The 102,313-nt window shown below is 53.8% G+C and overlaps 5 protein-coding genes across 5 annotated transcripts; 3 read left to right on the top strand and 2 right to left on the bottom strand.

The window, feature by feature from the left end:
* Positions 1–2,966: 2,966 nt before the first annotated feature.
* Positions 2,967–10,133, top strand: CA6 (carbonic anhydrase 6). Its single transcript, XM_030964050.1, has 8 exons — positions 2,967–3,082; positions 5,746–5,894; positions 6,223–6,318; positions 6,781–6,847; positions 7,304–7,461; positions 8,380–8,503; positions 8,907–9,005; positions 9,520–10,133. The coding sequence occupies exons 1-8, from the start codon at positions 3,061–3,063 to the stop codon at positions 10,131–10,133; spliced, it is 1,329 nt and encodes a 442-aa protein (XP_030819910.1). The 5' UTR covers positions 2,967–3,060.
* Positions 10,134–11,088: 955 nt separating this feature from the next.
* LOC115912325 (solute carrier family 2, facilitated glucose transporter member 5-like) lies at positions 11,089–21,156 on the bottom strand. The gene is made up of 12 exons (XM_030963824.1): positions 21,124–21,156; positions 17,744–17,842; positions 17,204–17,364; positions 16,589–16,713; positions 14,672–14,824; positions 14,466–14,591; positions 13,821–14,008; positions 13,321–13,431; positions 12,945–13,046; positions 12,500–12,575; positions 12,089–12,216; positions 11,089–11,464 (listed from the first exon to the last, which is right to left on the bottom strand). The coding sequence occupies exons 1-12, from the start codon at positions 21,154–21,156 to the stop codon at positions 11,237–11,239; spliced, it is 1,530 nt and encodes a 509-aa protein (XP_030819684.1). The 3' UTR covers positions 11,089–11,236.
* Positions 21,157–23,041: 1,885 nt separating this feature from the next.
* Positions 23,042–33,598, bottom strand: GPR157 (G protein-coupled receptor 157). The gene is made up of 5 exons (XM_030963879.1): positions 33,057–33,598; positions 27,260–27,473; positions 25,857–26,051; positions 25,012–25,280; positions 23,042–23,301 (listed from the first exon to the last, which is right to left on the bottom strand). Exons 1-4 carry the CDS (start codon positions 33,431–33,433, stop codon positions 25,047–25,049), a joined length of 1,020 nt encoding a protein of 339 aa, XP_030819739.1. The 5' UTR covers positions 33,434–33,598; the 3' UTR covers positions 23,042–23,301; positions 25,012–25,046.
* A 26,423-nt stretch (positions 33,599–60,021) lies between these two features.
* H6PD (hexose-6-phosphate dehydrogenase/glucose 1-dehydrogenase) lies at positions 60,022–69,184 on the top strand. Its single transcript, XM_030963782.1, is given in 7 exon segments — positions 60,022–60,109; positions 60,550–60,699; positions 61,867–61,968; positions 61,970–62,494; positions 63,586–63,703; positions 65,174–65,443; positions 66,113–69,184. Coding segments are annotated over 5 exon segments (2,373 nt in total). The 5' UTR covers positions 60,022–60,109; positions 60,550–60,699; the 3' UTR covers positions 67,471–69,184.
* Positions 69,185–73,692: 4,508 nt separating this feature from the next.
* SPSB1 (splA/ryanodine receptor domain and SOCS box containing 1) lies at positions 73,693–97,648 on the top strand. The gene is made up of 3 exons (XM_030963794.1): positions 73,693–73,796; positions 91,905–92,719; positions 96,169–97,648. The coding sequence occupies exons 2-3, from the start codon at positions 92,026–92,028 to the stop codon at positions 96,294–96,296; spliced, it is 822 nt and encodes a 273-aa protein (XP_030819654.1). The 5' UTR covers positions 73,693–73,796; positions 91,905–92,025; the 3' UTR covers positions 96,297–97,648.
* The last annotated feature ends 4,665 nt before the right edge of the window (positions 97,649–102,313 follow it).

The raw sequence follows: 102,313 nt of genomic DNA, 5'->3' as shown, positions 1-102,313 counted from the left end.
CTGAGCTGCTGTGTGGAATCCTGAAGTGCAAAGAGGTATAAACCTCCAAAATATCACCCTCAGCTAATTTCAAAGCCTATTTACACAACTGGATACACAAGGATTAAGAAGTGCATTGCAGGGCAGGTTTGCTTGGTTTGGTCCTTACACAGTTCAGTGCAACCGTCAGAATAAATGACTTCTTCAGAGGAGAGAGGGAAAAAACACATTTGGTTAATCAGCTCAATATTACAGCAGTTCCCAAAGATTACATATGCACTGCACAAACCAGCAACCCAGGAAAGGCCTTTTTACATTAACAATTCATTTGCAAAGAATAAGATTTTGAGTGAAATACCTGTATCTTCTTCAGCACAGAAACCTGAGTTCCCATGGCACCTGTAGCTCACCTGTGCCTCTTACTGGTGAATTGGTGTTATTATTCATAGAATCACAGAATGAGCAAGACTGCCTGTGCTGCAGAATCCTGGGGCCTGTCCTGCCCAAACTGCCACCCAAACTGCCCCAAACTGCCACCCAAACTGCCCCAAACTGCCACCCAAACTGCCTCAAACTGCCACCCAAACTGCCTCAAACTGCCACTCAAACTGCCCCAAACTGCCACACCAGGTCTTGCCTCTGTGCAGCTCAGCCTGACCCTCACCCCCAGACTCACCTCAGTTGCTGCCACCTTGCTGAGTGGCTGAAAATCACCTTGTTCCTGAAAATAATTGCCAATTTTATCACAAGTGGCAGGGACACTGGGAACAGTGCTGAGATTTCACTGATCTGAGTTTTCTTGCCTCGTGTTTAATATTGCTGCCTGTCACCTAAAACCAACAGCCCAGCTATGCTGCTTTTGTTGGAATCTCTAGTTCTTTTCCATAGAAGGTAAAAATTCTGCTCCTGGGGAGATTTCTGCTCCCCTTTAGTTTTGAAACCACAAGTTTAGGAGCTGGGGGCCACGGCTGGGAAGAAAGGGCTGCCAGCAGCGTGTCATTCCTGAGGGAGGAGGAGGATTTTCCAAGGGAATGGCATTTGCCTGGTGACAGGATACAAAAAGGCAGGGAGAGAATCCATGGTCTGTTCCCTCTTCTGCCAAATGACTTTTACTGGACCATACACAAGTATTTGCTTGGGACACATTTTTAAGGAAATCAAGTGTCTCAAGAGACAGAGAAGTCCACAAGAGCATTTAGACACCTGACACCTGCTAGTTTTTGTTTGAATTCCTGCATGTTTTTTGAAAAGCCATCAGGGTTGCAGTCTCCTGCACCTTTCAGCTCTCAGTAGTTTTTGAGAGCTCTGAATTTTACAAAGGTTTCAAATCTCTCCCATTCAAAACTAGATTTCCAGTGATGAGGGAAGGTGTTGAAAGCAAAATGCTTCGAATGCTAAGGCTCAGGGCTGTGGAGTGCTTTAAAACCCAGTCTCTAATTTTCAGAGGAGCCAAGTGTCTGCAGTTTTGATTTCTAGCAGGATTGTGAATGCTCTGCACTTTTGAAATCCAGGGAATGCCTTGTGCCTTGGTCCTTGCTCTGTAAAGGGGAGCAGCTCTGAGGTCTGGGCTGGCTGTTTCTGCTTACAAAGCTCTGTTGTACCCATACTTGCAACGAGAAGCTTTTCAACCCATTCATCAGCAAAGAATGGACAGGAAAAGCTGTGCAGGGGTCAGACAGACCCGGGGCCATCAGCTCTGGCCATCGGGGGACCTGTCCCCTCTGTGGGGACAGCTCAGCCAAAGGCCAGCAGAGCTGACTGGCCAAACCCATTGTCCTGCTGGGGGGTGAGGAGAAGGGCAGGAGGGCTGCTGGAAAGGCCAGGCCTGGAGAAACCCAGCATTTGGGGTTTCTGAGGGGTTTTTAACCAGTCCTTCCCTCGGCTGTGCTGCAGGTACAACACAGACATGCTGATGGCAGTGCTCCTGCTCCCCCTGCTCCTGGTGCCCCTCGGCCACTGCCACGAGGTGTCCTGGACGTACAAAGGTAAAAACGGGGCTGCTCTGGGGTTGCTGCTGCTCAACAGGCTCCCTTCCATTCCCTTCCCTTCCTGGCTGTCCCTTAGTGAGAGATCACAGAGCAGCTAATTTATTCCACTTCAGTGATGCCTCCGTGTCTTGAAAGTGATTCTCCTCAATGTCACCTCTTTTTACTCCTTTGTGTGGTTAGGACACATTGTCAGGGTTGGCAGCACAACGAGGGTCAAACAATGGGGGAAATCTTTAGAATGTGTTGGAAGAAAAGCTGCCCTTTGGATGATCCTGCAAGGAAAAGCTTTAAATACTGCCTGCTTCTTATTTTATTGTCATATTCCAGGCAGTACAGAACACTAAGAAGTACTTATTTAGTTATTTATAATTTTTTTTGGTGAAATTTTATCTAAATTACATTTGTGTCAGGGGTTTGTTTGCAGAGCTCACTGAAGTAAGTGGTAATCCTTTTATGATCTTCAGTGGGCTAAGGTAAAACAAAGGATATTGTTGAAGAGTTGCAATATTGCAATTGCTCTCTCCCTAGTTAAAAATAGCTAATTGCTGTCAGTTCCTGATCCCAAGCTGAGCCTTCCTGCCTATTGCCCTGATCCTGTTCACTCGCACTGGTTAAGAAGCCAATTCCACGCCTCTGGCAGCTGGGACCCATTTAAATCCCCATTTCCATGTGAACACCCTCGTCCTTTGGTGGAGCTTCAGCGTCCGGCAACCACCGAGCCTCTGCTGCAATGCAGGTTTCTTACTTTGCAGCACAGCTGTCCTGCAGACACAGTAATGTGCATTTTCACTCTGGGGAAGGCAAAGCAACCTGTTATGGCTGCAGCTCCTGGCGTTGCAATAATTAGACTGGCACTTCCTGCTGGCAATGAGGAGAGTGCTCTGGCTGCTGAGTGACAGCACATCCCTGTCACCTGCCTTCCTCCCCCGCAGGAGAAGGAGAGCTGGATGAGGAGCACTGGGCACAGCACTTCCCAGACTGTGCTGGCAAGCAGCAGTCCCCCATTGACATCCAGAGGAGGAAGGTGAGGTACAACCCCCTGCTGCAGCTGGAGCTCGGTGGCTACGATGAGCCCTTGCAGGGGCAGCTCAGGATGACCAACAATGGCCACTCTGGTAAGGCTGGGGCACCGCAGGAACAGATCTTTTGTTTCAGCTTGGAAATGCATTCCCAGACAATGCCCTTGTTTTGAACTCACCTTACTTTGCCATCTCACTTCATTCTGCTCCCTTGGGTTTGCTGTTTTCCTCAGTCAGGCAGGAAAGTTCTCCAGAAATACATAAATAAATCAGGCAAATAAAAGGCAGTTAGGTTTCTTCAAGGTATTTTCTCTGTTGGACATGAAAAGGGAATAAAATGCAGCTGAAGAATTGCAGATTGATCCTCTTCTTTAATGTGCTGCAAGACAACAGGAGTGTAGCAGTGAGTGGGCACACTGACTCCTCTGCTTTCAGAAAAATGCATCTTTTGGCCTGTGCATGAATCAGAAGTGACAGGAATGGAACCTCTGCATCCCAGGTTTGGTTGGATGTAGGTCACCCTAAAGACAAGACAGAGGAGGATCCCTCCCTCACCAGAGGATTGGTATTTTGGGGCTCAGGAAAGGAAACTGAAGCACAGCACATGTTAAAAAGCCGGCCTTTGGCTACACAGTTTCAGGGCAATGCTTATAATTTAGGAGATCCCAGATCCCCCTGCTGCAATCTGTAATTCATTGCCTAAATAATTCATCAGCTGGTGCTGTTGGGATAACGCCTTTGGACTACAGAAGAGCAATGAGAGAATTTTCTAATGGCTGCAAGGGAGAGAGGATGAGTGCTTTGGGAAGGTGATGGGAACATAAAGCTGTCAGCTCCTGAGTCCTGCACAGTGGCTCTTTCTTCCTGCCTGCAACAAAGAGAGAAACCCGGGGTGAGGGCAGGCAGGGGAGTGCTGAGGGACAAAGTGCCAGCAGAGGAAGACTGCTGTGATTGTGTCCCTGAAAACTGAAACTCCTTTTGTGTGGCCCCCACCAACTCAGCGTTCAGCCCGGAGCTCTCTGTCAGCACTACTGCCCTGCCTGCCTAGACATTAATTCTTGCAGGTTTAGCTTTTTTGACTGCATGTGTGTATTTGTCCATTCTTTTGTTAACTTCCCAACAATGCTTTTCTGATGCGGGGCAGTTTCCTAAAGCACAAAGACAAACGACTGTGCTATTCACAGCTCCTGTGAGTCAGGCTGGGCTTTTCTACTGGCTTCAGTGAGATGGGGCAGGGCAGCAGAATCTCTCAGGGAAAGCACTCAGCAGATCTGAAAGGGACAGGAGAGGGATTTACAGCAGGACTCTCCTTACAGGCTCTCAGAACCAAACCCCACATGTCTCACGCAGGAAACCAGGTTCATTTTTTCTCTAGGTGTGCTAGCACCAGGCTGAATCCCACCTGAAAATGCCTGTTTGCTGTGGTGTGAGTGCTCACACAGAGAGCCTGGGCTTAACAAAGCCTTTTGCATTTGCACTTCCTTTTTGTTTTAAAGAGGGTTGGTCCTCCAGATGGACGAGCAAAATTGAAATGTCCTCCATGTGTGCATCCTCCTCCAGGAGCAGATTTAACTGGGGACTGCAGAGTGCCCCGTTACCTCAGCCTCCAGGGGCCAGAGCTGGGCAGGCAGGGATGGCCAGAGGCCAAGGTGCAGAGCAGCAGCGCTGGGGAAGGCTCAGCTGCACTCACCCAGCTCAGCCCAGCTGATTCTCCACCGCCTGGCAGAGCCAGGGCAGAGCAGCAGCAGGCACACTCCCCACTCACACTCCAGGTGGGAGAAAAGCAGAAGCAAACCAGGCTGCTCCCTACCTTGTGCTTGCAGCAAATATTTGCCTGGAATATCTTAGAGGAGCCTTAATCTTGTTACAAACTCACAGCACAATTCCCTGGCTGTGTTTTGTAGAAAGTAGAAACCCTGGTGAGGTACTTGAAGTAAATAACCCTCGTTATGGAAGGCAGTCAGCAGGGAACTTATGAAAAAGGTAGATTATGTTATCCCTCCCACTCTAGAGCCTTTGGGATATTAAAAGGAAACATGCTTTCGTCTTGTCTGTCTATAAACAGTTCACAAACAAAAGAAACTCCCAGAAACCCAAACTATGACTAATTAATAATATGTAGTGCTGCATTTTGCAAGGATAGTTGCTAGTTTTTATAACATGCTGGGGGCTTTCATTTAGATGAGGCAATTCTCCACTTCCACTCCTAGATATATTAACATAATCTATGATTTCTGGCAGGGAATTAGCAGGAAGACAAAGGGTTTGTGACTTCTCCTTGGCAAAGAGAAGAAAAGAGGTTTGTCTCCACAAATCCTTCAGCAATGACACAGCCTTTTCAAACCTGCAGGGCGTTCCCAGAATGGCTGGGCCTCGCTGGGAATAGTGATAACAGATGAGGCCACTGGCTGCGTGGATTCCTATTCCCCTTTTCTGCCTTGGAAAGGAAGTGGTTAACAGACCTGTGCCAGATGTGCTGAGCTGGGTGAGCTGAGCATTGAAGCTTTCATTAGTGCCTGCTGCCAATGCCAGAGCTCTCAGGGGGAGAAGGGGTCTGCAGGCACAGCTGGGGATGCCCAGTCCTGCTTGTGCCTGCACCAGCCTGAGCCCAGGAAAGGTTTTAAGCACACAAAGTTTTAAATTTCACTGTTTTCCCTCCCACACCGGGGTGGTGACTGTGCCCGCTCCTTCCAGGAGGTGCCACCACAGGGATGGGCAAGGCTGCACCCCCTGCTGCCTCCAACCCTGTCCTTTTTCAGTTCAGATCGACTTACCACCCACCATGAACATCTCCAGAGGGCTCCCAGGTGTGTACACAGCTGTCCAGATGCACCTGCACTGGGGAGGGCTGGACCTGGAGAGCAGCGGCTCGGAGCACACCATCGATGGCATGCGCTACTTCGCCGAGGTTCGTGGGGCTCAGGGCTCTGGGGCTCACTGGGAAAGGGGGGCTGCACCCCACAGGGCCTGCAGGGAGGCCAGGGGGAAGCAGGGCAATGCCAGGGCTGAGTCTGATGGTGCTGGCACAGAAAATTCTGAGAAAAGCCATGGCAAGAGCACTCGTGTCCTTCAGAGGTGTTCCCCCACAGTCACCACAAACCTGTTAAATCTTTTGGCCTGCTGTGAGGCACAAACAGCACGAACTGGGGTGGTGGCTGTCCCTTCAGTGTGTCCCTCTAAACAGGCAGGAACCACTCATCACTTCTTGCTGAATGACCCCATCTCTCTCCTGGCAGCTGCACATTGTCCACTACAACTCTGCTAACTACTCCAGCTTTGAAGAAGCCAAGGACAAGCCCCAGGGGCTGGCTGTGCTGGCCTTCCTGTACACGGTAGGTGTGACCCAGGCTGGGCCAGGGGGCACTGGCTGGGCTAAAACCTCCCTGAGACACCAGGTTTGTACAGCTGTCCCAGGACATGGGGTCTGGCACCTCGTTAGGGGCTGTGCTGCTTCCCCTGGGCCATCTGGGCTTCACACAACACCAGCCAACACCCCTTGGGAGCTCCAGAAAACTGCCCCATTAGTAGTATTTTATATATATATATGTATAAGAATATCAGGTGGGGTTTCCCTGCTGTGCCTCCAAGCCTTGCTCTGCTTTGCCAATGGGAACACTTGGATTTTATAGTAAAAAAGAATCCTGTTCACTGTTCTGCCCAAGCTGTACAAAGCTGACCATCGCCCAGCCCATCAGGAGACGTGTGGTTTGTTCTCTTTGTCTCCCCCCAAGTGCTCAGCAGTGAGGAGGACAGGCAGGTCACACCTTTTGATCAAGTGTCTGTGCTGTGTTTAGGATGGGCACTTTGAGAACACCTACTACAGTGAATTCATTTCCAAACTGGCAAGGATCAGGTTTGCAGGTAAGACCTGGGAGTGCCTTCCTCTGTCCCTGATATGCTCCCAGCCTGTGTGTACACTCTGCCTCTGGGAACTGACCTTTTCCTGCTGCTGTGCTGGCAGAGCATCCTCAGCCCTGCACAGCTCCAGCCCAGGGCTCTGGGGAGGGTGCTCAGGGCAGCAGTAAATGCACTCCTGGAGGTCTGTGCAGCACCAAAAATCAGCTTCCTGCAGCCTGCACAGCCCCTGATGCCTCCTGGAGCACCCCAGGCACTGGCAGAGCACTGAGAGCAGCTGCCCAGCACCCCCAGGACCCAGACATGTCTGACTGACAAAGCACAGACCCAGAAAGGGCCTCTCATGCCTCTCCATCTCCTCCCGGTTCCACCAAAGGCCTGAGGGGCCAGAGGGGTTTGCCAGCCCCAGCTCCAAGAGCACTTCCCCACTAACTGCTGATACCATCTCTGCTTCCTTTGGAGGTCACTCCACAAGTCTCAGCTCCCTGGACATCCAAGCCATGCTGCCAGAAAACCTCTCCCACTTCTACAGGTACCAGGGCTCCCTGACCACCCCCCCGTGCTCCGAGAGCGTCATCTGGACCATCTTCCACTCCCCCATTGTCCTGTCCCACACTCAGGTCAGTGCTGCCTCTCACCAGCTCCTCTTCCCCCTGAACGTTCCCTTTCTGCCCTCCAGGGAACAGAGAGCTCTTAGGGCGCCTCTCCTACAGAGATTTGGGGTGGATTCCTGCAGTTACAGGTGCCTGTCATTCTGCACGGCAGCAGGGCCAGGCTGTGTAGCAGTCACCAAGGCCTGGTGACTGATAACAAAACTCTGCTCAGCAAAGCTCAGCCACCCTGGAGCACTATAAAAAAGGAAGAGACCCATGAGATTAACAAGGCAAAAACTACTGCAAGAGAGTCCCCCTGAAAAAAAAACAAGCCCCCCAAAAAAGAGCCATTTATAACATTAAAATAATTACAGAATAATTGGCAGATTTTAGAAGGTATTTCAGGGTTTTTCAGTGTCTAGACTCACACTGAAAGTAATGCTTTAAAGTTAATAAATAATAAAGAAGCATCAGAAACATTTTCTTCCAGGAGAAGAAAAAGATAAAACTGAGACCACAGTAGTGGGGGATCACAGTGTGCTCTCTTTGAAAAAGAAATACTCTTTTTGGCAGGGGAAGGCTGGAGGGCACTTGTGAGAAAAGTACAGAATAGCAGCAAAATCTCCATCCATGCTATCCTCAGGCAGGAGCTCAGAAGTCCCCCAGCCCTTATCATGAATTGGCTGATAAGGGCCCTCAGTCCTGTTCCTTCCCCAGCTGCTGCTCAGCAAGAGACCCTGAGAATTCTTGTGTGATCCCCAGTGCAATCCCCAGCTGCAGGGTGTGCACTGCAGGTCTGGGCACAGCTGCTGTCCCCGTGCCCTGTATGATGTCCCCATGCCACTGTGCCCTGTGTTTGTCCCTGTTCCAATGTGATGTCCCCATGCCACTGTGCCCTGTGTGATGTCCCCATGCCACCGTGCCCTGTCCCTGTCCCCATGGCAGGTGCAGCTCCTGGAGAACACGCTGCTCGACTGGCACAACCGCAGCCTGCGCAACGATTACCGGCACGCGCAGCCGCTGTGGGGCCGCGTGGTGGAGGCCTCCTTCCGAGCCCAGCAGGGCCAGGGTAGGGCCAGGGGACACCTGGGGACACCTGGGGACACACTGGGGGAGGGTGTGGCACTGCCAGTCCCCGTGGTTGGACAGGCTGGAATCCCCTGTCTGGGAGGGCAGTGTCCCTGCTCCGGTGGAGGTGTCCCTGTGCCTCCCCGCTGGCACCCCTGGTTCAAGGTGTGTGCCAGCCCTGCCCTTTGAGTGTCACACCTCCAGGGCAGCTGGTGCTGCCTGGCACCACGTCAGGACCCTCAGCTCAGGTGTGTCTGGTGCATGGAGTGTGTGGGAACAGCTCTGGCTGGGCAGCCACACCGAGGAGAGGAGCTGCAGTTTGACACACAGCTTTTGCTCCAGCTAGAAAATGCAGCTTGTGCACATGCCAGCCCTCTGTAAGTTCAGCTCTCTGATTGCTCCAGCACAGTGTGATCCAGAGGAATTCACCCTCAGGCTGGACCAAATCCAGATGCAGCTCCAGGACATGAAGAGAGAGTTGCTGAATGGACTGAGCCACACAGGTAAGAAACACAGGTTGAGTCCAGCTCACCTTGTGAGGATGGAGAGCCCTGCTGAGCTTGGTGGCCCAAACCATTGACAGGTTTGCTACTGGCACACACAGGTAGAATTCTGTGCCATATCTGGGCCTGCTGATGGAAATCCTTCACCATCATCATGGCCAGCCCTAAGCCAGCTACTCCCAGAGCAGATGGAGCTCTCTCCTGCCCCATGGGAGCACATTTTTACAAACAGTAAAAAAGCTCAGCTCAGTTCCCCCAGGATAAATAACCCTCACCTCTATTTTATACAACATGAGAAAGGAGGAGGAAGGAGGGAAAACCATGATTTGCCCAAATATTTGTGTGGGGGAGCTCAGCTCAGCTTTTCATCATTCCAAAGCCCTTCCCTGCTGGCACAACACACAGCATAACTGGGAACTCAGACTGCACAGCCCTACCAGCTCTGTGGGTGCTGTCCTCCAGAATCTGGGCTGCTTTACAGGAAATGTAACTGCTGGCTTTTGGGTTATTTCAGATACGAAACCCAGCACCTTTCCAGCTTTCTACTTCCCTGTGGAAAACATTGAGAGCTTTGTGGAGGTGCACCCCCTCCGTGCCATGTCCCTGCAGGCCTTCACACTGTGCTTCTGGAGCCGAGCCCAGCCCCTGGGCAGCCAGACCATCCTGTCCTACTCCACTGGGGAGAGCGAGCACGAGCTGGAGGTGACCGTGGGCACGGAGCTGGGGCTCTGGCTAGGAGGGCACTTCCTCAGCTTCCCCCTGCAGCACGGGGCCCAGGGCTGGCTGCACCACTGCGTGACGTGGGCGTCCCCGGAGGGAACGGCCACGCTCTGGCTCAACGGGGCAGCTGGCAAAGCCAGGAGCATCCAGAAGGGCTATGTGAGCCGGGCTGGGGGCACACTGCTCCTTGGCAAGGCCAGGGACACTCTGCTGGGCACGTTCTCCAACGGCTTTGCAGGCTGGATGAGCCAGGTGAACCTGTGGAGCAGAGTGCTCAGTGGCACCGAGGTTCGGGCGCTGGCGCTGTGCAAAGCGGGGCAGCCCACGGGGGATGTCATAGCCTGGGGACAAACGCCCATGGCCCTCCTCGGGGGGGTCCTTCTGCAGCCTGACACCAGCTGCCAGTGAGCACAGCCCTGGCTGGCTCAAGGCATCCAGACAGTGCCAACTGTTGGTTGGGAAAACAGAAAAACTGAGGTGGTTTGCTTGTTTCTCCCCCTGCTTTGTAGGCTCACTGTGCATCTCCTGGTGCTCCAGGGTGTCTTTCCAAGAGACCAAAACCTCCATCTGTGAGATAAAAGCAATGAACTGCAGAATCTGGCACAGTCCAGCACCCTGGGTTGTTAAATCTCTCCAGGGTGTTGATTTAGATCCCCATACACAGATTTTTTTTTCATGCCAAAGAGCTGCTCTCTGGTCAAAGGAGCTGCTTTCTCAAATAAAATTTCTCTCCCATCCCTCAGCCAGTCTCAGTTTTTCACCATCCTCCCTGCTTGTCTCTCCTCCCGTTTGTCAGCACCAACTCACCACCCCTTCCCTTGCAGTCGTGTCCCACAGGAGAGCAGATGTGGAGCTGTGGCAGGGCAGGTCCTAGGACAGCTCCTGTGCACTCCCTGTGCCTTGGCCTGTGGCACAACTTTGCCTTCTTTTCTGTAGTGGATGCAGAGACAGAGCATAGAAACAGCTCCTTTTCCAACACTCATGTATCACAAACTCGAGCACAGGTATATTGTATATATAAACTGATTTGCTAAGGTTAAAGTAAATCATGTGAAGGATTCTCCATCTACTACACAAGATCCATGCCAAGCTGCTCAACAATTCTGCTTTTGTCAAAACAGAGGGCAGCACACTGACATACCAAATGGAATTTAATTTCCCCTTGCTGGACACTCAAACACACAAGTGACAGTTCCTCAGAGGAGTTTAGGGCACTCCTTGCATACAACTGCCCCACGCCCAGCCCAAGGGCTGGCTTGTGTCCCCTGGATGTGTCCCCAAGACACCAGGGACACTCATCAGCTCCTTGGTCACAGACTGAGCTGGCTGAGGACATTTCCTTTGCCTTGGAACAAGAGGAGGACTTGGCAGCATTAGGTTTGCAGTTGGATTTGATGTCGAAAGTCTTTTCCAGCCTTAACAGTTCTGTGATTGTCAGATCAGCATCAAAGGAGGAATCCCTGGATTTGTTTTCCTGCTGAACAGATCCTGTCAGGCCAAACACAGCTGGGTCACATCTCACTGCTGGAGAGCCATTTCTTCTCTTCCTGCCTGCTCAGGGGGTAGGAATCTTTAAGCTCTTTGCTTTCCTGAACCTCCACTTTGTTCCTCTTGGCCATGATCCTGTTGATTTCCATGAAGGTTTTATTCTTGGTCTCAGGAACAATGAAGAAGATGTAGAGCACGGTGGCGACGCAGATGGCACAGAAGATGAGGAAGCTGTAGGGCCCCAGGCCAGCCTAGGGCAGTGACAGGAGAGAGCAGGGGTCAGGGGACATTCCAGCTGGGAACACCCGCTCTGGCCCTGCTGCACCTGCCCTGCCTGTGGAAATGCTGCCACAGTGAGGTGCTCGTGTTTTAACCTGAACGACTCAAAGCTGGGGAGGTTTTAGATTCTGTCTTCTCAAACCAGCACCAGGGGTTCATTGGAACCTTCTGGGAAAGGAGGCTGAGAGTCTGCTCTGTAGCTCAAACAAAACTCAGCAGCTGCCTCTGCCCAGGGTAGAGTCAGGGACTGCAGCAGTTTGTGGTCACTGCTGCTGGGGGCAGTTTAACCAGGCACTGAGACTGCAGAACCTAAAACTGTCCCCTCAAGGCACATCCTGCAGTGGAAAATGGGGAATTTGCCATCTTTTCCAAACTCCTGAGCTCAGGATGAGACCTAGCAATCAAACTGCTTTCTTTTAAAGCCTGTGCAACAGGCAGGTGTGATGAGAAAATGCTGAGAAACATCCATCTCCTGCCCGTAACACACGCCACACACGGGTTTTGGGAACCAACAAATGCATTCACACTCCCCAAAGCCTCTCTGCAAGAACACAGGGGTGAAGAGGCCCAAGTCCTGCCCTGTGGTGGGTTCTTACCTCCATGTAGAGGAAGAGCAGCCCCACGGTGAAGTTGCTCAGCCAGTGCACAGAGCCCCCCACCATGAACGCCGCGGGTCGGGACGACTGCAGGAACATCTCCGTGATCATCACAGCAGGAATGGGACCTGCAGGGCAGCTGCAGCTGAGGGAACCCCTGAGGCAGCCCCCTCACCCTGAATTCCTCATTAGACTGCTCATTTCAGTGGCAGGCAGTGGTTTCAACTATCAGCACATCAAACAAGGATTCAATTTAAAGGAAAAAACGGGGCAATTAAATGACTTGCACAGGGCATGGCCACACAGAGATGAAATTCAGCCTCCCTGGATGAGCTCCACAAAGGTTTTGGTTGGAAATTGAAGACAACACGTGGCTTTCCCCAGCTCCTGGGGGAGGCTGTGGGCACTTACTGGGTCCGATGGCGTGTCCAATGATGTAGGCAATGACGCAGACTATGCTGAGGTAGGACATCCAGGAGACAGTGCTCTGTGAGGGTTGAAGCCAGGTTAGGGCGTCTGAGCATCACCTGCACACTCAGGGCGCTGCTCACAGTGAGATCTGAGGGCATTCCAGGGCAGTGTCACCCTTCAGTGCCACAATGAGGCACAGAAGGCACAGCCTGGCTCTGACCCGTGCTGCCACAGGGATCTGGTGCAGCAGGAACTGGGAACAGCCTGGGGGAGCACCCAGGCAAGCAGCACCACAGCTTTTCTTTAAGGCAGACATGCAAGCACAGAGACTTTCATGCTGTCCCCTCCTCCCAGGGTGTGGAAGCATCCTCAAAATATTCCAATGGCCTGTTCCCTGGACAGTCCAGAAATCATGGGAGGGACCAGCTGAGCCATTCATACACACCTGGAGGTTGAGGGCCAGAGTTAGCACTGCACAGGAGGCAGAGCACAGCACGAAGCCAGCCAGGAGAAGGATCCTCCTCCCCAGGGATTCCACGATGAAAACCTGGAAGAGACAGGAGAGGGGAGAGGGGCAGACACCAGGGGCTCAGCAATTGCTGCAGAAGTTTCTGTCCAAGGGACACCACAGGGCATCTGTCGTGGAAAACACCTCCCAGAGTGTGCAAATAACACTCTAGTGGAATGTTTTTGGGATGAGATGATCTCCAAGGTCCCTTCCAACCCAAACCATTGTGTGACTGCAGGATTCCACGAGCACAACCTAATTTAAACGGGGAGGGGAGAGTGGGCAAGTTCAGAGAGCCCCAGCACAAACTTACAGCCAGCAGAGTCATGACCACATTGATGGCACCTATTGACACAGTGACATACTGGATGCTGCTGCTGTGCACCCCTGCTGACTCAAAGATCCTGTCTGCATAGTAGAAAACCTGCAGCAGAACCACAGCACAGTTACTGCATGGCCCACGGGGATCCCCCCTGGGCCGCTTTAAATCCTGGCACTGGTGCACAGAAACCCCAGGATGGAATCTGTCCATCTCTGGAGGTGCTGGCTGGGATCTGGGCACAAGCACTTTGCTTTAGAAACACCCCAGTGATCATTAACAGGGCACTGACCCTGCACCTTATCCTGGATTTGGAACTGGCCAGGGCTGACCCAGCTCTGTGTGACACTGGGCATGTCCTGGGTGAAGGGGCACTCCCAGGCCCTGTGCCAGCACTGCCCCCAGACCCCTCGGAGGTTCCAGCCCCTGTTTGTGCCCCCAGGCCCTGTTTGTGCCCCCAGGCCCTGTTTGTGCCCCCAGGCTGCCCCACTCACCCCGTTGACCCCCGAGAGCTGCTGCCCTGCCATCATGACGATGATGGAGATGAGCTGCCACCTGAGGCCCCTGAAGGTGAACAGGCTGAGCACAGAGAACTGCCCCTCCTCCTTCTCGGAGCGGTCCTCCTGGTACATCTCCTGTATCTCCTCATCCACATCCTGCTGGCCCCTCAGCCTCTGCAGAGCTGGTGGGGAGAGCACAGGGAGCTGGGAGCCACAGGATGGCAGAGCTGTCCTGCTGCAGAGCAGGACGGAGCAGGGTGTGGCCCTGGGCAGCCCTGCTGGGCACCTGGGCATCCCCACACCCAGGAAAGGAGCAGTGTCCTGAGAGTTCCACCCCCAGCAGCACACCAGTGGAGAATTTCCCACCCTCGTGCTGCTGCCACCCTGTCCCACAGCCAGAGCCTCTCCCAGCTCCCTTTTCCCATCTTTGTGGTGCTGCCAGCCCATCCCACAGCCAGCCCCATCCCCTCCCAGCTCCCTTTTCCCATCTTTGTGGTGCTGCCAGCCCATCCCACGGCCAGCCCCATCCCCTCCCAGCTCCCTTTTCCCATCTTTGTGGTGCTGCCAGCCCATCCCACGGCCAGCCCCATCCCCTCCCAGCCCCCTGCCACGGCAGGAGGGGGCAGGATGGGGCTGTACCTCTCCGTGCCTGCTCCTCGGTGCCCTTTTGGATGAGCAGGTACCTGGGGCTCTCGGGGAAGAAGGGCAGTGTCAGGAGCTGGATCAGGGACGGGATCCCAGTGAGCCCCAGCAGCACAGGCCACCCTGCAGCAAGGGCAGAGCACATCAGCTGAGGGAAATCCTCCCCCTGGGGAGCCTGGAGAGGCTCTGGGCCACAGCTTTACCTTGAGCATTGCCAAGGATGCGGTGGAGCCCGAGGATCTGAGCTGCAAGGATGCCAATGGTGATGAAGAGCTGTGGCACCACCCCCACAGCTCCTCTCAGGTTTTTGGGGGACATTTCTCCAAGGAACATGGGAACCACATTGGAAGCCAGCCCTAGAAGTTAAGAGAACAGTGTCAGACATGCAGCTCAGCCTTCAGCAAGCTGCTGATTGCCCACGGGCAGCAAAAGAGATTCCTGACGAGCCACAGAAACTTCCCACCCAAACCCTTCTGCTTTGAGTGTCTGGGTTATCAGCTCTGGGCAGCAAAGCACTTGTGGAGTCTGCCAGGATTGGCAGGAGCCTGCCTTGCCTGCAGAGCCAGCAGATGATTTGGGGGTGTCTTGGTTTGAGTGTTCAGTGTTCATCCTCCTGAATGCAGCTTCTCCCAGCAGGCTCTGCCAGGAACAGCACAAGACTCACAAAATAAAACCGTGCTGCTCCAGGTTTGGAAACTAACTCCAAATACAAGAGAGGAACCTTTTGCTTCCTCTAAACCAAGAAGAGAAATCAGTACCCAAACACGCTGATGTGAAAGTGGAAGGAAATGACTTTGTGCTGGCTTTTAGAACTTCCCTGCTTGGTGAGGCTGTGCTGAGAGCTTTGCTGGCCTGTGATGTCTTGCAGGTGGCTTGCTGGAATGGGTATTTATGCTCTAATAAGGGCACATGGGACTCAGGTTATTTTTAGGAACATTCTAGGGCTGCCCACAGTGACCCCAGCGAGCTGCCAGCTCCTGGGCTGTCAATCCTGGCAGCTCCCAAGCTCCTGGAATCAAATGACCACGGGGAACTCTTATCTGACCCGTCTAGAGCCCCTGGGCTTCAGGAGCCAAAGGTGATCAGGCTGATATTTGAAAGCTGAAAGGCCTAAAAGGCACAGAAAGCAGAGCCACCAGTGCCAGAGGGTGCCAGCCCTGGGATCCTCCCAGAGCCTCCCCAGGCACAGCAGCCCCAGTTCAGGCCAGGCCAGCCTGAGAGGGACGAGCCAGGGCAGCCAGGCTGGCTTTGCTTTGGTTATAAATAACTGCAGAGAGGGATCACATTTAACAAGACCCTTAGCATTTATCCCAAGCTCCAGTGCTGAGGGCAGCTGCCAGGTTTAAGGGAGTCAAAAGCCAAGGTAAAACCATTGGATTAAAAAAAAATGGAAAACAAGAAACTGGCTCAGGAAAGCGATTGATCTGCCCATGCAGCAATTACAATTGGCCAGCTAAGGCAGGAAATTTGTTTTTACAAGCTAGCCCAGCTCATTAACAAACCATGGAGTGTGCCAGTCTCACCAGCCCAAAGCCAATTAATTCAGCCTAAATGCTCTTAGGACCCTTATAGCCCTGGCTGTGCTCAGGGTACCCAGCGTGGTTCTGTTCTGTTCCTGCAGCTCCAACACAGCCACTCCCAGCAGGAACACACAGATACCCTTGGCTTCCCCCTCTCTCTGCAGGAAATCCAGTGGCTCTGAGCCCTTTGCTCTCCCTTTTAACATTTCTGCTGCAGGAAGAACAGTCAGTTCCAGGACTGGATTATTGGATCTGGCAATGCTTTTGATGGATTTTTCTGGTTCTGTTAAAAAGGAAAGAAGTAGACTATCTGCTTCAAGTTGTCTGGGAAAACAGGTTACCCTCAGCAGGTTTGGAGCTGCAGTGCCCAGCAGATGTTTATTGCTGCATTTACAGACACACATCTCCTCCCTGCAGCTCAAATTCCAGTCCCAGGGCCATTATCTCCCAAAGATCTTTAGTCCTTCTGCACCAGGCTAAAGCACAGCCTTGTCGTGCAGATTCCAAAGTGTGATACCTGTGAGAGCATCTGCTGGGAGAATAAAACACCTTTACACAGCCAAGGAAATATTTATTGCTCTCTCTTTACCATCCACTTACCAGCAAATATTCCCATGAGAACACGGGAAAGGATGATTACTTCAAAGGTTTTTGCCAGCTCTGAGGTTCCCATAAGGATGGCAGCAGCGATGGAGAAGAGGTTATTTATCAGCAAAGTGCCCTTTCTGCAAAGGAACAGCAGAAGAGAAGATTCAGCTGGGCATTGCTAAGTTACAGAAAGATCCCCTCTGTCCGAAACTCAAATTAATCATCAGGCCAAACACTGGTCAAGGAGGAAATGGCAATTGCCACATGTTTCCTGAAGGCAATGAAGGCTTCCAGAAAGGAATGAAGTTTCTCAGGAAGCCTGAGCAGCAGAGGCTGGGCCTGATCTGACACTCAGGACTTTCTTTGCCCACTGGCTCCGTGCCCAGCCCACAGCCCTGGCCACACCAGAACCCCATAAATCCCTGGTTCTGGCCACACCAGAACCCCATAAATCCCTTCCCACTGGGGGGGCAGCCCTTGTGGCTGAGCCCAGCTGCTCTCCCTCACCCCACCCGCCTCAGCCCCAAGGTGTGGGGGAATTTCAGGCAGCTGAAGGGCTGGGCAAGGTGGAGTCCCCAGGAGCTCAATGTTGTCTGCTCCCAAAGGAGGGCAGGGCCTCTCACCTACCTGCCACAGTTATTGACCATGGGCCACACCAGGAGCGACCCAAAGAGGCCTCCCAGAGGGAACATGGACACAGTGAGAGACCAGAGCAGTGTCTGGAAGCCTCTGTCCATGGGCACCCCTGTCCTGTCCAGGTAGGTCCTGTTGTAGAAGTCCTGCATGTACTGCAAGGAAGCACAAAGCAGATTTGGCACAGCGGTACAATCCCTGTGCTGTAAGGGTTAGATAACAGCAGCTCAGAGCCATAAAGCTCTGCCATAAAACAACTGTCCTGAGAAAAATGGGATGGCTGAGCTGGGAAATGAAAGCAAGGGAGGGATGGAGAAGCCTGGGGAGGAGGAGGATGGAAGAGCCTGGGGAGGAGGAGGATGGAGGAGCCTGGGATGAAGGAAGATGAAAAGCCTGTGTTCCTGCAGGCTGTGCCTGGTTCCCAGAGCTGTGTCCCAGGCACAGAGAGAGGACAAGCCCCCACAAACCCCCACAAATAATGAATTTAATTTGCATAACCCCAGCCCTGCCTGGCTCTGCCCTCACCCCACTCACCGGGGCAGGAGAGTTGATCACAGACACGTTGTAGCCGTACTGGAAGGAAGAGCCAAAGGCAGAAATCAGAGCCACCAGGGCCAGGGGAAGTGTCATTTTCTGCCGAGGGAGAGAAAAACCATCAACACCATCCTGGAAGTGGGTCTGGCTCTTAGGCATTGATAACATTCAGTAAAAACAAAGAAATACATAAAGTCTTGCTTTCTGTGTTTTTGCCTTCATTTTGCTGCATCTAAAAGCCCAATGTGTTGTTTCCATTACAACTCATTTTGTTCTGCTTGATATGCCCACAGTCATTAGAGTAATTCACTCTGCTTTGCTGGTATTGATGAATCATTTCGATGATTAATTTTTTTCCAAGTTACCATTCTTAAAACACCACCCTGCAGGGGAAAAGGTTGATGCAATTATTCCTTTCCAATGTGCAAATTGGGCAGTGCAATAACACAGGATATTGGCACAGGAAAGCTTTAAAAAGAAGTGATTTTTGCATTAAGTGGCTAAATCCCTTTCCTGTTCATTTTTTCTTCCTCTGCATTTGGGGATAGAGCTATTTATGGATGTGATTGCCACTGAAGCCAATTAGAACTTATCCAGGCAACCCCCAGGGCTTGGCTGAGGGGTGCAGGAGCTGCACTTTGCACTGGGACAGAGGAGGGCAATTGCCATCTGTCACCCTGGTTTTTTAAGATTTTCTAAGCCTTCTGATGTTGACGTTCTTGTAGCGAACTTTCTCACACACTTCCTGTAAATAACTCATTGTTTTTTCATTCCTTTATGGAGGAGGAGAGAGCTGATGGACTGTTGGCTTGACCAGTGTCATTGGAGAGGTGGCACTGTCACCCTCCAATCCGCTGTCACTTTTGGAAAACTACAAATGTTGGAGTCAGAAAATAAACTGCCCTTTTTTCCTCACCTTGAGAACAGCGGTGTGAGCCTGTGTTCTTTCGTGCCCTATAGTGACAGCCATCTGCAGCAGGATCAGCACCCCGTTGTGGGCACACGTTCCCCAGGCTCACAAACAACCAGAACAATTCGCTTTTCCCAACAGTTTAGCTGCAGTTCAGCCCTCGGGCTGTGTTGACAGAGCTGGGTTGTTGGGGTTTTGTTTGGCTGGGTTTTATAGCTCGCTAATGCATCTCACTGCTGCTACATCAATAAAGCCATTTTTCATTTTAATCTCGCTTGCTGCCACCCTCACCAGCCTTAATGGCCTTAATGTCTGCGAGGTTTTCTTGTCCCAGCACTCAGCTCAGGTCCCACACGAGGGCTCTGTCACTTCCCTAATTGAACATTTGTCCAAACAGCTGCTGCTGCTTCTTTCTATTCCTCAGCATCCCTGGCAGCTCAGCTGAGGGACCTGCAGAGTTTAAGGTGTTGCAGGAGATCAAAATCCAAGTCTGTCTCAGCCCGAGGACTGGCAAGGAGGCTCAGGCTTCCAGGTCCATTTTCTGGGAGGAGGCTGCTGACATTCTCTCATTGGTGAAGAGAAGCAGCTGCCTTGCTCTCATTAACCAAATCCCAGGAGCTCACAAGAGCCACTGGTGTAAATTATTGACATCCAGCACTTGCAAGAAAACCTCTGGCATTCCCCAGCAGTGCTTTGTGCAAGGCTCCTCTTTGTGAAAGGCAGCCCCGTCCAGAAGCATCTGCAGCCTAAAGCTGATTGGAAAATAGGAAAGAAAACTCACACACAAGGGGAAAGTCCCACAAAAGGGGAAAGTGACACAGAAGGGAAAAGTCCCACAGGAGTTACAGGGTGGGAGAGCTGCAGACAATCGCTCAGTGCAACACTGCAGACAGACACAAACTGGGCTCAAGAACAGAAACATCTCAGCCCAAAATCATGGTCTTTCCTCTCTTTACAGGTCCCCCCAGGTGCCCAGGGCTTGTCCTGAGTCCCTGAAGGAAGGCAGGCAGCATACTCACCCCCCTGGCACCCGGGGCGCCCTCGGAGCTGTCCTGCTTCCCTTTCATGCTGCTGTGAGGATCACAGATGCTGAGCACAGCTTCTCCCGGCAGCCACGGGGCGCACAGGACTGCCCTGCACAGAGAAACCCCTCCTGTGACTCTCCCAAACACTTCCAAACACCGCCAGGCTCTGTCAGCCAGGGTAAGGCTGTGATTGATCATCCCCCTCCCCTGCCCGACTCTCACAGCTGCAATTCCATTTGCTCCCAGCTCTGTTACCAGTGACAGATGTTCTTCCACCAGATGCTGTCTCAAACAGAGTTGCTGCCCAGTGAGAGGGGCACGGGCTCATCTCTCCAGGGAGAAGGGGCAGACTTTCCCCAAAGCTGGTAAAATGAGCCAATTTCCCCCTATATCTGGACATATGGACAAGGAGAGCCCATGGAGCTGCAGCTCCTGGGCAGCTGGGCTGGTACAGCCAGGGGTGCTGCCCAGCAATTGTGACATCAGGGAGCACAGGGGCAGCCCGGGCAGCACAGGGGGCCTGTCCTGAGCCACAGCACTGCAGCTGAACCCCACCAACCCCCCTGCAGACAAACTGCACAGATCTGCCCCAAAACGCTGCTCCTTGTCCTACCGTGCAGGCCCAGCTGGCTCAGGCAGCGCTGCAGCCCCCAGGGCTCATCCTCCCAGAGCTGCGCCTGTGGGCGCCTCCTCCGAAGCCCGGGAGCTCCTTTCCCTCTCCGAGCGGGAGCTGCACCACGTGCTGCTGGCTCTGCTCCGTTGTGGGCTGGCTTTAGAGCCCAGGAGCTGGTTAATCATCCACTACAACTCCAGGGTTTATCAGAGAAACGCAAAGTTCACAGGCATCCCCGGCAGCAGGATAAACCAGAACAACACGTGCTGTTTCACTGGTCTGTCTGTTTTCATTGGCCAGCTCAGGAAAAGGCATCGCTTGAGCAACACGTCCGTGCCACGTGCCCTGCCCAGCTCCTGGCTGGCTGCGGCACCTCCTGCTCCGCGTGGCAGCAGCATGCCCCAAGCAGGGAGAGGAGCTGAGCGAGGAGGAGTTCGGTCCCCAGACTGCCGCAGACATCCTTTTTATGACAAATCTTTTCTTTAGGATTTTCCCTTCTGAGAAGCTGAGGCCTCAGAAACAGAATGCAAACATTGATTATCTGCTGCTGTGGGATGCAACAGGTGGATCTGTGATTGGTCTCCTGTGGATGTTTGGATCTGGTGACCACTCACGGCAGAGCTGGCTCTCCCTCTCTGTCGGAGCCAGCTGCCTTTGTTAGCATCCTTTTCTATTCTTAGCTTAGCCTTCTGAGGAAACCTTTCCTTCTATTTCTTTTTAGTATAGTTACAATGTAATATATATATCATAAAATAATAAATCAAGCCTTCTGAACATGGAGTCAACATTCTCGTCTCTCCCCTCACCTGAAAACCCCAGTGACCACTGTCACACCAGACTCGCTGGCTTTTCTCTTTTGCTGCATTTCTTTTCAGCGAAGAGCCTGAAGATGCTGTTCCCAGGTGTCCTGATCGGGATCAGGCTCCTGTGTGCCAGCCCACAGCTCACTCAGCAGCCCCTGCTGTCCTCACCTTTACAGATCTTCAGCCAAGAGGGAAAATTCTGCCCCACAGTTGGGGAAACTGCAAAGAGGGCAAATTTCCAGTCCTCCAAAGGCAGTACCACCCTCTGGGAGCTCTTGGCAGCTGCTCTGACACTCAGTAAATACAGGGAAGGAGAATTCTCTATCATGGTCTTTAAACTCTGTTCCTGAACTTGAAGCAATAATCTTGAAACATGCAGGAATCAAAGAGATCACATATGTTTGTCATCAGAACCCCTTCACCAGAGTAAATATTTCCTTATGGCAGCAGAACAGTTGGAATATTTTCTGAACACAGCAGGAGTGTGGCAGGAACATCTCTATGGTTGTAATTGGCACGGGGATGATCCTGGAGGAGGTTGGTGACGGGAGACAGGACAGTAAATCAACTTCTTGGATTTTCAAAGCAGCTGCAGGGCTGTGACATCTCCAGCAGCTGGGATCCTGTTGGACTTGGCAAAGGACAGGGCCAGGAACCAGCAAAGAGCTGATTTTACAGGCATTTACAAGCACGTTTTCCATCTCAGCTGCAGCACATCCCAAGGTTTTACATCTGCTCTCCACCCCAGAGCCTCTGTGCCTGGACATGTTCACTGCATGACTGCCCTGCCCTCACCCAGCCCTGGTGTGCAGGGATTTATTTACCCTCACCAATGATTTATTTACCCTCACCTAATGATGTGTGCTCAAGGCTGGGTCCTATGAAACCCTGATATCTTTTGGGGGAAAAAATGATTAAGAGGGCAAACTGAGTTTGCAGGACAGTAAATGTGCTGGAGCAGGTGAGTGGTGAGCTCTGAGTGCGATGTTTGAGCAGCAGCTGGCAGCCAGCCCTGCTGCAGGGGGCTCATTGCAATGCCCACCCTGAGGAGACATCCCACAGAATCCATCCACCAGTGACACCTCCTCACCTGCGTTTTGGGAAGGAATTGCATGCTCAGGCAAGGCTAATTCAATATTCTGGGCCCCTGAGCTGCAACAGGACTTTAGGAGAAACGAGGATTCCAGAAATTAATGATCTGCCTGAAAACAAGTCACGCACAGACCCTGCTTTATCAGCTGTCCAAATGGCTTCCAATCCAGCAGGGAGAGGGAGATTTGATGCCCAGCAAGAGGAAAGGGCTGGATCCAGGAGGGCTCTGCAGGGAACAGCAGCAGAGCTGGGCTCTGGAACCAGAACCAGAGCAGATCCCATTTGTGCCGCACAAATGCAACGCTGGGCAGTGTCCTGGTAAAGAAACTGACCTTTATTTTGCAAAACTCGGAGAAAATACTTAAAAAACACAAGCAAAGAGCTGCGAATGAGGTAAAACATTATCTCCAAATGGCACACAGAGCCCCAGCCCCTGCCCAGTGTGATCCAGCAGTCCCAAGGCACAGACAAAGCCCAGGAGCTGTGAGCTCTGAGCCAGGCATTGCCCTGCTGCGGGCAGGGGCTGTCCCTGCTGGGGCCTGGGGCACATCCCCAATCCCTGGGGGAGCTGCAGGGCTCTGATTCCCTCAGGAGAGCCCCAGAAACCCCAATGGTGACAGCCCCTAAACCAGGGAGGAGGGATCAGCATCCCACAAACCCCAATGGTGACAGCCCCTGAACCAGGGAGGAGGGATCAGCATCCCACAAACCCCAATGGTGACAGCCCCAAACACCAGGGAGGAGGGATCAGCATGCAGCAGCACCACGAAATAATCATTGTCCTGTCCCAGTCCAAGAGAAGAGCAGAGCCAGGCTGGGGGCTCCCACCACCACTGAGAGCCGTGCCCAGCACAGTCCTGCAGCAGCTCCTGCAGCCTCCTGGCCCGGGCTCTGTTCACCTCAGAACTCACCACATCGGCCTGGGCAGGCAGAAAACAACAGACCCCAAGCGAGGGTTCAGCTTCCCAGTGGGAAGGAGGGGAGACAAACGGGAGTGCAGCGTGCTCCAGAGGATCCTGACACAGCCGAGCAGCTCCGGGACCTGTCCAGGGCTCAGCCTCTCCAGCGCCGCTTTCCCCGGGCTGCAGCTCCCTCTGTGGGGCTGTCACAGCGCCCTGCAGGGACAGTCACTGCAGGGACAGGGACAGAGCAGGGACAGTCACTGCAGGGACAGGGACAGGGACAGAGCAGGGACAGTCACTGCAGGGCTGTGCCAGCACCCCAAACCTGCAGGGACAGTGACAAAACAGTGACAGTCACTGCCACCTCCCTGCACCTGCACAGAACAATGACAGAGCAGTGACAGTCACTGCAGGGCGGTGCCACCACCCCAAACCTGCACAGAACAGTGACAGTCACACCCCTGAGCTGGAAATGTGACCCTGGCCCATTCCTCCCAAAGCATTTCTCAGAGCTCTGCAATGGGAAAAGGCAAACTGAGGACATGGAATCTGTTTTGATTCTTTTTGGTGTTGGTTTTTCCTGCTGTTTTGTTTTCCCCTAAGCCAAGCTGGTGACAATTCTTTCTCTTTTCAGGGTTGGCTCCAAAAAAATGGAACACAGCACGATACTAAGTCTCATAAAATTTAAACATTTCTATCCTACCTTTCTGCAAGAAGTTTAACACATCTCCTCTTTGCAAGCCTTGTGGGACTCACAAGAGGCTGAGCTATCAAGGTTGCGATTTAGCCTTCAGAAGTTTTTAAAAGCCTTTTGAAAGGAGGAAAAAAACAACTCTTGGAGTCATCTATGGCACAGATGAGATGCTTCCATCTGCCTTTCAGAGGCTCCAGGGGGGCTGAGGAGCAGAAACAGGCTCAGGGGTGTTTGCACAGCCTGTGCCCACCAGGGTTTAAATACACTGATATAATTATGGAGTGAATGCCAAGGCTTCAGGGGAGAGCAGGAGTCCCCTCTGCCCTGGTGGGGAGAACTGGGGGCACCAAACACCTGATCTGGTGGGATCTGTGTGCACGTGGCATCTCCCATTAAAAACAGCCACCAGCTCCTCCTCAGCTCTGCCTGGTGCCCCGTTCCTGTGGGCCAGACAGCCCTGCAGCTCAGCTCCTCCTTCCATCCTCCTTCCGCAGAGCCGGGCAGCAGCTCAGCGGGAAGGGAGCAGAGCAGCTCTGTAAATGGGAGCGTGGTGGGGCTGCAGAGTCAGACAGGGAACCCCAGGGCAGCAGCAGAACCCCCTGGGACTGCCCCCTGTCCCCGTGCCTGCTCCCAACCCCTCCCATGGAGCACGGGCAGGGCGGGAGGAAAGGCTCACTGGAATTGCCATGAGAGAAGGAAAGGCTCACTGGAATTGCCATGAGAGAAGGAAAGGCTCACACTGGAATTACCATGAGAGAAGGAAAGGCTCACTGGAATTGCCATGAGAGAAGGAAAGGCTCGCTGGAATTGCCATGAGAGAAGGAAAGGCTCACTGGAATTGCCATGAGAGAAGGAAAGGCTCACACTGGAATTACCATGAGAGAAGGAAAGGCTCACTGGAATTGCCATGAGAGAAGGAAAGGCTCACTGGAATTGTGGAGAAGAAGGCTCACACTGGTTACCTGGAGAGGCTCACTGAATTGCATGAGAGAAGAAAGGCTCACTGGAATTGCCATGAGAGAAGGAAAGGCTCACTGATTGATGAGAGAAGGAAAGGTCACCTGGATTGATGGAGAAAACACTGGTGATGAGAGAGTGAATGGGGAGAGAGAGTTGAGGGTAAGGATTGATGAGAGAAAAGTGATGAGAAACTGGGAGAGGAGGCGTATGGAGGGGGAAAGGCTCACTGGAATTGCCATGAGATGAAGAAAGGCTCACACTGGAATTACCATGAGAGGAGGAATCAGCAGCAGCCAGGGCCAGCTCAGGTGCTGGGCAGCAGCGGCTTCGTCTGCCCGGGCACATCCAGGTCCTTGTCCTTGTCCCCGTCCCTGTGGGTCTGGGGGTGCTGCCAGGAGCCGGGGGGGCCCTGGCCAGGCCAGGGCAGCTCTGCAGAGGGGCTGCAGCAGAGCAGGGCCAGCAGGCGGGCCCGCACTGCCCGGGTGCACAGCACGAACAGGATGCAGTTGGCTCCTCCTTGGAACGTGTTCCCGATCCCCTGCAAGGGCAGCACAGCAATCACCAGGGCAGGAGCACAGCAATCACCAGGGCTGCTCCCAGGGCACCCCAGAGAACAGCTCACACCGTGCCACAGCAGCTGCAGGGCCACAGCCACCGCCTCTGAGGACAAGCAATTCAGAGAAATGAGGGTTTTTCCCAAAAAGCACCCAAAAGCAGAGCACAGGCTGTTGTGTGCTGGCACTGGTGCAGGGCAGGCTTTGAGGACAAGCAATTCAGAAAAATGAGGAGTTTTTTCCCAAAAAGCACCCAAGAGCAGACCAGGGGCTGTTGAGTGCTGGCACTGGTGTAGGGCAGGAGCAGGCTGAGCCCTGCTGGAGGACAGACATCCAACATCCCCCTGTCCATCCCTGCCAGTGCAGCTTTCCTCTGCAGCCACTAGATGCTGCTGGAGCAGCTCCTGCTGCATTTCTGCCTCTGCTGCAGCCCGGGCATCACCTGGGGGCAGCAGCTGCTCCTGCAACACTCGGTGCCACCAGGAGAAGCCACGCCGGGAGCTCCCACTCTGCCCTGCCCCAGCCGGGTGCCCAGGGGCGCGTTCCCAGCAAACACTCACGTGCAGCACGACCAGGACGGGGTTCTGCACGGCAGGGGAGTCACACAGGGTCAGCACGAAGCGCACCGTGCTCCAGATGCGGAGGAAGATGAAGATGAGGGGGATGAGGATCAGCTTCTTGTCCGCCACGCTGGCGCGGGGCTGCAGGGCAGGGGCTGCGGGCAGGATGGGGCGGTACTCGGAGAGGGCAGCGTGCTGCAGGGATAGCGACAGGACAGGGGACAGGACAGGGGCTGAGCAGGAGCCTGCAGACGTGGCACAGCCCCAGGGCCCCTGCCCAGAGCCAAGGAACCGCTCAGGAGGGGAGCAGGGCTGCAGTGAAGAGCAGCAGCCACTCTCTGCCTTTGGGGACAGTGACATTGCTGCTGCAGGCAAGCAGTGACAGCTCCCTGTGCTGCTCTGATCGCGAGCTGAGAACGGGGCCAGCTGCCCCAGCACTGTCCCCAGCACTGTCCCCAGCCCTCCCCAGCACTGTCCCCAGCACTGTCCCCAGCACTGTCCCCAGCCCTCCCCAGCAGTCCTGGCAGAGGCAGGAGCCCGCTCAGGTTTCCAGCAGGTCACGCTGCTGTCTCTGCCCAGGCTGGGACACCGTGTCCTGCCTGCTGCACGCCAGGTGATGCTGACAGGCACCAGCAAACCCTCCCCAGCTCTGCTTCCCTTCCCTGCACACTCGGAGCTGCTGAAAATCACCTTGTTCTCCCAAATCATCTGCGGGATCCTGCCCTAACCAGCGCTGGGTTCATCCCCACCACCAGCACAGCTGCACCACAAGCAGAGGCAGAATTTCCAGAAGCACATCTACCCACACATGGGGCTTTTCCCCCTAACCCAGCTCAGAGAGAACAGGAATCTCTGGGTGCAGCTCCTCCTGCCACTCTCATCTGGATTTGTCTGTAATGCAAATGCTGCCCTAGATGCCCGGATTCTGTGTTCTCAAGGAACAGAACAACTGAACTCTGAATTCCAAGCCCTGCCAGGACAGGGAGTCTCCTGTGTGGAGCCCAGAGCCATCCAGTGCCTGGGCTCCCAAATGCAGCTTTGAGCTGCAGAACAAAATAACATTCACAAACACAAACCGTCACTGGAGACACTAAAAGGACTGAGGCTTGAGAATCCCAATCTTGGTACAAGTGGAACTGCAGAAAACTGATTAAAGCTGAATTTGTCCTTCACATTCTGTTTCAATTCTTACTGTAGCATTTCCCTCATGAGCATCCCACACCCCCTGCTCGTTTTCAAAGGGCTTTTGCACTCTTAGCTTGTGCTAAGTCTCTGTGTGATGGTGCTGCCAGATCAGGGCACTGCTGCTCCAGGGACATTTCAGTGCTGTGAACCCCTCCTGCCTGGACAAGGAGCAAGAAATGCAGATTGTGGGGGGACAGAACCACCCAGCAGATACTCACAGCTCTGTTAATGTGCTTCCTGATGAGGAGGTAGAGCACTGGCAGGGTGACATAGGCCAGGATCTCCCAGAGCTTTCCTGCCAGCAGCATCCACAGCAGCCGATCCTCAGCGTCCAGGTTGACCCAGCACCAGCCCACGGAGACGTTGGAGGCGTCGTAGCCAATCTTCCTGAGAGCCACAGCAGCCACCGTGATGGCCAGGGGGACACCCCAGCTGGGGGCACACAGAGCAGGGGGCTGAGCCAGGGACATCCCCGGCTGAGCCCCCACAGCTCAGGAAAGGGCGCCAGAGGCAGGGACTGTCACAGACGTGTTTTATGAAAAACCCTTTCCTTAGGATTCTTTCACCTGAGAAGCCTCAGGAACAAAATGCAAACATTGATTATCTGCTGCTGTGGAATGCAACAGGTGCATCTGTGATTGGCCTCATGTGGTTGTTTCTAACTAATGGCCCATCACAGCCCAGCTGGCTCGGACTCTCCGTCCAAGCCACAAACCTTTGCTATCATTCTTTCTTTTTCTATTCTTAGCCAGCCTTCTGATGAAATCCTTTCTTCTATTCTTTTAGTATAGTTTTAATATAATATATACAATAAAATAATAACTCAGCCTTCTGAAACATGGAGTCAGATCCTCATCTCTTCCCTCATCCTCAGACCCCTGTGAACACACAGGGACTGTCCCCCAGACACAGGGAGCTGGGGGGATTGCACAGGGCCAGGGCCACTGTAAAATGTGATTTTCCTGCAGGACCCAGCCAGCTGATCCCGAGCTTTTCAGAGCACAAGCAGCCAAGTCCCACCTTCCTATTCCAAAGTGAAATTCTGCACTCAAAGAAATCCACAGCTTCATTCTGTCAGTGGTGTGTTTTCTTGCTTTGCTTTTAAGTGGAGATGTAGTCAGTATTTTGGGAGCAAAAATATGATTTCTGAAGGACAAAGAGGCAGGGAAAAGTACTGGGAGTAACAGCAAAAAGCTAAGAAAGCAAAGAGGAGCCACATCCTCAAAACTTGGAGCTGTGACTTTGGCTTCTCACTTGATGGCAGAGGCAAATACAGGGAAGCATTTAGAAGAAAAATAACTGAGGTGAAACACTTGAATGAAGTCACTCAGCAGCTTGGGCTGCCCACAAGAAACCATGAGGAAGAACAGAGGAATCCCAGCAGCCCAAACAGAAATTCCACCACAGGAGTGCCCTGCATCCAGCTGAGTGTGTCACCTGCCGCCCCAGGGCCACCCCAGCTCAGGGTGCTTCCAGCACTGCCTCCTCTCTCCCAGGTGCACAGAAAACAGACCCATGACTGCCTTCCTCTGGTACAGCCCTCCTCTGACAGCCTGGAGCAGCTGCAGGGAGCATGGAGAGGATCTTGCCCCCAAAAGTCAGACTCCAGACCAGGTAGGCAAAGAGCAGCTGCCTAGACCAGATTATCTGAAACTCCACAGCCCAACTGTAGCACCAGAGATAATCCCATGATATTAGATTTCAAAAATACCCCATTTCCTACTCTTAAATAATGTCTGGATTCACCTACTGACAAAATAAACAAATATAAATATAAGGCTGTAAAAACCTTCAGAGTCAACTGTGCAGCCCGTGTGGAACATTTTGTCTCAGGGCTCAGCTCAGAACAGGCAGTGCTATTCCAAGCCAGGGCTGTTATTTAAGGACAGTGGTGCTGCAGGAAGCCCTCCCCACTCTGTTATCAGAGCAGACTTCTAAAAACATCCCAAACGTCACCACCACCACCATGAAAGTTTCCACACAGCTCAGGAGCCCTTTTGGTGAAACTGGGAATTTCTCAGAAAACAACTGCAAATGCGAAGACATTCCACTCTCAGCACTGCTGCAAGGACTGGGCACTAAGGTAAAGAATTCAAGAGAAATGGCACTTCCTAAAAGAAACCATGTAAAGGCACAAAGGCTGCAAGAAAAAGGAAGTGAATGGAGAAACTAATTTTACACGATTTTACAAACAATGATCTCAACAGTGAGCTGAAACTGCAAAAGAATGATGATAAAACCAGGTGAAATGATGGTGTGTGGATATAGGGCAGGACAGTGTAAGCACAGACACAGAGAGGCCACAGGAGGAAACAACTCACCACTGAGAAAGGGACTTAAAAACCTTCAGGAGATAACTGGGGAAAGGAAGAACAAAACTGCTGCATTAACAGGAGTTAATCTTCACTGGAATAGCACGCTGGGATCAGATGGACATTTACCACTGACACCTGGCAAAAGGATTACCAACAGAGGGAGATCAGAGAGGACCTAGGAAGGAACCAGACACTTCTGTGAAGTTCAGCTCCATTTCAGCAGCTGGAAAGGAGAACTGAGACTGGAGATTCAGTTGTTCTCAGGAGCTCCAAAGTGACATTTTTGGGAGGGCTGCCAAATGTCAGAGCTTTCACTGAACTAGGAGTGGAGGAACTGAATCAGGACAAATCATCACCCAAGGTGCGTGCGAGCACTGAAATAAAAGGGATCCCAGATAACAGAGAGCAGAAATACCCCCCTAAATCCCAAAGAGCAATTCTGTAGCTGGGCTTCTCCACAGCACACCTGGATGCAAGCAGAGTGGGAGAGAAGGGAAGGTGACTCCTCCTTCCTGTACAAAGGCTGGAAATCCAACCTGCAAGGCAGACACAGCAGTAGTTATTCCTCCAGCACAGCTCCTGGTGATCTATGGATAAAAAAATCCTCCAACCCAGCAATCTTTGCACAGCCACACCAAAGCAAGGCAAGGTGAGGACCCTTCAGCTCCAGCAGTGTTCAGCTGGACTTGCCCTGGGTTTCTGGGGTCACATTGCCCAATAAGCACATTTTGATTTATGCTGCACAGCTTTTCCCCCCTGGGGGCTCTCACAAGCAGGTGATTTGCTGTCACCTGCCTGCACAGGTTAGCCAAGGAGCCATCCTGCCTGCAGGCAGCTCCTTCTGGGCACAGGAATTTGCAAGGAGAGAAAAATCCTGGGCATCCCAGGCAGGTCCGGGAAGGAGCTCTGAGCACACTTTGCAACCAGAACTCCAAATCTGCCCCAATCCAATCCTGCAGAAGGCAGCCCAGGAAAGAGTGAGATGAACAGTGCAGTAGGGCATGACAGGACCCCAGGCACCCCATGGACATGAGTAGATGCATGGTTATCAATGTGTATTATATATATATAACATATATTTTAATACATAACATGAGTAGATATGCATAGTTATAAATGTGTATTTATATATATATAACACATATATTTTAATATATAAGATGAATAGATATGCATGGTTATAAATGTGTATTTATATATAACACATATATTTTAATATATAACATTAATAGATATGCATGGTTATAAATATGTATTTATATATATAACACATATATTTTAATATATAACATTAATAGATATGCATTATATATAGAATAGATACATTTATAGATAGTTATAAATGTGTATATATATAAAAAACATATTTTAATATATAACATGAATATATATGCATGGTTATAAATGTGTATATATATATGTATTGCATATATTTTAATATATAACTATGCATATTATATAGATTTTTTCAAAGTAAGTGTATTTATGGTTAAAATGATTGGCACAGCCTGATCATTAAATGAAAACCCTTCAAAATATTGTCAGCAATTGGCAGCAAAAGCCAAGCAGGAAACAACCCCAGGGTGGGCTCTGCCTGGTCCATTCCTTACCCCAAGTCTGGATCACCTTCTCTCACAACAAAGGTGATGTTTTCCAGCAGGTGATGCCTGACCCTGGGAAATTCAGCAGCAGTGAGGCAGCCTGGCCATTGGCACGGCCAGAACTCACATTCTGCAGCTACCTAAGGGTTTCCAAAGCTGGCTGCAGGCTCGTTTTCAAAGCTCATCTGAGCTCAACAGGTTCAGAACCAAAGCAGAGGCTGCAGCTCTGCAGCCTGGAATTGGTGGATGTGCTCCCACAGGAATCCCTGTGGCACAAACCTGCCTGACGGGTCTGAGCCACTGTGACATCCTGATTTCCCTCAGGAAAATTCCAGGTTCTGACTTCCAACATGCATTTAGTCAGCTCCATCACCAAGCATTGTGCCCAGAATTTAATTTCTCGGGTGACTACAAAAGTGCAGGGAAGGAAAGCAGGGTGATGTGTCACGAGGGGATGGGCAGAGAACACGTCCTCACTGGTTCTCTCTGGCTTTTCAGACACATCATAAAGCAGAAACACCTTTAAACACTGGCTCTGCACAGAACAGGAGGGGTTTACAAAGCAGAACCTGATCACAGGTGCTCAACAGCCTTTAAATAGAGCAGATGGTGCTGATCAATAGCGAGGACTGAAGATGGCATTTCATTTTCATTGTAAAGAACTGAAAATAAACTGAACAAATCCCCCCAGAGCATCTCTCCCTCTGTGCAGGGGTAGAGCAATGTCCCTGCCAGGATTTTTACAGTTTTCAGGGAGTGCACAGACTGCAGCCAGCGCTGTTCCAGTGCCTCTGTTCCTCTCCACACTTGGTAGCTGACAAGGCTGAGGAGCATTAAACCAGATGGAGAAACTGAAGCACAGACAAAAGCCACACAAGCAATTAGCAGACAGGAAAATTACAACTAGGCCAGATTTGCCTGAGCTCTTTGATGTGCCTGACGGAGCCAGGATGCCCAGGAAGGAGCCAGACTTGGGTTTTACATCCATTAAGCAACACGTGGCCCTTCAGCAGCACCCTGTCCTCACCACAGCTCTCCGAGTGCAACTCTCCTTTGCTGGAGATGGGATAACAGAAATCCTCCTGCAGTGCGCCTTGCCCAGCGCCAGCAGCAGCCTGGGGTGCCCAGGGCCCTGTGGAGACCCTCACCCAGCCCCTCACCCAGCAGCAATCCCAGGACTGAAGTTCCTCCCTGGCTCACACTCAGCCTCAAAGCCTCTCTGCCCATCCTCACCTGGACTCGGCTCTGCTGTGACCATCTGCCAAACGATGCTGTTTGAAACTAAAAGGTGTCAAATATTTGACTAAGAAACCAAAGAAAATTCTCTACTTGTCCTGAGGGCTTTTTTTTTTCTTTTTTTTCCCCTTTTTAAGCAGATCACTGCTCTTATAATTTATTGCAGAAGCTTGGCAGCACGGGGGACTGAAGGATCACTGTTTTGCTCAGCGTGGACGTAGCACATGATTCCACAAGCTCCAATTGCATAATGAAAGCTTTTACTAAACATGATGTGGAAAATCAGTGCCCTAAATAGCAGAAACTGAGACATAAAGCTACACTGTGGACTGGTTTGTCTTGCTTTCAATCAAACATGCCAAAACAACCTTCAGAGCGCTTCCCTAGCAGTTTCATCACTTGTGAGGAACATTTTCCTGTGAGTATGGGATTACAGCAACCTGCCTGGGCAGAGGGGGAGGATCCACACACCAGGCTGACAGGGGGAAGCTGGGGACCTGTGGAAACAGATCCCAAACAGGGAAGCTTAGGCAGCAGCTGGCAGGTATCACAGACACAGGGTTTGTTAGATGATTTCTACAACATCAGAGCAGACTGCAGGGAAAGCAAAGCCAGGATTTCCAGTCATTAGAACTTGCCAGAGATTTTTCTAAGCGACCGTGAACAAAAAAACTCCAGCTTTTCCACGTCTCAAACTGTTCACTTGGGAAGGGAAAGCAGGGTCGGTTAGTTAAAATGCACCAAAATCCCTGTTCAAAAGGAATCTGAGGGGAAGAGGAGGAGAGGGAAAGTGCAGAGACTCAAGGGACACCCAGCGCAGGGTGGGGGTGCCTGGGGGTCCCAGCACAGCACACAACACCCACCTGACGGCGTGGAAGCCCCAGAGCAAGCCCTGGCCCGCGGGGGAGCCCCTGACGATGCTCAGGTACAGGTAGAGGGCGATGGCCATGGTCCAGAAGAAGGAGCTGGTGTTGGCGAAGGTGGACAGGGCTCCCTGCAGGACGCAGTCCCACGAGGTGCCCTGGAAGTCCCTTAGCACGCCGTAGAAGTAGGAGAGGGCGGAGAGCAGGTCGGCCAGGCTCAGGTGCAGCAGCAGCTGCCGCGGGCGCGTCCGCAGCTCCGGCCAGAGCGCCTGGGAGCAGAGCAGCAGCGCCGAGCCCGCGCAGGACAGCGCGCACGACAGCAGCACCGGCACCCGCTCCGCCAACAGCACCGGCGTGGGCGGCAGCGGGGACGGCATGGCGGGGACAGCGCGGGGACACAGCGGGGACAGCGGAGGGACAGCGGAGAGGAGCGAGCGGACAGCGGGATGGAGCGAGAGCACCGCGAAGGGAGCAAGGGGACAGCGGGATGGAGCGAAGGGACAGCGTGGGACAGAGGAGACGAGCGAGGGGACAGCGTGGGACAGCGGAGAGGACGCGAAAGCGAGGGGACAGCGGGACGGAGCGAGGGCACCGCGAAGGGAGCGAGGGGACAGCGGGATGGAGGGAGGGGACAGCGGGGGCTCAGCGCGATGCAGCCCCGCGGGTCGGGCGCGCTCTGCCGGAGTGTCCGGTCCGGTCCGGCCGGCCGCAGCGCTGTGTCCGCGGTGACCGGAGCCGGCACCGGCCGGGAAGGCAGCGCGGCAGCCGCAGGAGAGCCTCGGGGCCCGGCCCGCCCCCGCCGTCATGTGAGACCGGCCCGGCCCCTCGGTGCCGAGGGAATCCCCGCCGGGACCGGCACAAGGAGCGGCAGCGGGACGGGGACATGGATCGGGACAAGGACCGGGACCGGAACAACGACGGAGACGGGGATCGGGACAAGGACCGGGAGCCGCTCCCGCCGGGGCGCACGGAGCGCACCCACCGCGGCCCCGCAGCACAGAAAATCCTTTTTTTTTTCCTTTTTTTCTTTCAATCAAAACTCCCGCCCCGGCGCGGAGCAGCGCGGCCGCAGGGAGCGCAAGGAACAAAGCCTTGGGCTGCTGCTGTCCCCGTCCTTTGCTACGGCCACCTCCTGCCCAAGGACAGCGCGCAGCTCTCCTCCTGCTGAGCCAGAGCCACCGGGATTTATTCACCGATTTATACACAAACTGCTGCCTTTGGAAACGAGATCTTATTCCAACGTACCTTAATTACCACTCGGTTAAACTTCAGTCAAGCAGCCTTTGCTCTTTTAGGAATTTATTTCGGAGCGTGATGCCCTCTGCATGTTCTTTATAGAAAAAGGAAGCTGCATTTGCCCTGCACACAATCTGACACCAACAGCTTTTTTAACTTCATCACTATTGCAGGCTTTCTTTGGCTACCATCTGACCCCTCAAAAAAACCCCACAAAGCCTTGTCAGGGCTGCATTCCCAGTTGTTGCTCTCACACATTCTTGGCTTCCTCCTTGTTCCCTGGTTTCCCTTTTCCCCACTTTTATAGCACAAGCCCAACCTACCACAGACATCCCAACAAACCACATCAGCAAACACCCTGCTGGTGAGTGCTGCTTTTATTTTGGGTGATGGATGAGGCTCCACTACACAGCTTAATTAAGTCTTGCCAGATAGAGAAGATAAATCCAGAACTTGCATTTCCACTGACTTGTGGCTGTGATTCAGATATTCTAAAATATTCTTTAAAAATTGCTTGTCGGGTCATCATAAGCTGTTGAAGTAAAACCCAGAGAAATGGATCTTTGCCTTAACAATCAGAAATAGGACAGACAGGGGATTTTCAGCTGGATCTCTCCCTGTTCTCTACAATAGGAGTATGGGGAGTTTGCACACAGAAGTCACCACTCAGCAGCAGGCCATACTCAGAGTTTGTGCTTCAAAACTGACGAGAAAAGACAAAGAATTCTTACTAAAGGTCCCCATCACCTCCCATTTCCTCAGCACCTCCACATTCAGCATCTCTGTGGCACTCCTGGCACCTGATGCTGTCCCCTCCTTCCTCTCTGCAGGGCAGGCGAGCAGCTGCCTCTGCCTGAGCAGATCCTCCTGTTAATTCCTCCTCCAGCCCCGAGAAACTGCAGCTGCCCAGGGAACAGGAATATCTGGGAAGTGCCCAAAGCCACATCTCAGTTCAAAGGCAGCATTGTCTACAGCTCAGGAACAAAAGTCTAGGGAAGTGGTTTGTCACACAGCAATGCACACAATGAAAATTCTCCTTTCAGAATTTCACCTTCGTTTGCTTTTTACAGCATAGGGAGAAGAAGCAACATGGTTTTTGGTGAAAAGACACAGAAAATCTTTTTTAATGACTGGAATTCACCCCACCAACTACTAAAAAAAGAGCTTTCTGACACACAGGCTGCACTCTGCATCTCATAAAGCACTGGGTGAGCTGTAACTACATAAATTTACCTCCTCTGTGAGGCAGAATGTACTGATATAACCTTTTAATTTATTTTTTTAACAAGTTTTTACTTTGCCTTTGCAGCTGGGTAGGAAGCTGGGCGGAGGCAGAGTTCTCCATTAACTGGGAACCTGGTCACATGCCTTGGGGCTTTTAAGTGAAAATTAGGAGCTGAGAGCCCACAGCACCTCTGCATATCACAGACAGAGCCTTCACAGGGCCTGCTGCTCCCCTGGATCTGGTGCCACACCAGTGAGACACTTTTATCAGAGATGGAGACACTCCATGGGAGAGGCACACGGGCAGAAGTTCTGCTCTGGCTCTGTTTTACTGCCCTGAAATGCTCAAAGCCCAGCTCAGGGCTGGCCAGGGAGGAGAGCCTGGGCTTCCCCGGAGCCTTCAGCACAGAGGGAGGAACAAACAAACACCCTCTGCTCCCAGGGCAGCATCCCCAGCGTCCCCAGGCAGCCCAGCCCCAGCAGAGGTCACTGCTGGCCCATCACCAGCCCAGTTCCATTGAACCCGTGGAAAAAAGGTTAAAAAGCAGCTGAGCCCTGCAACAACCAGAACCCTCCCATGCCTGAGTTCTCGAACACCACCCAGCTGATCCCAACCAAGGGAGCCAGAGCAATTCCTTCTCACACTGCCCAGCTCCTCAGGGCTCGGCCTGGAAACAGCTCAGACACACAGGTCCCACCCTTCTCAGAGGAATCCAGAGTGAAATGCATCCTGCAAACCCTCCCTGGCACAGGGAATTTGCTATCAATCCATTTCTATAATTCCATCAATCCATTTCCCACTGACGCTCAGCACAGCCCGGCTGTGCCCACGCAGGGTTTGGGTGAGACCCAGCCTGGGGGGGAACAAACCTGAAACAGAGACCTGACCCTGGAATTGGAACAATTCAGGAAAAAAAACAGCCAAGAGTTTTACCAGCACCTGGGCTCTTCATCTGCAGGAGAATGGGAGCATTTTCCTAAGTCAGCAGCTGATGCTCGGTCACTCATGGGCTGGAAGGAAAGCCAGGGCAGCGTGTTCAGAGGAGGCTCCTGAGACAGGAGAAACCCTCATGCTTGTCCCTTTGTGGCTTTTTCCAGCATGTGACAAAAATAAATCTACATTTCTTGCACTCCTGGCACAGATTAAGGACCTAATCCTTGACTCGATTAACCCCTTCTCTTCCATTTTGGATAGACACTAATTCTGACAGGTTTGGATACAGCACAGCTGAGAGACACCCAGGGCTGCTCAGAAATTCCAGAATGATCACTCAGAACCCTCAGGACCGTCTCCAGACGCCTTTCTCCAAGGAGATTCAGAAGACTGAAGTAAAAAAACCCCAAGGAAACACATTCCCTGTGTGTGTCCTTAGAAAAAGGAGCAGCAAGGCAGGCAGGCAGTCAAAGGGGAGCAGACATCCCATCCACCCTGAATTCCAGCAGCTCCCACTCTCCTCCAGGAGAGTCACACACCAAAACCTGGGGGCAGTGCCACCCAGGGCACCCTCATGCCATCACAGTAACTGAAAATGAGGGAACTAAAGCTCGTTTTAGTTTATTCCACGTCCTCTGGATACACTAATTGAAAAAAAAAATGAATTAAAGCTACTTTAATGCATTCCCAGTCCTCTGGAAATGCCCTTTAACCAGGCCTGGAACACAAGAGGCAGCTCCTGGAGTCACAAACCTTGAGCTGCTGGCAGGCTCAGGGTGGGGATGGAGGAGCAAACACGACCCTGGAAAAAGCTGCTGGGTCAGGACTGAGTCATTCCCATCCCCAGAGAGACCCCAAACCAGAGAGTTTGTACCCCACACACAGCCCCCCCCCAAAGCACTCCCCCAGCAAGCCCAGGGCCTTCCCTTCCAGCAAGCAGAGATGCTCAGTCATCCCAAACAATTCCACGAGCATCACAAAGTGTCTCAGGCTGCAGAGGTGGCACAAGAATTGCAGCCAGCGGCCCTCAGAAGAAAATCCACCAGCAATGAGATTTTTTTTAATTTTTTTTGCAGGCAGAATGTAATTAGTGACACTGCTGGAACCCAGCCAGCAGCAATCAATGGATTAAAGGATGCTCCAAGTGTTGTGATAGTTACTAATTTCAAATTTAAATTAGGGGGATTAATATGGGATATTCCTTCACGCCGCGGCTGTGTGGAGAAAAATGAAGATATTAATATTGTGCATTCCATAATGAAACTGAGCATGCCACCAACAAACATCAAAAGTGACATTTAGGACCTGACCATGAGACCCTCCAGCATGGAGGGAGGGGTGGCACTTTGGGAGGGGGCACTGCAAAGGGCATTCACACAGAATGCAAAGAGGCTGCCCCTGCACTGATCTTTGTGCCATTTTCACTGATATTTCTCTAATATTCTCATTATCTATAACAGCCAAGGTATGGACTGCACCTCTTCTATTCAGTAGCTAGAAAATAGGCCAAATGTTAGGAATTTCGGGGTGTAGCTTTTAGTGCCAATCCAACCCCCCGTTGGCACACCTGGCTGCCCGCAGGTGTGGTTTGAGCACAGGTGAGACAGAAAAGCTGAGAATGAGAGCCAAAAGCTGGAGAAAGGTCATGATGCACCACTCCAGGCGTTCCATGCAAGGGATTTGGGAGAGAAAAAGGGCAGGGCAGCACAGGGGCAGCTCTGCACAGGGAAAGGTGCAGAAAAGCAGCAAAAGGAGAGCTCTGCTGCAGGGAAAGGTGCAGAAAAGCAGCAAAAGGAGAGCTCTGCACAGGGAAAGGTGCAGCAGAGCCCTCCAGAGGCACTGGGGAAGGACAAAGAAAGAACAAAACTTGCAGTTCATCTTCTCCTGCTCCTCCTCTCCTCTGGGAGGCAGTGGCATCCCGTGGCACTCCTGCCATCAGCTGCAGCTCCTGCCCAAGCCCAACAATGTGCAGCACTTCTAGGGCAGTATACTTGCTGATTGCTTCCTTGACTATTGCTCACAACAACCAGCTAAGACACTGCCAAAGAAACACTCACAGCTGGCACCAGGGAGCTGGGGCAGGTGGGTGAATCCTCCTGTCTTCTCACTCACACCGGGCCAGGGGCTGGGGACAAACACAGAGTCAGGGGAGCAGCTGCAGCAGCACTGAAGGAAAAGCTTTCAAGGGAGAAGAAACTCATAAATCAACAGTTGTCCTGCCCCTTAGCCCCAGCCCTTGGTTAGGGCCTCTAAAAATCACCAATATTAACAAGATAAACACAGCTGGCTTGTCTGTAATCTGTATTTGTCTCAAGAGCTCCCAAGTCTCCCACACCACCGTTCAGGCGAGACACTGGAACAATGAAGTATTTCCAAATGCTGAATAGCTCAAGATACAAACCTGTTTAAAGTGTTGGCGCGCTCCCTGTACTGCACAGGGGGCACGGGCTGGGCAGAAAGAGAATTCACTGGGACACCAAGGAGAGAGGCACCAACGCTCACCTGTCCAGGGACTCTGCTGTCACACACTGCAGCAGCCTGGGCTGCACAAGCTCTGGGGTGATCCAGCATTCCTCAGCTCCTGGAAACACAGGACCGTGTGAGAAGAGAGCCTGCAGGACAAAGGAGCTGTCTCCCCTCTCCCCAGAGGCTCAGGAGCAGTGAGGGATTGCCCAAGGGCCTCTTGTGCAACACCTGAGAGCAAAGGTGCTGCTCAGGAGCAGCCCCTGGCACACCTCACCTCCACAGCCTCCATCCCCCTCCCAGTGCACCCAGTTTCAAATTCCAAAGGCTCCAGGATCTGCTCTGTGTGCAGACAGCAAGGCAGAGGGAGCTGAGGCTCTGGGCTCTCGTTTGCTCTCAGTGAAATTCAATTTCCTCTGCCCATCCAACCCCCCAGAGACACCCACCAGGCACTGCCAGGGCTCCATCCCCAGGAGGCTGCACCAGGTAACCAAAAATCACTTCTTGGCTGGGACCCTTTCACCCTGAGGAGGAAAGCAAACAATTCTCAAAGATCAGGACCTGACAAGAGCCCCCACCTGCCTGTCCTGCCCCACTCTGAGGGAGCTTCTTGGTTAAACAGTGACCTCGCCATCCCTCCAGCATTTCCCATCAGGACCAGCACAACCCTGACTATCTCAAAGGCAATTAACAGGTCAGGGACAAGCACAGCCATAGGAGAGCAAAACAGCCTGGCACAGAAGAGGAAGATCCTGCTTCATCCCTCATCCTCCTCGGGGGACAGACAGGGCTGCAGAATTGCTGCTTTGGGAACTGTAAAACTTTCCTTTGAGCCACTAAAAACCACTAAAAATGACAGGGCAAGGGAAAGATGTTTTGGGGAATATCTTTGCAGCAAGAAAATGACCCTGCTTTTAAATTTTTCAAACCATTTTAGCTCCCCTCTGCTGCTTGCTACCTATAAGAATCGCTGGTGCTTAAGGAAAATAGAAAAATAAATTCACAAGCACAGTTCAAAGAGGTGCCACTCAAAGTTTACAATTTGCTGAATTTTCCATTTAAGGGCTCCATTTGCCCCAAAATGCCAATTTTCTCCTTAGAGAAAAGAGAACACATGACCTGTTTCACCTCCCACTGACTGTTGGGGTGCTTTACCTGGAGAGAGCCCCCCAGCCTGCAGAAATCACAGCAACTGCCCCATGTGGGGGGAAGGTGGCTGGAAGATCCTGCTAAACCTCACTGTGGGGGTGACAAAGCAGCAGGAAAAAGCTGTTTGGTGGATCAGGTAACAGTGAATTAGCCCAGGAAGAAATTGTCACCATAAAACAACAAGCTGAGGGGTGTGGGAGGCGGAAAATCTCTCCTGTTACAGAAATTCTGCATTCCAAGAAAGGTAAAAGGTCCTGTCAGGTAAGACCTGCAGCAATCCCTTTGTCAGCACAGCAATATGTGATACCACAAGCTCATTTAATCAAGCCCATTTGTTTCAGCCCATTCCCAGCACTGTGCCTTCCTCCTGCTGTCACAAGGGGAGTTTACTCTGACTTTACTCTCAGGTTAGTGCTCTATTATCCCACCCTCTCCTGCAATATCCCACCAAATCGTCCAGCAAATGGCTCTGGGCTGTGACTCCTGGCAATGCTCATTGAGCCCTGCTATTGTGGCATTTTTCCCATTGCTTCCTTCTCCTCCAAGCTCCCCACAGCCTCCCAACTCCCCAGATACGAGACACCAGCTTAACACCTTAACCAAGCACAGATCTCCCCCCAAGAGATGCACAGACGCTCCCCGGAGAGGACAGAGGTTTACCAGGGCCCTGCAGGGCAGTGCCAGGAGCTGCTCCAGCTCCCTCGGCTCCGTGGGCAGGCCCAGGTGAGCGCACCTGGCTCCAGGTGGTGCCAGGCTCCTGCTGCAGGCTGCGCCGGGGCAGGCAGAGCAGCAGAGGCTCCGGGAGCTGCCGGCACCTGAACTCCGGGGCAGTCCCACCCTCTGCTGGGGCTGTGGCTCCTCCCAGCCCTGCCACCACTCCCAGGCTGGAAATAAATGGGGCAACACCTGGGGAAATGGGGCAACACCTTTGCCCTGAGCCACAGGTGCTGAGAACAGAAACCCCACGCTCTGCTTTCCACCTTCTAGGAAATTCTGTTCTTCCCCTGGCAGTAACAACGAGTAACAGGGCTCTCCTCACTTTTTTCCACCCTCTTCTCTCCCGAGTGAGATCAGAGGTGTCCAGCAGACACATCCTAAGCTCTGGCTGCAGGGCTCTGAAAGCAGCCCTGTCCCACAGGAGCACCTTTGTGCCACCCAGAATGTGTTTCACACCTTGGTCCACGGGCTTAGTGCATGATCCCTTCCCTCTACACCACTCCCTCCCTGGATCTCAGCCAGCTCAGATGAAACACACTGAGCCCAAAGGCTCCAGCAGGAGCCAAAATGTTCTGCCAGAGCAGCTCTGTGCTCCCTTGCCAGGCACCACACACACCAGTGCTGCCCACACTGCCCTGGAGAGGGTCTTTGAGGTGCTCTCAGCTCCACCAGCAGCTGAGCAGAGCTGTGAATTGCCAGAGCTGTTAATTGTGGCGCAGACAGCACCACCCTGCAGCGCTGGGCTGCGAGCAGAGCCCAGCCCGGCCTGGCTGCAGGGATGCTCCTGCAAGCAAAGCTGCCCCTGCTCCTGCCAGCCCGGCTCTGCAGAGCCAGGACAGCCTGAGGACAGCAGGCTGAGGCATTCTGCTGACTCAGGAGCTCACACAGCCTGGGCAGAGTCCAGGTTGCTGCAGCCAGGGAGAGCTGTGACTCATTAACCCAGCGCTGCGCACTTAGGCTGGGCTCAGCAGCCAGGGCAGGCTGGGCTCAGCAGCCAGGCTGGGCTCTCAGCATCCCACCCCTGCTCCAGCTTGTCAGCCCAAACAGGAATCTGGGGCTTATACCCGAGGTGGGCCTGGAAAAACAAGTTTATCCAAGTCAGGATGTTCCTGCCCCGGCCCCCAGATCCTCTGCTGGGACACAGGATGCTGCAGGCTCACCCACAGCAGAGATTTTACTGCCACAGCATCTCTGTTACCTTGTTAGACTCAGCCTCCCCATTCATCAGGGCTCTGAGGGATCTCTGGAGAACCCCTGGACATGCCTCTCTCCTTTCTTCCAAGGCCAGACCCACCTGATTTTACCTTTGTTACCCTCAGGTGCTCCCACACCTTCCCCCCAGCCCGACCCTGGCTGCACCTCCCTAACAGAAAGGATCTGGGAGGTGCATTTATCACCCCCGGGAGATGCATTTATCACCCCTGGGAGGTGCATTTACAGCTCCCCAGGAGTGCACTGCAACACTGCAGACAAGGAGAGAGTCCTGCACCTCAGCTGCTTCCCCTGTGGAGGTGCAGCAGCAGCAGCAGCCTTGCATCACCAGGGGGAACATCCGCAGGAACTTTTTAAACTCTAATTCCTCAATTTTTAAACTCTAATTCCTCTTACCAAAGCCTCCTCTGGTCCACTGGGTGCAGGATTCTTTTTTCAGAGGGAAGGCTGCTCCAGGCAGGCTGGGCATAGGTTGAATGCCTGGTCACTTCTCCCACAATGTATTCAAATGAAAACAAAAAGAAATATATAAACCTGAAAGCTGAATTAGATCCCCACTCTTGTATAAGCCCCTTCAGCTGAGTCTCTCTTTGGAAACAAAACAATGGCTCATGTGTTGTTAACTTCTCTCCGTTTGCATTAAGAAGTGATCTGTACCAGTTCCTAGAAGATTACTGGTGGTAATCTTTACCCTCAAAACACAAGGGAACACAGACCTGCCTACAAAGCTGACTGCTTTTGGGAACTCCAAAATACCCTGGCATATACACAGCTAATAAATTATCAAACTGACTGTGCAGATGAGAGGCAGGCTGCTTACAAATGAATGCATTTTATATCAGATATAAAGCACGGGTGGGCCTGTTGTCAGAATAAAGGCAAAGCAGAGCTTTCCTGCCCCAGGTGAGCACTGGAGCTGTGTTATTTGTAATTTCCAGCACAAAGGGAACTGGAGGCACCACACTGAGCCAGGTAGCAGCGCTGGGGACAGGCTGGACAGGACAGCTTGTGCCAAGTGTGGCAGGGGAGGGGACAGCAGCCAGCTCCTCTGGGAGAAGGAAACACCCAGGTTTATGTTCCCCCTGTAAACACCTGACATGACAATGCATCACGGAGAGCCCAATTCCACACCAATCCGGGGGCCTGGGCTCACCCTGCTCCTGGGGATCCCTCCCTGCTCCCAGGTCTGCAGCCTCCAGCCTGTGCAGCTCCACACACTCCGTGTGAGCACCCTGCTGCTCTTTGGGTGCTGCTGCTTCCTGGGGTCCCCAAAAACCAGACCAGCATCCCCAAAACCGGACCAGCATCCCCAAAACCAGACCAGCATCCCCAAATCTGGATCAGCATCCCCAAATCCGGACCAGAATCCCCAAAACCAGACCAGCATCCCCAAAACCAGCGTGCAACCGCTTTCTGGGATCCCCCAAATCCAGACTAGCATCCCCAAAACCAGAACAGCATCCCCAAATCCGGACCAGCATCCCCAAATCCAGACCAGCATCCCCAAATCCAGATCAGCGTCCCCAAACCCAGACCAGCATCCCCAAATCCGGACCAGCATCCCCAAATCTGGACCAGCATCCCCAAATCTGGACCAGCATCCCCAAACCCAGACCGGCATCCCCCAAACCGGACCAGCATCCCCAAAACCAGAACAGTATCCCCAAACCCGGACCAGCATCCCCCAAATCCGGACCAGCATCCCCAAATCCAGCCTGCATTTCTGCACGAGGGGATTGAAGGAAAAGGGCGGCAGAAGAGGAAGGGGAGAGAAAGGAGAAGGAAACTTTCCTTACCCCGACACGACAGACTAGCAGGGGCTCGGACCTTGCCTGGGCTCGGGGCACGTACCTCGGGGCAGGCACCGGGGCTCGGCTCCTCGGCCGCGGCTGTCCCGGGGCTCGGGGCGGCCGCACGCACGGAGCCAGAGGCGGGCTCAGGCCCGGACAAGCCCGGACAAGCCCCGGGGAAGGCTCTTCCTGAGCCCTGCCCGGCCGGAGGCAGCGCCAGCCCCGCGGGGATTGCGGGGATTGCGGGGACACGGGCACGGACACGGACACGGGCACGGGCACGGACACGGGCACGGACACGACGAACGGACGACACGACACGACACGCGAATGGGTACACACGACAACACGGACACGGACACGGACACGGACACGGGCACGGACACGGACACGGGCACGGGCACGGGCACGGACACGGACACGGACACGGACACGGACACGGAGCAGCTCCGGCCACAGCACGGGATTCCTGTCACTGAACAGGATTGATTCCTGCCCCAGCTCCGGGGCCAGCGGAGCTCAGACACCCTGAAGTGCCACACATGGTGCCAGGGCTGAATCCAGTGTTCCACTGAGGAAGACCACATGAGCAGGAGGAATGCAGGAGTCCTGGCAAAGGGATGTCACCCTCAAGTTTGCAATCTGCTCAGAGGCTCCAGGAGCTGGGAAAGGGAGCTGGGATCTGGGATCCATCCATCCATCCATCCATCCATCCATCCATCCATGAATCATCCATCCATCCATCCATCCATCCATCCATCCATCCATCCATCCATCCATCCTGCAGCAGAACACCCTGGGTGCAGGACCCAGGGCTGGAGCAGCCACCCCAAACTCACCCCACAGGCTCTGGAGGATTTCCTCTGCCAGGCCATGAAGCCCCTCTCCCAAAAGGCTCCCCCTCTCCCCAGCACTGGCTGTTAGAAGTGCAGGCTGTGGAGGGAGGTGAAGGCACCTGCTTCACTCTCCAGAGTGATCCACCCCACTGGAGCCTGAGCCCGGCACTGCCTCCCCTGCAGCTGCTCCTGCTGCTCTGCTGACAGCAGAGAGGGGACAGGGGCCGGCCACTGGGGACATTTACAGCTGAGCTGGAGCAGCAGCACAGGAGAACTCCTCAAGCTGCTCCAGGAACACGAGTTGTCAGGATTCTGCTGACTGGAAACCTCAGGTGCAGGTGCAGCCCTGCTCAGCTGCCCTGCAGATCCCTCTGGCACCTCTGCTGCAGCCATGCACGGCTGCACACACACCTTGTAGAGGCAAATCACGCATGATGAGATGGCACAGAGTGTCTGCAGCTGCACAGGTGTGAACAGAGCAGAGTGGCAGGATCAGGGAGCCCCAGGATCCCTGCAAAAGCTTTCCCAGAGCACTGCAGGTAGAGCAGCCTGTGGACATTTCCCCTTCTGCAGGAGCAGCAAACAGAAGGGTGAGCACAAGGACCTGAACCAGCTCATGCACAGAGCCAGGGATGATGTTCCAGGCATGAGTGTGCTCCCAGTGAAACATCAGGCTGCTCACACTCCTGTGGGTGCCCTCCTCCCTCTGGTGCTCTGGTCCTGCTCAGACATGTACCACTTGCAAGAGGAGGGGCTTTATTCCTCAGGAAGGCTCAGCTGGCAGGTGCAGGTCCATCTCAACACTTGGCACATCTTGCTGCTGCCCTGTTAGAAAGGCTTGGAGCACTGAGGGGCTGACACTGAATTCCACTGGGCTGCAAAAGCCCAAAGCAGAGAGACTTAAACAGATTTTCTGCTTCTTTTGTGCAATGGAAAAACCTGTTCCTGTAGTCTCAGGGGGGAAATGCTGCTGGGGGCATGGCAGCCACATTAGTCCTGTAGCAAACAGGGCTGCTGCTGATGTCCTGCTGGGCTGTGTCCCTCCTCTGCAGGGCCACAGTGTCACACTCAGCCACAGGTCACAGTGTCACACTCAGCCACAGGTCACAGTGTCACACTCAGCCACAGGAGCAGGGCCTGCCTGGCACGGGGATTCTGCCAATTAGCTGATGGGAAAAATGGAGAGCAGCAAGCTGGAGACCCAGTTTCAGATCAAAAAGAGGCAAAAGGAGAAAAGAGAGACTTTTGGGCTAAGGTCACAAGAGCAAGGAGTCACAAGAAGCTGAAGTCATTCCGTTTGCTCCCTCGGGCTGAGTTAGGGCCAGCTGCAGTTCATCAAGTTCACCCATCTGCACTCCCACCACTTTCTGAGCATTTCCACCAGCCTGGACTCGTTTCCCCCAGAAAAGCAGGGTCTTCATTATCCTCCTGCACAATGGGGATAAAGGGAAGATCCTTCCCAATTCACTCATCCCACTAATCAGTCCAGAGGCACAGACCAAGGCTCAGCGTTTGCTCTGCCCGGGATCCAGCAGGGACTGAACTAAGAACAGCACCTGAGCTGAAGGGCAGAGCTTGCAGGTGGGATTAGCTGGTGCAGTTACAGGGAGCAATTCCCTGCTGCTCACAAGTTTGACTGTCCAGCAGCCAGAGAAGTCAATCTTTACCTGGGCAGGTGCTCTGTGGTTTGTTTGGTTGTTCCAGTGACACCAAGGCTGGAGGAACTCAGGGCTGCAGGTTGGTGAGCTGCTGCTTCCCTCTGCTGGGAGCCAGGCAGAGGGGACCCCTTGTCCTGGCAGTGACATCTCCTGGCCTCCTCCAAGCTGGAGAGACATCCCCCAGCCCTGCAGGCACCCAGGGGGTGACAGGGGGCCAGGTGGGACAGTCCCTTCAGTGGTACCTGGGGGAAGCTCTGGCTGAGAGTTGGAACCAAAGGGTCTCTGGTGCATCAGTTTAAGCAAATGGAGCTTTTTGCTGTCAGCTCCAACAGGGAATCAGTTGGGGGCCATTCCAAGGGAAGAGCTCCAGCCCCCAGGAGATGAATGCAAGAACCAGCCCTGATCTCAGCCTTGCCCTGCAGGACAGGCAGGGTGCCCTGCCCACGCTGCAGCACCGAGCCGAGGATCCCCTGCACTGCATCAGCAGCAGGCTTCTCCTTCTCCTCAGCCTCCTTCCCCCATCCCTGCTGCTCCACGGGGTGCTGCATTGTCCCTTGTGTCCCCAAGGCTGGAGCAGCCTGCCCGAGGCCACTGCAGAGCAGAGCTGCAGTGGTGGCTCCTCAGCCAGGCTCCTGCACCTCCTGGAGCTGCTCCTGGGCCTGGCAGCTCCTGGATGGCTCCCCTGGGGACACCCCAGCACGGCCCTGTCCCTGCTGCACCTGAAGGACATGCAGGGGAAGGACACTGCCTCCACCCACGGGCACGGGCAATGGCCTTGGCCAGCTCCATCCCTAAATGGCTGCAGGGAGGCAGCCCGGGCCAGCCTTGGCTGCCACAGCCCTGCAGCAGCAGCAGCAGCAGCAGCATCTCTGCGTCCTGGGCGTGCATGGTCCCCCTCCCTCCCCTGCAATGTCCTTTCTGCTGAGGAGGCTTCACACGGGGCTCTGCTGCAGTGCATCGCAGAGCGGGTGTTGTGCCAGCAAACCACGGAGTGTTCCGCTCTGGCCCGTCCCGGGCACCGAGCTGGTGCTCGGTAACCGGACACTGATGCTCGGTAACCGGACACCGGGTCCCGAGGCAGGGCCGGGCAGCACCGAGCCCCCGAGGAGGAGCAGCTCCGGTTTGCCCCAGCCCGCTCGGAGCTCCAGGAGCAGCCTGGGCTCTGCTCCTGTGCCACCTCCCTGTGCCACCTCCCTGTGCCACCTCCCTGTGCCACCCTCCCTGTGCCACCTCCCTGTGCCACCTCCCTGTGCCACCCTCCCTGTGCCACTCTGGCACTGCCACCCTTCCCAAAATGCTAAAACTCACTCTAAAATTCACTATGGCAGCCAGGAAAGGATCCCTGCTTTCCAGACCAGAGACTGGCATTGGAGGAAGGAATCAGCTGAAATATGGCCTTTCATCAGGCACAGCGCAGTGCACTGAGTCTGCACTCAGGATGCTCAGAACCTGGCTGGGGGTGTGCCAGCCTCCCTGTGCCAGCCTCCCTGTGCACCCTCCCTGTGCCACCCTCCCTGTGCCAGCCTCCCTGTGCACCCCTGTGCACCCTGCCACCCCTCCCTGTGCCACCCTCCCTGTGCCACCCTGGCGCTGCCACCCTCCCTGTGCCACCCTCCCTGTGCCACCCTCCCTGTGCCACCCTGGCACTGCCACCCTCCCTGTGCCACCCTCCCTGTGCCACCCTGGCACTGCCCCTCTGCCCCGAGCATCCCCAGGACACCCCAGGACATCTCCTGGTGCCCAGCCCCAGGTGTGGCTCCTCACACACCTCCAGTCCAGGCTGCTCCCCAGCCTCCTGTGCCCACTTTCTCCTGCCCTGACATTTCCTTGAGGCCCCTGCTGGCCTCGAGCAGCTCAGGGGTGCTCCTGGGTGTCAAACACCCCTGCAGGGCACACAGGGCAGTCACCTGCTCGGTGTGGCTCTGCATTGGCACAGGGAGTGCTGCCAGGAGCCGTGCGCTCACTGCCGAGGGAAGGCACACCCGGGTGTCCCCTGGGACATGGGGCTGTGGGGAACATTCCAGGGCCTGGGAGCTCCAGACACAGCTCCTGAGCTCAGCCACAGCCTCCTCCCTGCCCTGCCCAGTCACCTTCAGAGTGGACAGTGGCTCTCCCATCACTTCCCATCTTTAATCAAATGGTGCCAACCAGCCAGGCCTGCCTGAAGGACACGACTGGCAAAGGGCTCATGAGTGGTGCTCAGTCACAATCCACCAAAAATCTCACCAACAGCTCAAGGTCAACAGACAGTCCAAGGCCATTTCCATGCTTTTCTTGAATAAGCTCTTGTCTGTGTTGTCTGTGACTTTTCTAGGGCAGGGACCTTATTTTGTTTCCACAGGAATTCAACACAATTTCTGCTGCTAACCCAAGTGAAAGGCATCTTCGACAAGCACATCCCTCCCTGAATTTTGTTCCGTCAGACAAGAGCAGAGGACTTCCAATTCACCCCAAGAAAGCTCTGAAAACGTGGTGAGTTTGCCCTCTGTTTACAAATGTGCAAAGTTATTTGCTGCAGAATATTGACGCAAATGAAAACTCTTTGAGATTTGCCAAGTTGTAGCTGTCCCTCCCTCAGCAGCAGGGACTGTCCCTCCTCCAAAGCTCAGTTGTCTGGGCAGCAGGGAGAGGCACGAGGGCAGCCGGATGGATGGCAGCCCCACTGCAGCTCAGCTCCCCGGCATAATTAGAAATTCTGAAGGATGAGCTGGAAAAAACTACATCCTAAGGACATTTACACCCAGGCACAGAGGTGGGAGAAGGAAACATTAGGATTCCCAGCACATGGGAATTCTTGTGTTCACGTGTCAGACGGGGATGGGCAGAAAGCAATTTCCAGCAGCTGGGGAGGGTTTTTAATACCTTGGTGCATCACAGCATTGAGCCAAGGAGCTGCCAGCCCCTGCACTCCTGATCACCCCAGTTCTGCAGGGAAAAGCCAGCTGGAAGAACCTGCAGAGGTTTTGCAAGAACCAGCCCCTCTCCTTGCCCCAGCCTGAGGGTTCCAGGTCTGCAGGAAAGTGAGCTTTCCATTGAAAAGGAAGGAAAAGAGCATCTTCCCAATCCCTCCCAGGAGCAGGCATCGCCAGGGACCCTGCACCGGGGTCCAGCAGCAATTCTGAAATCCCACTGTGCAGAGCAGACCCTTCCTCACAGCACTCCCGTGTTTCTCACTCCTGATAACAGCAGAGCTCCTGGAAGAAAGAAACTTGGAGCACGTGGGTTTGCTGCAGTGCTGCTCAATACCCACAGAGTCTGTCGTAAATTAAGGGAGGGAATAAGGAGCAAAACGAGCCTGGAAAGGAGCTCCATCCCTGCAGCCCAGCTCAGAGCCTGCTGCTGCCCTGCCCTGCCTGAGCAGCACCACAGAGCTCACACAAATACCCAGATATTTTGTGGCTCTCTGCCCTTTGCAGTGGGGACAGGACCCGTGACCTTCTCCAAAAATACATGCTGCCACTTGCCCCAGTCCTCCAGAAACATTTCTGTACCAGCCCCTGGAAACAGAGCTCAAAAGTCAAGTAGCAACAAGCAAAGCACAATTTAAGTCCCACTCCTTAAACATGTGGTGAAGCAGAGCTGTCTGAGGCTCGGGCAGCAGCGCTGCTGTAACCAGAGGGTTTCAGATGGCATCTGTCTGTGCAAGCTCATCAGCACCAGGAATAAACTCCTCACATTTCATAAAGCTACTACTTTCTCAGGACACTCTCATTAAAGGGAAAGACTCCAGCAGGAGCAAATACCCCAGGCAGCCCAAAATGCTAAAACTCACTCTAAAATTCACTATGGCAGCCAGGAAAGGATCCCTGCTCTCCAGACCAGTCTGGCATTGGAGGAAGGAATCAGCTGAAATATGGCCTTTCATCAGGCACAGCACAGTGAGGTGTCAGAGGCGCTGAGTCTGCACTCAGGAGGCTCAGAACCTGGCTGGGGTTGGGCTCACACTGCCTGGATCTCTCTGGGAGGTGTCAGAGGCACTCAGGATGCTCAGAACCTGGCTGGGATCTATCTGGGAGTTGTCAGAGGCACTGGATCTCCACTCAGGATGCTCAGAACCTGACTGGGGATGTTCTCACACTGCCTGGATCTCTCTGGGAGGTGTCAGAGGCACTCAGGATGCTCAGAACCTGGCTGGGATCTATCTGGGAGTTGTCAGAGGCACTGGATCTCCACTCAGGATGCTCAGAACCTGACTGGGGATGTTCTCACACTGCCTGGATCTCTCTGGGAGGTGTCAGAGGCACTCAGGATGCTCAGAACCTGGCTGGGATCTATCTGGGAGTTGTCAGAGGCACTGGTCTCCACTCAGGATGCTCAGAACCTGACTGGGGATGTTCTCACACTGCCTGGATCTCTCTGGGAGGTGTCAGAGGCACTCAGGATGCTCAGAACCTGGCTGGGGATGTGCTCACACTGCCTGGATCTCTCTGGGCTGCTGCAGGCATAGCACAGGAGTTTCAGGTGGCACTGGAGGGGCTGTGAATTCCTGCTAAGATTTAATTTTAGTGCTGAGGGCGCCTTCCCAGGCGTGCAAAGCAAGAGCTGCTGGAGCACCAGAGGCTGTAAGAGGAGAAATGGCAGGAAGTGAACCCTCCCTCCCTTTGCACTCTGGTGTTATTTTGTCTTTTGGGACCCTCCCTGCCACGGCTCAGCACTGGAGGGGTCTGTGCCATGAATTCCCTCCAGCAGCAGGGCACCAGTTACACATCACCCTGTAACAGGCCAGAGACACTTCAACACAGGGGCTTCCAGCTGAAGCCCTCAGCTCTCTGATTTGTCTCAGTCTCACCCTCTACAATAATTCTTATTTTCCCTCTGCTGGACAGCCATCACCAGGTTTGTGGGGAGACACGAGAGGCTGTGTGCCCACTTCTGGAGAGCAGAGCCCGGGGAATCAGCAGCTTGTCCCTCTCGTACCACCTCTGGGGAGTCTGCTCTGTTCAGCTCTACAGCAGTTGTGTGTTTCTTCCCTAAGGCAGAGACTGATATTTCTTTATGCTGAGAACCTTTCCACACACCCAGATGTAGGAGCACCCTGGTGTTCATTGCCCCTCGGTGATTTACAAACCAAGCCTGCTCTTAGCTCAGTTACTTTTCCTTTGCTCCTGTTCTAACAATTAGAGAGTTCTCCATGAACGCCACAAACTAATGCATAAGTACTGTACAAATGAGTTTGAGCCTCCTTGCTCGTTGAGATGATGATGTAAGGATCAGAAGTAACAGGGTGTGAGTGTGCTGCATGAAGTCTGCATTAAATCACACAAAATTCTGGGGTTTGGCCTTACAACTGACTCCCCTTGTGCCTCCATGACTGGGGGCCAGAGACATCTCTGTGGGAGGATCTGAAAGTTTTGGGGAATGTAAAGGAGCAGCTGAGGGTGCCCAGGGCTTGTCTCTGCCATCAGCTGGCACTGTGACCTTGAGAGATCACACTCCAGTGCCAGCTCCTCTGTGCTGGGGACAGCACTCACCTTTCCTACAGATCCCAGGGAATTTTCTCAGTCCTTGTGCAAGCACAGGACAAAAGCCCACCCCAATTACAGATCTAATCAGGGTAAACATGCACTGCTACTCTCAAACAGAGTGGCAGACTCCAGTAATTGCCTCAGCCTCAGCGGGGACCAGAACACCCTTGCTGGTGTCAGGAGACATCACTGGAACAGGGAAGTCAAATATTTGGTCATTTCAGATGCTGCTAATGTCATCAGCATCAGCTGCAGGCTGCAGCGAGGCTCTGGCTCGGGGTGTGCTGTGAGCACTGACTGCTGAGCAGCCTCCCCCAGACACGGAATATCAAACCCAGATCTGCAGGGAGTTCAGCACAGCTGACTTCACTGCTATTGCAACAGAATTGATAATTGCTCAAACTGCATTTTTTCCCCCTTGCCCCATACAGTTCCCAAGACTCTGGAATTGCTAAGAAGCTACATTTCAATTAATAGATATTTTTACACTAGGAAAATGCAAGTTGCTAGCAGATATTTATGTCAAAGTGAATTTTTTTTTTTTACTTTATAGTTAAAATTAACCAGCCAGTCCTTGCGCCATTAATAAATCAGACTGCACATGCCTCCAGAAAATGCAAGTGAAACTTCTGCAGTAGGAGGCTGTGCTGACACATCCCCATGCAAATTCAACTTGGGACGACTGTAGGAAGGCAGCAGCGCCCGGAGGTCATGAGCCGCTGTTCTGGGATTCACCAGCGCACTTCCCGAGCTCGGCTCAGCAGGTACAAGGACACGCGATTTTGGGAGGAGGCTGCTGGAGCTCAGCTCCCAGCGTGGACATTTCCAGACACATTTTAAAGCCGCGGCTCGGAAATGCGGGAGGAAAGGGAAGGAACCATTCGGGGCTGCAAAGCGCCGAGTGCGGGAGGAGGCTCGGGAGGGGAAGGGAATCCCTGGCCGAGGATGCTGCTCTGCGGATGCCCCGGAGGAGCAGCGCCCGGGCACCTCCGCACCCTTAAAGCGGCAGCGCCGCATTCCCCCGGGGACACGGGGACAGCAGGGACACGGGGGGCAGCGGGGACATGGGGACAGCAGGGACACGGGGGACAGCAGGGACACGGGGGCGGCGGGGACACGGGAGCAGTGCCACTCGGGGGCAGTGCCACTCGGGGGGCAGCGGGGACACGGGGGCAGTGCCACTCGGGGGCAGTGCCACTCGGGGGGCAGCGGGGACACGGGGGCAGTGCCACTCGGGGGCAGTGCGGGAAGTTGCCGTGCCCGGGTGCTGCAGCAGCGGCAGCGCGGTCCCGCTGCGCTCCCGCAAAGCTCCGCAGCCGGCGCGGGGCTCGGACTGCAGCACAACTGCACCAGCAGCAGCCGGGAAAATCCACCTGCCTGCCAGCCGGCAGGCACAAACACAGCTCCTCGCTAGTCCTTCTGCCGGCTTCGCTTCTGATGCGTGGCTTTTTTTTTTTTTTTCCATAATTATTTTTTATTTGGTTTTGTCGGCTTGCTTTAAAAAAAGCAGAATGGAAAAAAAAAAAAAAACTCCGCTGATTCAGCTTCCCTCATACCGGTCCCAAGGAGAATTTAAAAGGCAGAAAGGAAACGAACTGAATGAAGTTTAATTAGCAAGCACACAGCAGAAGTTGCACTTTTTAAGCTTTTATCAATCATAAGAGACAGCCCTGCAGGAGGAAGGACCGCAGCCTCTTTAAAATACCTCCCCTCCTAAAAGAGCATGCAAAGAGCTTCCATTAAACCGGGCTCGGAAAGCTCCTCTCCCTCCCAAGCAGTCTCTTCTTACCCCAGATCCGCTCGGAGGAGCTCTGCGTTGCCGGGGATGCAGCGCCGTGTGGAGCAGCAAAAGTTGCGGAGCTCCTGCGGGAGGAGGCAGGAGCTGGCAGGAGCCGTGTCAGACGGGCTGCTGCTGGCACTGGAGTGATGCCGGGAGAGCCCGGAGCTGCTCACACAGCCCAGGAGGAAAAACGGGGGAGGGGGAGTTAAAAAGTCTTAAATCCCTGACACTGCAAGAAGCCTGATCCTATAGGATTGGGTCTGGAACGCGGCTCCTGTGCAGCCGGATTTCCCTGCGAGGTGGGGACTCAGCCCTTCCATCACTGCCGGCTTTTCTCACCTGGCCACGCTGCTATTCCAAGAGCAAAACCAAAAAGCAATCCAGACATCTGCAGAAGCCTCTGAAGTGCGCCCTGCTCCCCCCTGAGCTGGTGTCAATGTGGGGAGCAGGCTGGAGGAGTCAGCAGTGTTCTCTGGCGTGAGATGCAGGGATGCGTTCTTTAACTGTGCCAGGGAGGACAGGGGGTGACAGAATGAACAGGGGAAATCTCGTCCTCCACAGCATTGCTAAGAGGTCTCAGCCACATCAAGAATTCAGACAGAAGCTGCAAGTATAAATAATAAATTTGAAAAAAATAAAACAAACACCCCAAACACACATCCCCCAAGCATTTGACATTTCTTTCCCTGATACACAGAACAGTGCAACACCTCATCGAAAGACCTGTCACTAACTTCAGCTAAACTACCTTGTTTTAAACCAGCTCAGGCCTAGAAAAGCTTTCTGCCCTGTGTAATTTAATTCTGCCCCTTACTGATTTGACAAAATGCACAGTTCATCCCCAGCTATGCAGCCAACGATGCTGTGCAGCCCCTGCATTCCGTGGGGGATTCAGCCCATTTCCATGGCAGAGCACAGAGACAACAGGCACCAGCCCATTCTCAGATCCATGGAAATGTCCAGAGAAGACACTTGACTTTACATCCTGGAATTACCAAGCACAGGGATTCCTGATTCTCCTGTTCTGGTCTTCTGTGGGACTGAGGCAGGGGAAACCACTTTAAGTCAAGGTTATTGAAGGACATTTCCAGGGGCACAGAGCATTTGAAATATTTGGGCGAGAGCTCTGCAACGTGCTGGCTCTGGAACCAACAGATGCAAAGGGATAATTTTGAAACACATTAGTTTTTCACCTACACACTGCAATGCATCTCAGCAGAACACCGAGTGTACCTCAGGGTCAATCTCAATTCATTACTGCCTTTTGCTACCCCCCTTGAAAGCTTTCAGATCAAGTTTTCAGATCTGCTGATTATCTGCATCTGAGAGAGTCCTGGCGCTGCCCTGGAGCCTTTTTCTCCCCTTTCACTGTCATTGCTTTTCCATTTGGAGATTAATTTTTTGAGTGGACCACCTGCACCCCTCAGCTGCACAACCCAACGCACAGGATGCCTGTTCTTTGCCTCTTTGGAGAAGAAATGGAGAAATCTTCCTTTCTCTTTGGAGAGATGGAGATTCAGGTCTGCCCCCAGCACTGCACTCATCCCCCTCTGCAGAGCTCTGGATCGGTTTTTACTTCTCTATACCTGTTGCTTAAGGTAACATGCTTGATAATCCTGGTTTTACAGCACCCCAGAGAGAGATAAACCTGGCACTCAGCATTGTGTTCCTTGTGCCCTGCTACCAGCACTGCACTGCTGCAGCTCCTGCATGGCAGAGTGAGCGTTCCCAGCAGGAATTCCCAGCCCACCCCACCTGGCTGTGTGCTGAAACCAGCAGCAAGGAGAGACTCCCCTGAACGGCAGAAACGTTTCACTGCAATTTCCCCATCTCTGCCAAGGCTCAGCAAACACTGATTTAATGACGCATTCCAAGGCCACGGAGCCCACGAAACCCCAGAGCTCCTGTGCAGCAGCAGGGTGAGGAGGGCACCAGTGCAGAGCCTGGCAGCCCCAGGGCTGTGTGCAGGGTGCCAGGGATGCAGCGCACACCGCGCACCATCCCAAACTCTGCACCAATTCCCTGCTGCACCACAGTCCATTTATAGAAACATGCTCATGCATTTTGGTGCATTTCACTTTGCTCTAGGAGAATACGGGGAAGGATTTTGGCTTTAGGCTTATCAGAGAGTCTAATCTTAACAGGTAAGATAAGAGATAAGAGCAGAGGGACATCTTCTCAACTTTGCCTTCCCGTTCAGCTGTCAGATGTCAGAGAAAAGCTCTGACTGTCCCTGGCTGCATTTGTGCTCTGAGTGCAGCAGCCTGGGCTGGGCAGCTCTGACATGCAGTGCAACCCTGCTGTGTTGCAGTAGTGGTCAGGAAACGGATCAAACTGATCAAACGGATCAAACGAATCAAACTGATCAAACTGATAACCAGCACAGCACTGCCTGCTGGCAGCCCAAAGGCTCACTGTGCCATCCTTCACCAGTCAATATTGATCGAGGACCTCACGTTTCCCCATTTTCCAAGGAAGAAGCAGCATGTTTAGCCCCTAGCTCCCATTTCCACCCTGGTTTAGTCCAAGACTGAGGAAAAGAGCCAGGAGGCAGCTTGTCCCAGTGCAGAGCACCTGGGGAAGATGCCAGCACTCAATCTTTAATCTGCTGACCAAGCCGATGAGAGCATCAGTTCCTCAGGGCAGGAGGCAGAATGCAGGCACAGCTTACTGGATTGATCACTTCTGTGTGCTTCAAGCAGAGCAGGGTGAAGATGAGCTCTCCCCATCCCCAGCTCTTTTCCCCCTGCCCTGTTTGTGTGCAGTTTCCAGCTGCACCGGCTGCTGCTGGGTCCCAGGGGACACCCCCAGGGCTGTCACCTGTCCCTGTGCCAGGGCTCTGCCTGGCCACCCAGCCCTGCTTTAGTGCCAGCAGTGCTGGGGAAGCAGCAGAGAGGAGCCAGCCCCGCCATCCTCACAGCAGGGCAGGGTGTCCACTGCCCAGCCCAGCTGCGCACCCCAGTGCCATTCCCTGGGCGAGGATTTTGTCATTTCAAAGCCACAGTCTGGAGAGGAAAGCCAACAAACAATAGAAACAAAAGCTGCTAAGAGGCAGCATTACTCTAATGCTCTCTCACCTTGGAGTGTCTCAGCTGTACTTGGATGCTAAGCTCTTTAAGAGCTGAGCTGGCCAGCAGAAGCCAGAGCAGGGGTCTGGGCCAGGCTGCTGCCGGGTGGAGTTTGGATGCACAGAAGTGCCAGTGCTTAACACCAAACAGGCCAAAGTATTTAAATCTAAACTTCCTAAACTGGACTGGAGGTTTCTGCCTGTCAGGCTGAGCACGAACCAGAACCTGTTCAGCAGGTGAGCCCTTCACCTGCCCCAGCAGCCATAACAAAGCCCCTCTTTCTTACCCTGCCCACACCAGCCCCGGAGCTGCTGCCACCGTTCCTGCAGCCTGGTTCTGGAGAAGCCACAAGGCAGTAATTTTATTTTCTAAGAACCCCAGCTGCTGTCCAGCTGTCCTTTATTGCTTCACAGCAGAGGTTCACAGCCTTACCCGAAGCCCTGTGCACTTGACAGCCCAGGGCTGGAGAGCTTTCCTGGCAGCTCATCCCCAGCCCAGCCCTGCCCAGCTCCAGCAGCTCTGCAGCAGCAGCACACAGGGCTCCCAGCCCACAGAACACCACAGAACCAAGGAGTCAAAGCATCCCAGAGACTACTCTGTCCTCTACAGCCACATCTCCAGTTCTTTGGCACTAAACCCCTTTGCAGAGGCTGAGCAATTTGGCAGGTAACAGGCGAGTTTCCTCTGAGGCTGCCTCACCAAAATCTCGCCCTGCTGGAGCTCCCTTTGCCTGTTCAGAGCAGTGCAAACCTCGCTCCAGCCCAGTGCCACCTGCAGCACCAAAGGGAAATGAAGGCCCACTGCAGCAAACTCACTTCTGTGCATCCTCTTCCCCACTCCTAAACAACAGATTTCCACTGCAATGACAAAACAGCCTCTGGTCACCTAAGTTTGTTATTATCATAGACAGAGCTGGAAGCTGGGAGTAGTAGCAGTCATTTAATATCCTCTGTTGAGAGACCATGCTCTTCAGCTAGTTATGTGATGCCAAACTTTAAATATTGAGGCTGAAACTGTAGGGGTGGTTTGCTTTATGCAGTCTTTTTTTTTTTTTTTTTAACTAAAAAAAATATAGTGCAGCTATTTCTGAGCTGAAGGTCAGATTATAAAATAGGTTTTTTGACCATGTTAAAAATATCTCAGCTGTTTCATTAAGGAGCTGTAACATCTCATAATTTGGGGCAAGTAAGATTTTGTGAGGATGATGGCTTGGATCAGAATGTGCTTTTGTCAAAGCCTTTTCAGGCTTCCTCAGCTGCGTGTGCCTTTAAGGGAAAAAGGTCCAGTGTGACAGATGAGACATGTGATGGCAATAAAGGAATAAAAGGCAGCTAGCAAGGAAAGGGACATTAAGGAGACAGATGTTCTACAAGCAAATAAAAAGCTCAATAGGAAAAAGAGCTGTTCTGGGTGGTGTTTAAAGATGGTGTTCCAGAGGAGGAAGCATTAAGATGGAGAGGACAGTTTATCAACCCAGAGCCCCTCTAAACCCGGGGCAGGGGCTGTGCTTTGGCATTGCGGTGGAAATCTGCTCCACAGCAAGGGGTTCGTTGTTCAGGAGTGGGGGATACGATGTACAGGAGTGAGTTTGCTGCAGCGGGGCTCTGCTGCCCTTTGGTGCTGCAGCTGCAGGGCAGAGCCAGGTGCGGAGAGGTGGCACTGAACTGGGGGTGGGGTTTGCACCGCTCTGAACAGCCACAGCGAGGGTTCCCGGTGCTGGGCGGGGCCCGTGTCTCCTCGGGGGGTTCTGTGTCCCCTCGGGGGGTTCTGTGTCCCCTCGGGGGGGTTCTGTGTCCCCGTGTCCCCACAGCCGCTCAGCCCTGCGGGTTTTTCCTCCCGCCCGAGTGCCGGCGCCGGGCGCGAGCCGCCGCCAACCACAGAGTCTGCGCGGGGCGGGCGCGGCGGGCGGAGCGCTGTGTGTCGGGCCCGCCGCCGCCGGCGCGGTGCGGTGAGCGGGGCCGGGCCGGGGGACCAGCCGGGACCGGACCGGACCGGGAGGGGTCAGCCGGGGCCGGAGGGGTCAGCTTGGGCCGGGGAGGGGTCAGCCCGGGCCCGGCGGTCAGCCGGTTATACCCTGCGACACCGCGCACCGGCCTCCTCGCTGCGGCACCGCGTGGGCGGCGGGAATGGAGGGATGCGGGATGGACGGAGGGATGCGGGGGTGAACGGAGGATGCGGGGGTGAACGGGGGATGCTCCCAGCCCCCCGGCGAGGCAGGCTCGGCCACAGGAGCTCGGGGCGGAGGGAGCGCGGGGCAGCCCCGGGCCGGCCGCTCCCTGCCCGCTCCCGGCCCCGCTGCCCCGCAGCCCGCGGGTCCGCAGCCCGGCCCGGCCGTCCCGGGGCCGGGGGAGCTCCAGCGCCCGGTGCGGGGGCGGCGGGCGGGTCCCGCTCGGCGTCCGGGAGCTGCGACAGCCGCTGTCACACGGGGCTCAGCGCTGTCGCCCATGAGCTCAGCTTTGTCACGGGTGGGCTTATCCCTGTCACCCGTGAGCTCAGCCCTGCCACAGGTGGGCCCACGGATGTCACAGGTGGGCTCATCCCTGCCACCCCTGGGCTCATCCCTGCCACCCCTGGGCTCATCCCCACATTCCACACGCTGCCCACGCACCGGGCTGGGTTCCTCACAGTCCCCTGTCCTGCTTTTCCAGGGTTTTGGAAGCGGCTGCTGTCACGATGCTGGGGCGAGAGCACACGGAGTGAGGCTGAGTCAGAGCCAGAAGGGCCAAACACGAATTCGTGCACCTCTCATCTTGCTTTTAATGTGAGTCTCCTCATTAAGCCTTGGCTTCTCCAGCAGCTGATGGTGAGCTCATTCCTGCCCTGGTGTTTGCAGTACAGAGCACCAGTAGGGTTTCCCCAGTCCTCAGAGAATCCCAGAGCCCTTTCCTTCGTGTGAGCCCCGGGCCATGCTGCAATTTCCATACAGTCACAGAATATCCTCAGCTGCAAGGGACCCCCAAGGACCATCCAAGTCCAGCTCTTTTGGCCATGCACCTGGTGATTATTTTTCAGAGGGGATACAACAATAACAAAAATGCCTTTTGCATTTTTTCCATAGAGACCTGGAAGGAGCTCCTGTGAAGGGGAGCTGCAGTGGCTGTGCAAAGGAGTGCCCAGCCTGGCTGCTGGGCCAAGCTCCTGTGTGTTTTATGTGGATCAGGCCCAGGAGTCTTTTCCTGAAGCCTGACTGAGTAACTTTGTTCTGCCTGGCTGGGGGATTTTTGGAGTATTATTTTTTAATGGCAGCAGTGGTGCTCAGCTGATATGAAAGCAGTAAACAAACACTGCTGAGTTTACTGAGCTTATTCTGTGCAGTGTAGCTCAATATTTTGCAATTGGGAGGGTTGTGAAACTGCCTTTGGTTTGGGAACACACGTGACTGTGGCTGAATCTGCCGGGAAGTTCCCTGGCTAATTCCCTTTTTTCTGTGGGTCTGGGGCAGCATGGCCCACCCAGACCCGTCCCATTCCTCACTGTGCAGGGCTGCCAGGGTGGCAGTGCCTCTGGTTCCTGGAACAAAGGTTGCTCAGGAAGTGTAAATACCCATTTATTGCACTGGGGAACTTTGTCATCTGGGTTATAACCCCACAGCAGGGGAGGGGGAACCAGAGAATCATTTATTCTGCAGGCAGAGCCTCAGCAGCTGCCAGTGCTGCTGGCTGCGTTCAGGGAGCTCAAACAGCCAGGAGAGGAGGGAGAGAGGGGACACAGCCAAGCAGAGGGCTGGGCAGGGAGGAGTTAAGCTTCCAGACTGCATTTCAGCTCAGTGTAGCTGCCTGGGAGCAGGAATTGCCACCTGTGCCTGTGTTTTACCTGCTCACAAACAGCAGCCAAAGGCTTCAGCACAGCCAGCGGGGCAGGGCTGTGAGCAGGGATGTGCTGGGACGTTGCTGGCTCATTGCTGGCTCAGGCACTTCTGGTTTTTCTCTGTTGTAATTGGGTCTTCCCTCCCGTTTTCCAGGAAGGGAACAACCTGCCTTACCTGTGCTGCACACCTGAGCACTGATCAGAGACACCCAGTCACAGGAGGAGCAGGAGCTGCGCTGGGAGAGGCTGGGCAGGAGGAAAATCTCCAGCTGCTTTTGGGGTCTCTAGAGCTCCTGTGTTACAGGTGAGTCTGCTGGAGAGAAACACGAGATTTCTGCAGAGCAGTTCAAGCTGCAGACAGGGAGAGATATCCAGATGTTCCTTGTAGTTATTTAGTTATCACCATTTATTGACCAGAGCTCAGAGTTTTTAAAGAAGTAAATAACATTGTGTGCTGAGAAGGTCCAACTAAACACAGCTTATAAAATGACATTAAGGGAAGGAGATAGCCAGTGAGAGAGCTGCTGAAATAATACCTGTGTAATGAGAGCAGCACAGTGGTTTAGTCACCCATTCAGGGGTGACTAAACCTCTCTTCAGTGACATTACATCTCTTGAGATGCAAAGTCATTGCTGTGTTTCTCAGTGTAAGTGCTGAATGTGTCTTTTCTGGTAAAAACAACTTTATTTTGAATGAATAAGTGTGAGCGAAGGGACTTTTTGGCCTGGCTGCAGTGGTTTGAATGGGCACTGAGTGGAGAGGGCCAGAACAGGACCTGCTCTCAGTGGTGGAGGCTGCAGGAGGCAGAACACAAAGCCCAGGTTGTCACCTGGCCACAGACACAGCACCATGGGGCAGCATCTAGACTGGCTCACATCAATCTGGGGACTGAACTTCTTCCCCAGAGCTGTTTTATCACACCAGTCTGCCAGCAGCCATTAGACCCAGTTCAGTGGTGGGGCACAGGAGCCACAAGTGAAAGAAGAAGAGCCTGGGGCTGCCAGTGGTCGTGTTTGTCCCTGGGCTGCTGTGACAATATTGACATGAAGCCATGCCAAGGCAGCCAGGCAGTGTTTGAGCACAGTCCCCAGCAGGATTCAGGGTGCAGGCACGTGTGCTCCTTTGTGGCCAGCCTGGGATTTGGATGAAGATGGGTTTGTTTCCCTGTGCAGAGGCACTGACACCCCCAGAGCTGTGGGAGCAGTGCATGTGCTGCCCAAGGACCTGCAGCACACACTGCCTTCCACTTCTGGTGTGCAGAAGGAGGCTGCAGTTCTGTCAGGAACCCAAATTACTGCCTTGATTCGTGGAGGGGAGGAGAGGCTGTTGGGTGGAGGATCCAGGCAGAGGCCCCTGGCTCTCTGGGGAAAGCAGGTACCTTGTGTTGTGTTTTGCAGTGCTACATCATGGGTTGATTTGTGTTTTTATTCCTGACCTCTAGTGTTCCTGGCTCTCCCTCTTCTCCCCAAGATGCTGGGAAGGGTCCTGTGCACGGTGCTGTTCGTGGGAGCCCTGCCATCCCCAGCTGGAGCCTCCCAGGGCCACATCTCCGTGATCCTGCTGGGAGCCACAGGGGGATTTGGCCAAGAAGTATTTGTGGCAGGGTCTGTTCCAGCTCTACATGGACCAAGTGAGCAGTGGCCACAGCTTCACGTTCCACGGGGGTGCCCTGGCAGCTCTGGAGCCGGGGCAGAGGCTGATGTTTGACGTGCTGAAGAAGCTGTCCTGTCCCCCCGACGAGCCTCCCAACCGGTGTGCCGTGCTCAAGGACCAGTTCCTGAAGCTCAGCCAGTACCACCAGCTGAAAACTGCCGAGAACTACACGGCTCTGAACAGGGAGATTGAGACCCTGCTCCGCCAGGAGGGGCTGGAGGAGGCTGGCAGGATCTTCTACTTCTCCGTGCCACCCTTTGCCTACACGGAGATCGCGGGGCACATCAACGGCAGCTGCCGGCCGCGCGCCGGGGCCTGGCTGCGCGTGGTGCTCGAGAAGCCCTTTGGCCACGACCTGCCCTCGGCCCAGCAGCTGGCTGCACAGCTGGCAGGCTTCTTCAGGGAGGAGGAGATGTACCGCGTGGACCATTATCTGGGCAAGCAGGTGAGCAGCCCCTGCCAGCCTGAGGGGCTTGGGGCCTGGGAGGCACCTGGTGGTCGGTTCTGTGTCTGGGGAGAGCGTTGTTCCCCTCCCAAATCCATGCAGAGCCTCCGTTTGCTCCTGGAATCCTGTCCTGTTTGTCCTGGGAGAGCAGGGGAAATGTGCAGACCAAAGCGGGGCTTTCTCCCATTGGGGTGGTGAGGGTCCCTTCTGCAGAGCAGGGCTGGGCTCTGTGCCTGGAGCAGAGATGCAGAGCTCCTCTGGCCTCCTCGCCAAGGTCAGGGCTTTGGTTTCGCTGAGTGAGCAGCACCTGTCCTCTCCCAGCTCCACATCTCGTTCCACACAGGCCTCTCTGCTTAGCCATGGCTTCTGGAAGCACTCCTCCATTTGATATGATAAGGAGCTGATGGGATGTGAGTTCTGGGGGATGCTTAGGGAAGGTTTCTTCCTGCCCTGCAGGACTGTCTGCTGCAGGTACAGCTCAGGATGTGGAGCTGCACTGTCCCAGAGGGAGGCTGTTCAAGGACATGCCATCCTTGTTTCTCAGGGATGTGATGCCACACTTTAAAGCAGCCTGTTCCAGCCATGGAAAGGTGGCCGGGTTTTACTCAGAAGTTGCATGTCCAACTGTGGAGAGCATCTCCACAGAGAGGGGGCATTTCTTCTGTTTTATTTTGGGGGTTTAGTTTATTTTAAATGTTTATTTTTATTTTATTTTATTTTTTAAACTTTATTAAAAGAACAGATGGCTTTAGTGGTGTAAGCATCTGAAGTGATGTATTTCAGCACTTTGGAACCTTACATTAGTCCCAGGATGGTCTGACTCAGCCCTTTGTCCTCTGACAGATATAAACTGAGTGCTCTGCAGTTTGTAGCTCAGCCTTTTCACATGAAACCTCAAAATGCCTCAGAAAGACCTTTAATGTCTGCTCTGGACAGCCACTGGTGACCCTGCTGTGCATCACTGCAGCCTCTCCTGCTGCTTTTCTCTTCTCTGACCTGCTCTGCTGCCTGTCTGCTGTGTGGGGCAGGGAGGCAGAGGCACTCTGGGAGTCTGCTGAGTTTTTATTGGGTTTTGGATTTTCCCCTCACAGGCTGTGGCCCATATCCTGCCTTTTCGGGATCAGAACCGACAGTTCCTGGACCCCATTTGGAACCGGCACCATGTGGAAAGAGTGGAAGTTGTCTTGAAGGAGACTGTGGATGCTAAAGGTTGGTGAGGCAGTGTGCAGGGTGAGTGAGTGAGAGCTGGCAGGCTCCTCAGTAATGGGGAGGGGGCCCTTGAGGTGGTGCTGGTACAGAAATACAAAAGGAGCAGGTGAATGGTGTGGGGAAACAGAGAGGGACTGTCCCACCCTTCCTGTGCTGGAGACTGACTCACTTCCAGGTAGAGTTGCTGCCTCTAAGGAAAAATTCCATTTGTAATTCATCTGGGAGCAGGGGCAGAACCCCCCCACCCTTTTCTGCTGCAGAGGTCTGAGGGCATTGCTGACCTTTCTATCCCAGTTCTTGGTAAACAGGCCTAGATTTGGAATTGGTGCAGTCTAAGGCCACTCCAGCGTCCTGCTCTCCAGCCAGCCCCCAGGCTCACCCCGTGTGTGCCTTTGTGCTGCTCTTGGGGAGGTGCTCGTGCATCTCCTGCCTGGATGTTTCTGTCCCTGGGCCAGTCTGGGTTTGTGTGCCTGTTTCTGTGCCCTCCTCTCTGTGGTAGGAAGAGCACTGCAGAGGGACAGTCCCAGCCCGGAGAGGCAGCGTGGGGCTCCTGCTGAAGGACACGGCTGCACTGCTGCAATGCTGCAGCATCCCCTCTGCAGTGCTCAGCACAAAGCTCCCAGGCTGGGCTCTGCCTGCAGCACTCCTGGCCAGGCAGGTGCCCTGGCTGCTGCACCAGCAGGACTGCTTCCCCACTTACTTTGCCTCTGCCTCCCTCCCTCAGCCTCCACAGACTCTCTTAATGCAGTTCTGTCAAACCTGGGCTGGTAATCTTTGATTTGGCAGCCCAAAGCCTGGTTGTGGGAGAGGGGTGCACTGCAGAGAGATTTAGGGAGAGCAGCGTTGTCTGTGCACAGCCCCAGCTGCTCCCTGTGCCCCCCCTCTCTGAACAGCTTTGTCATTTGATGTCATTTGTCATTTGATGTCTGTTTTCCCCTGTGCACCTTCAGCTGGCAGCCTGGCTCCCAGCAAGTCTGCAGCACTGATCCCATTACTGAATGTGCCTTTGGACTGGGGAGGGAGATGAATGATCAGTCATGGGGGAAGCCTGTGGTGGTGATGCAGCCTGCTGCTGGTGACACACAGCCTTGAGTCACTCCTGCAGTGCACTGTCCTTCTCCCACTGTCCCCACCTGCATGACGGGCCGGGCAGGGAAAGGGAAGCGTGGCTCTGTGCACGAAATTTTGTCTCCCAAGGGTATGGCTCAGCCAAAGCCCTCTGAGGACACGAAAACCATCTTGTCCTGCTACAAGCAGTGACCACTTCCACTAGAACAGGTTGCCCAAAGCTCTGTCCAACCAGACCCTGCACACATCAGTGACAGGACACCCATTCCCTGAGATTGATTGCTTCAGGTTAATTGCTGGGTGGGGAGAGAGGAGCTTGGAGCTTTGCTCTCCCTGGCCCCACAGTGAGATGCAGAAGGGAACCAGGTCCCCTGAGCAGATTTTGCCTCTTCTCGTGCCCAGGCCGCACCAGCTTCTACGAGCAGTACGGGGTGATCCGGGACGTGCTGCAGAACCACCTCACCGAGGCCCTGCTGTTCCTCATCATGGAGCTCCCTGCCAACGTCAGCAGCGCCCAGGAGGTGGTGCAGCACAAGCTGCAGGCCTTCCAGGCCCTGTGGGGGCTGCAGAGGAGCAGCGCCGTGCTGGGACAGTACCAGGCCTACGACAGCCAGGTGCAGGAGGAGCTGCCTGAGGCACGGGGCCACGTCAGCACCACGCCAACCTTTGCAGGTGAGGCTTTGGGCCAGGGCAGCAGTGAGAGCTGAGGGAGCAGGAGCTGTGAGCCCTGCAGGACCAGCCCCATGGCTCTGGGGCTTGCTGCTGACTCAGGGATGTGCCCAGACATCCACTGGCATGAGAACTGGGAGCTGGAAAGATAATGCTGTTGTGTCAGTTAACCAGTGATCCAGGGAATGGGAAGTGTAAGGGCTAAGGCCCATTATTATAAAATCTCTGCACTGTTTTTAGGAGTAGCCTATAAACTCCTTTGCCTTCCCATAAACTTGAGCTGAGGGGTAAAGCTTTGCTCTCTGTGGTGAGTGAACCACGAGGCCATCTCCAGCCATGCTGTGAACAGGAAGAGAATTGTCTAAATGATGCTCATGCTCACAAACTGGTGTCCTGCAAGATGAAAGGAGGCTGAACAAGTGGGATAGCTGGGAGGGAGCACAGCAGGGAGCTGGAGGCAGTGAGAATCATGGATGGCCTGGGTGGGAAGGGACCATAAAGGTCATGGAGTTCTGGGTAGGCACTGAAGTCATGGAAGGGCTGATGGGGAGCTGGAATGGGGAGCTAGAGACACAGTGGGTACCGAGAGAGCTGAGAGGGGCGAGTGGTGGGCGGTGTGGAGATCCCACGAGTGCCTGCTGTTGAGGTGTGCTGGGGTGTCTGTCGTTGCAGGAGTGCTGATCCACAGCCACAGCCTGCGCTGGGAAGGGGTCCCGTTCCTGCTCACCTCGGGGAAGGCTCTGGATGAGCGGGTGGGCTACGCCCGCGTCCTCTTCAGGAACAGGGCCTACTGCCCTCAGAGTGGCACGCTGAGGGATGCAGGGCACAGCCAGTGCAAACCCAAGCAGATCATCTTCTACTTTGGGCACGGTGCTCTCAACACCCCTGCAGTGCTGGTGAGCAGGAACCTCTTCCAGCCTGCCATGCCCAAGGACAGCTGGAAGGAAGCAGGGGCTCATTCAGACCTGCACATCTTTGGACAGCCGCTGTCTGATTTCTACATGTACAGCCCTGTCAAGGAGAGGGATGCCTATTCCGTCCTCATCTCCCACATCTACCACGGCAGGAAGGATTTCTTCATCACCACAGAGAGCCTGCTGGCCTCCTGGGCCTTCTGGACGCCTCTGCTGGACAGCACGTCCCGCCAGCCCCCGCGCCTCTACCCCGGCGGCGTGGAGAACCAGCAGCTGCTGGACTTTGAGATGGTGGCTGGGGGAGTGGCGTTCAGCCTGGCAGAGCCGGCAGAGCTGCTGCACCCCAGTGGGCAGATGCCAAGTGAGTTCAGGGCCATGCAGTCCAAGTTCCGGCAGAGTCCCCTGGTGTCGGCCTGGGCCGAGGAGCTGATTGCCCGCCTGGCCTCCGACATGGAGGAGGTGGCCGTGCAGAGCGTGGCTCGCTCGGGCCAGTTCCACCTGGCCCTGTCGGGCGGCTCCAGCCCCGTGGGGCTGTTCCAGCGCCTGGCCAGGCACCACCACGGCTTCCCCTGGCAACACAGCCACGTGTGGCTGGCGGACGAGCGCTGCGTGCCCCTGACCGACAGCGAGTCCAACTTCCAGGGCCTGCACCGGCACCTGCTGCAGCACGTCAGGGTGCCCTACCTCAACATCCACCCCATGCCCGTGCACCTCAACCGCCGCCTCTGCGTGGAGGAGGACGGCGGTGCTGAGCTCTACGCCCAGGACATCACGGCCCTGGTGGCCAACGCCAGCTTCGACCTGGTGCTGCTGGGCGTGGGCACGGACGGACACACGGCCTCGCTCTTCCCCCGCTCCGAGCACGGCCTGGAAGGGGCTCCCACCGTGGTGCTGACCGAGAGCCCCGTCAAGCCCCACCAGAGGATGAGCCTCAGCCTGCCCCTCATCAACAGGGCCAGGCAGGTGTTCGTGCTGGTGCTGGGCAGGGGCAAGCACGACATCACCACGCTGCTCAGCAGGGTGGGCCGCGAGCCCCACAAGTGGCCCATCTCGGGGGTCAGCCCCAGCTCTGGCCAGCTCATCTGGTATGTGGATTATGAAGCTCTGCTGGGATGATGCTGCAGTGTCCCTCCTCCCCTGTCTGCGTGGCCTTTACAGCCTGGATTGTCACACACGATGTCCTTGTTCCTGCGTTGCCAGCAGCAGCTCCGTCCCTGACACCTCCGGCCTTCAGGGGGATCCATGGCCTGCACACCTCTGGCATTGGAGCCTGGGTGAGCTGGGCTCAGTGCTCAGAGCCAGGAGCCGTGAGCCCAGTGTGGCCTTTCTGGCTCTGCTCTGGGTTCTCTGCCCTGCACACCTCTGGTGTTTGAGCCTGGGTGAGCTGGGCTCAGTGCTCAGAGCTCAGCAGGGCCCATGAGCCCAGCGTGGCCTTTCTGGCTCTGCTCTGGCTTCTCTGCCCTGCACACCTCTGGTGTTTGAGCCTGGGCTCTGTGTTTGGAGCTCAGGAGGAGCCACAAGCCCAGTGTGCCCTTTCTGGCTCTGCTCTGGCTTCTCACTGAGACTTTGGACAAATGGCTTCACCTTGAAGTGCCTCAGTTTCCCTGTTTGTGCTTCCTGGCATGTAACTACCTCACAGGCACTTCAGGGGACTTGTTAAATCAACTGCCTGCCAAATTCTGTCTAATTGTATGTAATTCTCAGGCTAAAAGACAACAGTACCACATTGATCCCTGCCCTGCTCAGCCTGGCTGGGCCAGGCCCTTGTCTCAGGGCAGTGATGGTGGTTTGCACATGGATGTGTAACCCTGGATGTGCTGGGGCTCTGGAAATAACGGGGCAGGCTGAGAGTATGGCACAGCCCTGCTCTCCAGGTGAATGTAAACCTGAGAGTGCAATAATTACTGAGGGAAAGCTTGGTGCTCAGAGGAATTGTTTGGTTTAGCTAGGAGAGAAATCTTTTATTTTTAAACAAAAATGCCTGGGTTAACGTCATTCCAGTTCTTTTGTATTTGGTGTGAGGGAACAAGTTTAAATGAAAAAGTGACCTATGAGAGAGTACCTATATTGTTATGAATAACAGAGTTTATTCCTGTCTTACAGGTGACTGTGGCATTAGAGTTTTCTTATTTTTGCACACTTGCTTGGTAATATGTGGCTGGCACCTCTTGAAATGAACACTGAAAGGTTCATTTGCACTTTGAAATAAGCACATGGGTTTTTCCCCAGGGAGCTATTGTTCTTTGCAGGTGAAAATAGGGTTTATTTGGGAAGTCTCCATCTAGTGGGTCACCCCAAAATTTATCTGAGATTTTATTAAAATCCATTAAAAGTTTCCACATGTTTTCCTTGGTGAATGGAGCTGTCTGGGTTGTTTGGGGGATTTTTCCAAAGTGTATTTTTTTTCCACATAGACAATTTCTGTTAAGCTCTTTAATTCTTAGCATTTGCTAAATGAAAACCAAATCTTTTTGAATATACAACATTTATGACTGGAAAGAGAGAGACTGGATGGGAAGAAGGGTTAAATGAGCAGCAAATCTGATGAGGAGGAATGGTAGCAATCCACTGGGCTGTAGGCCAAGGAAGCAAGGCTATTTTTATTTTGTGAAAGTTATTAATAGAAGGTGTGCACCTTCTTGAGAGCTTGTATTAACCTTTCTTTGCAAAGGCAGCTCCATGGAGTAACTTCTTACAGTCTGTTTCTCCCATAAGTGATTATTGATACTAATTTTTATTCTTTTTTTTAATGTCAAGTGCATTCCAACAATTCAATGGTATGATTATATGTTTTACAGAAAACTAACACTGGAAATAACTCATTTTTCACTTCAACTTTTATAAATCAAATTGTAAAATCTTTTTTTTTTCCCATGAGTAAAGTTTTGTGATTCTTTTCATATTGTTTAATGAATAAAGAATTATATTTATAAAAAATAAATAGTTTTTAACAAGAAGCGTCTTTTAATTTCTTCCAGAGATGGGAAGCACTTCCTGCTGAGTGAAGTTTTAGGGTTTTAGTTGTGCAAAGTGGACAATGTCACTGCAGTATTAAATGTTCACTCTGACTCTTCCTTTTTTTTTTTTTTTGGTGTCTCATCCAGACAAGGCCAGGACTTTCCAAAACAAGGAGCAGCCAAAGCCCTTTTAAGGTGAGGAGATGGAATCACACAGTGCTGTGCAGGGCCCTGGAATGGCCAGGCCTCAGGAAAGCCTCGCTGATCCACATTTGCTGTGTGTTGCATTTCCATGGACACTGTCACCACAGCACAGAGCTCGCAGAGCTGCGTGTTTCACTCTGAGCTATGCTCTGTGAGCTCGGGAGGTGCAGCTGAGCTGAGCTGTGCCTCGGGGCTGGCAGGGCCCTGTGGAAGGTCCCAGAGCTGAGTCCTGACTCCAGCTGATTGCCAGAGGACAATCCCACTGCCCCTTCATCCACGGAGAGGGCGCCAGGGAGGGGAGGAGGAGCAGCAGCTCCATCCCAGGGGAGCACTTCATTCTCATGGCAGGATTTAAATCAGGCGCTTTCTTGCTGCACTCCTGCTGATGCACACGTGCTGGTTTCCCTGCATGCAGCTGGAAGGGCTCTGCCACTCACAGGCCTGGCTGGCAGCAATGCAGGGCTGGCATGGGTGCTGCAGCGATGAGCTCTGTGCCAGCTGCTGCCCCCCAGCTCTCCCCATGGTGAGGAGCTGGCCCTGCTCTCTCACACAGAATTCCTCTGTGCGCAGGATTTCCTGCAGGAGCCGAGTGTCCAGCACACAGAACTGACTCTGCTCAGTGTCCGGCACACAGAGCAACCCTGGCCAGAGTGTCCAAGTGTCCAGCACACAGAGCTGCCCTTGCTGAGTGCCCAGCACACAGAGCTGACCCTGCTCAGTGTCCGGCACACACAGCAGCCCCTGCTCAGTGTCCAGCACCCAGAGCAGCCCTCGTTTGCAGAGGAATCGCTGCGGGTGCCTTTCCTCAGCCCCTCTCTGCAAGCCCAGAGCCAGCAGTGCCAGCAGCAGAGGGTGCTGCTTGCCCGTGCTGCTGGGAGCCTTTCCCAGCTCTGTCCTGCCGGAGGAGCCGTTCCAGGCCCGGAGCAGCACGGCTGTGTGTGACAGCAGCGCAGGGATGGCAGGAATGGTCCCTTTAGCATCAGCAGGACTCGTGCCAGCCAGTAAACCACTGGGATTTCAGGGGTGCTCCCCTCAGGAGGAGACAGCCACCTGCAGGTACCTCAGGGGTAACTCAGCACTCAGCTGGGGTTGTAAGTGCTGCTCTTAATAGGACAGGGAGGAAATTCTGCAGCCAAGTGCTCCCGTTACATATATCCCATCCTTAAAGGCATCTTCACATCCTGTGCTGAGACAGAAAGGCAAAGGAGTCATGAGAGGAGACATCACAGCACGACTCTGCTCTCCAGGTGAATGTAAAGCAAAATACCTGGATTCTACATTTTTATTTTTATTTTTTATGAAGGGTTTCATTTCATTCAGCAGCTGCATTTACTTGTGTTGCGGCGTGTTGCTGTGCTGACTGTGCTGACATCTCAGTCCTCAAGAAGGCACTAAAATGAAGATAACTACTTTTTTTTCCTGCAAAGTGCCCCTGGGGAACGCCTCTTTTTTCTCCTCCATCCCACTCTCCTTTACTCCCCTTTCCACCCCATCTTCCAGCTGGGGAGGGTTTGTTGATTGGGCTCTGGGCAGGCTTGGCAGGGTTTCTCCCTGGCGAGGCTGCTGTTCTCACAGCCCCTCTGTCCTGCAGCACACTGGGCTGCTGTGGCTTTGTGGCCACACTTAGAGGCACTCATTGTTCCTCTGTGCTGCATTGTGTCCCTCAGAGCCCGCAGGCACAGCCTGCAAGCACCAGGGACATGTTTGGGGCAGCGTGGCTGCTCTGCTGCTCTCCCTCTGCCCAGGGCACAGAGTTCCAGGCTCTCTGCCTGCCCAGCTGGGTACAGCAATAGGATCCCCTCTGCTGCTGCTGCTGCAGCCCTCAGCCTCTGCTGCAAGGGCAGTGTCACTCCAGAGTCTGTCCCAGCCTCACAGCCCATGCTGGGAGTCCAAAGGATTTAAATATTTAGCTTCAGACATTCCAAAGGGACGCAGTTGTCAGAAGGTGGATGCTCATCCCAGTCCAGACCCCAGAGCTAATCTACAGTGCTGAGTGCTGACCGCAAGAAAGCAGCCATGCCAAGCCATTCCTCCTCCCACCTTCCTTTTAATAGTCTCAGCACAAATTCACAAGGATGGGAGCTGGAGAAGTCTCTGCTGATGCAGGCTCCATCCCCAGGCAGTCGGAGGGATCCCACTGCAGGCCACAAACACTGCCCCTGTCTGTCACCCCCTCTGCCTCTGCTTGTGCTCTTGTTTGAGCTGCAGACAGTGCTCAAAGCAAGTGACTGAAGATTAGTAATTCCTGCTTCTTGAGGAAGCAAGAAAGCCAAATATTAAGGAAATAAAAGCAGACAGGATTCTATAGGAGCTGTGGTCTCATCTGGCCAGAAGCCACCACAAAGCTGAGAAGTTCTGCTTCAGTACTTGTCACGTCTGGTTTCCTCCAGCTTCCCTGCTGCTCCTCTCACTCCTCCACCCCGCTTCTCCCTGGAATTAGTAGGGGAAAGTAACTTAAATATGAGCAGGACCAGGTCAAAGCAAAGTAGTTTTGAAAAAGCTACCCAATATATATCTGTTTGACATAAACCCTCCTATTTTTATTTTGCAGGGTGTGGAAGAACATATTTGTGCTGTATCCACAATCTCCCTGGTGTTTCTGGTCAGCTAGAGTAATAAATTTATTCTGATGTGAATGTGGTTTTTTTTTGAAGGACCACAGTGACTGGCATAGAGGAACTATTCCCCACAGATATCAAAATATGCTCAACAAATTAGTGAATTAACTGTGCTTTTTTTTTTTTTCACATGTGCCCCAAGACCATCAGTGATGAGAAATGTCAAGAGCCATGCTCATGTCCAATCCCCAAGAACAATAACTGCAGCAGTGTGCAGGGGCATTCATTCCACAGTGACTCAGATGGCAGGCTGCCACCTCCTGAATCACTCACACCGCTTCCTGCAGCAGCTCCTAGGTGGTCCTTGGAGTTATCCCTTGCAATATGGCTTGCTGAATTTATGACAATCCACGGCTTTACAGCTTGAGCAGTATTGCTACAAACCAGTCTTTTTGTCTGGAAACACTGAAAAATTCATTACCTCAAAGGGGCACTACCGGGTCAGATTTGTCCAAAGGGTTGTTTTTATAATGAGGACTGAAATCAACAGAATTGTATTTCCCAGATTTATTTCGGTAAACAAATGAGTCTTTAAAAAGCAAACAGACATTCCCAGGAGCGGCTGAAACAAATCACAGAATGGGTTAGGTTGGAAAAGACCTCTGAGATCACCGAGTCCATCCTGTGACATAACACCACCACGTCAACCGGAGCATGGCACCAAGCGCATTCCCCGAACGCCTCCGGGCACGGAGACTCCGCCACTGTCCTGGGCAGCCCCTTCCCGTGGAGAAATGCGGAACTCTGGGTGGGTGTGCGGATGGAGGAGGATGGAGCCGCCACCGAGTGCCCGGAGATCCCCAGCGCCATGCCGGCTCACACCGGCGTGCCGCAGTTCACACACGCGCCAAGGGCTGGCAGCAGACAGCGCAGTACACAAACGGTGGCAGCTGAAAGCGGATCTCACACACAAACGGGCTGGAGCAGCAGAACAGCGCAGATCTCACACACAAACGAGCTAGAGCAGCAGAACAGCCCGGATCTCACACACAAACGGGCTGGAGTAGCAGAACAGCACCGAACAGCCCGATCTCACACAGAAACGGTGCCGCCTGCGGGCCGGGGATGGGCACAGGGGCTGTCGCTGCGGGGCTCTCGCTGTACCCCGCGGTCGCGAACTCCGCCGGCGGCAGCGCCCCGGTCCCGCTCCGTTCCCGGCCCCGCTCCGCCGCTTCGTCCGCCGGTCCCGCTCCGTTCCCGGCCGCGCCGCTCCTCGGCCCCGCTCTCTGCCCGGCCCCGCTCTCTGCCCGGCCCCGCTCTCTTCCCGGCCCCGCTCTCTGCCCGGCCCCGCTCCGTTCCCGGCCCCGCTCCTCCTCGGCCCCGCTCCGTTCCCAGCCCCGCTCTCTGCCCGGTCCCGCTCCGTTCCCGGCCCCGCCGCTCCTCGGCCCCGCTCTCTGCCCGGTCCCGCTCCGCTCCCAGCCCCGCTCTCTGCCCGGCCCCGCTCCGTTCCCGGCCCCGCCCGCCGCCGGCGCTGCCCGGGCGGGAGCGGCCGCGCCCCGGGCCGGGCCGGGGGCGGAGCGGGGCCGCGCCGGGCGCTATTTGGGCCATGTGATGCCGGCCCGGCCCCGCTGGGCGCGCCGGGAGCAGCGGGCGCGGGGCTCGGCCTGCCCGGGCACGGCACGGCACGGAGCGGGACCATGGTCCGGCGGGCAGCCCGGGCACGGTAGGAGCGGGGGGCGGGCGGTGCGGGCGGCTCCGCGGCCTCTCCGCGCTCGGTGCCCGCCGAGCCGAGCGGGGCCGGGCAGGGCCCGCGGGCGGTGCCAGCTGCGGAGCCGGGGCGAGGCCGAGCGCCGGCCGCAGCCCTGCCGGGCCCGGTGCTGGCAGCGGGGAGCGGCACCGGTGATGGGGCGAGGGGGCCCGGGGGCTCTGATGATGTCGTGATGGGGCGAGGGGCGCCGGTGATGTGGTGATGGGCTCTGATGGGATGATGGGCCCGGGGCACTGGTGGGGTGCTGGCCCCGGGGCTCCGCAGCCGCGCCGGGGATGCCGCGGGAGGGGCGGCTGCCGGAGCCGGTGCCGTGTGCGGGTTTGGAAAGCAAACATCGATGACCGGTGCGGCTCTCTCCGGCTCGGTAGGGAAGCGGGGTTGTTCCTTCAGGGTCGGTAAATTACCGCGGGGGCTCTGGAGCACGCCTTACAAGGTCTGCTTACTGTGTCTCTTTGCTTACTACATAAACCTGTGCGAATTCAACGGGGTCTTACATAATCCTCTATCCGAAGGACCTAGGCTGTTGTTATAAGGTCAGTCTTGCTGTAGCCTCCTGCTGGACTATGCCGTGTTTTGTCCTTATTCCCTGGCTAAAGTGGGCAGCCGGGGTGCCTGGTGGCTGTGCCCGATTCAAAAACTGTCAATTGTGTGAGCCGTGGCTCGAGATAAGGAAGTTTACAACATGATTGTAAAAATGGGAGTTGCTCCTTGGAGACAGATCGCCTCTTTCTTTCTTTTTTTTTTTTTTTTCCACGATAGTGATGCAGGATGGCTCAATGAACCTTTTGTCCCAGGAGTAATCTGTGCCTTTCCCACCTCTCTAACGTCTGATTTCTACACCAGATGCAGCGTTGCAAAGCTCAGTAGCACAGACAGCTCAGTCTTGCTGGTGTAAGCTGGCTGCTGCATCACCAGGACCAAACTGTGCAGAGCCTCCAGGGCCTTGCAGTGAGAGTGGGATGGTCAGAGTGGCTCTCCCAGCCTGCAAGGAAGGATATTTCCGTGGTGAGTTAATAAGGGAACAGCCAGGAACGCCACAGAGCCGTGCTGCTGTTTACAGAAGTGCAGGAGCATCTTCCCTGAGCTGCCCTGTCGCCGTGCTGGCCCTGCCGAGGCTCTCAGCAGTGGTGCTGATGGATGCATAAAGCAGCAATTTGCTCCTCACCCCCCTTAAAGGCAGGGGATGAGCTGCAGCAGCGTGTTCCTCAGGGGACGTTGGGCTGTTGCAGTGCAGCAGCCCTTGCAACTCTCTCCTCTGCTCTGGAGGTTACTGAAGTGCACTATGATGTGCTTTGGGGCTTGTTTGTAAACTGCTGCTGGATGCTGCTGGGACGTGGGCTGGTGTTCCAGGAACTGGCCAGCTCCTCTGTGCTGTGTTTGTGTGCAGTCCCTCGCTGCTGCTGGGGCTGGGGAATGGCCTCTGCTTGTTGCTCTCCTGTCTCTGCATTGCTTTTTTCCCCTGGACCCTATTTCCTTTCCTCAGAAAACGTGAAAGCAGTCTGCAAGGTCTGCTTGTCTTGTGAGGACTAATTAAGAATTCATTGAGTTCCTGGAATTAAAAATCTGTAGCTGATGAGCCAGTGAGGACACTGTGCCAGGGTTTGGGACTGAGTGCAGACAGTGCTGACAGAGAATACTCCAAGTCCCAAAGTGGCTTTTGAAGAATACAAGATGTGGGATGGAGTATGTTCTGTGGCTCTCTGAGGTTTGTGTCTTGGTCAGATTTTGTGGCTGACCCCTCTGCATACGCTGGAATTGGCATCTGATGGGCTCTGAGAGGCCAGGGCAAGTGGTGGCTGTAATTTTGGGCTTTAGTACACTTGTATTTACTGAGCTTGGAGTCACCCAGGGCTGAGGATTAACTGGGGCTGGCAGGGAGCACCAGTGAGATGATTTCAGCTGGGCTGAGCTTCTCTTCATGTCCTGTGGCAGGAGCCTTGCACATGCACTAACTGGCAGAGCAGCTCAGCATATCAGCGGTGAGGAGCAGCTGACAGCCCTGCCTGAGCTCTGAGCTTCCCAAACCTGCTGGCTGTGGAGCTGCTGCCCCCCTCCTTTGTGTTTCCAGGTGTGTGATGGAGCTCATGCCCACAGCTTGCCCTGCCAAGTCACGAGTCAGACACCAGTTGCTTTCAGACAAAGCTCTGTGATGCCTGCAGAGTCAAAGTGAGTAAGTGTCTGGTACCAGACTGCAGTCACTGGGTTCCTTTGCTGGTGGCCTTTGCAGAATGAGCTCATGTCAAGGTGTTGAGTCACTTTCAGTTACTGCACTGCTCTGGAAAACAAAGAAATCTTCCCTTGAGTTACTCCATGTGAGTAATTGCTGTAGCTGCCTCTGTTTCCATGAATAATTGCTGGGGGAAGAGTGCAGCTGTCCTTAACAAAGATGGGATGTGGGCTACAGGTAATGGCCAAATACTCTCTGCTGAGTGTGAGAAAATACAGCTAAAAATAATAGTTTCCAAGCACATGGTGGGGAAAATGTGCCACTGTTAACTGTGTTTTCCCAGGGACTACTAAAACATCCATTCCCTTTTAACTCTGTACTGCTCTGCCCTTAATGGTAATGCTTTGGAAACCCCTGGGATAAAGTAAATTGGTCTGTGGCATTGGTCAGAAAATTCTCTTGCAGACTTAGTGATTTTTACAGCAAAAAGAAAAATCCTCCTTCTGGGTGTTAATTTGGTACAGGAACTGCTTTTATCTGTAGCTCTGGGGTGGCACGAGCTGCCTGAACTCTGGAGCGTTTGAGGGAAGGAGATACAAAAGAAATTTCCCTGGTGAGGTTGGTTTGGTGTGGGCTGTGTGGAGGTGGTGGGGAGGCACTGGCAGAGCCCTGAGTGCAGCATGAGCCGTGTCCTGCTGCCAGTGGAACTGAGTCAGCTGTGCCAGCCCTGGGGCTGCAGGCTGCCCTGGCAGAGCCCTTCAGGGCTGTAGGAAAGCTTTGGCTCTTTAGGAAAGAGGAGAGGGAAGGGGGATGTCCTGGACACAGGGAGGAGCAGTGTGAGTGCTGCTGCTGCTGGGGACAGCTGTGTCACATTTGTCCTGCTCGGAGTGTCCTGGGCTGTGCAGGGGCCAAGCTGGCAGGGTGTGTGTGCCCCAAGGAGTGTGGTTGGAGGGATGAGGGCTGCAGGCTGCCCCTTCCTGCACATCCCCTCCGTGTGTGGCCCTGGGCACTGCCAGAGGATCCAGGGAGTGTTTCCCTCCCTGCTGGCTGGGCTGGGGTGGATGCCAGTACCAGGCTTTGTTTATGGGCTCTGCCATGTGGCTCGTCCTGGCAGTGGGGTGGGAAAGGTGGGAAATGTTTATCTGTGCACAGTGAGGGGTTGGGGTTGCCAGTGGTCCATTCACGTGGAAGATGCCTTGTCATCCTCCCTTCTGGTGTTTTGTGTGTTGTACTTCAGCAACATTGCAGGTCAGATTCAGAGTCTTTTGGGTTAGCATCTTTTCTTCATTTAATACAGAAACAGCCACATGTTTTTGCCTTAGCTTTTTTCCTTAAGGCTGGAGGGCCTTGTCCCCTGATATTTCCTTGTCTCGTGGCTTTGTGAGTTTTTTCTCTTCTAGAACATGGGAAGACAGACTTGAAGCTGAAGCAGTGCTGCTGCTGTGTAACAGTAAAACTTCCCCTGGGAGGAGAAAGTGACACGTTTCTTTGTTCTCTTACAAAGCTTTCTCTTTAAGGAGAAAGCTTTTAACTTAAACAAACAAACAAAAGGACCCCAACAACCAGCACCATCTGCCAGATACCAGAGTGAGAGCAATTGAGAGCTTTGGGGCAGAAGGTGGTGATGTCTGAATGGAGTTACCAAACATGGGCTTTTTCTTTTAGCCTGGAAGGGGAATTTGATGAAGCTCCTAAGTCAGAGCAGCTGTGTGGATGTTAGCTTCAAACTGCTTTCTTTGGAGAGCTGGTATGTTATCAAGGCAGGAATCTGTCCTGAGGAGATCCCAGATGGGGCCTTGACACCATAAATGTACAAAGGCACTCAGTTGCACAAAAACTGCAGAAACAACTTCGTTCTGAAGAACGTGAGCCACAGATGGTGGAGTGCCAAGAAAAGCAAGCAAGGGGTAAGGCCAAGCCGTTCTCTACATGAGAAGGCAACATTGGTCTCAGATGTTTAGAAATTCTTGGTGCAAACTTCTGCAAGCTTCTCCGTGGATAAATTCTGGTTTGAATGGCCTCTTGTAACTGAAAATCTACTTAAAGCAGAGGTGTGAAAAATGCCTGCATCCTAGTTGGAGTGTTTGGGGGTTAGTAGCAGGCCCTGGAGTTTGCCAGAGTGTGGCTCTTGCCCTGATGGCCTAACTCATTGCTGGTGGCACGTCAGGCCCCTGGCTCTGTGCTGCAGGGAGAGCAGCATTGCTGCTCAGCGAGAGGAGAACAAGAATGACTCCTGAAATGCTTCCACACAGCAGCCTGTGCTCCTTGCTGCTGAGCCTGGGGGTGCTGGGTGTGAGGGGGGGATGAGGGATGCTGTGCTGTGCTGGCAGCAGCTCCACGCGCAGAATCTCCCTTGAGTGTCAGTCACCCTTGAGTCTCCCCTGACTGTCAGTGCTGTTTTAAGGCTGCACCAGTCCTGTTTACATGTGGGCCGTGAGGGAAGGGTTGCTTTGTCCCACCCTAATCCCAGGGCAGTCATGCATCTGGGGTTTGAGGGTTCAGGAGGTGCCCACGTAAAGCGACGCTCAGAGCTGTGCGAGCGGCTGGTGAGGGCTGAGCTGACCTGGGAGGGCTCCTGTCTGTTCCCAGTTCCTGTAAACTCCAACAGCTGCAGAGTAAACCTGCTGACCCTTGTGCTCAGAAGGGCTGTGGGGCTGTGTGCATCCAGAAAGTACCTGGCTTGATGCCTGTGGGCAGGAAATGGAGATGCTTGGACTCTCTGTTCTGGGATTGTGTGACAGGCGTGAGCTGCTGCTGCAGGCTGTGCTGTCCCCTCTGTCAGGGCTCTGAGCACTGGCTGCCCTGCCTGCTGTCCCCACAGTGTCACTGCCGTGTTCTGGGGCTGTGCATGGGGCACACTGTGCACTCCCAGCTGGAATAGGATGGAGCTGGGGGTGGGAGGGAATCAAACTATTGAATATTAACCTGCAATGAGCCAGTGTGACAGTGTTCCCAGGGGCCTCAGGTTGAGGGAAGAGGTGAGGATTTGACTCTGTGTTTTAGAAGGCTTGATTTATTATTTTATCATATATATTACATTAAAACTATACTAAAAGAATAGAAGAAAGGATTTCCTCAGAAGGCTAAGCTAAGAATAGAAAAGAAAAGACCAACACCAACCTGTGCTTCTGGGGCTCCAGGCTGTGCGTTTGACTTGCTGGAGGTTGAGATGGGGAGAGGAAAAAGGCAAGGTGTGTATCTTATGTTTTTTAATGGATCAGTGGCTGAGCTCCATCGTGGGACTTGGATACTGTCATTTCTAGATAGCTGCCTTAGTTAATTGATCTTCAGGTGATCCACTCAAGGACCAACAAGCTGCTAAATAGTTGGGTTTTTTAAAGTGTGTCAAGGAGCAGCTTTGGAGGGAATGGAGAGCTTTCCTGGGGTTTCACTCAGCTGTTTCACTGGCCCTTGGTGCTCCTGACCCCGTGGGTAGCAGGCTGTCAGGTGGCTGCAGATGCTGCCTCTGGTGAGATTTTGAAAGGGGCAGGTCCTGCGTGCCCACAGTGCCCACGCAGGTCCAAACCTGCACTCGTGGCATGAGTAACAATCAGTGAAATCCCAGCCTTTATCTGGGTGATCTGAGAGAGCCTGGTGTGACACGGAACTGGATTTGCAGGAGGCACAGCTCTGTGTGTGTGTCAACACTTCCAGAGGGAGGGGACACCTGGGGAGATTGCCTGGAAGGAGCAGTGCCCACATGTGCAGGGAGGATTGTGCAACTGCCCTCTGCAGAGCAGGGCACAGCTGTGCTGGGTCCCTCCAGGATGGCAGAGACCTCCAGTGCTTGCCAGGGAGTCTGCTGCAGGGCTTTGGGCGCTCTGGAAGGGAGTCTGTGCTGCTGGTGCACTCCAGTGCACACTTGGTGTTTGTATTTGCACACTTGGTGTGTGTATTTCTCCTGTAAGCACCTCCTGCTGTATTTCTGCAGAAGGGAATTCAGAAGGGCTCAGGGGTCCCTTCCATCTTTGCCCCCCAGGTGTAGGGATGTGGCTCCTGGGCCATGCTGGTGTTCCCTTCCAGGCAGGGCAGCTCAGCCTCCTGCTGTGGCACAGCCCCATGGCAGGACAGCATCCCTGCCTGGCTCAATCAGAATTCCCACTGGCTGCACTCTGGGATGTGGCAGCAGCCCCTGGCCGAGCTGAGCAGGTCAGGCTTTAGGCCAGAGGTGTGCAAGGCTTTTGGGATGCACCTAGGAACAGGCAAGAGCAGAATGAGGTGTATGTCTTATCCTCTGCTGTGCTGTTTTCTGGGATAAATAGAGCAATGCTTTCTGTTCAACTGGAGGAGAATTGCAAGTTTTGGTAAGAAATCAGAATTGAGTGGCTCCTGGAGCTTTAGGTGGGAAGAGATTTCTTGATGCAGGTGGGCACTGGAGAGCAGTGTGCTGTGTATTAGGGCTGAGGAGAACCCCCCTGTGTGTTTAAAATGGGAAAATGGGGTTGGAGCTTACAGACACTCAGTGCAGAGGAAGGTGGTACAACCAGCACTTGTTCAGAGGCATGTGCTCTTATGTTATTTGGATTAGGCTGTCTTCAAACTTGGCAAAAACTCCACCCAGTCCTCAGTCTAGACTGGCTCTGAAGGAATCCTTGGCCTCATGGGAATCTCCCTTTCAAGGAGCACAGCAGAAGGCACAGCAGGGATTGCATTGGCATAAAACCCTTCTCGACAGGAAAACGTTCAGTGTGCTCTCAAATCTTGTTTTGGCACATCTGAGAGGGCCCCAGAAGGAGTCTGTGCAGAAATGGGGTCTGCCCCAGGCTTGTGGTGCCAGGTGTAACCCTGGGGCCCAGGGGGACAGAGCTGATGGCCCAGCAGGTGGCAGGGTGGCAGCAGGGACAAGGTGGCTTTGCAGGGCCCTCCGTGGAGCCCTGTTTGGCCTGGAGCCTGACAGAAGAGCTGGGCAGTCCAATCATGTGTGCTTAGATGGGTTTGTCCAGGGTGAAGAGCTCCACAGCCAGCTCTGTCCATCCTGGCTGGTATCTCCAAGGGATTGGTGTTACCTGGGGAGGTTCAGGTGATGCTTCCACTGAATGTCAGCAGTAGAAGTGTGATGAGCTGACTGCAGGAATAAAAAACCTCAAGGTGAGTTTAGTCTGGGGTGAGGTTTCAATGGAGGAAAAGGCTGTTGGATGTGGTGGCTTTGTTTGATGTTCCAGACATTGGCTGTTCCAGACAGTTTACATCTGTCCCGTGGTTGGGAGGTTGTGGTGCATGGGGTGGTGGGTGGCAGTGGCTTTCTCACTGCTTTCAAAGTGGTGTTTGCACACAGCAAACCTTGGCCAAGCCATCCAGCCTGCTCCAAAGGAGGAATCACAACCTCAGCAGCAGCCAAGAAACAGCTGAACATACTTGGAGAGTGAGCAGCCCAGAAAAGACAGAAGCCTGCACACTGGAGACAGCATAGCTGCCTTATCTCTGCTGTTCTTGGTCTCTAAACTTGGAAAAAGCAAGGCAGCTTCTCTCCTGCTTGTTCCTGAGTGTGTTGAGTGCATCTTGCTGAAGAACAGATCTCTTGACTGTTTCTACAAGGCTTCTTCATCCCTATTTCTTAACTTCTATTAATCTGTCTCAGCCCCGGTTTTCTGACTGGAAACTTTCCATTGATGTCATGGGAGCTTTCCGTGGCCCACATCAAATAGCTGGGTTCACCAGGAATTAAGTGACTCTACAAATGTTTATGTTAAACACTTATTTGGAAGGCATGTTGACTGATGAGGACCTGTGGTGGCTGTGGTATGTAGGGAGGATAGGTTGGCTCTACAGCCTTTGTCTTGCCTTTGAAGCTGGAAGTGCTGGCAGCTGTTGAGTGCCCAGATAAGGGCTCAGGAGTGTTCCATCACTGGCTCCTGCACTGCAGAGGTCTCTCTGTGGCTCACCCTCGCGGAAAGGATGGCCAAGTCTGGATAGTCACAGCAGAAAGCTGTTGGCATGATTACAGGTATGGAATTTTGTTGTTTGAGAGGGGAAAGCCACAGTTTAGTCTGCTGAGGAGCCCTAGGGAGGGAAGGAGGGACATGTGTGTTCTTCAGACCCTGCTTACTCAGGCTCCTGTGGTGGTGTCAGGGCGTTTGGAAGGTGGAAACAGAAGGGATAAAAACCACCTTAGCATTCCCTGTCACCACTACACAGAGCTCAGATGCTGAGCAGTGGCTGGCTCCTTCCTCCCCTGCAGGACATGGTGCACACTGGAGGTGGTGAGGAAACCACTTTAAATATCACTTCATTTACAGAGCTCAAGCTTGTGAGGCTGTTGCTTAGGAGTGAATTTCTGAGTGTGTCCCTATAAGGCTAAGGGGCAAATTTCCCCCCTTGCCACTTGAAGCAGTATTGCAGCTACTGTGGGCAATGCTGCAGTGCATGTCCTGGTCACTTTTTTGGCAAAAGCATTTGTTCTGTATTACCACAACTGCTATTTCCAGGAAGAAGTTGCTCTGGGATATCTGGCCACCTTACAGTGCAGATGTCCTCTGAAAGCAGCATATGCATTCCTGCAGCCACAGTTTGTATAGTGTGCTTTCATCCTCCTCTTTTTGGTGCACTCTGCACTTGCAAATATGATTTGTCTGGTTGAGCTTTTACAGGGATAAAGCTTTAAGCAGGCAAGCTAGAAAGGATCTCGAAATTGCTGCTTTGTGGAGCCTTTTGGTGGATGATTTAGGAAGCCAGCCAAAGCTTTTGGGTCACCCTGCCTGTCTCAGAGCACCACAGCCATTTCCAGGGACCCTTTCAGGTGAGGGGGAAAGCAGAACATTGCATGTGTCTGTGCTCACTGCCAGCCCCAGTGAGATGTGCAGTGTCTCCTCCTAATTATGGGATGTCCCAGGTCAATTATAGCTAAACACAGAGCCCAACCATGTCATTAAACTTTTTTGGCTAATGACAAGTCAGAAATCCAGCATCATCCCGGCATGCTCTGCTCTGGGGAGCTGCTGAGTGTGTTCCAGTAAAGCTGGCAGTGTGAGCTGTCTCTTGTGCAATCTGTCTGCCAGGAATATCCCCTTAGTTCAGCACTTGGGAGCTGCTGGGCCATCCCTGCTTGTGGAGTGTGCTCCTGGGCAGGGAGGGCTCCCCTTACCCAGCCTGTGCTGGAGTGCTTGGCTGAATGCTGCCAAATGTCTGGGCACTGCTCTGTTCCACGTTGATCCAGCTCTTTCCTTGGGTTTTTGCTCCTGTGGCCAAGGTTTGAGTTGCAGAGCTCCTGCAGGTGAGGTGAGCAGCCCCTCTTTGGGAGCTGGCAGCACGCTGGGTCCGGCAGAGTGCCCTGGGCACGGGGATTCTCCCTGCCTGGCATTCCAAAGGCTTTAAAGGTCACACAGAACAGCTTCCCACCCTCCCTGCCGCTCAGAGCAGGCTGGGGATCCATGCTTCACTTCTTGCACTGCACAGGGATGGTGCTGCTGGAGCCTGGGCAGAGCACAATGTCACTGCTGTGTGCTGGGCTCTGCTTAGTGCCCAGACACCCTGGAGCTGCTCTGCCACGGGCTCGGAGCTTCCTTCTGCTCTGGGAGACCTCTGGGAAGCTCTGGACACCTGGGGGAGGGAGAAGGAGCTGGAGGCTGAAGCAGGGATGTTGTGGACTTGAGCAAGCCAAGGTCTGCGTGACCCTGGTATTGCGAGCTTGGGTTTGTCTGGGCTCCTCACCTCAACTGGCTGCTGCAGTGATTGGAGAAGAGAAATTGCATCTTCTGGCTATGCTGGTGGATTTGGAAAGGGTTTTTCCACAGCTTTTGTTATGTTTAAGGGTGGTTGTTGTTCCCAGATTAAACTTGAATAGAAAACATAATGCTGCTGCCAGCTTTCTGTCACAGACACCTTTTATCTTGCATTCAGCTCTTCCAAGCAGATGCTGCTTTCATTTCTTCTACTTTTTTTTCTTGCTACAAGACTAAAATTAACAGCCCTTTGATGCAGGGGGAGAAACTGTATTTCAAAGCAAAGTACCTAGTTAACTTTGATAATAAAACTGCTGGTTTTATCTTGGAGGTAATTCCGTGTTCCTCGGAAACAAATCTGAGGGTTGGGAGCTCCTGAGCCCTGCTTGCTGTGGGTGAAGGTGCAGACCCCTCCTCACCTGGGAGCACCAGTGGCTCCCTCTGGGCTGGGAGGTGCAGGTGGGAAAGGAGGTGCCAGACACTGGTGCCATGCACGGGCTGTGTGCAGGATGTTCTCCTCACAGCTGCAGTTTCAGGGGTGCCAACCACAGCCCGAGGTGTGGAGGGACTGGGGGAGCACAGACAGGGCTGTGGCACTGCAGCAATCTGTCCAGAATTGTCCCTGCCTCCAAAGGCTTGTCCTGAGCATCAGCTCCATGTGAGCATCCAGATTTTGGCTTTCATCTTTTCCACTTAAAAAGAGCAGCCCTGTTCCTGCAGTGCTTCCTCGAGGTGATGTGAGGGCTCTTTCCAAGGGGGACGGTTGAGACCTGCCTGTCCTCAGAGGGAGGACAGCAAGACTGAGCCCCAGCCCTGCTCCTGTGCCAGGAATGGAGAATCCTGAGCCTAGGCTGTGGCTGGCTTGGCCAGTGGCCAGGGCAGAGAAGATGCTGCTGTCATCATTCAGCACATTACAGAACTGTGTGATGCAGCAAGGGCACGTCTGCTGTGCAGGGCATGGCCCAGGATCTCATTTCAGAGCAGGGCCAGGGGAATACCTGCTGGAACTCACCATGGGAGGTGGCTTTGCCTATGGGTGGCTGCTGGAGGCACTGGAGGATCTGACAGGCTCTGGGGCTCTTGCCTTGAAGAACCAGTGAGCAGCCCCTGCTCTGGGTGCATCGCAGGGTGGTGACTTCTGAAAACATCCTTTTACTAAGTGAACAGAATGGTTTCCTAAACAGTATGAAAAAGTCACTTCCTCAGTGACTCAGCTGTCTCCTCTTGTGAGGCTTTTGTCCTCAGTGGTGACACCCTCAGACTCCACAGACCTCAGGACAGGAAGAACCTGAATCTGCAGTTCAAGGGGTGAAACATCCACTGGGGTCTTCACACACAAGGGTGCAACCTCAGTCCTGTTCTTCAGCACTTGGGAAGCCCAGGATGGAGAGATCTGGGTGAATATTACAGAGGAATGCTGAGTTTTCCCATGTGCCAAGGTAAGGCAATAAGGCATGTGAACTGATCCATGGTTGTTGCTTAGAGTGATTTGCTGTGTGGTGTGAAGGCGCTAACAGCTGGGACAAGGGGTTGAGTTCACTCGTTTAGGGTTTATTTGACCTGAGGATGAACACAAAATTCAACCTGAAACTGGCTGGTTGAGGAACTGGAATGGCTTGGACAGGGAGGAGGATGCTTAACCCCAAGTATGAGAAGTTTTGGAACAGGTTGCCCAGAGTTGGGCAGGCTCTGGTTTTGAAGGTTTACAGGAGTAAACTGGTGAGCGAGAAAACAGGATTGGAGTGCAGCAGGGATGGAGCATAACTTTGGTTGTGCACCACGAGGCCCTGGTTTTGCTGAATGTGCTGCTCTGGCCTCTGGATCAGAGCAGCATCCAGCTCCTGGTGCTGTGAGAGTCTCCTGGAGGGAGCAGAGACTCCCTTGCAATGGGCCAGGATTTGTTTGTTCCCAGTGCATGGCCCAGATTTCAGCAGTGCTGTCTCTAGTGAGGAGCAGTACCAGACACTTGCACAACTTCCCCTGTGGCAGGGATGTATTTGATGTAAATACATGTGCTGCAGCTTCAGACACAATAAACGTATTTGGGAGCAACAGGCTGAGTAATCTGGTGCTTGGCAGCTGCTCTGCTGTGGGGATTTTTGCTTTACTGTTAGCAGTGCTTGTGACATCCTTAAATGAAAAAAGGAAGAGACAGTAACTGAACAACTTAATATTAGAATAGCTCCAGCTCCAACTGCTTTACCGGAGAGGAGGGGTCCTGCTGGGTCTGTGGCTCCTGACACAGATGTTGTGTTGCCTTAAGGAGCAGGGATTGACTCCTCACACTTCACTGTGGATGTTTTCAAACCGTCTTTTTGGGAAATGCTCTGCCCTGCTGTCACCTGGGAAGGGACACAGGGGGTTCTGGTAGGTGGCTGCTGAGAACATGGGTTTCTGTTAAAAAATCAATTCATGAACTGTTTTAGGGGAGTGCAGTGCCTTGTTATCCAGAGTTCTGTCCTGATGGGTTGGTGGTGGTGGTGTTGGCCACAGCCACAGCCAAAAAAGTGCCTTTGATACAGGAGTGGAAACTCTGGGCAGAGGTAGAAACATCAAACTTCATTCTTTCCACTGCTCCCCTCATTATCAGACAAAACTCATGAGTCCAGATAGTTAAACAGAGATGAGGGATGGACAGTGGGCAGTATGGCTGCAAATTAAGTGGGGAAATAACAAAAAGCAGGGAGTTGTTGTGCAAGAGGGTGGTTTATTCTGGATTATGTGGGCTTCTTTAATGCAAATAGTTCAGAACATAAACATTTACTGTTTAAAATTGATGGTGGCTTAATTGTGGAGGAAATGCCTCTGTAAATGCAGCCTATCAAATGGCTCCAGTGCTGCAGGGAAAACCAGTCAGCCAGCAGGGCAGTGTGACCAGGCCTTGCAGGTGCTGCTGGGTTATAAAACTGGAGGTTGTGTGCAATGTGCCAGGCACAGATTTCATCCTTGGAGGGTTGGGAGGCTTCTTCTGGAAGCAGGGCTTGTGTGCAAGGTCTCCATAACACAGGGAAAATCAGGTGAATGTGGACAGGTAGAGGGGTGTAAGGGAGGTGAACCTGTGGATATGAACCTCTGCCTGTGACCTTTCCTCCTGCTGCTCATGTCACTTCTTTGTGGTGGTTTTTAGTCTGCAAGCAGGTTGTAGACACGTCTCTTGGGTGCAGCTAAGGAAATTGGGAGTGTGGGAAGTCTGTGCCCCTCCGTGTTCAGGCGCTGCCTCTGCTCAGACTGAGCTTCCTGCTCTTCCCTCCAGAGGAATCTCTGGAGTGCAGCCCTGTGGCACAAAGCTGAGCTCAGCACCTCTCATCAGCATCATCAGCGTCCCCCAGCAGGGCCTGTCCCCAGCCCTGCACTGCCAGCAGGGATGGCAGCAGTTCAGTGGGCATTGACACCAAGGGGATGCCCTGCAGGGTGGCCTGGCTGGCACCTGGGCAGGTGACAGCCTCTCCTGTGGCACCCAGCACGGTTCAGGTGCTGCTGTACCTGGAACCCCAGTCCATGAGGTCCCTGGTGTGCCTGTAAAGCCTTGCCCAGCCCAGAGCTGCTCACCTCACCAGCTGGTATTCTGGAGCAGCAGGAAGCTGGAGAGCAGCAAAGGGGAGAGAACATAATTGCTGCAGACAAATGACTGCAATCTGCCTGTGAGAAGCTATTTTAGAGTCCTGATTTGTGCCTGGGCTTTGACATGAAGCTGACATCCATGAGTTACCTTATGCAGAGCTGGAAGGAGCCTGATGACCTTTGAAACATCCACTGAACTTCCTCTCTGAGGAAAAGCAGCCCGAGTTCCCTTGTTTCATTTGAAGAAATGCCTTTTCTCTGCAACCAAAATTGCTGTTTGTGACCTGCCTTCAATGGGAGAGAAGATCTCTGGCACAAACTTCTGGAACTCCTTCTGAGCCGCTTCCATCATTACAAATATTTTGCAAAGTGAACTCTCTCCTGTTGCTTAGAGTTATTTTCTGCCAGATTGTGCAGCGTTGTAGCTCACAGGAACTGGCTGGGTAGGTGGATGGTGGAAATTTGTTTAGGTGTCTAGCAAGTGGCTTGGTTGAGGATGGGTGGTGGTTATTGCTTCAGCTTTTCATTGACTCAGATGTGCTGCTGTGAGTAACCTCAGAGCTCTGCTCTGGAGAGTCAGACACGGGAGGGATGGGTGAGAGGGCATTGCCAAACAGCCACAAATCTGCAGCAGAACGACCTGAGTGGTGCCAGAACCATCACTGGAGGGATGGGTGAGAGGGCATTGCTAAAACAGCCACAAATCTTCATCAGGACTGCCTGAGTGGTGCCAGAACCATCACTGGAGGGATGGGTGAGAGGGCATTGCTAAAACAGCCACAGATCTGCAGCAGAACTGCCTGAGTGGTGCCAGAACCATCACTGGAGGGATGGGTGAGAGGGCATTGCCAAAACAGCCACAAATCTTCGTCAGGACTGCCTGAGTGGTGCCCTCCCAGCCCAGGTCAGCACTGCCAACCCCAGGGACTTGTTCTCCTGACACCTGTCCAGCACAGGGGCTGTCAGGGGGCTCTTGCCCTGCTGGAGCTGTTTGTGGGACACGTGCCCCCTTCCCTGGCTCTTCCTTGCCCAAGCTCTGTGGCTGCAGTTTCACTTTCTGGAGGCTGCAGAGCCCTGCCAGCGGCTGAACCTGCTGAGCCAAGCTGCTGCTGCTCCTTGGGGGCTGGGGCTGAGCAGGTTGGCCCTGTGGCATCCTTCCCCACGAGTGAGGCTGCCAAAGCCATTGGAACCTTGCCTGCCCAGCCCTGATCCCAGTTACAGCGCTCCAAACTCACCTGGCCCTGCTGCTGCTGCTGTTCTGTCACCTCTGCTGGAGCTGCGTGGGCTCTGCCAGCACAGCTCTGGGGAGCTCAGCAGCCCAGGTGAGGCTGCCCCTGCCTTTGCCCAGGTGAGGCTGCCCCTGCTTTGCCCAGGTGAGCTGCCTTTGCCCAGGGTTTGGTCGGGGGTGGCAAGGTGCTGAGACCAGGATGCTCTGAAGTGATTGCATCAGTGCTGGGCCAGGTGTGAGAGCCCTCCTGGGCCAGGTTCTGCATTGTGGAGGGTGCTTGTGGGGTTTCTGACTGTGCACATTCCTACCTGCCAGCAGGTTATAGCCAGCAGAATGGGAGCTGTGGGGCTCCTTTGGCTGTTGGCTTGCAGGGTGGACATTCAGCCCAAGAAAGTTAACCAAGTTTTCTTTAAGCTTTTCTAGTGACATCATAGAAACCTGAGCAAAACTACAGCGGGTTTCTCAGTCTCATTCGCTGGTGCTGTCAGGGATCCTTTGGTTCAGCTTCTAAAGCTCTTAGCAAGTCACTGGCCATGTGCAGTATATATATCTCCTTTTCTCCTGAGGTGTGTTCCAGGCTGGAAATCTCTAGGGCAGGGCTCTGATTCATTGTCTGCAGAGCACCCAGAGCCTGTGAGGTGTGTAAAGGTTTGGCCTCTTATCTGTACAAGTACACCTAATGAATTTATGGGAAGGAGATAAAGCCACAGTAAACTGACTTGAAGAAATAAAGTAAAAGTGGATGAGGAATGAAGGAGCTGAGGATCCTTCGTGTGTTCCTGTTGTTGGTGCTGCAGACAGGTGTCCTGTAGGTGCAGAGCAAGGGAGGGACAAGCTCTGAGAGGGACCAGAGCTTCTGAGCACAGGCAGTGCCTTGCTTGCAGAGCTGTGTTCTCCTATTCAACAGCAGGATTTGCCTTCCATTTAAATGTCCCTGCTGTCTCCTGCCCTGATCCATTTGCAGCAAGCAGTTGTTTTGGAACCTGGCATTTCCTTCTAGCATGGCCAGCTGACAGCCTGCTCTGAACACCTAAATGGAAGGGAGGGCTGATTCTCACTGAAAATAGCAGGGAATCCTTTTCTCTGAGGCATCCTTAGAATTTCACTCCCTGGTTTTTAAGCCCATGAGGTTAACAATGGAACCGACAATAGCCTGGGAGCGGGATTGCATCCTGGGGATGAGCTGGTGTTGGCAAAGCAGAGCAGAGTTGCAGCAAGCCTGAGCTGTTGATAAGACAGATAAAAGCACTTTCAGTGTTTACATTTGTACTTAAACCTGTAGCAGCTCAGAGGGTTTGAAGCAGCTCATTCCCCAGCCTATCTGCTCATTTATGGCTGGCTGTGTCTCCTGTGGAGCTGCCCAGGGCATTAATCCATTAATTTCACAGGATAAGCCTTTCTGTCTCCTCCTGCTGCAGGAGAGTGCCTGCATTGTCTTGTGCCTGCAGAGGCTTTTCCCTTTAAGAGATGAGGGCATAACTGTGCTCTGGCTGCAGGGCAAGGTGCCACCCTGAGTGCCAGACCAGGCTGGCCAGCTGTGGGCAGAGAGCCGGCTGTGGGCAGGGATTACTGCCCTGCCCTAACAAGGAGCTGTATTGCACTTCAGTCCTGCCGTGGGCTGGCTGTACCTGCCCTGCTCTCACCCACCCTCTGTTCCAATCTTTTCCCTTCCTTCACCCCTTCCTCTTTATTCTGGCCATTGTCTTTGCTGTGAGCAGTGCTGGGAAAGGCTCCTGAGCAGAGCAGGTGCTGAGTGGTGCCTGTGTTTGGAATCTCCTGGGCAGAGCAGGCACTCAGGGCTCTCCTGGGGTGATTCCCTTTCCCTTCCTGCTGCAGCAGCCTCGGAGAAATATGATGAAGCTTATGTTGGCCAAAGGCAAAAAGCCACAATGAACAAGGCATTGTTTTGCTGATGAAGAGCACAGTTGTATTCCCTCACTTCTGCTGAGTGTTGTGTGCTTCAAAGAGGTCTGCACTCCTGCAGTCTGCTTTGTTTTGGTTCTTGTTTCCTATGCTGTGTTCTCACGTGTACTGCACAGGAAATCTCTGCCTCTCCTCCCTCTGCCAATGTTTTGTTCCCTTATCCTAATCAAAATTCCAGCAGCTGGATTTGCCTATGGACTCCCACATGTGCCTTGCCAGTCCCTTGCTGTCAGCTTTTGTCCATGTGCCTCAGGCATGGAATGCCAGGGAGTTCACCTGGTTCTGCTGTTATTGCTTCTTTCAGCTGGTGACCAGCCGGCTTACACGGGCCAGGATTTGTTTGGATGTTGTGGATGGCATTTATTTAATTTCCAGGATGTTTGGTGGTCATCTCAGCAGCTGATAACATGGCTGGGCCTATTTAAATGGCATCTTCTGTCTCTGTGCCCAACATCTGAGGTCCCTGAATAGTTTGAAATATCTGTACTGCAGCCTGTGCATTGGGATGTGACTTTCAAAGAATCTCAGGCATTTTCTTCTCCATTCACGATTTTAAAAAAAGTGGGTAAGCAAAGAAAAAATAGTCTTGTCTCTTGTTACTTAAGGATTGGGATTTAGCTCACTGTTCCAATAGCATACCTTGGTAGGAAAAGCCTGTGGGGGAGCTGCTGAATTCACCCCTGACCCAGAACACAGTGAGCCTGTTCACCTTCTAGCTGAAGCCTTGCTGATGTCCAGTAATCTTATTTTTAAACCAGATCTGATTCATGCTCTATTTTCTATGCCAGATGAGGTCCTTGGTTGTGAGTAAGTGTTGTGACTGTAGCTGGCAGGAGCGCTGCATGATTGCCTCACTTCAGGAAATGTTAAAATAACACTTTTTTTTCTTAGAAAGCTCGTTTGCACCCCTCCCACTTCTAATTCTCCTAATAGCTGCCCCCAGTTTGGCAGCTGTGTGACAGAGGGCTGTTTGTGTTGCTGAGTGAGAGCAGAGACACTGGAGTGGACGCAGTGCTGGAGGAGAGGTGCACAGAGTGAGCAGGGATCTCTGGCCAAGCTGGCTTCAGCCTCTCAGAGGTTTCTCTGCAATCTGGAAGGAAAACTGCTCAACTGTGGGAAGGATCTTGCTCCTCCCCCTGGACTCTGCAGCTGAAACTGGGGACTTTTTTCCCTCTTGGAGAAGAGAAGCTGCTCACTTGAGACGATCCCGGCAAGAGTTTATCTGCCCTTGGCTGCAGGGGTTTGGAGGGGCCAGAGCTGCTGGGATGAGGGTCCCCCAGCAGCTTTGGTCTGCTGCTCTGGACTTGCAGCCAGGCCCCCGAGGTACTCAGCACAGCTTTAGCTGCAGAGAATTGTCTCCTCAGCGCTGCACCCATGGCCGGCTGATGTGTGCACCCTCCTGGCTGGAGGGAAGGAAGCACACCTCGTTGGGATAAACAGATGGATGCAGTGCTCTGTGAGTGTGGCACACAGGGCTGAATGTGCTAATGTTTAACTCGTCTCTTGTTTTTCTTTCCGTCCATTAGGCAATCCTGAGCGGTGCACATCTGGGCAGAGCCTCCTGGCAGCCTTTGCTGCAGGGCTGGATGACAGCAGGAGCTGCCAGGTAACTCGATGAGCCTGTGAGGAGGCCAGGCCAGGCCAACCATGGGTCAGAAGGTCACGGGGGGGATAAAGACTGTGGACATGAGGGACCCTGTGTACCGGCCGCTGAAGCAGGAGCTCCAGGGGCTGGACTACAGCAAGCCCACGCGGCTGGACCTGCTGCTGGACATGCCCCCCGTGTCCTACGAGGTGCAGCTGCTGCACTCGTGGAACAACGACGACCGCTCGCTGAACGTGTTCGTCAAGGAGGACGACAAGCTGATGTTCCACCGGCACCCGGTGGCGCAGAGCACGGACGCCATCCGCGGCAAGGTGGGCTACACGCGGGGGCTGCACGTCTGGCAGATCACCTGGGCCATGCGCCAGCGCGGCACCCACGCCGTCGTGGGGGTGGCCACGGCCGAGGCGCCCCTGCACTCCGTGGGCTACACCACCCTCGTGGGCAACAACCACGAGTCCTGGGGCTGGGACCTGGGCCGCAACAGGCTCTACCACGACGGCAAGAACCAGCCCAGCAAAACCTACCCCGCCTTCCTGGAGCCCGACGAGACCTTCATCGTGCCCGACTCCTTCCTGGTGGTGCTGGACATGGACGATGGCACCCTCAGCTTCATCGTGGACGGGCAGTACATGGGGGTGGCCTTCCGAGGGCTCAAGGGCAAAAAGCTGTACCCGGTGGTGAGCGCCGTGTGGGGCCACTGCGAGATCCGCATGTGCTACTTGAACGGACTGGACCGTGAGTATGAGCCCTGTTCTAGCCCTGCTGGGCCATCCTGGGCCATCCTGGGGCCATCCTGGGTCATCCTGGGTTATCCTGGGCCATCCTGGGCAAGGCTCCCCTCTTCCTGCAGGCAGGAGTGTCACAGTGTTCACAGGGGTCCGAGGATGAGGGAAGAGACGAGGATCTGACTCCATGTTTCAGAAGGCTTGATTTATTATTTTATGATATATATTATAGTAAAACGATACTAAAAAATAGAAAAAAAAAGATTTTCTTAGAAAGTTAGCTAAGAATTAAAAAAAAAGAATGGTAACAAAACTTGTGGCTTGGACAAAGAGTCTGAGCCAGCTGACTGTGATTAGCTATTAATTAGAAACAACTCTATGACACTAATCAGAGATTCACTTGTTACATTCCACAGCACCAGATAACTATTCTTTACATTTTGTTCTTGAGGCTTCTCAGCTTCTCAAGAGGAAAAACCTTAATGAAAAGATTTTTCACGAAAGATGTCTGCGACGGGGGAGGATTTGTGTCAGCAGCAGCACTGCTGGGTGCAGCTCTGGGTTCCCCATGGAAAGTGCACAGAGTCTGTCTGTCTGCACACCTGTGCTGTCACCTCTGCAGGGAGCAGGCAGGGCCTGGGGAGGTGGTTTGGTGGCAGGAGGTGATGCCAGTTGTCCAGCTGGAGATGGGAAACCTTGTATTGGTACAGAGTTCTTCTGACAGTTGAATTACTGGCACTGGAATCCTGGTGTCTCTTTACAGAAAACAGTCTCTGGGACAATCCCCTTCCTTCAGGGGGATGTTTGAAATCCCTTGCAGGCAAGAACAGGCACAGGTCTTCCCCTCTAAGAAAATGGGAATGTTTTCCATCGTTCAGAAGAGTGGCTCACTCCCCTGCCTCTCTGTGAGCAGGGTGTGCTCGTTTCTAGCAGGGGCTGGGTGCTGTCAGCCCAGCTCACACGCCAGCCCTTTTACTAACAGGCACATCAGTCTTTAGCTAAGCTTAGTAATAAATTTGGCTGTCCAAATGTGCTAAAGTCTGTTATCTCTCATAGTCAGAAGTTCCCATGGGGCCAGACTGTGACTCAGTCTTCTGGGTAGGGTGGAGGAGAGAGGTGAAGGAAGTGGATTAAAATCTGGATTTATGTCACTAGTGAAATAAATTTGGCAGTATTGGTATGAAGAGCAGTTTCCCCTGCATTCCAGAGCAGTGTCTGCTCAAGGGCTCCTGTGTTTGTGCTGGAGGTGTCCAGCCCTGGCAAACCCTGAGTGCCACAGAGCTGCCACCAGAGAACTGAGCTCTCAGAGTGACCAGGAGAGCCTTGCAAAGGGGCAGGAGCAAAATCTGCTGGTGCTTTGGGAAATACTCTTCAACCCTGCGAGACCAAGCAGAGAGCTCTTGGCAGAGCACTTTCTCACCCAAAGAAAGCCCAGCTCTTTCTCCACAGCAGCTTCAGGGGTGTCAGCAGCTCCAGGAACCAGGTTCTGCTGCAGGGCCCAAGCCAAACCCTCTGCTCCACTCTGGGGCAGGGAGTGTGGAGCTGCTGGAGCAGGGCAGGGCCACCTCCAGGCTGCAGCTGCTGTGTGAGCTCCGGGCTGAGCACTGAATCGTGGGCAGCAGGCCAGCAGGGACGGGATGCTGTTCTGGCACTGACAGAAAGAAGGTGTCTGGCTCTGAGCACTTGGGAGCACTCGATGCAGCCCTGTCCAGGGATTGTGGTGCTCGTGAATGGAAGGAGGTCAGCTCTGTGTGTGTGTGTGTGTGTGTGTGTGTGCTTTCCCTGCTGCTCTGCTCACCCTGGGATGGCAGTGCAGACTAGGTGAGGACAGACCTGGGACTCTGTGGAAGAGCCTCTCCTTTAGAGGCCACTGAACTGAAATGTGATTGTCCTGGGAGTATCTAAAGGCTCTGGGGGTCAGGCCCCTTGTGCTGGGGGTGCTGCTGGGCAGTGCCTCTGTCCCTGCTGTCCCTGTGCAGGGCAGGCAGAACTGGGGCAGACTCTGAATGCAGACCCTGAGTCTGTGCCCCAGTGCTCACTCAGAATGAGCTGCCCTGGGCAGTGCCAGGGAGTGCTGCCAGTGCTGGGGCTCTGGGCAGTGTCCCAGGCAGGGCACAGAGCAGGGCAGCAGTGTGTCTGTCCCTGAGGAGGGGCAGCAGGGACCCTGGGATGGGTGAGGAGCACACAGGGCAGGGCTGGGTGAGCCTGGTGGCACAGGACAGGTGGCACAGGACAGCAGTGGGGAGTGCTGGGCTTGGCAAGTCAGGTTCACATATTGTGGAGCTGGAGGCATCTGCCAAAGCTACTGGAAGCTGCAGCTTCTGAGCCAAGCTCACCTGTGGGTGCTTTCTGTGAGCAAAGGCAGCTCCCTAGTGGTGCAGGCCATGGAAGGATGGCAGTTACCTGCTCTGGGATGTGTCAGCCCTGGCTGGGGGCAGGAGGAGCCCCTCAGCAGGGTCAGGGTGAGCTCTGGCAGGCTCAGCAGTGAGCAGCTCATGGGAGTTTTCCTCCTGTGCAGCTCTGGGGTGTTTCAGTCTGGCTTTGACCTCAGTCCCCTCCGTGCTGTGAGTGACTCCTCAGCAGCCAAGGGCCCCGTGTGCCATTCCTGAAAAACTCGTATGGCCTTGTTCAGGGGTTTAAGTACAGGATGCAGAAAAAGATAGCCAAGGGCTTGTATCCTTCCTGGGTCTGTGACACGGGAGGGACTGCTCTGCTGGGGAGTGTCAGGGTGCACAGCTTTGACAGATGGCTCTGCTTTCCTTGGGAGCTCTGCAGTATAAATGAGGGGCTGACAGCTGTTCCCCTCCTGTGTGGGATAAATCATGCTGCCTTCTGGGTACCCAGACCCCTGAGGCTCTGGCTGCTGTGGCCTTTTCCTGCAGTGACTCTACAGAAGTCTCTGGGTGCTGCAGCAAGAGGCATGAGCTGGAAGATCTGTTCTGGCTGGAATTGCAGAGGAGGAACTTGCAGCTGCTCTTGTAGGGTTGTTCCATTCACACACTGGCTGGAGTGGCCTGCAGACACCTCGTGCCCTGCTGGAGCTGTGGATGGCTGAGGTGCTGCACGCCTGCCAGGTGTCAGTGCTGCTGCTCAGTGTCCAAGGGGCTTAGAAGCAGCAGGGTGAGGGTGTGAGTGTGCACCTTGTGCCAGGCATTCAGTGTTCCCAGGGTTTAGAAGTAGCAGGGTGAGTGGATGAGGGTGCACCTTGTGCCAGGTGTGCAGTGCTCCTGCTCAGTGTCCAAGGGGTTTAGAAGCAGCAGGGTGAGGGTGCCCCTCGTGCCAGGTGTCAGTGCTGCTGCTCAGTGTCCAAGGGGTTTAGAAGCAGCAGGGTGAGGGTGCCCCTCGTGCCAGGTGTCAGTGCTCCTGCTCAGTGTCCAAGGGGTTTAGAAGCAGCAGGCTGAGCGGGTGAGGCTGCTCCCCCTGGGCAGGGCTGGTAATGTCTCTGCTCTCTCTCCCCAGCTGAACCCCTGCCTCTGATGGACTTGTGCCGGCGGGCTGTGAGGCTCGCCCTGGGCAAGGACAGACTGGCTGAGATCCCCACCCTGCCCCTGCCAGCCTCCCTCAAGAGTTACCTGCTCTACCAATGACCCCGAGCTCCAGGACGGAGGTGGAAGCGAGGCACGGATGGAGCTCTGCCCTGCTGGAGCTGCCTGGCCAGAGCATGGATTCCTGCATCCCTGCATTCCTGCCACTGCTGCAGCCCCAGTGCCTCCCGGGCAGCCCTGGCTCACAGCTGAGTGCTCTGCTCCTTGGGAGTCCCTTCCCCAGCACACTGACAAGAGGAACATTGACAGAGCTCTGTGCTCCCCTCTCCTCCTGGGAAAGGCTGTGCTGCCTCTCTGGGCTCCAGGGGAATGGTTCTTCTGTACCAGCCAAAGGGAAGGATGGTGAGATAAGAATAATGATCAAAGTAAGAATTCAAACATGATCTGAGGAAGAGGAGGCATTAGGAATAGAAATGTCAAGACCATGTCCTGAGAATGGAAAGGCTCAGGATGGCCAGCAGAGTTGGAAAGAGTCTGGAGTACTATAAAGAATTAATTGATGAGTTTTTAAAGCCAAAAAAAAAGTACAACCCCAAGCCCTGAAACACCAAAACCAAGAGCCCTTCCTCCACCAGACACTTCTGAACTTGGAGAAGGTGGTTGTGTTGCTGATGTCTGTGTGTGTGCTGGGATCCTCACCTTGCTCTGTTGCTGTTTCACAGGTGGTGACTCCTGCTCTCTTGTTTAGCACCAGCGCTCATCCTGCTCCCTGCTCTGCCTCCTCCCGGGCCTTTCACAGCTGATTTTGCAGTCAGGCTGTGTCCCCACACTCCTCCTTCCTGACTGGGAGCTGCAGCTTTTGCTCTGGGGTCCCTGGCTGGGCTGGGACCGTGTGTGTGAGCTGTGTCACACAGCTGTGTGTGTCACACATCTGTCTCACATCTGTCACAGCTGCAGCTCCTGTCCCCTGAGCTCTGCCCCATGCTGAACCTTCAGAGAAACCCCCGTGCTCTCTAATGGCACTGCCAGGGAATTCTCTCCTTGATAAGCTGCTTAAATTCACCCAAGCCAGGCTCAGTTCTGTCCCAGACCACCCCAGTCCCCCCGAACCCTGCAGCAGGAGGGGCTCTCTGCCCTCTGTCCCAGAGCAGGGCTCACAGGGGCTCCAGCAGAGGTGAGCAGCAATCCCAGGGGCTCAGACAGGCACAGCAGGAGGAACTGAACCTCTCCAGAGCCGGGGAGCAGGAGAGAGCTGCAATAAACAGGACAAGCAATTCAGGCAAAATCAGCACATCCCAAATAGATCCTCAGTAGCCAAGTAAAGAGGTGACGCTCCTTTGTTAGCAGGAGCTGCTCTCTTGACCTCTCCACAGGTTACTATGCTGCCTTTCTGGGGTTATTTTGCACATTTCTTTGTGGTTTTTTTCTTGAGAAAATGTTTGTGTGATTGTTTTGTTTTGGTTTTGCTTTTGAGTTACCCCTTCAGTTTTGTGTAGGTACAAATGAGTTTAGTTGTTGAAAATGTTAATATATATATATGTGGGGTGTATGTATAAGAACATGTTTTAAACAGCTGCTGTAGGGTACCTTTTTGAAAATAAACTACTTGCATAGTATATTTTTTAAAGCACAGAGTTGGTGCCAAGACTGGGTGGGGTGTGACGTGCCCCTTTTTTATTCTAATATTATATGAGGTTTTTTTTCAACGTAGGGGTTTGTACTAGTTCCTGTTGCAGGGTGGGACACAAAATTCAGTGTGTGGAGCCCTGCTTGGTTGCCTTCAACTCGAACCAGTGTCTTCCAGAACTCCAGGGAAGAAGCTGTGTTCTCCCTACTCCTGCTGCCCTTTGTGCTCCCTCATTCCCATCTCTCCCCACTTCACCAGGACATGACTCTGTACAGTTTAAAATCCTTTCTATTTTATGACTGTAGATAGCACTCAGTAACCTAATAAACTTTATTAAATATTACTTGGTGGTGGGTTTTGTTCGCATGAACTGATGGGATTTCTTTGTGCTTGGTTTCTGCACGAGCAGGGAGTTTATTGCCAAGGAGCCTGCCCAGACAGGCAGGGCAGGGGCTGCCTCTGCCTCATCCCTGCTTGGAAGAAGAACAATTTACATCTGAAATATGCGTGCAGCTGTGGGACAGGGCTGAGGTGTGACCTGGGATGGGACAGCCCTGGCTTCCTGCTGGGCCCTGGTGTACAGCTGGTTTTGCTCTGCTTGCCTTCTCCCAGCCTCGCAGGGCAGAGAGCTTCAGCCCCTCCAGTGTGGTGATGTTTTATCCGTGGTGATGAAGGCTCCAGGTCTTCCTCCTGCCCACACACTTCTCTGTCCCCCTGCAGCCACCAAGTCGTGTGAGGAAGCCAAATCTAGTAATGAGTCCACACACACAGTGCAACATGTGGGGTTCAGGCACAGCCTGAACTAATGCCTAATTAATTAGCTGCCTAATGGGGTGCTGGGGAGGGAGGGCCCAAAAAAAGGCAAGTGCTTTCTTGCCTCTCGTCTCCAGTCAGAACAAGATTTATTTTTTTATATTTTGGGTGTCTCTTACACGTGGAAAACCACATGATTAAGAGGGTTTGTATCTCCTGAGCTCCAGCATCCAGCAATTCAGGGATCAGAGCTGAGGAAGCTCTGCCCTTGTGCCTGGTTCTGCCCAGCACTCCAGGCTGGGAGTGGCTCAGGGTGCACAGAACTGAGGAATTAGTTCATGCTCAGCTCCAGACACCCAAACAGGCTCGTGTTCCAGCTGCATGGAATATTTGAAACAAATGACCTGCCCGGGGCTGGGAGCCTGCCCTGTTTATGTACAGCGCCATGGCAACGGGGGAGGAAGTCATGGCTTGGGGATTGGCCCTGATGGGATCAACAAATGATATCACAGACCAGCAGCTCCCAATAAATCAGTGGAGCTCCGCTGTTCTTGCCTCCGTCCCGGCCCTGGCAGCATGGCAGGCACATCTCTGCCCTGGTGAGGGGCAGGAAAAGCTGCAGGTTCTGCTCGTGTCAGGGCTGCCCTGAGAGCCACCCCTGCTGCCCTGCCAGCATCCTCCTCCTCCTGCTCCTGCTGTGCTGACTCACCAGGGTCAGCACTTGGAGCTGCTCCTGGCCCTGGGAGCTGCCTGCCCGTGCTGCAGCAGTGCTGGAGCCGCTCTCGGGGAGCTTTGGCATCCTGGTGCTCTGCACAAGCAGCGCGGGAGCTTTTGGCTCCTCCTGCGCGTTGTGGAAGTGATTTGTGTGCAGGAAAGCCTGCGAGGGGAGAAGTGTTCAGTGGAGGAGTGGTAAGGGAATATGGTAAGGGAATGTGTCATCCCTGTTTGGCAGCCTTGTCCCCTTGCTGTGAGCAGGGAGCCTGTCCTGCTGCAGGTCCCACTCCTGCCCAAAGCTGGGGATCCTCACAGCTCCGACAGTGCCAGCACAGGAGCGCCTGCGGGGAGAGGCAGCTGCCAATTCTCTCCTTTGTCTGCAGGACTGGGTTTATTTCTGAGCCCAAACACCTCCCCTGTCGGAGCCCAGGACCTGCCAAGCCTCTGCCAGTACCAAGGCAATTTTCCCTTTCCCTGGGATGTGGGAACTCAAAGAACGTGCGTCACGCTTTTAGGAACTTATTTTGGCAGTCACACCTTTTCTCCTGCAGAAGGTAAGACAATTATGGAAAGCAGTTCCTAGCACACTGCCCTCCTCTCTCCCACACGCTTCCTAGCGCTGTTCATCTTACGCCAAAGTTGCATTTGACTGGAGAAGGAAATACAGTGATTTATTTAGTAGAGTTTATTAAAATTAAGAACCTAACCCAAAGCACAGCCTTTCTTGGCTTACAAAACAGTGCTGAAAGGAACAAACCCCATTCAATGCTTGCACAGAACACACTGCAGCACCATCCTGCCTTTGCACGTGTTCTCATTCCAAACTCCTGCAGGCTTGTCTGCCCTTCAGACACAGAACTATTTGAAGCAGCTGCCAGATGTTTTGTCTGCCTCTTGTTTTACAGTTTGCTCTTCCCACGGGGGGGCTGCCCTGTGCATTCTGTTCCCTGCTGCTGTCCCACCCTGGCACAGGCAGGGACAAATGTGGGCATTTCCTTGCCAGTGTCACCTGTGCTGGGTGGCCTGGGACCAGCACAGGGCAGATCCTGTGCTCGCAGGCTGCTGGGTGAGAGCTCAGGTGAGTTACAGCTCAGGTGAATTACACAGCTCAGGTGAGTTACAGCTCAGGTGATTTAAAGTTCAGGTGAGTTACAGCTTCCTGCAATAAAAGTACTCAGGGCCAGAGCTGAGCCCTTGGTGAGCAGCCACAGTCCAGGGCAGCCTCCTGGGCAGGAACTCAGCTGGGTTATAAATCTTATTCCCCCCTATCAGAGGGAGGATACATTCTCAAACACAATGAGGTGGGGCGAAGAGCTTTGTGTTTTTCCTGAGCTGTGACAAGTTTGACTCCAGCAGAAGAGAGATACCTGCTGAGCAGGGAATACCTTGGGATTTGCCATCCTGTTCAGAGGCACTTCCCTGGCTCTCCTGCTCCTTCCTCAGCTTGACTGTTCCCTTCGGTTTAGCTGTGTCCTGGGAGAAACCTCAGTAATTCCTCTTGGGAACAGAAGTTTTGCTTTTCCTGAAACGGGAGGCGAGCGGGCGGCCGCAGTCGTGGAAGGGAACGGCGGGACGGGCGACTGCTGCGGGGTGCCCCGTGCAGCACAGAGCTCCAGCAGCGCCCTGCAAGCCGCGGCCAGCCCCGCGGCAGCCATGTCCTGGTGGGAGATGCTATTAAACAGCTTAAATCCCACTGTGTCCCAAAAGTCTCTTTACAACAGTCGCGCTTTATGGCACCTTTTGCGACAGTCGCGCTTTAAGCAGTTTTACAATAGTCGCGCTTTACGACAGCTTTTTGCGGCAGTCGTGCTTTACAACACCTTTTGCGACAGTCGCGCTTTACGGCAGCTTTAACGACAGTCGCGCTTTACGGCGTTTTTGCGACAGTCGCGCTTTACGGCACCTTTTACGACAGTCGCGCTTTATGACACCGTTTACGACAGTCGCGCTTTTGCGGTAGCTTTTACGACAGTAGCACTTCACGGCAACTTTTACGACAGTTCTGCTTTACGGCACCTTTTACGACAGTCACGCTTTACTGTACCTTTTGTGACAGTCGCGCTTTACGGCACCTTTTACGACATTCGTGGCTTTACATGCAGTTTTGGCCTGGGAGCAAGTGGCGGGCTAATGCACGGCCGTGTCCTGACAGTGGGCATGACCTCAAAATGGATGGGGCGTGGCCTTTAAAGGGAGGGGGCGTGGCTCAAAATGGATGGCCGTGTCCTGACAGTGGGCATGACCTCAAAATGGATGGGGCGTGGCCTTTAAAGGGAGGGGGCGTGGCCTAGCAGTGAGTGGGTGTGGCCTTGAGTATGAGTGGGCGTGGTCTGCCAGCAAATGGTCGCAGCCTCGAGGAGAAGTGGGCGTGGCCTGTCAGCGAGTGGGCGTGTCCTTGAGGGGAGGGGGCTTCGCAGAGAGGTTCCGGTGCTATCACAGACCTGCCCTGCTGGGGGTGCAGCTGCTGAAGGGGAATGGAACAGGGCAGGCAGGAGGAAAAGGGACATAAATCAGCCTGGGGGAAAGGAGGAGGGGAAAAACACCTGGGAAAGGAGATGGGGGAAGCAAAGAAAATGGGCAGTGCAGTGATTTAGCTCCGTGCTGTGGAGAGGAGAGCCGGGCGGATTGAAAAGCAGCTGCTGCTGGAGGTGCCAAGGCTGCTCCTGACTCAGCAGAGCTCTGCTGGGTGACACAGGGGACACAGGGGACGTTATCAGTGGCACAGCACTGCTGCTCTGCCCTGCCCTCCCAGCACTGGCACAGCATCCCTCTGGGGCTGCCTGCTTTCATTTATTATTATTTTTTAGTAAGCTTTTCCTTTCTAATCTCCTAGACCTGAGAGGGAGACTGGAAGGTCAGGGGGAGTTTTCAGCAGCTGGGGGCTGAACCTGAGCCCTGAGCCCTGCGCAGGGGAGAGGCATCCAAGAGCCCTCATTAAATGGGTTGACCTGAAATTTTTACTGTGCTCACACTCACTTTTTTTTTCTTCCTTTTATGAAAAAATACTGGGTTTCCCAGTAGGTTT

This window comes from Camarhynchus parvulus, chromosome 21, assembly GCF_901933205.1.
Source record: "Camarhynchus parvulus chromosome 21, STF_HiC, whole genome shotgun sequence".
Taxonomy (NCBI): domain Eukaryota; kingdom Metazoa; phylum Chordata; class Aves; order Passeriformes; family Thraupidae; genus Camarhynchus; species Camarhynchus parvulus.
This window is presented reverse-complemented; position numbering and strand designations above follow the sequence as displayed.

Bases quoted from the DNA above. Each gene is read 5' to 3' on its own strand.
- CA6 (XM_030964050.1), top strand. From the start codon at position 3,061: ATGACCAACAATGGCCACTCTG. The intron at 3,083-5,745 runs GTAAGGCTGGGG...GTCCTTTTTCAG, and splicing joins GACCAACAATGGCCACTCTG to TTCAGATCGACTTACCACCC. The intron at 5,895-6,222 runs GTTCGTGGGGCT...CTCTCCTGGCAG, and splicing joins GCATGCGCTACTTCGCCGAG to CTGCACATTGTCCACTACAA.
- LOC115912325 (XM_030963824.1), bottom strand. From the start codon at position 21,156: ATGCAGCAAAAGAGAAAAGCCAGCGAGTCTGGT. The intron at 14,592-14,671 runs GTAAAGCTGTGG...CCCTTGCTGCAG, and splicing joins CATCCTTGGCAATGCTCAAG to GGTGGCCTGTGCTGCTGGGG. The intron at 13,432-13,820 runs GTGAGTGGGGCA...GTTCTGCTGCAG, and splicing joins AGCTCTCGGGGGTCAACGGG to GTTTTCTACTATGCAGACAG.
- GPR157 (XM_030963879.1), bottom strand. From the start codon at position 33,433: ATGCCGTCCCCGCTGCCGCCCACGCCGGTGCTGTTGGCGGAGCGGGTG. The intron at 26,052-27,259 runs GTGAGTATCTGC...CTATCCCTGCAG, and splicing joins GGAAGCACATTAACAGAGCT to CACGCTGCCCTCTCCGAGTA. The intron at 25,281-25,856 runs GTGAGTGTTTGC...CTGCCCTTGCAG, and splicing joins CCGTCCTGGTCGTGCTGCAC to GGGATCGGGAACACGTTCCA.
- SPSB1 (XM_030963794.1), top strand. From the start codon at position 92,026: ATGGGTCAGAAGGTCACGGGGGGGATAAAGACTGTGGACATGAGGGAC. The intron at 92,720-96,168 runs GTGAGTATGAGC...CTCTCTCCCCAG, and splicing joins CTACTTGAACGGACTGGACC to CTGAACCCCTGCCTCTGATG.